This window comes from Natator depressus, chromosome 9, assembly GCF_965152275.1.
Source record: "Natator depressus isolate rNatDep1 chromosome 9, rNatDep2.hap1, whole genome shotgun sequence".
Classification (NCBI taxonomy): domain Eukaryota; kingdom Metazoa; phylum Chordata; order Testudines; family Cheloniidae; genus Natator; species Natator depressus.
In genome coordinates, this window is record NC_134242.1 from 41,566,790 (window position 1) to 41,689,810 (window position 123,021).

The 123,021-nt window shown below is 42.3% G+C and overlaps 1 protein-coding gene and 1 pseudogene across 1 annotated transcript; both read left to right on the plus strand.

Annotated features, from left to right (window-relative positions):
- The first annotated feature begins 3,180 nt into the window (after positions 1 to 3,180).
- Positions 3,181 to 96,008, plus strand: LOC141994024 (vesicle-associated membrane protein 1-like). The gene is made up of 5 exons (XM_074963973.1): positions 3,181 to 3,404; positions 81,783 to 81,906; positions 86,132 to 86,290; positions 88,131 to 88,182; positions 90,756 to 96,008. Coding segments are annotated over exons 1-5 (354 nt in total). The 5' UTR covers positions 3,181 to 3,402; the 3' UTR covers positions 90,773 to 96,008.
- On the plus strand, positions 77,080 to 78,989 carry LOC141993635 (uncharacterized; annotated as a pseudogene).
- Positions 96,009 to 123,021: the final 27,013 nt, after the last annotated feature.

Below are 123,021 nucleotides of genomic sequence, written 5' to 3' on the forward strand. Positions count from 1 at the left end.
ATCCAGCTCTGAACAGATGTATAATATTGCCTAAGGCCAAGTGACATGGACCAAACTGACAACTCTCTTCCATCTCTAGCTATTCTGGAGCAAAATGCCCGAGTGAACGGCTCTCTACTAGCACTACAAGACATGAGTGTGTGTTAAAGACTCCTCTCTCAGGGTGTATTTTATTAGACTGGTACCTTTGTTTCTACTTGTGTAGCCTGTGTGCTGCTAGTATGTCCATTAGTAAGTGGCCTTGACACGGCCATGTTTGTGCACGTGGCCTCAGCCCAGGAAAGAAATATTTATTTATCAGTTTAAAAACATTCCCAGACCAGTTTTACCGCTGCTGTTACCTAAGTATGATTTTACCCCAGCTTGGGAAGACTATCAGGATAGGAAGACAGAATACTACCCTACAGACACAGCCCATTTGCTTTTCCTCATGTATTCTCAGTAGGACTCAGAGGCCCCCAACAAGGTAGGAGCCCCACTGTGTTAGAAATTGCATGTATCCGTAGTGAGAGAGCATCACTGGTCCCAAAAAGCAATTCAAAGGGTAAGAAACAGGAAAGTATCCTCATCCCACTGAGGGACAGAGTGATGAAATTACTTGCCCAGCATCACAGGAACTCCCCCTTAACTGCACGATCATCCTTCCTCTCTAATCTAATACAAGACTTTATTTGAAACATATTGCAAAAAATCATCAAATAAGCTATTTGACCCACTCTTCTCATATACTTTCAGCCACCACAGGGTGTCTCTGCATCTCTTCCTAGAAAGACAAAAGCCTCTGATAGCCTGGCCCAGAGTAGCCAGGAATACCCCACCTTTGGACAGATGGCATGGGGGAAGGTAATATCTTTTATTGGACCAACTTCTATCTATTAGTGAGAGAGAGAAGCTTTCGAGCTACACCAAGCTCTTCCACCTTGGAACACAGAGTTCCAACCCTTCCAGTGTATTTGACACAATTTATGTTTTAAAAGCTAACAAAAAACCATCACCCACTTCTCTGTGGATTTTCGTCAGCAACAGAGAACTATGTCTGGTTTGAGAATGCTGTTACAATAGGCTCTGCTTCTCAGTGGGCAGCGAGAATTTATTTCCTTTAGTGGCTGAAGATGCTTGAAACCTGAAGATGTTTTGACAGGGTAGCTGCTTGTGGTTCATGAAACAAGGATGATCAGGTAACTGAAATCTAATCATGCCTCTCCCTTCATGTGAACTGCGCCATGCATCTCAGAGCAGAACTGACTTCTCAATGTCCATATTTACCAATGTCTATATACCAATGTCTTTGACGAAGCAATCAGTGTAGTAGCTTTGCCAGGATAATGGAGCTAAGTATTGCGCCACACGCCTTAGCAGATCTGTTCGAATGTCCTTAATATAGGTTTAAAGTAGTCTTTATTTGCAATGAAATGAAGCCAAAGGGCAAGAAAGTGATTTAGCAATTACCTGATACAGTCACCTCTGGACTTAATACCCACCTGCTGCTCCTGTGATCATTTTAGCTAGGGACTCCTCTGGGTGGTTGTTTTCTCTTTTTAAGGAACATGCTTTGTAATATATAATATTAAGAAAATGGGTTAATTGCTTTGGATTAAAACATGAACCATTCTGGACCTACGTCCAAATTCCAATGCAAACCTGAGCCTGCTTGAAGCTTTTAGATTTGGAAAAGGTTGACTAGCTTTTTTTCTGAATTGCTTTTCATTTTCTCTACATCCTGGTCTTCAAGACAGTGCCCAGCAGGGGTTTAAATACTGGGGCGTGGGGAAAACGAGGCTGTGACTGTTGGGTCCATTGCTATATGGATCCCCTGGCTGCAATACATGTGTAACATTTGGGCTAGGAGGATTTCATCCCCTCAGCTTCCTGGTAGGTCCCATGTACAAAGCACTGCTATGAGAGCAGGATTTGGCACTTAGGATCTAAGCAAATATCAGATGACCCCAAAGCTGGGCTTTTTCATAGCACTCTATTTCCCTTCGATTGGGTTCTGGTGTGTTTTATGCTCCCCAATCTATTTCTTTAGCTAACTATTATGGGGCATATATTGTTCCACTCACCAGGAAACAGTGCGGGGTTACAAACTGGCAGGGTTTAGCAGAATATGTGGGTAGATGGATGGGTGAAGACCTCTACCTCTGCTCACTAACTTGACATGAAAATGAGCCTTCGTGAGGTCCTGCATCTGAAACGCTTTCTTTGGAACTCACCACTGCCACCAGACTAACAAGATGCTTCTCCATACTACCAGCCCATCCATCTCTGAGGTCTAGATTCTCAAATACTCCGTTGTTTGTGCTGTTTAAAACTTTCCCTTACCCAGGCATAGATCTGTTCTGAGCCAGCTCCCACAAGAGTGAGTGGAAAGACTGGCTACATGGAGTGTTGGATAACACACCAACTAAAACAAAAATTCATGTCATGGGGAGACAGTGCTGGATTTACATTGGTTAAATGATCTCTCTGCACCATTTCATCCCTTTATCTGATTGCAGAGTGACCTGGATTTAAATGTTTTGTTGTGCTTTCTCTTCCAGAATGGGTTTCACTTGCATGGTCAGGAGGACAACCAAAGAGAGAAGCACTGACAAAGAGGAAAACACATTGGATTCAAGAAGGATTTTGGACTCCTCACAGTAGGGGGAGCAAAAAGAAGAAGGCATAAGAAATTGCACATGTGTGGAGGTAAGCAGACATTCTTCCCTGTATTTTGGCAAGCGCTGCGAGTCCTCTGCAGTCTGGCTTCATTGCTGCACCTGATCAGAAAAAAAATTGGTCCATCTAGTCTGGCATCCTGTCTCCAGTCAGGGCCAATCTTGGATGGTTCAGAGACAAATGCAATATTGTATTGGGGGAATTATCTTCCTGGCCTAGGTGATATTTATGCATACTCTCCCTCTCTTAATCCAACAGTGTTCACTTGCCAATTGGATTTTACACTCATAATTTAACTACAGACATAGAACAGTAGTGCTTCCATTGTTTAAGGAAAAAGATATAAAGGATTCTTTAAAAAAATTCAAAGATGGAAATACTTTTAATTTCCATGCACTACACAGCTGAGAATAAATGCCCTATTATTAGATCTAGAGGAGTCAGGATGCAGACAGCTGGGGGAGGGAGGGTGAGTTCCATTTATATTAGTCACTCTAGGACTTTATTCTGCCCTGAATTACAGAGGGTGTGCATCTGTGGATTTCCTCTACTTCCTACTGTGTGATGTGAGGTGCAGGCATGCTCAGTAGCTTATGCCTACCACTCCTATCTCAGTAACAGTGCCTACAATACTAAGAGACTGGTTGCATCAGAAGCAGAGCTGGAAAGCCATCTTTGCTAGCTGCTGAGAGTGAGAGAAACAGCTGAACCTTAGGACATCCACAGACTGTCTGACCGAAAACAATGTGAGTATCCCTTGTCATAGGAGTTTAATGAAAATGAGCTGCAGTCTGAGAATGAAGGTTTAGTATGTCTGGAGGGAAGGAGTTTGGCTAAAGCAGCATCAAAGCACTGTCCATCAGGTGTGGTGCTGAAACTCTGAATACTCAGCTGTGAATGGGCGTGTTTCTTACTTCACAAAGAAATGATAGCAGCATGGCTTTAAGCTGACTGAGATCCCTTTTGAAGCAAGGCTGGGCTCTGGGATTGTGTATTGTGATTTGTCACAGATTCAGTTTCATATCTGTGAATATCTGTTTACAATTATATTCCCCTAAATGCTCGCTATACGGAAGCGCAATACTGTGGCTGGAAAGTTCACTGCTGTTTCTGATATATGAAAAGTTGCTTTTTTGGGTTCTGGAGAAATGGCCAAGTAGTATGCTGTTGTTTTCAAAACCAAGTACAAATTAACTCTTACTATGAATGTATCTTTTTATGTTTAATTTTATGTGGTGTGTGGGTGCGGTGAAAGGCTGGCTATGTGAATAAGGCATCTGAAGCTACTTTAACATTGGTGTGGCTGGCTGTCACATGAAAACTACATGGCATCTGTATGAATCAGTGTCAGACTCTGAGGAGCATTTGCTGGGTGTGAGACCTCTTTTGTGTATTTTAGAGATCCAAAGTTTGTGTAAGACACTGTCAAAGTCTAATCAGTCTGCTGTGGCTCTTAAACGATGGGAACTCTGCTATGGCTGGCTGTGCAGTTTTTCCAGTTGTTGGACAGCAGTGAAGAGAATTACTAACATGCTTCCAATTCAAAATAGTGCTGACACCAACCAGTCAAAATGCTGGGCCAAATCCTCAGTTAGTATAAATCAGCACAGTTCTGTACATCACAATGGAACAATGCTGATTTATACCAGCTGAGGATCTGGACCTTTGTCCTCACTATCTGGTGCAATATGATAATATATTAGATATAAAATAATTTCAACTCAATTGTATTCAGCATCCATCTGTTTCTGTGCAGCAGTAGATGACACTAACCCATCAGTTCAGAATTATTTTATTACACCTTTAAATAGCTGTCCATGTCTTTAGCTGTGGTTTAAATGACAGCATTAATTTGCTCTTTTAGACAACAGTAAAACCTATGTAGTTAATAGTTACTCTGGAAAAACATTGGTGTAAATGAGAATCTGACCCGTGTAGTTTAGATAACTAGATTCTGAAATGCATCCTTTGATAACAGCCTATAACAATCTACAAGGGGAAAAGAAATGTGATGATAGAGGGCATTTCAAACAAGAAGACAAAGGTATAACAAGATCCAGTGGCTGGACGTTGAAGCTGAACAGGTTTAGCCTCGAAATAAGGTGCGAATTTTTAACAATGATGGTAATTTACTGTTGGAACAGCTTACCTAGGGTTGTGGTGGATTCTCCATCACCAGCAATTTTTTAATCAAGATTGGATGTTTTTCTAAAGGATCTGCTCTAATTCAAACAGGGATTAATTCAGGGGAGTTCTATGACTTGTATTCTACAGAGGGTCAGACCAAATTATCACAATTGTCCTATCTTGCCTTATAATCTATGAATCTATTAACATGATTGCATAAATGTTCATTTATGACCAGTCGGTGCAAACCAGCTGCAAACATCTCAGAAGTCTAAAAAAGTCAAATAATTCTAATCCTATATAACATAAGCAGGGGGGGAAACATAGGGCCAGATCCTCAGATGGATCCTACTGGTATAGAAGTGAATGGAGCTATGCTGATTATTGTAAATAAAAAGTTGTGTCCTATTGTAAACTATTTCAATACCAAATTTTTAAAAATCCATTCTGAGATCTAGAATTTTTTTTCATTTGCTTATTCACCTATTAAAATATCAGAAAACAAGCTTTTGTCTACAACATCCAGAATGTCTCCAAGCCAAGGAATTGCTTTCTGAAAAATGCCTTGGCTTAATGTGCACCCCTAAACTTCTCCAAACGGTTCGGAGTTTGCCAGCTCATGGTGTGCTGTTGGTGCTGTTGCCTACTTGTGTCTATATCAGGAGTCAGAGGATGCTGTCAAATACTTTGATCGGTATGTGAGCTGTTCTTCGATGATTAATGCAACAGTTCCCTGCTGCAGAATGATCATCTAAACTATTCAAACAAGAAACAGTTTTTCATACTATCTTTGGCTTACTAGTGTGGATTCATAACACATTTTTTAATTAAAAACAGAAAGGTTGATTCAATATTGGTATGCCTGGGTCTTTTATAGAAAAGCTTGCATAAGTTTCTTTGTTGATCTAGGGAAAAACAGAAACCATTTTTTTTTTTTGGTGGGATAATCTTTCAACACACTAATCGTACAAAGCCAGGATAAATAAGCAACATACTATTATGCAGATATTGATGTATTCAGTTGATTTCTGTTTCTCTATTAAATGGACGTACAGAAAAGGAATTTAAAACTCCTTGATGAATGTCACCACTATCCAACTTTGAGTTGTTGATGAATGCCACAAGGTAAAAGTGTGCTAACTAACAACCTATAGCAACAACTAATGGTGTTCATCAACTTGCGACAGTTTATTGCTAGTGAACACCAAATACCAGGAAATGATTTCTTTTCATCTTGTTGTAGAGCACCATAAACATCCATAACACTTCAGACACTTGTAAGAAGACAAAGAGATGGCTCCTGAGGGCTTGTCTTCACATACAGCTTTAGTGAAGATGCTACTATGCTGATGGGAGAGCTACTCCCGTTGGTGTCGTTAATCCACCTCCCCAAGGGGGTAGCTCTGTCGATGGGAGAAGTTCTCCTAGCAACATAGCGATGGCTACACAGGGGGTTAGGTCAGTTATAACTACTGTGGATTTTTCACACCCTTGAGCAATGTAGTTAGACTGATATATGTCTAGTGTACAACTGGGTTCAGTGACTTCAGTAGAGCTATGCTGACTTACACCAGCTGGGAATCTGGCCTCATGTGAGATTACCATCTGAGTGGTACAATACAAATGATAAAGAAGCAGGCTCAAAAGTGGGAGCAAACCTTATTGAGGAGAGGGTCAGTACTGAGAAGTTAAATGAAAGAAGCAGGTTTAAAAGGAGGGATTTGAAGGAAGAGCAGGACTCGCTTCTTGCTTGAGAAGAGGGGGATACTGTTCCAAGCATAAGGGTAAGAAGTGAACTGAGATTGGGCAGGGGAGGGGTTTGAGTGTTACCTCTTGGGGGTTGTTTCAAGTAGAAGGAGAAAATGATGATGGCATCAGGTATGTCTTTGATGCAACTCTGTTTATATACAAAGAATGAACAAACAGGAGGCAGTTTGTTTGCTCACAGTTCCAAGCCTCTCTCCAATGAGCACCCTGGCCAAAAAGCTCTCTCACAGTGTGACACTGCTGATGGGCTCATGGGTGAGGAGCTTGAAAAATTGCTGTACATTTCTCTGTTTTACTGTGGCAATTGGGAGAACAGCTTTGTTATGAGGGTTCTATGGGCTATTCTATATGTACATGAATAAATTATACCCAGAGGTGGTATTTTGAAGTGGACACTGAGAGGGAGACTGTTCTTTTTATGGTTGGACTGAGGAGAAACTGAGTCAGATGCATGTGTGGTGCCATGGCCTGCTGCAGGGGGACATCCCAGTCTGGCTGCCTTCTTATGCTCTCTCTCTCTTAGCTTTCTCTCAGGTTCATGTTATAAGGGCTTCTCCTGCTGTTTCCTGGGCTTTTCACTCATCTGGCTGTTTCTGACTCAAACATGCACATACAGCAGCAATAACAATCAGTCCCAAGACCCTGTGTTTGTGTTCAGTCAAGTCCTTTGGTGGTGGCTTCCAGCTATCACTAACCAAAAGGGCATTTAATTGCACACTCATTTAGCCTGAATGGAAGGCAGACAGCGTGCCCAACAATTTCACTGAGCTTTGTGATCACCCATAGATCAAAGCCAAGCTTGCTAGATGTCTGTCACGCAGCCTCCAGGAGAGAGCACTGGGTAAGAGAAAATGCAGGTGGACAGGGCCGGCCCACAACATTTTGGCACCTGAGGCGGGGAGCTCAAATGACCCTTCGCTTGGGCCAAAACTTTGAAAGGTCTCAATTCTGCCTTCTTCCTGTTCTACTCCTCTCATGGTACTGCTCTGCTACCTACCCCAATAAAGGAGAGCTAACAACTTAAAATGCATTGTTCAAAAATTTTAAGTAACACTTAACTTTCAAACGCCTGAACAGCAAATGTAACTTTTCTTGTCTGCATTGTAAACACTGGCATTTTTATCTTTTTGAATAATCAACCTTCTTGGCTGCAAAGATTTGAACTGTTTCCTGCTGAAGGTCCACAGTCTGGGCAAGCTTATGCTCTATTGAGATGATTGCAAGGCCAACCAGCCTGTCCTGTGTCACTGGGGAGCAAAGATGTGTTTTTATTAACTTCAGCTTGGAGAAGCTGCGTTCTCCGCTGGCAACCGTTACAGGAAGCGTTAGAAGTATGCGCAGAGAAACAAAAGCATTGGGAAAGAGGGTGGTCATCTTATTTGTGCACATATGTTCCAGAACAGCCTTTGGAGTTGATCCAGCTGAAACATATCTTGAAAGGGCTTTCAGTTCATCACCTAAATCACTCGCATCAATATTGCACATGTCATCATGTGTCACCATGTGGTGACTGCAAGCTCTGGGGCCATTTGAAGAGCTGTATTATTTGAATGGGCTTAACTCCATCTGGCTTAGGAGCAGCTCCCTTTTCTATCTGCTCTTTTATCCAGGCAGTGGAGCCACTGAATGAACAGATTTGAAGAAGTGGATGTTGTAAAGCAGGTGGGTTCTGTAAAATATCATGTAACTTAATGGAACCGTGAAGAAGGGCTACCCCAGTGCTTGTGGAACTAGTAGTGAGATGGAGAGACAGCACATCCAGAAAGAGGAACAAGGTGGTGACCGCCCCCTCCTCCGCCAATGATTTTTGAATTACTGTAGAAGCAAATGTATGTTATCCCTGTAGCTGTCCTGTGGATCCAACTCAACCCTGACTAGGAGACAGCAATTCTAGGAGTGAGAGAATATTGTCTTCAGGCCCAGTTGGTACTTGACTGTAGCATTCATGCAGGGTTCATGCACTTGGCAACATTCAGGGCACACCCGGAGTGTTGTGTCGGAGCAGTGCACACACGGCTCCTCTCAAGGGCATGAACCTTGGAATCTCGCCCAGATGACATAAACCGTGGGAAGCCTCCCAGGACTGGGCTCAAGGCCTGAGAGCAAGGAATGCGGTAGATAGAAATTGGTAAATAAGAATATTATACAAAGCCAGTGTATTCCTTTTATCTGTTGGAGTATGTAATGCGCGGGGGGAGAGAGAGAAATAAAGGAGAGGGTGGAAAAGCTGACAGGCAGACCAGCCCGTCGGCAGACCAGCCTGCTTCCTTGCTTAAAGCCTTGTCCTGTCTTGTATTTGAACCGCAACACTTGACCTTCCTGAGACTCATCACAGTTGTCAATTAGCCCCAATTAACAGAGATTTTCTCCTTAATGTTGTGGTTGCTTTTCCCCTGGTGCCTGTATGGAGCCCGCCAAGCTCTTTTCACATAACCCATTGAACAAGCACAAGATGATGGCCACCTTAGAAAAGCTAACTACTCAGTTCTGGCAACCATATGTTTTCTGCACACAGTAGTAATTTACTGAGAGATCTGACTGTACATTTAAAACTGTTTTGTTATTTGCAATTACATCATCACTTCTGTACTGGATGAAATAATTAGAATGGACTTCATCACTCTAATATTCCTGTCCAAATAATTGGAAATATTTGAACAAGTTTCTCACTTTTTCCAGATGCAATATTTAAAGGAAAATATGTGGGAAAGAGGTGTCTTTTTTTTAGTCTCAACCAAACAAGGCGGAAATCTGGTTTACAGATTGTATGCTAATGAAAGCAACAGACTTACTCTGCCAGAATCAAACAGAAGCATCACTGAGGCATCACTGAGTGAATTCTTCTGGAAAGCATTGAGATTCTCTATGACTATGTTTTGGGAGGTCAGAAGGGCATTATTTCAAGAAACATCTCTGAACTTTTAAATATAAATGGCACCTTTGAATGCATTCTAATGTGTTGCAGTATCTTATAACATAGGCCAGTTAGCCCAGTGGATTTATGCACTAACCCTGCATAGCTGTATAGCTGGGTTCAAATCTCTATATTGTCTTGAGCTAGGCCATGTCTACACTATGGTGCCGTGCTGTGGTCAGCACACAGGGAGAACACACACATGCAGCCAAACATCTAACAAACTCTAGATAATCTCCTTCTAACTGGCTAAAAGCCCCCATCTCACTGAATTACTGGGGTTTGCTTGTTTCGAAGCCTCTGTTTGCAGTGGGAATACAGCACTGTCTCACTAATGGGGAGTGCAGGCGTTTCATACAGCAGTAACCATGCATGTGCAAGGGGGAAAGTGACAAAGGAGAAGAAAATCTTAGTGATGCCAAATGCTGCAAACTGAAATAGGCAGGAATTGCTTCAAGAGGTGGGTGCATTTCAGCAGGCAGAGAGAAGGGTGGTAGCCACTTGGACAATGGTTCAAAGTAAGCACTGCAGCAGTGTGGAGCCTCAGCAGGGGAGCGTTTTGGCACAAATCACTGGGCAAGCAAGTGCCACAACTCCAAAGGGAGCAAAGAAAGAGGGATCCCTAAGAGACCGAACCCCATATGAGCTCCGTAGTGCACAGAGGAGTCCATCCACTGTTACACCCCTCCACATGGTGCAGCTTACTCCACTTGATGTGGGCTGTTGCAGAGAAGAGAGGATGAGGCCATAACCCCGCTTCTTACCTACCCCTTCAGGGCCTCAGAAAATCAAGTGAGGGGGCAGAGTGACTGCAACTATGTCTGGCAGGCCAGATTTTTAAGTGCTCAGCACCCCACAGTTCCCACTGTGATACTTGTGGCTTAATTTTCAAAAGAACTCAACATCCAGTGTACACCTAACATGCCGAACTCTTTGGAAAATCTCACCATTGATTTAGCTGTCTAAATGAGAGAGGAGCTATAGATGTGTAGGGAGCAGGGGGCATGACGATATAGCTCCTTAGGTCTCCCCACAACTCCTGTGCATCCACAAAAGGGCTAGGCAGGATCTGGTCCTGCAGAAGGACTCAGGGGGAAGCCAACAAAATCCAGAAAGACCAAATTGCCCTAGTATACATTGAAATATTGAGTTGCACAGTGTGCATAAATTCCAGCTTTTTATAAATACATAGACTCAGTAATGATTTCCTAGAAATAACTAATTAATTGTGCCTAGAACCACTTATTCTCTACTTCCAAAGGTTAATGGATAGAAATTCCATTTATTCACTTACATTCAAATACTAAAATAACTGTTCTTTCTGACTCTGGCCTTAGACAGGGAAGGGCCTTAATTATTGCATGCTACAGCTGGGCAAAGGCAATGCTGTGTACAAGTATTTGCCCTATCTGCTACCACAACCCATCTCTGTGTGCCATTTAATGCATGAAAAGGCTGCAAACATGGACAAAAATCTTTTGCCCATAACATTTGAAGTTTCACAAATGTAGTTCTAGGGTTGGGTTTTTATTGCTGACTTCTGTCACAGACTCAGTTCAGAGTCTGGCTTAGCACAGAGGTCGGCACTGAACATTTCTGTTACCTCTCTGTGGGAAAAAGAGGTCAAAAAAGTAGTAGTTAAAAATGTGGGGGGGGGTTTTTTTTTTTTTTTAAGTGCTGTTTGGAGGCTGGTCTGTGGGAAAGCTGCCTGCATTTGCTGCTAGATTGGCTGTGGTGTTATACCAATAAAATAAAAACCAGCAGGATCTTATCAAAGGGGATACGGCAAAATGCCACATTTATTGTGAATACAGAAAGAATCATAGTAAGCAGTTAGTTATAGCTATAACATTCCATTCAATTTCATATTTATTCACACATTCATTCATACACACACATACACACACACACACACACACACGTTCTGCAAGGTTGTTATCATAGTTACCAGCCTTAGAGTTGCTCATGCCAAGCCACTGGCCAGGTGGCCTGGACATGAGGAGGGAGCAGGGCCTCGTCAGATGCACATCTGATGCTCCTGGAAGTTGGTTTGCAGAATCAGACCCCAAAGTTCTCACTTTCTAGAATCCATTTTTATAGGAATTTCTTCCTATGCCAGTCTATGGGAATTGCTTCATCATGCTGTTGCTGAATCAATCAGCAGATGGCACATTCCTGACGGCTCCGTGCTGCCAGATGTTATCTTGTTCTTCGGTTCTCCCATCCGAGGCTGTTGGGTGGATTCCAGTCTGCCCTCTGGAGGTCCTCTGGTTATTTCCACTTGACGCCTTCTTCGGCCGATCGACACTGGATTCTTAGGCTGGCACCTCCCTGATCATTCATTTATTATCCACACTAAGCGTCCGTCCACATACATCCTCTATCTCTATTTTAATCACAATTGTTAACAAAGCGAGATAAATACAAAAAAAGGGCAGGGAGTCTTTGTGTGCTGTTTCTGTTGTTAAAAAGTATCACTTTGAGTCTCTCTCTGTGTGAGTAGTTGTTGTTACAAAGTATTGCTTTGAGAACAGACTCTGTTCTAGGATGTACTAACACAATTAGCAGCTTGCAAGTTTCACACAGAGCGGGAGAGAAACAGTAAAAACAAGAGACCAAAAACCAAGAGACCTCTTAATTAGTAATGCCCTGGAATTTAAACTATGGGGAATCAAACTCGTTTATGATTTTAATACAGAACTTCTTTAATATGATCCAACATAATAATCTGTGGGATTTTCTTTCTCTCCTTTGAATACTTTGGCAGCATCCAGCCCCGGCACTTTACAAAGTCACAAACAAGTCTGGGGGTGGGGGACCAAAGGGGAAATCCCACTCGAGGCCAGGATTTAGACAGACACACACAGAAAGCAAACTAATCACCTAAACCTGTAAGGTGCTGAAAACCTACTGGCACTGACTTCAGTTAGCATTGACAGTGCTGAGCACCTCAATGGAGGTAGCTCAACATCTTTCAAGATGAGGTCTAATGTAGTATAAGTCTCCTACAGACACAAAGTACATGGACCTACCCATTGTTAAAAGGTGGAAAGAATAATACACGAGTACGTATCAAGAACTAGAAATACTAGTGAATAAACACAACTATGACGTAGCTGGCATCACAGAGACTTGGTGGGATAATACAAATTACTGGAATAGTCATATAGAACTATTCCAGTCAGTTGTATTATCCCACCAAGTCTGTGTGATGCCAACTCTGTCATAGTGCAGCTTGCTCAGAAAGGACAGGCAGGGAAAAAAGGGCGGGCGTTGCCTTGTATATCAAAGATGTATACACTTGCACTGAGGTTGGAAATAGGAGACAGAATTGTTGAAAGTCTCTGATAATAGGGGTAAAAAACAAGGGTGATGTCATGGTATGGGCCTACTACAGACCACCTAACCAGGAAGAAGGGATGAATGAGGTTTTTTTAAACAACTAACAAAATCATCCAAAGCACAGGACTTGGTGGTGATGAGGGACTGCAGCTACCCAGACATCAGTTGGGAAAATAATACAGCATGGCACAGACTATTCAACAAGTTTTTGGAATGCACTGGAGACAATATTTTTATTTTAGAAGGTGGAGAAAGCAACTAGGTGAGAGACTGTTCTAGATTTGACTTTAACAAAATGGGAGGAACTGACTGAGAATTTGAAAGTGGAAGGCAGCTTGGGTGAAAGTGGTCATGAAATGATATTGTTCATGATTCTGAAGAATGGTAGGAGAGAAAACAGCAGAATAAACATAATGGATTTCAAGAGAGTAGACTTTACAAAACTCAAAGTTAGAAAGTAAGATCCAATGGGAAGCAAGTCTAAGGGGAAAAACAGTTTTGAGAGAATTGGCAATTTTTCAAAGAGACATTATTAAGGACATAAAAGCAAACTATCCCACTGTGTAGGAAAGATAGGAAGTATGGCAAGAGACCATTGTGGCTTATTCAGGAGATCTTCAATCATCTGAAACTCAAAAAAGAGTGGACACTAGGTCAAAAAAGTGGACACTAGGTCAAATTACAAAGGATGAATATTAAAAGAACAACACCAGCATGTGGGGACAAAATTTGAAAGGCCAAGGTGCAAAATGAGATTAAACTAGCTAGAGTCATAAAGGGTAACAAGAAATATATACAAACAACTATATTAGAAGCAAGAGGAAGACAAAAGACAGTGTAGGCCCATTATTCAATCTGGAGGGGCAATAATGGAAAATGTGGAAATGGCAGACATGCACAATGACTCTTTTGTTTCAGCTTTCACCAAGAATACTCAAAAGGGCTAACTGAGGAGATATCTGAGCCATTAGCCATTTTCAAAAAACTCATGGAAGATGGGAGAGGTTCCAGAGAACTGGAAGAGAGCAAATGTAGTGCCAATCTATAAAAAAGGGAATAAGGACAACTTGGAGAATTACAAACCAGTCAGCTTTCAGTACCCAGAAAGATAATGGAGCAAACAATCAACTTGCAAACAACTAGAAGATAATAAGGTGGTAAGTAACAGTCAGCATGGATTTGTCAAGAACAAATCATGTCAAACCAACCTAACAGCTTCATTTGACAGAATAACAACTCTTGTGGCTAGGGACAAAGCAGTAATGTGGTATATCTTGACTTTTGTAAGGCTTTGAATACTGTCTCTCATAACCGTCTCATCCACAAACTGGGGAAATATAGCCTACTTGGCACTACTATACATGGGTTCACAACTGGTTGGAAAACCATTCCCAGAGAGTAGTTATCAATGGTTTGCAGTCAAGCTGGAAGGACATATTGAATACAGTCCCTCAGGAATCAGTCCTGGGTCCAGTTCTGTTCAATATCTTCTTAAATGATTTAGATTGGGGTACCCAACCTACGACCTGTGGGCTGTACACAGCCCACCAGAGCATTTCATAAGGCCCACAGTCTACTTCAACACAATATACAAATGGCCAGTTCATTAGCACTTTATCATTGTGTTTACATCATTTTAGTTTACACAAGTGTGTAAATAGACAATAGTGTACATAGATTGTTTCTGTCTAAATAATACAAAACAAGCTGAACTTAAAGTCACCTATATTGATTTATATTTTAAATCTTATTAAAATAGGTAGAATCTGTTTGGTCTACAGAAGTTTGTGCTTCGGTTTATTTGGCCCTCCTGTATAGTAAGGTTGGGCACCACTGATTTAGATAACAGTATAGAGAGTACATTTATAAAGTTTGCAGACGATACCAAGCTGGGAGAGGTTGCAAGGGCTTTGGAGGATAGGATTAAAATTCAAAATGATCTGGACAAACTGGAGAAATGGTCTGAACTAAATAGGATGAAGTTCAATAAGGACAAATGCAAAGTACTCCACTTAGGAAGGAACAATCAGTTTCACACACAAAAATGGGAAATGACTGCCTAGGAAGGAGCACTGTAAAAGGGGATCTGGGGTCCATAGTGAATCACAAGCTAAACATGAGTCCACAGTGTAACCCTGTTTAAAAAAAAAGCGAATATCATTCTGGGACATATTAGCAGAAGTATTGAAAGCAAGACATGAAGAAGTCATTCTTCCTCTCTACTCTGTTTTGATAAAGCCTCAGTTGGAATATTGTGTCCAGTTCTGGGCACCACATTTCAGGAAAGATGTGGACAAACTCAATTATCCAGAGGAGAGCAACAAAAATGATAAAAGATTTAGAAAACATGACCTATGAGGAAAGATTGAAAAAATGGGTCTGTTTAGTCTGGAGAAGATAAGACTGAGAGGGGAACATAAGTCTAACAGTTTCTACCATTCTGGTAGCTTTTTTGACTACTGTTGCACATTGGGCAGATGTTCTCAGAGAACTATCCACAACGACTCCAAGGTCTCTTTCGTGAGTGATAATAGAAAGTTTGGACCTCATCATTTTGTGTGTATTGTTAGGATTATGCCTTCCAGTGTGCACTGCTTTGCATTTAACGACACTGAATTTCATCTGCCATTTTGTTGCCCAGTCACCCAGTTTTAGAACATCCCTTTGCAAGTCTCCACAGTCAGTTTTGGACTTAACTATCTTGAGTAATTTTGTATCATTTACAACATTTGCCACCTCACTGTTTACTCCTATTTCCAGATAATTTATGAATATGTTGAACAGCACAGGTCCCAGGACAGACCCTTGGGGGACCCCACCATTTACCTCTTTCCATTGTGAAAACCAACCATTTATTCATACCCTTTGTTTCCTATTTTTAACCAGTTACTGATCCATAAGAGGACATTTCCTCTTATCCCATGACTATGACTGCTTACTTTGCTTAAGAGCCTTTGGTATGGGACCTCGTCAAAGACCTTCTGAAAGTGCAAGTGATATTCTGGATCACTCTTGCCCACATGCTTGTTTACCCTCGCATATAATTCGAACAGATGGTGAGGCATGATTTCCCTTTAGAAAAGCCACGTTAATTCTTCCCCTACATATCGCATGCATCTATGTGTCTGATAATTCTGTTCTTTCTATTGTTTCAATCAGTTTGCCTGGTACTTAAGGTAAGTTTACCGATCTGTAATTTCCAGGATTGCCTCTGGAGCCTTTTTTGAAAATTGGCATTACATTAGCTGCCTTCCAGTCATCTGGTACAGAGGCTGATTTAAGCAATAGGTTAGCAGTTATGCAATTTCATATGTGAGTTCCTTCAGAACCCTTGGTGAATAACAGCTGGTCCTGGTGACTCGTTACTGTTTAATTTATCAATTTGTTATAAAACCTCCTCTATTGACATCTCCTCTAAAAAGAATGACTCAGGTATTGGAATCTCTCACATCCTCTGCAGTAAAGATTGATGCTAAGAATTCATTTGGCTTCTCCGCAACAGCCTCTTCCTCCTTGAGTGCTCCTTTAGCACCTTGATCGTCCAGTGGCCCCACTGGTTGTTTGACAGGCTTCCTGCTTCTAATGTACGTACTTGTTTGCTGTTAGTTTTAGTCTTTTTGCTAGTTGCTCTTCAAATTTGTTGGCCTGCCTAATTATAATTTTACACTATTAAATAGGGATGATTGTAGTGTTGAAAGAAAAATTTAAATATTCTCAGTGGGAGAATACACTACGCTGAGGAGCAAATCTACTCCAGATTCATCCAAGATCAGCATCCTGCTTATAATAGCATTCAAACCCATTTAGAGGCAAGACTAACACAATAAGATGTTTAATGATTAGAAAGTGAAGTTTTACTCCATATTTAAGGACTTACCTACTGTATCTTAATGTTCACGTTAGCAGAGACAGAAAACATAAACTTTTAGCTGTACATAACTGGTTTATCCAGGCTGGTTTTAAAGGTGAAAAGCAGCCATCAGCCATGAATTCTCTTGGAAGACTATTGTACAGCTATCAGGTTTCACTCCCAGTACATTTTAAGGGGTTTTGCCATAGCTATGGTTTCTTCAGTATTCCACCCACTTATATATTGAAAAGACTCCTGCAAGAAGTCTTATTGTTTCCAAATGTTAGGAACTAATAGAAAAGGGATAGGTAAGACAAAAATATCATTATGCCCCCGTATAAATCCATGGTGCACCCATATCTTGAAAACTGCATGCAGTTCTGATCATTCTTTCTCAGAAAAGATATTAGAATTGGAAAAAATATGGAAAACGGCAGGAAAAATGATTAGTGGTATGGAACAGCTTCCATATAAAGAGAGACTAAAAAGACTGGGACTGTTCAGTTAAGAAAAGGCATGATTATGAGGGGATATGACAGAGGTCTACAAAATCCTGAATGGAGTGGAGAAAGTGACTAGGAAGTGTTATTTACCCCTTCACATAACACATGAACCACGTGTCACCTAATGAAATTAATAGGCAGCAGTTTTAAAACAAATATAAGTAAGTACTTCACACAATGCACAGACAACCTGTGGAACCTGTTGCCAGGGGATGTTGTGAAGACCAAAACTATAATTGGGTTAAAAAAAGAATTAGACAAGTTCATAGAGGATAGATCCATCAATGGCTGTTAGCCAGGATGGCAGGGATGCACCCCCATGCTCTGGGTGTCCCAAAGCCTCTGAATGACAGAAGCTGGGAGTGGATGACAGAATGGATCACCCAAATATTTCCCTTTCCTGTTCATTCCCTCTGAAGCATCTGGCCCAAGCCACTGTTAAAAGACAGGATATTGGGCTACACTGACCACTGGTGGACCCAGTATGGCCATTCTTATGTACTATAAGTTAGTTTTGATCATTTGAAAACAGCAAGCAATAGTAAAGCAGACTCTGTGCTGCTTTAATGACTAGCATTCGGTGGAAGAAAGCAGAGTTCAAATTAGCATAATTTTGACCTGGTGAAGAGTTTATGAGGAATCTAGCAATGAAGATTAAAGATCCCATGACACTTTTATTAAAAAGTTAGCAGTTTTCCCTGGAGACTTTGGCCAAAACTACCTTCCTTCACTGTGCAGTGGTCCGTTCACAGGTTAAAGAAACTATTTCCTAACTCTCTCTTTTATTTAGCACTTTTCATCCCAATATTTCAAAGTGATGTACAAAGGAGGTAAGTATCATTAGCTGGCTACAACGCCAAACCCAAAGGGATATGGATGTGTTTCAGTAAATTTGTACACTATGATATGTACACAAATATACACGAGTCCTTAAAGGGTCTTTGAGAAAAAGATTTACATAAAGGGAAATAGTTATTTCTATTATTCTCCTTTCGTACCTCTTGGAAGCTGATTTTGCATGTTGCTTATAGAACATTATACATAAGTGGCAAAGATCTTGGTGTAATGATTTCATGATCTCTAACAATGTTTCTAAGATTCATGTCAGGAAAAAAGATCAGATAAATTAGGGACTCTTACACTCCAGACACTGGTAGAGAAATATTGTAAGCAGAGGCTGATATTAACAATTTCTTGTGTGAGTGGGAGCAAAGGTGGGAGTGTAGACACATAACTCACTGCAACATGCCAGCACCAAGTTTCTTTTGATAGCTACATAGGCCGATCATCTAACAGAATCTGTGCCAGAAGTGTTTCCCAGACAGTGAGTCACTGATTGAATGTGACATTCATTATTTTCATAGCAGCGTCTTGTTATCCTGCAGATGGTGTACCTTAGAAATTGCCTTTCACTGTAACTTGCAGATGGTAACTTGTCCTTATTCAGAGCTTTGGTAAACCTGGGTTCTAAGAGTCCCAACTTCTTCTGAGATTGCTTGATTACAGTTCTTAAATGCTCTCCAGCCATCACGCTTTAGCTACAGCCTCTGAGTGACGGAACATTATCAGAATAATTCCTCATGAAAGTTGCATCCTCTGCTTTGATATTTTTGTGGTTGCACTGAACAACGAATCTGTGTAGAGGCTGTAATCCTCCATTCTGAGCCTCTAGAACTTCTGTTAATATGTTACAGCTGGCAGTGGTGACAGTATAAACAGAAGTGCTGTGGTTCTCTGTCAGACAGAGCCCGGGAAAATCCTTCACTCTTAGCTGCTATTTCACTCATTTGGTCAAAACTGAATAGCAATTCTTCTTGGGTGTCTCCCAAGAGAAAATGCAATAGTTAATTCCACTCCTTAGTATGGTATGAGGCTGGTTGTGGGGTACAGAGTTAGAAGTATATTCAGTTGTGGTCCAGGCAATGGTGAGATTGGGGTGAGAGCCTAGTCTATTCCACAAGCCAGGGATACTTCTGAAATTTCAGACAAGTACTTGCTCTCTGCTGTCCTTCCCAGTCCTCCAAACCTGGAATCAGTTTTTAGTGATTGTCAGGTTGGATCAGAAACTGGGGCCCATTTTGTCCAATATCCTGTTTCTGGTAGTGGCCAGCAGAAGAGTCTTCAAAGTAAGATGCAAGAACCCCACAGTAGGCAGATGTGGGATCATCTGTCCTCCAGTAAGTTCTCGTCTTAACCCCTAATTGTTAGAAATTGGCTTAAGCCTTGAAGCATGAGGTTTCTATCCCTTCCAAAATATTTTTCATTAAATATTTAAACCCTGGATATTCATGTTATGCATATAAATATCCAGTCCTTCTTGGAATCGAAGTTCTTGGCCTCAGCAACATCCTATATCAGAGAGTTCCACCGTTAAGTGTTGAGTGAAAAAATATTTATTTTTATCCTTTTTTGAATTTGCCACCTTTCAGTCTCATTGAATGTTCCCTTGGTGACCTGTCCCAATGCTAACCCAGGGGCCTGAGTAGGTTTCTGATAAGGTGAGAGAATATGGCTTGAAGCCTTCATCGAGGGTAAAAACTGGGAGCTTCAAGAAGTGTGGCTGCAGGAATTTAAAAGCTGAACCCAATAGCATAAGTGCTGAATGCTTGTTTAATGTCATCAGCATCATTGTTATAATAATGAAATGAAATGTAGGTTCCCTTCTCCTGTGGCGAGGACCTCTGGCAGTCTGGGTTGGTCATCTAGTTACCTTGACTTCCATGGGGCTCCATCTGGGTGCAAAGTCTCTCCATGGAAATTGGTGCAGAATTGAAGCCTAGAGAAACCAGAACCCAGCTGAGTTTCTCAGGGTGATTTCTTGTGGATTGGGATTTGGGATAAAAGCTTTGAATATATGGTCTGCTTCACTGAGGCACATGTTTTGTATAGGCTGATATCCTGTGCAAACAGTGAACAAAGCATGATGCTTCAGAGGAAACCTTAAATGTTGTCCATAGCCCATTGTGTCCCCATATCTTTTCTCTTCTCCGGCTCACTAGTAACTTCAGTTTTCTTTATTAAGGACAATACTTCCGTGTGTGTGTGTGTTTGCATCAGGCAGAGCTCACTGATTGATCTAATGAATCTCAGAATATATTTGTAGCTTCTTGCCTGGACACTCCCAGCCAACATACAAACATGCACTGAGTGTCTGTGTGTTGAGTAGCCCTGGGTCAGCAACTCTGACCCTAGCAACCTGCTTGTTACACCACTGCCATAATTATTACTGGCCCAGTGACCCCAGAGCTGTCTGCCTGAAATATCCAGCCCTCTTCTGGACCACACAGAGAAATAATAAGTTTCCTTTGCACCTTTAAAGAATCAAAAGCACATTACAGCTTATTACTCTAACTGGGGTAAATACAGCCTTCCCTTCAAGCACAGCACTGAGTTGGCTTATTATAAAAATAAACCAAGTTTATTAACAAAAGGACGTAGCCTAAGTGATACCAAATAGAACAAATACAGTTAGAAAGGGTTACAAACAAAAATAAAAATACGCTTTCTAATGGCAAAGACTTACCTTCAGCAACTTGCAATCTTTGTTCAAGGCAGTTTTCTCACCAGTCTTCTATTCCCAAAGGCCTCAACCCTCCTGGTTGAAGGAACCATCTTTCTCAGCCTGCAAGAGCTCTGGGCCTTTGTATCCGTCAAGTGATGGAGGCCAACATGATTTCTTCTCTTTCCTTATATCTCCCAAACTTACTATTTTGTCTCTAGAGTCAAGGTAACTTCATGCTGTTCTTTTCTTCCTGTGGACTTACCGTCCCCCTGCAGTTTGTGTGTAAATGGAGCTTCTATTGTTTTTGGTCACACCTTACTTAATTTTACTGGAGATGCGTAGATAGCTGCCCTCCCTCCTGTATGAGAGGGAACCTGTTTCTCTTCCTTTGTCTGGTAACAGACTCTAAAGCACAATACCAGTGAGTATTCAAAATTCCTCATATAGTGTTAATCCCTACATTTGATAGTGATATGAAATGCCAATGTGTTATTAGCTTTCATAAAAGACTTGAATTGACACACTTTTTATAATACAGTAACATTGTCTGCAAGCAGTTGATTCAATTGCTGATCATTGAGGTTCAGACCCCAGAAGAGGCTATTTTCCACACTCGCTAGGTTGATGGCTTTGTTTACCTTTTATGTAAATGTACCTTCATTGTCTCTGCCTGAGGATCAGGCTGGTCAGACAAACAAATACACGTTCCTTTGTCTAGGGCAGACTGGGTTTAGGCACTGCTTGCCAAACACATTTTAAGACCATAGTTCTAATATAGAGCCATAACTCTCTGTGCACTCCTTGTACTTTCATTACCCAAGAATATTAATGACCAGTCAATTAGTAGTTTTCCAATGATATATGACATGCCACCTTTTGGATCTCTATCATGACAACAGTGTTGGTGTAGTGAGTGTGTCAGGCTTGACAAGTTGCTGACAGAGACAAGTGAACCATCAATGGTTCCTTTCTGTCACAGACACACATTAACCCACAGCTGCATTGCACAGCATGCAGTCTCACTGATACCAAATGAATTGCATGGGGATGCAAGTTGGTGCCAAATTTGGCCCCATATCTTCAAATCAGACCAGTGGGAAAAGTTATAGACCACTCCAAAGGGTGGGATTGGAGGGGGAAAACTCCCCAAGGACTGTGGATTCTCAGTGGATCAGTAGCTACTGGACCTCTATTGATTTAGAGGGCCCTTTTGGGCATCAGGAATCCCTGTTTAGCTCCGACAGGCATTGGTGTGTGCAGCTCTTCAGGAATAAAAAAGATTTATCTCAATGAGTTTGTCCCTTACTTAGCACAGAAAAAGAAGAGAGTTTTTTTCTCTCTCACACACACATGCAAATGTATAAACCTGCAGGGTGTTATATTTATAAATACAAATGGACTCAGTAAAGAGCTGCTCTTAGCTATCTTAAAACTCTGAAGTTTCCTATAATTTAAAAGATTAAAAAGAGCAATACATTTAATCTCCTGGAGGTTACATGTTAAGATGTAAATGTACCATTTAAAATGTGTGAGATCCCACGGTGAGAATATATTCAGTGCTTAAACCAACACCTATGCCTAACAGCATGCAGATATCTTCAGATTGCCACAGTTTTTAATGATGGGTGCTTTGTGCAAATGTGTACAGACAAGTAGCAATTAAGACACTTCTGGGCTGCTCTGCAAGCGCTGTTCAACATATGGACACTGTGACTCAAAGCAGGTTCCACTTGATTACTGAGTGTTTTGCTGTATCCTTGGAAATAAAATCTTGAGTGTTTTTTTTTCTTCTAGAATATCTTTAGCAAAAGGAGTGTTCATCTGACCATCTCTGAATGGTTAATCAGAAAAATGACTAAATTTGTGAAAACAAATGTGCATGTTTAGGGCCTGATCTAAACTCCACTAAAGTCAATGGCCATTGTTTCATTAACTTCAGTGGGGTTTGGATCAGGTTCTTATAGCAGTGATCCCTAATCAACACCTCTTTAAGATGGTTAATTTCATTTCCAGTATGGATCAAATTGAGTCATCTGCTTCATATTAGACGCCCAATGCGGCCATAGCCCCAAAACACTTATGTTTGGAGAGAACCACATTATCAACTTTAATGGCAGGAAACTTTAACAAATATTTTAGATTACTGAAGCATCTCTCTGACATTATGGGCCAGGTCCTCAAATGGGTGTAAATCTGAGTTGCTTTATTGACTGCACTGGAGCTACATCAGTTTACACCAGCAGGGCATCTGGGCTGCTGTAATAAGAACTCTGAAGAACTATTATTATTTAAACTCTAATGTTAAAGAAGGGAGAAGGGGGTTCAAGGATTACATATTGTATATATCCAGCACCCTCCTCCTCCACCAGGCTTCCATGAGCTAAAAGTAAGGTCAGAATTTGATTTGTAAGTGGCTGGGATTCTGAGAAGGAAGCCACTTAGAAAGAACCAGTGGAGTGAATGTTGGGAGAGGGTGTCTAGGATGCAAGACAGGTGCGAAGATCCTGTATGACTGGCAAAATCAGTGTAATAATTCTATGTAGCTTTGAGGAGAAGACCACAACAGAGAGAGAGAGAGGTCTGGCAAAGCAGGAGCAGATAGTTGAGAGGGAGGCTTATCTGATGATTTTATCAAGTTACTTGCTTTCCCATTGTAGTTCATTCCAAATTACATTATACTGTCTTGGCAGGTGTCACCAGGTAGCACTGTTACACGTAATCTTCCAAGTTCTTTTCTGCAGAGTGTGAGCAAATGTTTAGTCTTGGGAAGATATGCTGAGTTGTTAGTTTTGTCATGCAAAGTTCTGTGTTGAGGCAGTGACCCTTGGGGAGGGAGCTGTGTGACAGCTGGAGAATTTGTTCTCTGCCTAGGTCTCTGATCAGTGTCAGGTCTTGAGCTGGAGTTGCTCTCTGGGAAGTGGGGACTGGTATTAGGCTGAGATTCTGAGAAGAAAGGATTGCTCATATGCTATCTGACCAGCTGTGTTCCTGGACTGAGGTATGTGTGTAAATAAAACAAATTACACACAAAATATACTCAGACTCCATATCATGAATTTCTCCTCCCATGGGAAGTTGACTTGGCCCTGGTCTACACTACGAGTTTAGGTCAAATTTAGCAGTGTTAGGTCGATTTAACCCTGCACCTGTCCACATGACCAAGCCTGTTTTGTCTATTTAAAGGGCTCTTAAAATCGATTTCTGTACTCCTCCCCAGCGAGGGGAGTAACGCTAAAATCGACCTCGCTAGGTCGAATTTGGGGTTGTGTGGATGCAATTCGATGGTATTGGCCTCCAGGAGCTATCCCAGAGTGCTCCATTGTGACCGCTCTGGACAGCACTCTCAACTCAGATGCACTGGCCAGGTAGACAGGAAAAGTCCCAGGAACTTTTAAATTTCATTTCCTGTTTGGCCAGCATGGCAAGCTGATTAGCACAGGTGACCATGCAGAGCTCATCAGCACAGGTGACCATGAACTCCCAGGATCGCAAAAGAGCTCCAGCATGGATTGAACAGGAGGTACTGGATCTGATCGCTGTATGGGGAGAAGCATCTGTGCAGGCAGAACTCCGTTCCGAAAGAAGAAATGCCAATATATTTTCCAAATCTCCAAGGGCATGATGGACAGAGGCTACAACAGGGACACATAACAGTGCCGCGTGAAAGTTAAGGAGCTGAGGCAAGCCTACCAAAAAACAAAGATGCAAACGGTCGCTCCAGTCAGAGCCCCATACATGCCACTTCTATGATGAGCTGCATGCAATTCTAGGGGGAGCCCCTACCACTTCCCCACCACAGTCCATGGACACCTGCAAAGGGGGAGTCTCATGCAACAGGGATGAGGATTTTGGGGACGAGGAGGAGGGTAGTGCACAACAGGCAAGCAGAGAAACCTTTCTTCCCGATAGCCAGGAACTGTTTATCACCCTGGAGCCTATACCCTCCCAAGGTGGGCTTCCGGACCATGAAGCCGGAGAAGGCACCTCTGGTGAGTGTACCTTTTGTAACTATAATATAGGGTTTAAAAGCAAACGTTTTAATGATTAATTTGCCCTGAAGACTTGGGATGCATTCGCGGCCAGTATAGCTTCTGGAAAAGTCTGCTAACATGTCTGGGGTGGAGCAGAAATCCTCCAGGGACATCTCCATGAAGCTCTCCTGGAGGTACTCTCTCTGTTAGCCTCAGGAGAGTGATATCATTCACGGTCACTTGGTTGAAATATGGGAAATTTGTTTACAGGGACATTCAGAGGTGCTCGATCCTGCTGGGCTGTTTGCCTTTGGCTGAAAAAAAATCTTTTCCACTGTTAGCCAGGCAGTGTGGGGAGGCCCGTTCATGCTGAGCTGTTCGCGTTTGGTGGACAGGGATCTTCCCTGATACTAGCCATCAGTGGGGCGGGGGGGGAGGGGGGTGAAGCGATCATCCCAGAGAATTGGGTGGGGGGGAGGGTTGCACTGTGCTGCCGATTCACCCTAAAACCACAGCCCCCCTTTTAAATGGCCAACCCAACTGGCTTTGCTTGGTATGGGAAAGGAGGGCACTGCTGTTTGAAACCGGTCCCACATGTTATGAAGGTTGAAGAAACCGAAACCCTTTGACTTACCATGGCTGCCTGCAAGCCGAATTCTGTTGCCCAGCCGAGCATGTGTGATGTCTCACACCAAACTGGCAGGCACTCAATATAAGAGGCAAAATGCGACCTTGTACCAAAAGCACATGTGCTATGTAATATGAATCGCTTGATTCAGTGTGAAATAGTCTTTCCTTTGTTCTCTAAAATGTATCTTTTTAAATACTACTCTCCCTTTGTTTCCTCCCACAGCTGAAAATGTTTCCACGCTCCCCTTATCATCTCCATCCCAGAGGCTAGCGCAGATTAGAAGGCAAAAAAAACACACTTGTGATGAAAGGTTCTCAGAGCTCATGCAGTCCTCCCGCACTGAAAAAGCTCAGCAGAATGCGTGGAGGCAAACAATGGCAGAGTCCAGGAAAGCGTTAAATGAACGCAATGAGAGGAGGCAGGAGCGCGATGAAAGGAGGCAGGAGACGATGCTGAGTCTAATGGGGGAGCAAACTGACATGCTCAGGCATCTGGTGGAGCTGCAGGAAAGGCAGCAGGAGCAGAGACCGCCACTGCAGCCCCTGTATAACCACCTGCCCTCCTCCCCAATTTCCATATCCTCCTCACCCAGATGCCCAAGAATGTGGGGGGGAGGGAGGCTATGGGCACCCAGCCACTCCACCCCAGAGGATTGCCCAAGTAACAGAAGGCTCGCAATCAATAAGTTTTGAACTGTAGTGTGGCCTTGTCCTTCCCGCCTCCCCTCATCCACCACCCCACCCGGTACTTCCCTTCTCACCCACCCCTCCTGGACTACCTTGTGAGTTTTCCCCCTATTTGTGTGATGAATTAATAAAGAATGCATGATTTTAAAACAATAATGACTTTTTTGCCTCTGAAAGCGGTGATCAAAGGGGGGAGGTTGCTTGGCTTACAGGGAAGTAGAGTCAATCAAGGGGGCGGGTTTTCATCAAGGAGAAACAAACAGAACTGTCACACCATAGCCTGGCCAGTCATGAAACTGGTTTTCAAAGCTTCTCTGATGCGCAGAGCGCTCAGCTGTGCTCTTCTAATCACCCTGGTGCACTTAATTGGCCACCAGACGATTTGCCTCAACCTCCCACCCCACCATAAACGTCTCCCCTTTACTCTCACAGATATTGTAGAGCACACAGTAAATAGCAATAACAATGGGAATATTGGTTTCGCTGAGGTCTAACCGAGTCAGTAAACTGTGCCAGCGAGCTTTTAAACGTCCAAATGCACATTCTACCACCATTCTGCACTTGCTCATCCTATAGTTGAACTGCTCCTTACTACTGTCCAGGGTGCCTGTGTATGGCTTCATAAGTCATGGCATTAAGGGGTAGGCTGGGTCCCCAAGAATAACTGTAGGCATTTCAACATCCCCAGTGGTAATTTTCTGGTCTGGGAAGTAAGTTCCTTCTTGCTGCTGTTCAAACAGACCAGAGCTCCTGAAGATGCGAGCGTCATGCACTTTTTCCGGTTATCCCATGTTGATGTCGGTTAAAAGTCCCAAGTGATTCACCAGTGCTTGCAGCACCATTGAAAAATACCTCTTGCAGTTTACATACTGGCTGCCAAGGTCGTCCAGTCCCAAGATAGGGATATGCGTTCGTCTATCGCCCCACCACAGTTAGGGAACCTCATTGCAGCAAAGCCATCCACTATGACCTGCACATTTCCCAGAGTCACTACCCTTGATGGCAGCAGCTCAGTGATTGCATTGGCTACTTGGATCACAGCAGCCCCTACAATAGATTTGCCCACTCCAAATTGATTCCCCACTGATCAGTAGCTGTCTGGCGTTGCAAGCTTCCAGAGGGCTATCACCACTTGCTTCTCAACTGGGAGGGCTGCTCTCATCTTGGTATTCTTGCGCTTCAGGGCAGGGGAAAGCAAGTCACAAAGTTCCATGAAAGTGCCCTTACTCATGCGAAAGTTTCGCAGCCACTGGGAATCATACTGCAACACTATGCCATCCCACCAGTCTGTGCTTGTTTCCCGGGCCCAGAATCGGCGTTCCATGGCATGAACCTGCCCCATTACCACCATGATGTTCAAATTGCCAGGGCCCGTGCTTTGAGAGAAGTCTGTGTCCATGTCCTCATCACTATCGTGATCGCGCTGTCCTCGCCTGCTTTTTCAGGTTCTGCACACGCTGCAGGATAATGTGCAAGGTGTTTACAATGCTCACAACAGCAGTGGTGAGCTGAGTCGGCTCCATGCTTGCTGTGGTATGGCGTCTGCAGGAGAGCAAGGTTGCAGCAGAAGTGGTGGATGACGACGGATGCCATGAGAATAGCTATTTATACAGAACAATGAGAGGACCTGCGAGGTGGATTCATGGCACCAGGAGAGCAGAGTTGCAGCGGAAGCGGTGGATGATGATGATGGTGAGCAGTCCTACTGCACCGTCTACTGACAGCAGTATGGCATCTCCACAGAAAAAAGGCGCGAAACAATTGTCTGCTGTTGCTTTCATGGAAGGAGGGGCGACTGACGACATGTACCCAAAACCACCCGCGACAATGTTTTTGCCCCATTGGGAGCTCAACCCAGAATTCCAATGGGCAGCGGAGACTGCGGGAACTGTGGGATAGCTACCCACAGTGCAATGCTCCAAAAGTTGACGGTAACCACGGTAGTGAGGATGCACTCCGCCGACTTAATGTGCTTACTGTGGACATATGCAATCGACTGTATAAAATCGATTTCTAAAAATCGACTTCTATAAGATCAACCTAATTTCGTAGTGTAGACGTACCCTTGGAAAGCCCCAGACATCAGCCTCTCCCCTCTGCAGAGCAGTAGCATGTGTCAGAATGGGACACTGGTACCAGAAGAAGGGACAATGATACATTTATTTTTATTTGAAAGTTCCAATGAACGCCCAAGGTTTAAAACTTCTAGAAATGAGTGTGAAAGCTTGCCTTCTGTAAATGCCTGTGGCTGAGATTTAAAAGAATTTATAGGGAGAAATAAAGGATGATTTTTAACTGAAAAGAGTTTTAATAGCCAGACTAAACCAAATTAAAATACCTCTGCCAGTTCCATGGCCACTAAAATGTGCAATCTCAGCATGATACAAAGGGAAACCCACATATCTTTGCACTGTTTAAATGGTGACTAGTGGATCAAGGGAGACTTAAAACCTTGTAGGGGAATTTTTGCAACCCCAGGGATTGTGAATATTTTTCTGATTTTGATGGTTTAAAATTAAAAAAGACCTTCTGATCAGGAAATAATGACTGATGGATATGTTCTCAGAAGATGGCACTTCCTGGTTTAAATTTAATAAATAGGCATAAATGGGTAAAAATCCACATAATCCTCTTCTGTTCCAGTGATCATCCCAGAGCATAATGAATGTCTTTCCTTCCCTGGTGTTTTCCAATTTGGTTCACAAAACGGAGTTACTCTGGGGTTATTTCTTCTAAATGCTTTAAAGATTGACCTTTTAAAAGAAGTTTAAGAATTCCTCCCACTTCCTGAAAATGTCTTCTCTCAAGGATGCCAAAGTACTTTGAAATAAAACAGTATGTGGAAAGCCCTTAAATGCTGTTATGCTGAGAAGGGGGAGGGTTGCCTCAAGGTGGTGTGGTGGTTCATCACTCTTCTTGCACCTGGAACCATGGTAGGCTCTTTGCAGAACTTATGGTTAATATAGGGCAAATGAAAAACAAAGGGGTTGGAGAAGAGAGGCCAAGGGTTATAATAACAAAAGCTGAAATAACCATCAGAATATCCTTCCCATCTAGTTAAGGTACTGGATTCGGACTCAAGACATCCAAGTTCATTTCCAACCTTTGTCAAAGACTTCCTGTGTGACGTTGGCCAAGTCCTTTAAACTATCTGTAACTTGGTTCCCTATCATTTAAGTGGGAACAATACTATTTCCTTTGTACATCTTATCTATTTAGATTGTAAACTTTTCCAGGCAGGGACCATCTCTTATTGTGTGTCTGTACAGTGCCTAGCGTAGTTGGGAGCTCAAGGCACTACTGTAGTACAAACTAACCTATGATAATTGTGGTTGCTGAGACAGTTAAGCACCCATCTTGGTTCGACTTAATCTGACATTTTTACTCTCTCATCTCTCTCATACATGGGTACAACACAGTATAACCTCTCCAAGTTGGCCCATGGGCCCTACCAAATTCACTGTCCATTTTGGTCAATTTCACAGTCAGAGGATTTAAAAAATTGTAAACTTCATGATTTCAGCTATTTAAATCTGAAATTTCAGAGTGTTGTAATTGTAGGGGTTCTAACCCAAAAAGGAGTTTTGGAGGGGGTCACAAGGTTATTGTAGGGGGTGTTGGGGTTCTGCTACCCTTACTTCTGCACTGCTGCAGATGGCAGCGCTGCCTTCAGAGCTGGACAGTGGAGAGTGGTGGCTGCTGGCCGGGAGCCCAGCTTTGAAGGCAGAGCTGCCGCCAGCAGAAGTAAGAATGGCATGTTATAGTATTGCCACTCTTCCTTCTGTGCTGCTGGCTGCAGAGCTGGGCCCCCACTAGCCGCCATTCTCTTCCTGCCCAGCTCTGAAGGCAGCACAGAAGTAAGGGTGGCAATACCACAATCCACCTAAAATAACCTTGCAACCCCGTTGCAGGTCCCTCTTGGGTCAGGACCCCCAGTTTGAGAAATGCTGGTCTCCCCTGTGAAATCTGTGTAGTATAGGGAAAAGTACACAAAAGACCAGATTTCAGGGGGGTAGACAAGATTTCACAGTCCATGATGCATTTTTCATGGCTGTGAATTTGGTAGGGTCCTTCCCACGGGGATAGTTTCCATTGCAGATGGTCACAGACCCTTTACCAAGGACAAAGAGAAGAGATTGTATAGTGAGTTTAGGGATTTGATGACTACTCAAACCACATTTGATTTGCATGTGAATCCAGCTGCTCTGGAACTGTTCAGATTCTGACCTTCCCCAAAGATATTTGTCTCAGTCACCTGTGAGCACTAATTGGTTGGTTTAAAACATCAATGTTGTAAACATCTCAACCAGTTTCCTGTGAAGCCTACACTTTGGTTACTGGGGCAGAAAGTCTGAGGGGAGGAAAAAAAATCTCTCACTGAGTGAGAGTTTCCCTGTGACTGAAAGTAACCTTGTTATAGCTAATTCTCAACTGTGTAAAGCCAATCTGTCTCAAGGAATGCTATGTCTGGCTCTTCTGTGGCTGCTCCCACAGTACAGTGCCTAGAAACTGAACATCTGGAAGCTTAGAAAAGCGCCATGGGAAGCGTTAATAGGAAACACTGTATAGTCCGATTTGAACCAGTTGCAAACCAAACCAGCAGGGGAAAAGAAGAGGGTGTGTGTGTGCCCAGTCCAGAAAAGGCCATGGAGTGGGCTGAGCTGGAGTTGGTGTAATTTATATTGCTTGAGAAAATGACAATTGATAAGCAGATAACTTGTATGAAATCAGACTTCTTTGGAGGAAAAACAAATCCTCTCCTACCTCCTATTTCTTAGTGACTGTTTCCACAGCAACCCATTATGAGGTGATAACAGGCTTATGATTTGCTGGTGAATGGGTGTTACCTCCCCCACCCCCGCCAAGGTGTGTGGTTCTCTGCATGCCTCAGAACTCTGCTCTGTCTGGACTCCCTCTTCTCCATTTGTAGGAGACTAAGCGATTTCGGCCAGGAGATCCATGATATAAAGGACAAATGGCCATTTTTCCAATCTGGAGGGGAAACATGTTGGTCATTAGGACTACTGTGACCTTAAGGGAGAATGATTGACTGAAATGGAAGACTCTAGCATAAGGGAGACCTCCATCTCATATGCCAGGTTAGGGAAATATCGGCATGAATCGCCAGTTTTCTTCTCAGTACAGACTGGGCTTCAAATAAGTATCTTCTTAGTTTTGGGAATGGGGAGTGCTGGACTCATGCCTGTGTAATTGTGTCTAATTGAGGAACACAGGTATTGCCAGACTGGATCAGACCCAACGTCCGACTAGTCCAATATTCTGTCTCCAACAGTGACCAACACCAGATGCTACAAAGGAAGGTGTAAGAACCCCATGGTAGGCAGATGGAGAATAATGTGCCCCCCCCCATATTAGGTCTCCTTCCCATTCTACTAGAGATTGGTCTACACCCTAAAGCGTAAGATTTAATATCCTTTTCACAAAATTTGTGATCATTAGTTATGATGTTCTGGATACCCATATAAATGTCCAGTCCCTTTCTGAATTTTGGTAACTTCTTGGTCTCTATTTGCTATAACAGTGAGTTCCACAGTTTAATTACACTTTGTGTGGAAAAAGTATTTCCTTGTATTGGTTTTCAATTTCCCACCATTTAATTTCATTGACTGTCCCCTTGAGTTTTTTGGGTTATGATATGGGGCTAACAGAAGTTCCTGATCTATCTTCTCTCTTGTTCATTATTTTATATACTTTTATCATGTCTCCTTTTACCCTTCCATTTATATTGATTGTTAGGAATTTTGAAAAAAAAAGATCATTTCAGAGAACAGCTGTAGGATAGAAGTGCGTGCATACAAGGCACATGTCATTTTTGATTGCTTGAGAGAGAGAGCTGCATAAGACTGGGTTTATTTGGAGGTAACATAGTTGTTATTTCTATTAGGTTGAGTAGTCTTTTATTACATGCTTGTGCTTTTATTTTATAATATATTGTAAATGTACTATCTTTAATAGCAGTGTTGTTCCTTCATCAGTGATCGGAGGCGTTAATTTGTAATGTCAAAGTAATATTGCTGTCTTTTTGGAGATTATTAAATAAAAGCATTTTAAGAATGAACTGTGTTCCCGGTGCCATTACGGACAGAGCCAAATCTTGCGCACTGTGATTGCGCAATTAGTTCCATTAAAACCAACAGGAGTGGTTGTGTGAATAAGATGATCTTTGGCTCATGCTGTTCACTTCAGCTGGACTTGAAGCTATGTACCTAAAGCTTATGCTGCTCTGATAGAGAAATGGGAAGATTGTGGATGTTTATTTAAAAACATTTGGTGATTTTCTCCTTTCACAGTAATTATAAGATCTAAAGGTCATGTTTAATGTTTCCATATGACAAGATCGAATTACAATAAAAAGAATAAAGCCAAGGCATGAGTAATTTGGCTGCAGTAATCAACTATAAAAGTGAAATAGTCTTCACACATCTCCACCTGTTGGGAATAAAGCATGTTCTTCTGAAGGCAATTATTTTGTTATCCTTCCGTCCTCATTAAAATTAATTTTTAAAATAAATTGTTCATTCATTGATGTGCAAATGCTTTCTTAAAGTGAAGTAGAGTCCAGTCTATGTGGTGGAATTAATGTGTTGTTGATTATGACTTAAAGTAAACATTCAGATTTTCCTGTAGAAGAGACTAACAATTTTGAGTAGGAATGCTGTGTACCGAGCCACTAGTATGTCTAACATACATCGTAAAGCAATTGTGTGGTCTAGTAGCCAGGACACTGGTGAGGGTGTCAGGAGACCTGGGTTCTGTTCCTATCTCTGCTGCCACTGGCCAGCTGTGTGATCCTGCATGATAGACTGCTCTCTCTTTTCCCTCCCAGTCTCTCTCTCTCTGTCTTGTCTGTTTAGATTGAAAGCTTTTTGGAGCAAGGACTGTCTTGTATTTGTACAGCTCCTAACACAATGGCATCCTAAACTCAGTCGGGCCAATAGGCACTACTGTAATGCAAATGACAATAATGGACGCATCACTATGGTAGACAGCAGGACTTGCTTACTTGTTCACTATATTCAATAGTTGAAGGTCAACACTGCCCTTGGTGTTGTACAAGACTCAAACTAGTAAGTTACTAAAGAGGTTGTCTTTGTCCTACATGTAGAACTCAATCCTGTAGCCCTTACTTGTATGAGCAACTACATTTGAAGTGGCCTTCAAGACCATATAAAATCACACATGATATCCAAGATGTCCGTTGTTTAGCAGGAGTTCAGAGACTCTCTGTGTCTGTGAAAGAGTTGCAGAGATATTTTCTAATTGCAAAGGGGTATCCTATAAATCTGCAGGTAAGAGGAGGAAGGCTGGTCTTGTGGCTAAAGCACCAGCCAGGTGTAACAGGATGGTCTGTCCCCTTCAAGGGCAGCAGAGGGACTGAGGCCAGCCAGCCCTGTTTCAAGGCATGGTGGCCCCTTTAAGAACAGGCAGTTCTGGGAAGGATCACTATGCCAGAACAGGAATTTGGGGGGAGAGTGCTGCCTCAGCCATGTGACTACCTGCTGAGGATTATAAAGCAGCCCTCTTGGCTCAGTCACATGGAGCCTGGCATCTGGAGAGACCTGCAGGAGTCTCTCCTATGGCTGAACCAGGACAGTGGTGGCCTGGGGAAGTCTGCCAGGGTCCAAGCATAGCCCCAGGATGGAGGGCTCAGAGACCCTGCAGTCTATTCTTTCTGACTACTCTTGTGATTTCTCCCTCTGTCCCCCATGAGTGACAGGATTTTGGCTGGTGCCAGACCTGCAATGATTCAAAAAGATCCAGCCTGCTAGCAAATTTAAGTTCTGCTGGATTGGGGGGAACCTGTCTTTCCTCACTTATCCACCTCCATGGTAACCAATCAAGGCTGCTGCAGGAAGCAGGCATTACCCCTATCCCCTCCCCTCAGTAGCCTGGCAGCATTCCCATCAAAAGGGAGAAGGGAGCAGAAAGAGTCCAGCAGCTCTGTTCCCTCCTCTCTGCCTGTGAGCAACAGGAGGTGGATGGTTCCTCTGAGGGTGAACAAAACCCTGCCTCCCGCAGTCAAGCAGGGAGTGAGGGGATGTGTCTGCAGCCCCCCAGGCCTGGAAGAGGGGAGGGAAGAACCCCAGGAGAAAAAAGGAAATGGAAGCAGAGCTGAGGAGACAGGAGTGATTTGGAGGTTAGGAAACAGAATTAATTGATGGACAGGGACAGGCAGAAGTGGGGGTCAGAGCTCCTGCAGCAGGGGCCAGAATTACTATACCCAACCCATTTGGGACAGTGGGCAACACCAATTCTCATGCACTGGAGATGGGCATGGGGAGTGCAAAAATCATAGACAAACCAAACCCACTCCACAACATAGCTTTAAAAAAAAGAAAAAAAAAAGCTCATGATTTTTCAGACTGACTCATGATTTGTGAACCTTTGACGTTGTCATGAGAGGAGGAGTCTGAGCCCAGGGACTGAGGCTAGTAACAGGCTTAGGGGAAGGTCTCCCCAGAGAGGCCAGGGGTTGGGGTGGAAATAGCAGAATTCCCTTGCTCAGAGGGAGAGCCAAGAGAGACAGGACCTGAAGCAGAAAGGATGTGAGCCTGAAAGGGCCAAAGGAACTGTGTTTACAGGGTGAGCACCTGAAAAATTAGACCCCAAGAAGGGAAATGTTATGTTTATGTTTAAAATTCCTGAATTGATGTGAGTGGATTGGAGTGGAGAGCCAACCAAGAGGGAAACTGATGCAGGTGGTCTCCTGGGCCATGCCAGAGGGTGGCAAGCTCTGTGACTGCACCCTGCATTACCCAGCTTTGCTACAGGCTTCTTATATGACCCTGGGCAAATCATTTAATCCCTCTGTGGCTCATTTCCCCCTCTGCAAAACTGGAATAATGATACATCCCTTCCTCACAGCTTGTTGTGTGGATACATCCATAAATGCCTAGGAGGAGCTAAAATTATAGTGGTGGGCCGTTTAAGTTCTCGGGGAAGAATCTACAATGGCTGTCCTTTACTCTTGCCTGGCATTTCACCATTAAATATTGTCTGCTGGCAATGGAGCTGTCACTAACAAATAATATTGTGCTTGGTATTGGCAATGCACTTTGCAAATTACAAGAATTGTTTAATTTCATGAAAGGTCTGGATTTTGTGTGGAATTTGAATGACAACAGAAGCATTCTGAGGCATAAAATGTCTCAAGTTTTGAAGTTTGAAAACATAAAAGGACAGATTATGGGAGTGAAATATGCAAACTTCCTCATGTTTCAGTGGGAATCCAGCCATTTTATGAAGAGTTGAATTTTATGGCTACAAAATGGACTAGAATAAAAAACTGGGGTTTTTTTTCTGCCAAACTTATGGGGGGAAATATTCATCATATTCACATATCACTCCAATTTTGCTTATATAGACAGAAAAACACAGAGGCAGCCACTGCTTTTTCCCTAGAAAAGGATAAGAAACTGCTTTTAAAGATCTTACTTTGCTGGGGTACAAATAAAAAGAGGGAAGGAAAGTAAATAACAAAGAGTGGTGAAAATTAAATGGAGCAAGGATGGCATTGGTGGAACAACTGTGGTAGATCTGCATCTTGTTACTGTGTGCCTACACATGCAAAAAGTATTTTGAGCTAAACACTTGATATTGGATCTTTGTCCTAAGAAAGATCTATCAACAATTTTCCAAGCTCGCAGCCATCTCTATGCTTCAGCAATCTGAGTGACCAGGGTGCTACAATGAGCACTCTGTCACAGGGACCATGACTTCAAAACCAAGTTAATCCCAACCAGTTTCTCAACTGTTTTTGCTGGCTATTTCTCCTCCACACACATGTAGTTAGTTATCTTTAGCAGAGTGGCCACTGGAATGACTCACTATATATATTACAGTTCTTGGTATTTTGTTACCAAGTAGATTTTACTGTAGAAAAAATAAACTGAGGGACAACTGGCAATTCCATGCAGTATTTCAAAAACTGTTTGTTATGGTATTGTGGCCACTACCCATAAGCATTTGAGTCTGATTCTCCTCTCTCAGCAGTTTTATACCTGTGTAATTCAATTGACTTCAGCATAACTACTCCTGATTTACCCCTGTGTAGGTAAGAGGAGAATCAGACCCTCTGTGTTATGTCTGGCACCTGCTTTCCCCCTTTGGTTTTCTGAAATAGAAAATTTGAATATTTGCACCACACCAAGTACTGCAGCTGTCACTAGCCGTAAAACCTGTTAGAATATGCACAGGAGTACATAGCCTAATTCCTGGATTTTACTGGACCAATAAAACTTGTTGTACGATGCAAATGGCTTCCTCTGGTATTTCTTTACATCAGCTCTGAATACCACCCACAAATTCTGATCATGGTTTTGTTAACCCAATGTTAGCAATTCTCAACTCATTTATTTCTCACGCTTCCTTTCCATGCAGTAGAAAACATATTGTGCTCAGTTCTGCCCCCTGTTGTCTGCACGCAGCTTCTATCGACCATGTAGGTATTTGCACAAATGTATCTCAGGGTAGACGCCCACTCACTGAGCTCAGTTTGTAGTTACAAAAGGGAGAGTATCCCCATTCTCTTCCAATTTTCTCCATTTCCCAGAGTCTTTATACGGAGTAACTGGTTATTTTCTATAGCATCAATTTTTCCCATAAAACATGGCAGCTGTCCTATTTCCAGAGATCTGCTGATATGGTAGATGATGCTAGTCCACAAATATACTTTAGTAGAGTAAGGCGCTACTATGAGTTGATGATGATGTTGGCAGACCAAAATACTCATGTTAATTTCATCTCTATTTAATAGTCAGGGAGAAAAAAAAATCAAAGTCTGGCAAAAGAAAACATCCAAAAGCATCAGACAAAATACCCCATCTTTATTTTGAAAAATAGAAAAATTTAAAGCAGGAACAAATGATTAAATTCTAATCCCATACATTCAAACCAGGAAAGGCTTAGATGATTAGCAACTTTTCTGAACATGACAGGTGTTGACAGCTTAGTCTTTTTTTATTGCCTCAGTTTTCTTTGTGTGCAGAGAGAGAACTTACACTACAGAAAGCGTTAATGTCTTCACACTTTCTTACATTTTTAACCACATAATATATGTAAAACCATTACTAGATGAGTCATTGCTTTCACAAGGTTAGTGTGTCTGTTTATAGATCTCTGTGTGTGTGTAATTTCAATATTTGCATGAAAGGAAAAACAGATCTGCCTTGAGCTGGTATTGGTGTTTATTCAGTATTACAGTCACTCTTAGGGGCACAGAAGTGCTAGGTCCTGTACAAACACAGAGTAGGAGAGACATCCTGGCCCACTGAACTAACAATCTAAATAGACAAGACAGACAAAAGGTTAGAGAGAGAGAAAATAGTATCTCCATGTTATAGATGGGGAAACGATTTTGCCTAGCAATGAATTGTGGAGTCGTATTATTCAGTATTTGGACACGTACCAAGTATTCACAAAGTATTGTGAATTTTGGCTTGAATAATTATAAGAATATATTGCTCACTATCCTGATTCTTAACATTTTCCCACCAATAGCAAACAACCCATAAGATTAAATGTATTTGGCCAGCCTGTTTGGCAAACACTTCAGAATAATGAATATGTTAAAATAAATTTGCTTTGTGAGAGATTAAAGTACCAAATAAGGTGCTAATTTCCTAACAAACATTATTCACAATGAATAATTCAAACAGCTCTGATGTTTCCTCATTATATTGATCAATTTTATGTGTGGTGTGGAATGAAAAATTTAGAGGAAATGCAGATATGTCATGAGTCTTCCTTTGTATCCTTTAACTAATTCAGTAATTTAAAAATAATTTAATTTAATTCAACAGCATGATCTTCCTATATAAATCTTCCACCAAATTAGTGGCATCTGAAATCTACATAATCCTCCCTACTTCAGATCATTCAGCATTTTATCTACAAATGCTGTCTGCTTTAGATAACATGCAGTTTTCTAAAATAAGGGTACCTTTCCCCAGGTTTCCAACATCTCACTGCACAGTACACACTGGGCAATAAAAATTATCCATCTATAGCTTGTTTAAGTTTTCCTCACTAAGAACTATGCCATGTAAATTAATTAGAGTAGGGCTGCTGCCTGGTTAACTGAGCACCTGATATACTGAAATTGTAATTTATGGGTTCTGCCTGTAGATAGTGGTGCACTGAACCATCATCAGTTTGCACAATTTTTTCCAATGGATGGGCTATAGGGAGAATGCCATTATTTGGAAACCAATTTGCAAGCAGCTACGTGTATTTTTGCTGGCTTCTTTCTCCTTCCTCTATTTCTTGTTTCTGCATCTTGCAGTAATTGCATAGACTTCAGTAAGGTACAAAACTTTCTAACAATGTTCCCAAGGTTTTTTTTAAATTCTGGGTCACGTCCTTAGCTGGTGTCTGTTGGTATAGCTCTAAAGTTGAAGGAGCTGTCAATTTATACCAGCTGAGGATTTGGACCTCAGTGTTTGAACTTTGCAATTTTTCTAGAATACTTTTTTTTTTTAAAGCAAACCTCCAGGGTATTTTAACACGGGCAAGTTGGCAGGTCAGGAGATCATTTAGTAGGATCTGAAAATTATTTTAAATGATGTATAATATATCTAAGTTGCAGATGCTGAGATAAGTAATGCAGATCAATGAATAAAGTGGTAAGAAATAACAACACTTTTCAGAATGTCTGTGTGTGGGAAAGTAAATCCCAAATGACCTTTAAAAGCTATCAGCAAAAGCGGGTGGGAAGGGGAAGACGAATAATGCAAGCACACAGCTTATTAAACTTTCCTCATCCATTTTCTTTCACACTGAAGCAAAATGTTCACCAACGAATTTGATTCCATACAGGACTACTGAGTAGACGGTACACTGTTGGAATTACTATTTATTTGCAGGAAGACTCAAAACACTAAGTATGTGGAACTTGAACTGCTTACTGAAGTCTTTTCAATAGGACAAGGTATTAGGAGGTTTTCATGTGGTATGTGCCTGTTCTAAATGTTACTTGTCCGCCTTATATGTACAGTTTCTCCCTCAGACAAAATATTCAGTTTCATCCCAGGGTAGAACAAACAAATATTTGGTGCCAGTTTGTTCCTACTGTTCTCTTATAACCGTTCAGAGCATGCTGAATGACTGAACACATAACAATAAAACCAAGCACAACCCAGGATGCCTTATGAATGTTGAATGGTCCTCTGCTAATTCAGAGCTGGCTTGTGCTACCTGGCCTCAAGCTGAATGGTGCCTTCCTCTATAGAAGACCCATTGATATCATTGAGGCATGAGTTACTGTACAATATAATAGTGCCAGATTCTGCCACTAAGCTGCTTTTTTCAGAGATTTTTCTCATCTGCTAGACGCAAGTATTAAAACAGTACTTCTTTTGTAACATGCTGTGTTTGAGTTTGACTTTGATTTCACAGTGATATAAGTTAGGAGTAACGCCTCTTAAGTCATTAGAGTGATACTGGTGTAAAATCAGTGTAAAAGGGAATAAGATGAAGATCCCACGTCCACAACAAACTCTTCAGGGAAAACTCACCATGCAGAAGGCACAAAGAGGCCAAGTTAAACAGTAATCATCTTATAAGATTTGTAGACCTAACATCTGTGGTGGTAGTCTGAGGCCTTAGATTTTGTTCTTCTTTGACATAATTAATTTACAAGCAAATTAACATATGGAAGATACAATAAAGGAAAGAATCACAGATATATATTTGTCATTCATATTCTGGTATGTGCACTTCATTCCACTGTTTAACATAAAACATGTTATGCAAACTGGTTAAACCAACAAACTCCTGGAAAATCAACAAAAAAGAGAATTGGTAGAATTGATCCTGCTACTTTATTTTTAGTTCAATCCAGGGCATCTAAGTATAGCTGAATTCTCTGGACTTTGTATATGCTGAAAGAGTACAGTCAGAAAGTGTTATTTTTCACCTATACATTTTATTAATCTAATTATGATAAAGATGAATAATTAAACAAAAAGACTCTTTCATCTGAAACAGAGTTATGCATATAGGCAAACCCTAAAGTAATGCATGATGGAGGAAATCATTTGAATTACTCATGCCCCTTCTAAATGAACTGTATCAACTCAAGGAAAAAGTCCTTCAGGCCAAACTGAAGTGTTGCTCATCAGAAAGCAGAAACATGCCAAAGAACAGGTCAGGACATTTGATGAGAATACAAGTTTGGTTGATAAAGGTGGTGTTGTTGATGTAATATACTTAGACTTCTGTAAGGCATTTGACTTCGTGCCATACAACATTTTGTTCAAAAAACTGGAAAGATATAAAATTAACATGGCATACATTAAATGGTTTAAAAGCTGGCTAACTGATAGGTCTCAAAATGCAGTTGTAAATGTTGACTCATCATTGAGTTGGCAGCGTTTCTAGTGGGGTCCCACAGGGATTGGTTCTTGGCTCAATGCTATTTAACACTTTTATCAATGACCTGGAAGACAACATAAAATAATCACTGATGAAGTTTGCAGATGAGCCAAAAATTGGGGAATGGTAAATAATGAGAAAGACAGGTCACCGATAGTGTGACCAGGATTGCTTGGTTAGCTGGGGGCAAGCAAAAAAAATGTGTTGTAATATGGCTAAATGTATACATTTGGGAACGAAGAACGTGGGCCACATAGGCCACACTTACAGGATGGGAATACTATCCCGGGAAGCAGTAACTGCAAAAGATTTGGGGGTCATGGTGGAATGTGAGTTCCCAGTGTGACGCTGTGGCCAAGATGGCTAATGTGATCTTTGGTGTCACTCTGCTGTGACAGAATGATGAGAGTCAGCTACTGACCCAGCACTCAGGTCATTTAGGCACTAACTAGTTCCCCCAGAGAAGCCCTGATTGAGGGGCAGATGATTTAATTACCTAATCAGACTCTGGGCTGATGGGCCAAAGGGAAGCTAAATCTCTGGCTGGTGAGATCTCTGGAGAAAGGGCTGGGGATCAAAGGACACTGTGGTTAGAAGTGCTGTAACAGGGATTGTGACCGTGGCTTGGCTGTGAAAACATCAATAAAACTCAGAGGTGTTGACAAGCAAGAGGTGTCCAAGGCTGTTTGCGAAGGACCCCAGGGCAGGAGAGGACCTGCCTTGTTACAGATACATAAACAATGGGATCTTGAGTAGAAAGGTTATTTTACCTCTGTATTTGGCACAGGTACAACTGCTGCTGGAATACTGTGTCCAGTTCTGGTGTCCACAATTAGAGAAGGATGTTGATAAATTGGAGAGAGTTCAGAGAAGAGTCATGAGAATGATTAAAGGATTAGAAAACTTGCCTTTACAGTGATAAAACCAAGAGCTCAATCTGTTTAGCTTAACAAAGAGAAATGTAAGGGGTGACTTGATTACAATCTATAAATACCTACCTAGGGAACAAATATTTCATAATGAGACCCTCAATCTAGCAGAGAAAGGTATAGCATGATCCAATGGCTAGAACTGACAATTCAGACGGGAAATAAGATGTAAATTTTTGACAGTGAGGGTAATTAACCATTGGAACAATTTACCAAGGGCTGTGTTGGGTTTTCCATCACTGACAATTTTTAAGTCAAATTTGGATGTGTTTTGTTTTTTCTAAAAGATCTGCTCTAGGCATTATTCTGGGGAAGTTCTGTGTGTTACACAGGAAGTCAGATCTGATGATCCCAATGGTCCCTTCTGGCCTTAGAATCTATGAATTGTCTCCACTTTCCATCAAAGGCATACTGCCCACTTTGTGAAAGTGATGTGATGTCTTGGGATCTAATTTGACTCCTCACTAAGTCTAGATGTCCAGGTAGCATCAGTTTCTAAAAATGCCTTCTCACCTCCAGCTTGCTAAGAAACTTTGTCCCTTCTTCCCGGATGAGGACTTGGCCACATTGATCCCCTCATTTATCACCTGCAGGCTAGATTACTGTAACTGATTGTATCTGAAGCTGAATTTGAAGATGCACAGGCTACAGCTGGTAGACAATGTGGCCGCCTGCCTTTCCAGGGCTTAGGCCATTAGTGAGCACATCACCGCTATGCTCAAATCCATCTACTGACTCGCAGTCAGATTCTGATGACAGTTTAAGGTCTTCATCCTAACTTTCAAAGCAACTAATGGATCAAGCCCGAGCCACATCAAAGGCTGAATTTCCATCTGTGAACCACTGTGACAGCTGAGCTCCTCTGAAATAATGCCGATGTCAAAGCCCAGGATGAAGCATGGGAGAGCTGGGGACAAAGCATTCTTGGTCAAGCGGTTCTGGCTATGGAACAGTCTTCCAGAGGAGGTCAGGCAAATCCAGACTCTTGTCATTCTGAGGAAACGTAGCAAAACCTTCCCTTTGAAAGAATAGAATCGTAGGACTGGAAGGGACCTTGAGATGTCATCTGATTCTAGTCCAGTCCCCTGCACTCATGGCAGGACTAAACATTATCAAGACCATCTCTGACAGGTGGTTGTCCAACCTGCTCTTAAAAATCTCCAATGATGCAGATTCCACAACTTCCCTAGACAATTTATTCCAGTGCTTAACCACCCTGACAGGACGTTTTCCCTAATGTCCAACCTAAACCGCAATTTGCTTGCTGCAATATTAACCCATTGATTCTTGTCCTATTCTCAGCGGTTAAGGAGAACAATTTTTCTCCCTCTTCCTTGTAACAACTTTTTATGTACTTGAAAATTGGTATCATGTCCCCTTCTTCAGTCTTTGCTTCTCCAGACTAAACAAACCCAATTTTTTCAATCTTCCCTCATAGGTCATGATTTCTAGATGTTTAATCATTTTTGTTGCTCTTCTCTGGATTTTCTCCAATTTGTCCACATCTGTCCCAAAAATGTGGCGCCCAGAACTGCACACAGTATTCCAGTTGAGGCCTAATCAGCGCAGAATAGAGAGGAAGAATTACTTCTCATGTCTTGCTTGCAACACTCCTGCTAATACATCACAGAATGAGGTTTGCTTCTTCTTTTTTTTTTGCAATAGTGTTACACTGTTCATTCATGTTTATAATCTTATTTCAACTGTGTGAGACTCACACTAAGAACACTCTTTTTATTCCCAAACTCATGCTACTCCACCCCAAAAAGCTACCCTAAAACCAACCAAACAAAAAACTCTTCCCAAAGTGTGTTTTTACCCTGAATAGGGACACGTGCCAGAAAGTCCATTAAGACCATTAAGGACTTGGCTATTATTACTGATTTTTATGTGGAAGATGCTCAGATACTCCAGTGATGGATGGCAGTATAAAACCTATATATATATATATATATATATATATATATATATATATATATATATATATATATATATGGAATAGAATGGAAAATATTAGAATATTAGAATACTATTATGTAAATGAAAGCTATGCCTCACCTGGAATACTATATTCATTCTGGTCATTCCATCTCCTAAAGGATATAGCAGATATAAAAGGAATTCAAAAACAGGTGACAAGAATTATACAGGACATGAAAACCCTTCAGATGGGAAGACCTAGAACAGCTTCTCCAAGAGAAAGGTATATAACAATGAGTGGTATTGAGAAAATAGATTGGCACCTTTTAGTCACTTTCTCCTAATACAAGAACAAAGGGACATTCAGTGAAATTGATATTTGGCAAATTCAAAACTGACAAAAGGAAACAATTTTTCAAATAACTCAGTGCTAGTGTGAGGGGTTTCTTGACACAAGGTATCCTTGAATTGAAGAGTTCAGCAGGATTCAAAAAGATTAGACATTTATATAGATAACAAGAATATCAGAGGTAAAATAGTAAATATTTTTCAAAGACTGTTGCCAAGGGGATTTAGGCTCCTAAGTGGCTTAGGCACTTTTCAAAATTTTGCCTTATGTTTATAATAATGCTTACTGGGTGTAAAAGCCTTGTCTTGCAGTAGCACATTTCTGGAGACCATATTTGGCCTAATCTTCTGAACTACTCTATCAGAAAAAAACACTGAGTTAAATAGGGAGGCGCATTGGGCAACATTAATGCACCTTTGTATTTCTGTTTTTTATAATCTTAATAGTCATGTAAATTGCTACCGCCCTTCTTATTCTTTAATGAATCAAATAATGTCGCTGGCTGGTTAGTCAAAACATAGCCTGCAAAGCACAGAGAGAGCAGCACTGGGATTCTGATCACAGGACCTACAAGAAGCTGAGAGAAGGATTTATTTTTTACTTTGCTCATTTCCTCCACCCCCCACCCACCCCTTCACCCCAGCATGTTCTGTGGCGGTGATGATTCACCTGCAAAACTACTGAAGCATATAGGTTTTGCAATATATTATTTCTATCCATTCTTTGTTCTTGTCTACTCTTGCTGTGATTTGGCATCTACTTAATGATACCTGTTCATTTTTACCTGGTTCTGTAAATTATATTGTACTTACCAGCCTAACCAATGATTATTCTGTGAGTGAGTGAACCTGCTATTTTAATTTTTTTTCTACTCAGTAAGTGTCGTTACAGGTCTGGTCTATTGTAGTGGCTTCAGTTGACATTTTCATATTTCTCTCCCCTTCTATTCCCCACCATTGGACTGTAAGAAAGAAACAAGGAAATTAACTGTTGTGATTTAAAAAGATGCCGTTTGAGCTCACTCCTACAAGGTGTTGCACATTCTGTTCCTGATCCAGCAAAGCAACTTTAAGCATGTGAGCAATCCCATGGACTCCGGTGGGCCTATGCATGTGCTTAAAGTTAAGCATGTGCTTAAATGCTTTGCGGGATCATGTAAGAGTGGTCAGCACCTTGTAGGATCAAGTCCTTTTCCAGTAGGAACTTCTTGGATTCTAATGGAATGTGGCACAGGAAATCAACACCTTACAGTGCTATAATTGTTTTCTTAAAATGGGGCTGTTGCACAGTAATATTTTGTTTTTCTGTACCCATGAAAATAAATTCACATGAGAGAACTCTGAATTTCAGTGATATCACTCTTTAAGTACAGTTCCTCAAGGTATTTTTCATAAGCAAAGTTCCAGCACCGAATTACCCTGTCTTTTATTTCCAGAAAAGTGAAAAAATCTTATGGAAAAATCCTGTAGATTTTAATAGAAAATGCTAACCGTTCTACATGTGCAATCGTGTAGTTAGATAAATGACACCATTAACTATTTCCAGATGCAAAGTTGCCTCTGTAAAATTGAAGGACACACACACATGAAAAGACATTTCCGCTAAATACATTCTCCTTTACACCTGGAAACCTCAGTAACCTGCTCTTTTATTTCAGCCGTAGTCTCCCAAACAAGATTCAAAAGGCTGAACATTTTCTTGTTTTAAATTGTACTGTAAATGACCAAAGTCATCTTCAAACATCCCTTTCACATATATATAATTTAAAGTAAAGTATTGAAAAGAAGAAAGGGAAAAGAATGATCAATTATTAAAATGCACAAAATGAACCTCTGTTCATATGCCTTAAACATATCTTGGGCCTTCAGAGACACAATGTTTTTGTGTAAATATTTCTCTGGGTTTTTTTCAATACAGCTAAATTAGTCTTTTGAGCAAGGGGTTGTTAATATCACGCAATCTTACACTCATAAAATGATATTTACTCTGAAAGATCCCAAAATACCTTACATATTATATTATGGCAGTATCTGGTAGTGATTCCATAGTTAGTGTTGCATTCTAAAATGGAGTATAAATTCCTATTTTCTCTAAAAGTAGTTGGACATTTGTGGTGAAATTTTGGACAGGATTGTTTTAATGCCTTTTGAATTTCCTATGAAGTTTTTGTTAATTTCTTCCTTCACAATTCTTTGAAATATGGCTTTGGTTGAAGTTTTCCTCTGGCAGACCTATTTTCATTGTTGACAAATAAGTCTTTAAAAAAAAATCTACACAAAACTTGGTAGAGAGTTGGATCCACAATATATCTGACCCACACCAATAAAAGTAAGTATGAGAAGTTAAGCCACTTATACGCATCCTCTTCTCCTTCACTCACAAGTACACACCTCCCCATTACAACAACTACTGTACACCACAGACCATCTGTTGCGACCTTAACTCTGCTTCTCTTTGGTCCTTTTTGCATACATCCCTTTACCAGGGGTTGTTTTTTAATCCTAACACAAGTAATTGTGGCTGTTTGGTGGAATAATTGGTTGTGTTAGGAGGGGGTGATTTGGAAAAGGCTTGTGTACAGATGGATGGTTAAATGGGGTAATGAAAAGTTAGCATCCATACAGGGGCAGCATTAAGGTTGCTGTATGTGATCTGTAGTGGAATGTAGTTGGGGAAGGGGTAAAGTGTGTGCCTGTGGGTGAAGGAGAAAACGATGCATGGCTTTCTTCTATTTCCTTGATTTTGTGCGTGTGTAGCAACCCTACCTGCTTCACAGCAAAAGTTTTTTTGTCATGTATAATTGTTTCAATCACCACTGAAAAGTACCTACCTCTAGGGTCAAATGTAACAGCTGTTTTTTAAAGCAACACCACATGACTATTTAGGAAACTAAGCAACAGATCCTGGTCAGCTGACTTTATTAGGAGCAGAGTCATGCCTAAAGTAGAGAATTTTGTATACGGCTGAAATTGCAGGAGGAATTTAGAAAGGGATACTGTAATTTCTGAGATTGTAGTTTGGCCAGGATGTTCAAGTTAACATGCTTTCTTAATATTTTCAAAATGTACTATTGATTCTTCAATGATCAGTAGAAGTTAAGAGGAGTTTAGTTTTACAACTCAACCAAATGAAGTCACTTCCAACATTATATTGCCTCTTAACCCTCTGCCAGAGCAACAACAGGGAAAAACACCTCCTCCTGAATCACCACTACTCCTTGCAGTATTGGGGTTTTCCTTGCTGCTCTCCCATTCACATACTGCCCAGACTCAACATGGCTTAACTTGTGAGACCTGAGAAGATCACTGCAGTCGAAAGAGGTAAGTCTTCGCCCTAGTACCTACACCTGTAAAAGACCTGATATAACATCTAGTAATATCTGATAATGACACATTATGTAACTTTTTCTAGTATAGGGGCTCTTCCCACCTCTAAACTAATTAGCAGCATTTCCAGGAAGTGACCTGCTTTGTGACTTCGCTTTGTGTGTGACATCTTTTTCTTAAGAAGTATCATGCTTGGTCTGTCTTCGGGGAGAACTGACTAAACATTAAAATATCAAAATGAGCACAGATGACGCAATCTTGATAGGCTGGAGTGAATTAAGTCCTATATTAGTTAGCAAAGATCAAGGCAGCACAGTCAGACCTGTTGCAGTTACAAAAGAAGAAAGCTGGTGTTAAATTGTGGGCTCATTAAGGCTGAAAGGCACCGTCGGGTGATCTTCCTGCATCAGATATTTTGTAACTTATTTATTTTGATCTATAAAAAAAGTTTAAAAAGCACAGCTCCAAGATCTACATCTGTTACGTACATTAAAAATGCAGGGCCAAATTTGTTGAAGGTGTAAATGGACTACACTCTGATTTCAAGGGGTAGGTGTAATTTTGGCCAGTTCTTCTGGTTGCATCCGTGCATTTACCACTTCACTATAGAGCAGCAGTTTTACAGTATTCCAGTTTCAGTCAGGGATCCAGACATATGATTCTACCAATATTTCATTTAAAAATAAACTTGATGGTAGGGACCCTGAGCCCAACGTTGCAGCTGCAGGATTCAATGGCAAGGCTTCCATTGACTATAGCTGCAGTAAGTTTTTGCTCCATGTTCTGTGAAGTTCTGGGTGCATTTGTCACTGTGTGAGGTTATCAATGACAAGAGGATTGAAGATTTTGTTAAGTGTGTCTGAATTAAATTAAATTCAAGTGAATCCTGAATAAGATGGTCCTGTGATTAGGGCACTAGGCTGGGACTTGAGAGATCTCAGTTCATTGCTCTATTCTGCCAGAAATTTCCAGTGTAACTAGAACTGGCTGGAAAACTGAATTTTAGTTCTTAGAACATTTTTCATTTTCAGAAATCTTTCATCCCAAATTGGGACAAAAAGCCAAAAACTCAAAAATGTTCACAGAACTGAAATCCTGCAGTATTTTGTTGCAGAAACCCTGAAATATGGTGTTTCTGAAATGAGATATGCTCCCTGGGATCATCATCAGCTGCCAGCCTGGCAGGCTGCAGCAGACCAGGGACCCTGGAAGTCCAGGCGGACTGAAATTGACATGATTCTTGCCCCTTTCACTGCTGCCCACCACTGAATAGAAGTGATGAAACTAACCAAACCTTTGTTAATTTGAATGCCACCTCCCAAGTCCTGAAGCTCCTGGCTCAGTGGGCTGTCAGGCATCCAAGCGGGGGAGCTGGCAGGAACCCAGGCAGGCAGCTTTTAAAATCTGAGTGACAGGCAGGGTTCCATCAAACTCCTGCCTGGCTGCCATGGGAAAATCATATACATTGAATCAATTCCATTGTTCAATTTCAACAAATCAGTGAATTTCAACAACAAAAAAGATTTTGGAATTTTTCCAAGCAGCTCTGTGTGTGACCTTGGGCAAGTCACTTAGGCCAAGGTTTTTAAAGGTATTTAGGCACTCAAACTGATTTGGCAGCTGATGGGATTTTGGCTCCTAAGTGCCTAAATCTCTTTTGAAAATGAAATTTATGCTGCTAAATCAGTTAGGCATTGCAATTCTGAGTGCAGCAATGCCTAAATACCTTTAAAAATCTGGACCTCAACTTCCATCTGTAAAATGGGGACAATAATCCTTCCCTACATCACAGGGTGTTCTGGTGATAAACACATTTAGAATGGCAAGGCCTTCAAATACTGTGGAAATGGGGGCCATATAAATAGCTTAGATAGTAGATACAATTATTCAGTGAAGGTCAGGTAGTCATATTGTTATACAAAATCAGTGTGTAACATCAGGTTTTAGTGCCTTGCTGTAAGAGTTCTATGAAGAATATTACTTTGTGCATTGCAGTATGTCTGATACATACCCTCTCACTAGATCAGGGGTGGGCATACTTTTTAGCCTGAGGGCCACATCTGGGTATGGAAATTGTATGGCGGGCCATGAATGCTCTCAAAATTGAGGTTTTGGTGCAGGAGGGGGTGAGGGTGCTGGCTGGGGGTGGGGCTCTGGGGTGGGGCCAGAAATCAGGAGTTCAGGATGCAGGAGGGGTCTCTGGGCTGGGGTTGGAGTGTGGGAGGGGGGTGAAGGCTCTGTCTGGAGGTGCAGGCTCTGGGGTGGGCCTGGGATGAGGGGTTTGGGGTGTAGTAGGGTGCTCCAGGCTGGGACTGAGGGGTTCAGAGGGCAGGAGGGGGATCTGGGCTGGGGCAGGGGGTTGGAGTGCAGGATGGGGTGAGGGTTCTGGCTGGGAGTGCGGGCTTTGGGGTGGACCAGGGGTTTGGGGTGCAGGAGGGTGCTCTGGACTGGGATCAAGGGGTTCAGAGGGCAGGAGGGTGATCAGGGTTGGTACTGGAGGTTGGGGCCCGGCTGGGGGTCAGAGGTGCAGGCTCCAGGTGGCGCTTACCTCAAGCAGCTCCTGAAAGCAGCGGCATGTCCTTCCTCCAGCCCCTACGCAGAGGCACGGCCAGGTGGCTCTGTGTGCTGCCCCGTCCTCGGGCGCCATGCCTGCAGCTCCCATTGGCCACAGTTCCCAGCCAATGGGAGCTGCGGGGGCGGCGCTTGGGGTGGGGGCAGCAAGCAGAGTCCTCTGGCTGCCCCTACACGTAGGAGCCAGAGGGGGGAGATGCTGCTGCTTCTCAGAGCCGCGTGGAGTGCCCCCTGACCCCGCTCCCCAGCTGGAGTGCAGGAGCGGGCAAGCCTCAGATCCTGCTCCCCAGCAGGAGCTCGAAGGCCAGATAAAATCGGCTGGCGGGCTGGATGTGGCCTGCGGGCCATAGTTTGCTCACCCCTGCACTAGATATAGCTTTTAATACACAGTTGAAAAAACAGAAATTAATACAAGTGAACAGTCATTGTTTTTAAGCAGCACTGCATTTGTGTGCATTAAAATGTCTGATGTTAGTTTTATCAACAATAATTATAATAAATAAGGTATTTTTATAAGTTTTTTTTAAAAGTACCTCTTTCTGATCCCTATAGCATAGGAAGCTAAATAGGGTGATTTCCCACTATCAGGCTGGGAAGTGCACCGGGGTATGAACTGAGGAAATGTGGATCACATGTGGTTAGTTGTTTTCTATAAAGAAAACCCAGTTGATGTAAAATATATTATCTTTTCTGCTTATGAATCATTTTGAGGTTTCACTTATATGTGTGAATCATATGTCACTTATTTCACTTCGCAAGTCAGCTCTGATTCCACATATGACTTATATTTGTTCACCTCTTTTTTTAATCATGCCACAGGTGGTTACAGAGGGTTTTCTCCCACATGGGTTTCATGGAAAATGAAGACAGATAAGATGGAGTATTCTTTTTTTAATTTGGGTAACATGTTGTTGAGGCCGAACTTAGAGCTAAATCCTGATTGCCTTACTCGCGTGAGTAGAATCATTGGCTGAGACACGCAATTCCCATTGAAACTAATAGAAACTGTGTGCCTAAATGCCTTTCGTGGTTTGAAAATCTCAGCCATTAGCTTCAAAAGGTCTACTCAGACTAATAAAATGAGTGGGATTTGGCACTTACTAAAGCCATGATCCAAAGTTGATGGGAGTCTTTCCATTGACTTTAATGGTCTTTCTGTCATCCAGCGCCTGATCCAGAAATAATAACTTCAGTCAAACTTGTTTTAGTAGTGAAAACAGAGCAAACAGAATGAATAACTTTCTATCCTGTTAATAACATGGAGAATATAAAATGGAGAATACAAATACTTAGATGTGTTTTAGAACATTCTGGATAAGTATTGGTTTGAAGTGTTCTTGCTCTAAGAATATTTATTAATTTGCAAATCAATAACTAGAGCAACTGAGCCTGATCTCAATTGGAGTAGTCTGTGCTCAGCACTGCTGGAAATCAGCCCCCTTGTTCCCACCTGTCAGTCCTCCCCATTACAAGATGGATCTGTTGTCTTGTTAGTTTTCCTGTCAGAAACTCTTCTAACTTTCATGTGGAACAAATATCATAGGAATGAATAGGGTCTTATCTAGAGCCCACTAAAGTTAATGTGAATCCTGAATGGGCATTGGACCAGACTCTAAAAGATAGGAAATGCTGTTGGTGTTTTATTAATAATAATTATTATTATTCCCTTCAAAACTGATTATACCACCATACCAGTAAGGTGTCTGGATGTAGCAGGCTGAATCCTGAGACCGACCTCTCATTGCCCAGCATTAGGCAAAAAGCCCTGTATCTGCCAGATTCGATCACTTCCTTGGTCTGATGGATTGGAATGTTTTGTCTCATTAGAATCTACTGTTTGTATTGTGGTAGCACTTGGGTTGGCTCCCATCAGGATCAGGGCCACACTGCTTTGGATGGTGTACAAATATAGGAAGTCCTTATCCCTGCCCCCAGGGATTTATGGTCTATGAGTCTGACCCAGGTCCTGCAAATACTTGTACACATGTCTAACTTTACACATTTGAATAAAATTCAGTGGGAATTCTTACATGCCCAAAGTTACTTACAGGAAATATTTGCAGGATTGAGGCCTAAGAAAGGCATTTATAGTCTAAGAGTCCTCCAGGTAGAAGGAAATACAAACTCCTTGACTTAAATAAAGCCAGAACAGTGGCTGTCTGCCACAGCCTATACTCTTCTATGTAACAAGTAATTCTCTTTTTGCAGCTATCTACCCTCTTCCATTATCTAGCCACAGGAAAAAATAACCCACATCATTATTCTTTTAGGATAATTGAAGGCTACAGCTTTATTGTAGCTCAACATAATCCAAGCAATACCCTTTTTAAGAGTTTTTCACAACTCACAAAGAAATGATGACAAAAAAGCCCACCTGCTCTAAACAGTAGTTGTGCAGAGTTACCACTGCCCCCTTGAGTCCCTAAACCAGTTTCTCAAAGGTAGAAGGAATCTACTTTATCTTGAGTGTCCCTATAGAGTCAAATGTATGTCCATCCCCTACAATCCCGATATTATAACACTTTTATTGTGAATTCTTTAAATCAGGAATGCCAGCTCGTACCACTGGGGGTGTAGACAATGTTATTAATGCCTGAGAAACAAATCCCACATTCTTCTAGTTAGAAATGAGCCTTTAGGGAAGCAGAGAGCTGAATCTAGATTGTCATAGTGGGCTAAGCAAGACCCAGATCAAAAACTTCACCATCAATTACTGGCATTTAGAATAGACCTCTGCACTTAGGGCTCATCTCTGATTTAAATACAGTACTCCTGGGCTTATAACTTCTTGTAAATTCTTCAGTTTGGATTTTACTCCCACATTTGGCCCTTTGTACAGTTGGTCATGAGATATAAAAAAGGGACAAAACCAGGGGTGAAAGTAACATAGAGGACTTACCGGTACAGGGGCCGACTCCAGCCCCCAGAAGGGGTGGGGCCTCGGGCGGAAGCGGCGGTGTTGGGGGGGGTCAGCTGCGTGGCCCGCACAGCCCGGGGCTCCAGTGGCAATTTAAAGGGCCTGGGGTTCCAACCACTGCTGCATTAGCGGCAGCAGCGGCCGGAGCCCTGGGCCCTTTTAAATCTCCGGTCCCAGGGCAGCTGCTCCTTTTGCCTCCCATCCCACCGTCGGCGGCCGGGAGGGGCAAAAGGGGCAATGACGTTAAAGCACTGTGGTGACGCTTTAATGTCACTGCCCCTTTTGTGCCCTCCCCCCTCAGCGGCGGCCCTGCCGGTAGGGACCTGGCAGGGCCACCAATGCGGGGGGGAGGGGCGCAAAAGGGGCAGAACTTTAAAGTCAGCTGCGTACAGGTCAGGACTGGTGGCCACTTTTTATTGGTACACCATTCCGGCCCATACCCAGCTTACTTTCACCCCTAGTCACCCCTTTACCAACCCTCATGGAAGAAACCCCAAGACCAATGTTGCAAAAACATCTCCCCATTGAGTAATGGCTCTGTTCAGTAATCTGAGATTTTTGCCAGTCAGGAGTTTTATAAAGAGGTCTTAGAGCCCTCAAAGGTCCAGCATCTGATTCTAATGAGCAGAACACAATGAGCAGAACACCCCTGCTTAGCTTGATTGACTTCAGTGGGACTCCCCACGGGCATCAGGGTTTGTTTATACAGGACAGATTGCAGAATCAAGCCTAAAAGCTGAAACAAAGTAGTCCACTTTGGGGGACAGAGAAATCTCAATTACTTGAAATCAAACTAGCACTGGCTCCTACGGAGGCATCTCCTGCTAGATATTGCTGATGCCTTCCCAAGGCAGCATTCAACAGCTTCTCACATTAGTCACTTCTGCCAAAGGGAAAATGTACATTTCATCTCCTAGATCCTTCATTTAAAATGATTTAGTAGAGAATTGTATCCTTTCTATAGAACTCTATGGAGTAATTCAGAAACCTGCAGAAAAGTGACCCCTGTGCATTCAGTTCCTCTGATGGAAGGAATTGTAGAAGTTCAAATATTATGGCAGCTGGTCTTGGAATGGCATTGTGGGGCTCTACTGGGCCTGCTCAAGGTATCCACTGATAGCCTAATCCAATGGCAGACCCTGCCCACTGAAATTCAGTCAGCTGGAGAATAAATTTTAAAAACAGCTATGGCCCAAAGATATTGGGAATTTTTCTCCCTATCTGACAGTTCTATTCTGGAGATTAGCTAGCAACAGCAACAAAGGTGCTTTGGGCCTAAAAGAGAGACAAGACAGCTGAGATTTTCAAAGGAATCCAGAGGTTTTAACCACACATAACTGTACTGAAACATGTGTGGCTAAACCCTCTGCACTCCTTAGAAAGCTCAACCTACATTCTTTAAAAAAATTTAGAACAGCAGCTGGGGGGAGGTTTCCTGCCTTGACCAATGGAAAGGCCCTTAGTACTCAATAATAAGCTGACAAGCTCCAGTTGCCCTGCCCCCTGTCTTCCTGACACCCCAATCCTTTAAATTTAAAACCCAATCCAGAGGGTGAGCCCATCTTTTCATCTCAATGTGTAGATGGTATAGAATTTAAAAACTTGCTAGCTAACTTTAGAGGAACACCTGATTTTATAGACTACTTAATATATGTTACCCATCAGAGAGTACAGTATACAAAATCTTCCCTCTAGCTAGGCCAGGATAACATGTCCATCAGCAAGTATCACTCATCACCTCTGTATTTGTATAATTTTAGGGATTTTATATTTATTAAGTTTTACTGCATTCAGTGAACACATTAGTTGTGTGCAAACACAATAATGCCAGAGTTGTGGATTGTCAGGTCATTAATCTCCATTCTGCGCTCAGACCATCAGCCACATGAGAGTGAGTCATTCTCCGCAAACCTCCTGTTGCTTGTAATGTTCAAGCAAGTTAGAAAAGCCGTGAGGTAAGGGAGTCAGGCCAGAGGAGGCAGAGTGTTCTTGGCTGCTTAAAAAGTACTTGTGAAAGGAGAAAATGAGTGGTACTGTTGGGACTTTTGAGTTTGGGGGAAGTGTTCTATGGTTAGAATTTGATGTGCATGAATTAATATCCCTAGAGTCTAGTTCCATGACATGTTAAATCCTAGTAAACTGGCCAAGTTGGGGATTTTTTTAATCCACTGCAGTGTCGCTTTCCCTTTTATAATAAATTCTCTCTGTTGCCTAGGCAACTGTGTACTGCAACATATATTTCCTCCACTATCTCATTTATCTGAATGCTACAGTATGTCATGTGTCAGAGTTCACAATGGTGTAAAAACGGACTGCAGATTCACAAAGACTTGTTCCCTTTGGCACAGCTGCTATTGATTGGAGTGGAAGAAGGATCAGGCCTTTATTTTGTGAACTTGGGGAAATGAATGAGAACTGTGTCAATAAATTAAACTTAGGATCAAAACTGAAACATGACATTGTAAATCTCACAAATTTCTGATGAAACATTTCTGATAATAATGTAATTGTAAACACAGAATTCCTGCATGGTTTTTAGCAAAGTGCCTAAACATCTTAACCCATCGTGTTTCTCTGTTATGGAATTCCCTTCAACTTCACAAACCTAACATACAGTGTCAAGACGAATCTGGCTTTTTAAAATTAGCTACAATCCCTGGAGTTCTTTCGGAAACAAGACAGAGGGCATGTCTGCACTACACTGTTTTAACTATGTCATATCCCAGGAGTATAGCTTCAGCCTAACCCGACAGAAGGTTTCTTTCTGTGGTGTAAGAACACTACCTCCCCAAATGACGGTAACAACATCAGTGGAAGTGTTTGTCTCTTTATATAGCTGCATCTACATTAGTGATTAAGGTTGGCATAGCTACATCAGTCAGGGTACAGTTTTTTCACTCCCCTAATGCAGGGTTGGATTAAAACCTTTAGAGGCCCTAAGCACTGAAAAGATTATGGTCGCCCCCCATATGTAATTCAAAATAAAAACAATACTATACCGTAAAATAAAATTTTATTTTTTGAAATGACACAAAACTTACATGTATGTTGAAATTAAAATAGCTTCTTTCTAGATTTTCTGATTGCAAAATTCTGGATAAGTTCATTGACTCGACAAAGCATGTCTGCTTCCATACACAGTAGGGAAAGTGAATCAAGTCTGTCCTGACACATTGTTGTTCTCTGAGGGTTTTTTATTCTTTTTAGCTGAGAAAAAGAGCGTTCTGCGGAGCAGTTAGTAATCATCAATGTTAGAAAAATCCGTAGTGCAATCTCTACATTTGGAAATACAGATTGTATTCCGTCTTTCAGTATTGTGTCATGAAGATCAATGTGACTGAATTTCATTTTTCCTGTTTCAATAAACTTTGCGCGCATATAACAGTGGAACTGCCGTACTTCTCCCCAGAGATTCATGTTCAAGTCAACAGGGTATGAGTCAACCAGCTTTTGGGAACTTTGTGAATATTGTTCGTCAGATAGGTCCATATCATTTAGAAAAGAAAATCTACTTGATACTTCTTTGTACACTTCACCTCTCCTCTTCATATGAGCTTCAAGTGTATCAATTATAGCATAATAAGTAGATACGCAAAATTTGTCTCGAGGATTCAATGCTGATTCTGTTGCACTGCTATCATTTGCTTGTTTTTTCCTGATTCGCTTGTGGGACTGGGCTTCTTTGTAGTTATTATCAGGCAAGATATCTTTTGATATGTCTTCAAATCTTTCAAAATCATTCCTCAAAGTGTGTAAGTGGTCTGCTAATGATTGACAGAGGTCTGCACATATTTTCAGATCCAATTCTTTTTCTTGGATAGCTTGACTTGTGTGGTGACAGAGTTGTAAAATTTCATTCCACCTGGTCAACATGAATACAAACTCTAGTTCTTGCATCTTGTTTGCACTGTTTTCTGCCTCTTGTATAGTTTCTCCCTTTTGTGATTGGTCTTCAGCTATACTCAGAAGAATACATCAATAATAAAACTTAAATTTATTGCAATACATGACAGGATCTGATTTCCTCGCATTATTTCGATCTACGTTAGTAGGACGCCCCCAGGGTTTAGGTGGGGTAAGTAACAAAAAGAGAACAGAAAAACGGGGGAAGAGTATGTAGTTGAGTGTAAGAAAGTTGAGTGTAATGTTCAAGCAAGTAAGAAAAGCCATGAGGTAAGGGAGTCAGGCCAGAGGAGGCAGAGTGTTCTTGGCTGCTTAAAAAGTACTTGTGAAAGGAGAAAATGAGTGGTACTGTTTGGACTTTTGAGTTTGGGGGAAGTCTTCTAACAAAGTTCTGATTTTTCCCATGATGACTATTTCCATGCTTTTTTTGAAATATCAAATAGCAAATTTTTTCCAAAAACAATCTCATTTTCTTTTGGTGCCCCCTGCTTTGCTGGTGCTCTAAGCATGTGCTTAGTCTGTCTGTTGGGTAATCCAGCCCTGCCCTAATGGATGTAGCCATGTTGATCTAACTTTTGAGCATAAATTTAGCCAGAGTGAGGGCTCAGATTTCTAGGCAGTTGTAATCACACCTTTGGGTGTATGCAACGTATTTTGTATGGTTTCAACTAAGGACATATTTATACCTGAAGGATGGAATTTTTAAAAGGTATCTAAACTCCTAGGCTCCTTTTGAAAATCAGAGCAGCTGAAATCCCATTGCGTTCAATGGAAGTGCATGATTTATATGTAAAACAGTTAAGATGTACTACTGGCAAGTAACGGCAAAGTCTTGGACGTGACAAAGATCCAACAGTTGTGAGGTCAAGAGGAGAAACTAAGATATAATGGGGAATGCTGGTGGCCGTTCCTGAGATGGTTTGAGAGAAACTTTGAGTAGCTCCATCAGAAAATGTTGCAAAGCAAATATCTGAGTTGGAGTATTGATTTCTATGCCACATTGTTTTGAGATGACCTGAATCCCTGCTTTTGCAAATGATTGTAGTAAAGAGGAACAAAAGAGCCAAAAGTCAGTATGGTGAATATGTCTGTAAAAGAATACTGCCTCACTTTACTTTTTCTAACAGAAATGGTGTAAGTCAGTCTAGATTATTTTAGACAGACATTAACTATTTGATTATTTTTTTACAAACAAAAGAATTGTTTTTATGTTAATTTAATTTGGAAGGGTTATTAATATTGCTAATTAAGAACTGCCATGATCTTTTCTGAAATAACTAAATTGGTTAAATAAAATCCAGTGACAGGAAGAAAACTTACTAACTATAACATGTTTATGTTTTGAGATGAGGTTAAGAGAATCCTTGTGTACAAAATATATTAACTCTAGGGGGAAAAGGAGCAAATACTTGACACGTAATAAAGGGCACTTGCAAATGGTGGTTTTGTTGTATTCAGTTCTCTGAACATGCAATTGGTATATATAAGATATTGTGTGATAACAATATTCTATACTTCCATATTTTTGCTGGGGACGAAAGGGGAAAGGTGGTTGTTTCCTAAAGAAATTATTTACTCATAACTGTTTAAAAGCTGTGTAACTACCACCTAAATAAGTAAATACTGAGCTGTTTAGGATAAAATGTCCAGTTTGGGTATCTCTGGTCAAGTGACTAGTGAGAATTTAAACTTCACAAGTCTCTGGTAATCAGCATCTAATTTTGATAAGATTGGTAATTACGCAGTAAAATTAGCTGGTGCTAGAGTAGGCTACCAGTTTTAGCACCTGTTACAAAATATGGAGCCAAGATATAAGAGTGTTCTTGTTCTTGCTGATTTTTGACTGGAGATGGAAGAGAACACAATGAACTCCTTCTCTTTGATTCCCACAGCTTCTTTTTGATATTTAAAAAGATTTTTTTTCAAAGTCTGTGTCTTTTTACCCACACAAGAAGGCATGCTCTGTGGTTCAGTAGTGTCAGGCCCAAAAGCCAAATACAGACATGTTTTCTAAATCTGGATCCTAAACTGGACCCTCCAAAAATGTGCAGAAGGATAATTGGAGCCCACAAAATATCACAAAACAGGTTCACACCACACAGTCACAATCCCTTCCAGCTTCTTCTTTGCTCCAGGGAATGGTGCTATAGTTATTTATTGATCCTAGCAGCAAATGATGACACCAGTTTAGCTAGGCTAGGCACAAGTTAGAGGAATTTAGAGCCCAGGCTCCATCTGTCCCCGACTCTCCCTACCCACTTGCTGCCAGCTTACTACTCTGTGCCCAGATCCGAGGTCTGGTGGGAGTAATGGGAGTTGCTACTCCTTTTCACAGGTATGTAGTCTGAGTCTATGGGCTGGTCTACACTACGTCATTAGATCGACATTCCCCGCATTTGGTCGAATTTATAATGTGCTTGTCTACACTACAGAGCCCTTCCCACCGACCTAAAGGGCTTTTAAAATCAACACCTGTACTCCACCTCAGCGAGAGAAGTAGCGCTAGATTCGACCTTCCTGGGTCGAATTAGGGGTAGTGTAGACACAGCACAGTGTATTTCAACTTGTTTGGCCTCCGGGAGGTGTCCCACAGTGCTTCAATGTGTCCGCTCTGGACAGCACTTTCAAGTCCACTGCACTTCAGCCAGGTAAGCAGGACAAGCCCTGGTAACTTCTGAATTTCATTTCCTGTTTGATCAGCATGGAGAGCTCACCACCACAGCTGACCATGGCTGCCCAGGTACACAAACGTGCTCCAGTGTGGAGCATGCAGGAGACACTGGATCTGATTGCTATGTGGGGAGAAGAGTCTGTGCAGGCAGCGCTCTGAACCAGCTGAAGAAATGCTGACATCTATGCCAAAATCGCACAGGGCGTGGAGGAAAAACACTACACCAGGCACACACAGCAGTGCCGTGTGAAAATAAAGGAGCTCAGGCAAGCGTACCAGAAGACAAAGGAGGTGAATAGTCACTCTGGTGCTGAACCACAGACAGGCTACTTCTATGAGTAGCTGCATCTGATTCTAGGCAGGGACCCCAACACTCTCCGTGGATACCTCCCAGGGGACCCAGGCAGCTACGGGCAATAACAAGGAGGACCCTGTTGATGATGTGGAGGAGGAGGAGGAGGAGAATGCGCAGCAGGCAAGTGGAGGATCCATTCTCCCTGACAACCAGGACCTCTTCCTAACTCTGGAGCCAAACCCCTCCCAGGACCCACTGGTGCGGGACTGTGATAGCAGGGAAGGCACCTCTGGTGAATGCACACTTGTAATAACACTACAGGAGTTAAATGCAATTGTGGTTAATGTTTAATTTGAGGTAAATAATTGGGCTACGGTGGCGGCCAGTGCAGCCACGCAAAGCCTGCTCCCCGAAAAACCCTGTTTCTGTGCCAAGAGTTTCCACACTAAAAAATTTCCCCAGGTGTGCTCTCACACCACCTACCCTTTCGTCTGTTCTTACCATGCCTACCTGCAAACCGAAATCTGCTGCCCAGAGCTCTGCCATGTATTGTACCTAACTCGCAGGATCTTCTTTTAAAACACAAAATTTGGCCAAGTACCTCAAGGAATGTATTTACTGCTGTGAATTGTTTCATTCATTGCAACAGTTAACTTTTTGTTTTCAACATTGTATGCTTTTCCTTGCAGCTGCAACATTTTCTCTGGGAGCTTCCTCCACTCCAGCACAAAGGCTGTCCCAGATTAGAAGGTGAAAAAAGCAGACAAGGGAAGACATGCTCTGTGATTTGATGCATTCCTCCAAGGTTGACAGGGCCCAGCTGCATACATGGAGGCTCACACTCTCAGAGAGCATGCTCATTGACCAAGAGGGCAGGAAAGCAAGCAGGGAACAAGAGCATAACACGCAAGAGGAGATGTTGTGGCTTATGGGGGAGCAAACAGACATGTTGAGGCATCTGGTTGAGGTGCAGGAAAGGCAGCTAGACCTTAGAGTCCCACTGCACCCAATGATGAACCAGCTGCCCTCCTCCTCAACTTCCATATCCTCCTCTCCCAGACGTCCTAGAATGCAAGGGGGACGGGAGGGGAGCTCCGTTATCCCTTGAACTCAACTCTAGGAGATGGTTCATGGAGCAGAAAGCTCTCATTCCCACAGATTTGATTGCTAGACAGTGCAATTGTAATAAGCTGTGTCCTTGTACCTTCCCCACTGTGTTATCAGGCCCTTAGACCCTGGTTATTTTTGCTATTCATTGCTGTCCCTGTTCAGTGTTTGTTAGCATAATAAAAATGCATGAATTGAGTACAAGAGGCTCTTTATTCACTGTGCACACTGTGGTTGATGGGAGTTTAGTTTACAGGGCAGTACATGCGAAAAGGGGGCAGGTTCGTAAGGAATAACACAGAGAACTGTCACATCAGTGTTGGCTCATTCATGAAACTGGTTTTCAAAGTTTCTCGGAGACGCAGTGCACTTCAGTGTGCTCTTCTTATTGCCCTGGTGTCTGGCTGCTTATAATTGGCAGCCAGGTGATCTGCCTCAACTCCTCCACCCCACCAGAAACTTTTCCCCCTTACTTTCACAGATATTATGTAGAACACAGCAAGCAGCAACAACAATAGGAATATTGCTTTTGCTGAGGTCTAACCTAGTGAGTAAACTGCACCAGCACCCCTTTAGACATCCAAAGGCACATTTTACCACCATTCTGCACTTGCTTAGCCTATGATTGAACTGCTTCTTACTGCTGTCCAGGCTGCCTGTGTACAGCTTCATGAGCCATGGGAGCAAGGGGTAGGCTGAGTTTCCAAGGATAACTATTGGCATTTCAACATCACCAATGGTAATTTTCTGGTTTGGGAAGAAAGTTCCTTCTTCCAGCTTTCAGAAGAGACTGGAGTTCCTAAAGATGCACACATCATGTACCTTTCCAGACCCTCGCACGTTGAAGTCGGTGAAATGGCCCCTGTGATCCACTAGTGCTTGCAACACCATTGAGAAGTAGCCCTTCTGGTTTATGTACTCTTTGGCAAGGTGGTCTGGTCCAAGATAGGGATGTGCGTTCCACCTATCGCCCCACCACAGTTAGGGAACCCCATCGCGGCAAAGCCATCCACTATGTCCTGCACATTTCCCAGAGTCACTACCCTTCTTAGCAGAAGTGAATTGATTGCCCTGGCTACTTGGATCACAGCTGCCCCCACAGTTGATTTACCCACTCCAAACTGATTCCCATCTGACCGGTAGCAATCTGGCATTTCAAGCTTCCACAGGGCTATCGCCACTCACTTCTCAATGGTCAGAGCAGGTCTCATTTTGGTATTTCCGCACTTCAGGGCTGGGGAAAGCAATTCACAAAGTTCCATGAAAGTGGCCTTGTGCATTTGAAAGTTCTGCAGCCACTGCTCCTCATCCCATACCTGCATCACGATGTGGTCCCACCAGTCTATGCTTGTTTCCCTGGCTCAGAAGCAGCGTTCCACTGTGTCAGCTCGGCTGCTGCTGCTGCCAGTATGTGTGAATTGCTCCGTTCCATGGCTTCCAGCACAGCTATCTGAGTGGCATCACATTCTTCCATGCGGCTGCTCCTGGCTAGGCTCTGCAAATACCGCAGGACGATGCATGAGGTGTTTGTGACGCTTCCAACAACAGCATACAGCTGAGCGGGGTCCATGCTTGCTCTGCTATGGCCTGTGCATGAGTAACCCAGGCTGAGGCGTGAAAATGATTGTTTGCCGTTTCTTTCAGGGAGGGATGGAGGTAGGAGCCAAGTGCATCATGGGAGGCTGACGATATGTACCCAAAACACCTCACAAAAAATGTTTTTGTCCCATCAGGCATTGGGAGCCTAACCCAGAATTCCAATTGGCAGCAGAAACCTTGGGCTATCTGCCCACAGTGCATCACTCCGTGAGTCGATGCTACCCATGGTAGTGGGGATGCACTCCGCCGAAGGAATGTGTACAGTGGGGACATACACCATTGATTTTATAAAATTGGAGGCTACCGGTTGACTTTAATAAATTCAACCTAATTTCATAGTGTAGACAAGCCGTATCCCTTAGACACCAATTCAACATAGCCTTAAGCATGTGCTTAAGTCAACTACTTTTCATCTGAACAAACTAGACCCCAAGCAGGGCTGTTGTGATTGGATGAGCAAAAAGGTATGGAGCCTGCATAAAAGGGCCTGGAAGAGGGAGAATATAGAGCAGAGCACTACAGAGGTGCCTCTGCCACAAGAAAGCACCTGGGTGATGAACAACCATCTTCCACATAGACCTGAGCTGGCTTTAATCTAGCTAGCTCTGGAACTGGAGCAGTGAGCCATGGCAACACGGGCTAGCCACCTGAATAATTGCCCACAGTTCCATGCGAGCTTGTACAGTGCAGACTACTGTGGCTTTTCTGCTCTGGTACCTCAGTTAGCTAAATTAACACTAGCTCAGGTATGTCTACATGAGCTGTAGTCACACCACATGGATTGTAGTATAGACATATCTTGAAGCACATGCCTAAGTCTAAGCATTGATGTAAGTGCTTGGCTCAGTCGTGATGGACTGCTGAATTGGGGCTTCAGTGATCATTCCAGAGTAAAAAAATTAGAGGTTTAGTTTTAAAAAAATGAATACATTTGTGTGTCTGATAAATGTGTGGAAATCACAGCCTGTCAGTGCTGTGCTCATGAAATATCTGATCGCTTTTGCAAAGTCTTCATTCATCTTTGATACAATTACCTTGTGTCTCCCAAGAAGAGCTAGTCTTTTTGCTCTGGTATTTACGAGAAATGTGGGGACAGTGTCTGCTGCAGTTATCTTGACTGTGTTTTCAATGTGTTATCACTTTGTTCTCAGCTATTTACTGCAATGGCATTCACTCTATTAGGTTATATGTTTCCTTACAAAATCTAGTCTGCTCTTGGGGATTTTGTGCTATACTCCACCTTTGTCTCAGTTCTCAAACAGTTTTATCTCCTTCCCCATTTCCAGGTCTGTAATTCCAGTAGCTGGTAGAAAATGAAGGCTTTGCATTATCCAAACTTGATTTGGTTTGCTGGGAGTTTTTTTTAAAGTTGGATAAAGGATACCATCTACTTATAAATTGAAATTCTCTTTATTCCATTTTTTGGAGAAAAGCCAGTTCTGACTGGAAAGTTCCCTGTTCCAATTTTATTTTCCCTCGTGTGTGAAGTTGCCTTAATTGATGGTGTGGTGGGTGGAATTGTACTCACTGTGACTGTGTGTGACGACTGCACCTTTAAGGTCTGGAACTTTTTATGTGATAGAGTTCAAAAACCATGTCAGTTGACAGTGGGGCTGGATTATGGCATGGACATATGGGTCCTCAGATCCCAGAGTGTGACTATATCAGAATTTCAGCTTACAAAAAATACTAGCCCTGATGGCTGTGAAGAAAATCTTAGAAGTGGAAGCAATGCAGTGATGCCTGCCTGAGTCTGCAGACAGCCTGACACAATTGCTCTGAGAAGAGTGAGCTGCTCCATTCTTCTGAATAGGGTGTTTTATTCCAAGGCCAGAGATGAAAGTAAGCCGGTACGGCATAAGCCGACCATACTGGCAAGGGCAGCTTCTCCAGGCCAGCAATTTAAAAGAGCCCTGGGCTCCCAGCAGCGGCCAGAGCCCCTGGCCCTTTAAATCGCAGCCAGAGCCCTGGGGCTCCCGGCCGCTGCCACAGCTACTGCTACCAGGACACTCCGATGCTGATTTAAAGGTCCCGGGGCTCCCAGCTGCCACTACTGCAGCCGGAGCCCTGGGCCCTTTAAATCGCTGCTGGAGCCCTGGTGTACTGGCTGCCATTTAAAGGCCCCAGGGATTTAAACACCCCACCCCTTCTGTCTGAGGCCCTGCCCCTTCCTGGTGAGTGCTCCCCTCCCCCACCCTTGCTCAGGACCCTGGCCCTGCGTACTGGTATTATTTCTCCCAATATGGTAATACTGTGGAAGTTCATTAGTGTTCGTTGCAACATGTAGCAAATCGGGAGTATTATGAAATCATGTAAGCTAATAGCCATCAGATTGCAGTCTTCTACATGGGTGACAGTCACCTCTTTGAGTGCTGAAAGCATCTAATGGAACACTGAAAAAAGGTGGGTTTTTTTTATATGTCTCCATTAAAATAGTCAAAATTCCTTAACACCCACAGGAAGCTCTATTTTTGCCCCCTTACTGGGAGGGACCTTCACCATTCCTATGATATCTTGGGGTGTTGAGAAGACACCATCAAAACCACAGATTTCTTCCCTGATATGTAAGTCCACTGTTCTCAATGATCTAAATTCTCTTTTCACTCATATCAGTTTTAAAATGGTGTAACCCTTTTGACTTCAGTAGTTACTCCTGATTTACACTGGCATATATGATATCAGAAGCAAGTCCAGTGAAGTTAAACCACAGATGAATTTGGACCATTCAAAGTGGATTAGATAACTAGTACAGGAAGATCATCAAACACACATACTCTACTGAGGACTGCTGCAACAGCCACAGTGACCGTGGTTGATGGCACGATACCAGGCATTGTAGAATGAAGTTCCCAGATCTGGATCAATCAGAAAATCCAAAATCTCTGGGGTCAGCCCTACGGGTAAAGCCTGATAGGGTCGAGGCATGAATACTTTCACCTTTTGATGGAGAGTGTGAGAATAACATATGTAGGCCTGTTTTTTGTCTATCCTGGTGACGTGGCTGGAGAGCATGAAAACGCCTCTTTCGAATGTAGTGAGCAATTGGAGGAAGGCCAGATCTCTCTGAGATTATGGCATTTTGCACAACATGGAACCCTTTATGTTCAGGATTTGTCACTGGCAACACATTTGGAATGCTTCTAACGACTCCAAGTCTGCCTGTGGGAGGGGCCAGGTTTCTGACATGTTTAGCAGTACAGACAGTACACAGGTTTGATAGGTCCTGAACTTTGTCTCAGTGCAAAGATGTTTTTGCATTCATAGCTGACACATGAAGTTCATTCAGGAGGATGTCCAGTTTACTGTGACCACTTGAAGTCTGCTTGCAGCCTAGGTAGATGAACTTGTCAATGTTCTTCTTAATGCTTGACCCCACCTGCACTGAGGTTTCTGGTGGCCCAGCTCTGAGGTTCTGGACTATGGTCTTCTGTCGTGAGATGTACAATCCCATAGTGTGGCTGGTGTTTTGGAAAACTTGAAGGACAGGATTGAAGTTCTCTGGTTTCTCCACAAGCAAGGCAGTGTCATCACCATAGTCTTGGTCAGAGAACACTTCTTGACCAACCTTGGTTCTGATGTGTGGAGCAGCAAGTCCTAATATCCAGTCAATAGCTTGACAGAATAGTGCCTGAGTGAGAATCACCCCTGTCATACACTTGAGGTTGTGTAGAAATGCGATGAAAGCCATGGACTAGCATGCACTCTCGCACTGGTACTGCTTCATATGGCATATGTTGACAACAAAGCAACTTTTGATTTGGTTGACAAGTCAGCCCTTTGGCTCATGCTGCAAGATGTTGGCGTCCCTGTGATCTTCACACTGGTACCAGCGCAAGTGTGTGCTTTGGTACAGGAAGATGGGCAACTAGAATTCATGGTTAGGTGCAATTAGTTAGTAATTGTGGTGTGCTACAAAGCCCAAAATTGAATGTTGCTACCTCAAACTAAGGAGAGTTCATATTATCTAATGAACAATACCATGGCTGAATCTGTATCTACAAGACAAATTGCCATTGACATCCATTTCTTCTAACCTTTATCAGAAAAGAGCACAATAAAATCCTTGTATTAAAGTGAGAACACAAAGCCAATCTTTCTGGCCATTGAATCTGGTCAACTGGAAGTTGATGACTGGCTTCTTTCCAAAAAGATCGGGCTGAGTCAGTCTCTGCTTGGAAGGGATTTCATAGCTTGTCGTCTTAAGTCATTACACCTAGTTATGAAGAAGCAGTTTCTTGGTGTTTTCAGACACTTTTGTGCCAAGATACAGATAGCTAAAATAAGGTGTCCCTTTGTCTGCTGTATATCCATAACTATATATATGTACTCTATTTAACATACAGAATATCAATTCTATACTAATGTTAAATTTGTACGGTTAAGAACACAAAAGACAGGAAATGAGCAACTCAAAGTTGGGCACAATCTTAATTCTGACCCCTTTGTTTATCTGTGTCAAAACATTGTCCTGTAAAGAACAGATACTAACTAAACTACCTACTTAGATGGCATATAGGTTTATGCCAACAAATTTTCAGTATTTCTTTTTCGTGTTAAATTTCTTTTTATCCAAGTGCAAGCCAAGTTTGAAGAAAATAACTCTAGTTATTTTAAAGGGCTGAATAGAGCTGCTCGAAAAAGCTTTTGTCCAAATGTGGCCTTTGTGAAAAGTTTTTCTTTGTTTTTTTTAAATAAACAATTGTTTATCATAGAAATTTTCCTTTTTTCACAAAATGTTCTACAATACTTGTTTCCAGGTAATAATTTTAGTAAACTGTTTTTCTTACTAGAAACCAGGATTTTGGTAAAAAATATAATGGAAAATATTATACAAAATGGATAATGGGCCCATTCTAAATCCTGTGAAAGGGAAACAACCTCAAAATGACTTGTAAAAATTAACTGATTTTTTTCCTACTAACTCCACTTGTGAATGAGTTAAATCCGCAAGCTGAAACTTTGTCCTTCTGTTTTCAGATTTATTCAAAGCTAGTGTGAATGTATGGCTATGTAAGATCATTTCAATCTTTTAGCCCATCTCAAAAGAGGGTGTGTCTAATGTTGGAGATGAAACAAAGTTTGAAAATGCTTCCATCTCAGGACAGTCTCAAACTTGGCTAAGACCATTCAATTTTAAACAGTAATCATTTTATACTGAACTGATTTTCTATAAACTTCACTTGGTTTGTAAATCCAAATTTACAATAATTTGGAGAATTAAAATCAAGCCAAGTCTGAAGCCTATATGTGCTTGATTCCAACTTGCTGAATGCATTAAGTGACAAATATAACAGTAAGAAGAGAGACCATATTTTAAGACCTAAGCAGAGGGAGCCAGAGTTAAAATGTGTTTCTTCTCTGACAAGAAACCCTGTTAAACTGGCACATTCTCACTGATTTCCATATTAAATTGTTCAGTTTGCAATTTAAAAGAAAATTCTACCTCCTAGTTCCACAAATTAATGTGGTGCTCCAACTGTCAAATTCTTTCCAACTCATCCATCACGTCAATACTAAAGATTCTGGTAGGCTCTTCCAATCCACCTGTGAAACCCTGTTATCTTCAGATTATCTGTGGCATCTGTACAACCTAATTTGAGGCTAGTAAGGATACCCAGGTGTTGCTTAGGGCACTATTTGGCTTGCAGAGTTTTTATTATAGGTGAAGCTGGTAAATCCACCTATTTTGGGGTTGCCTAAGACTTTCCACTAGTTGTACTTAATATAACTTGATTTTACCTTCTTCAGAAAATACAAAACAACAAAAAACCAGCACTGCCCCCACAACATAGGAAATAGAAAAGGAGTACTTGTGGCACCTTAGAGACTAACCAATTTATTTGAGCATGAGCTTTCGTGAGCTACAGCTCACTTCATCGGATGCATACTGTGGAAACTGCAGAAGACATTATATACACAGAGACCATAAAACAATACCTCCTCCCACCCCACTCTCCTGCTGGTAATAGCTTATCTAAAGTGATCATCAAGTTGGGCCATTTCCAGCACAAATCCAGGTTTTCTCACCCTCCGCCCCGCCCCCCCCCCCACTCCCACACACACACAAACTCACTCTCCTGCTGGTAATAGCCCATCCAAAGTGACCACTCTCTTCACAATGTGTATGATAATCAAGGTGGGCCATTTCCTGCACAAATCCAGGTTCTCTCACCCCCTCACCCCCCTCCAAAAAACACACACACAAACTCACTCTCCTGCTGGTAATAGCTTATCCAAAGTGACCACTCTCCCTACAATGTGCATGATATTCAGGGTGGGCCATTTCCAGCACAAATCCAGGTTTTCTCACACCCCCCACCCCCATACACACACAAACTCACTCTCCTGCTGGTAATAGCTCATCCAAACTGACCACTCTCCCCACATTGTGCATGACAATCAAGGTGGGCCATTTCCAGCATAAATCCAAGTTTAACCAGAATGTCTGGGGGGCGGGGGGGGGTAGGAAAAAACAAGGGGAAATAGGCTACCTTGCATAATGACTTAGCCACTCCCAGTCTCTATTTAAGCCTAAATTAATAGTATCCAATTTGCAAATGAATTCCAATTCAGCAGTGTCTCGCTGGAGTCTGGATTTGAAGTTTTTTTGTTGTAAGATAGTGACCTTCATGTCTGTGATTGCGTGACCAGAGAGATTGAAGTGTTCTCCGACTGGTTTATGAATGTTATAATTCTTGACATCTGATTTGTGTCCATTTATTGTTTTACGTAGAGACTGTCCAGTTTGACCAATGTACATGGCAGAGGGGCATTGCTGGCACATGATGGCATATATCACATTGGTGGATGTGCAGGTGAACGAGCCTCTGATAGTGTGGCTGATGTTATTAGGCCCTGTGATGGTGTCCCCTGAATAGATATGTGGGCACAGTTGGCAACGGGCTTTGATGCAAGGATAGGTTCCTGGGTTAGTGGTTCTGTTGTGTGGTATGTGGTTGTTGGTGAGTATTTGCTTCAGGTTGGGGGGCTGTCTGTAGGCAAGGACTGGCCTGTCTCCCAAGATTTTTGAGAGTGTTGGGTCATCCTTCAGGATAGGTTGTAGATCCTTAATAATGCGTTGGAGGGTTTTTAGTTGGGGGCTGAAGGTGACGGCTAGTGGCGTTCTGTTATTTTCTTTGTTGGGCCTGTCTTGTAGTAGGTGACTTCTGGGAACTCTTCTGGCTCTATCAATCTGTTTCTTCACTTCCGCAGGTGGGTATTGTAGTTGTAAGAATGCTTGATAGAGATCTTGTAGGTGTTTGTCTCTGTCTGAGGGGTTGGAGCAAATGCGGTTGTATCGCAGAGCTTGGCTGTAGACGATGGATCGTGTGGTGTGGTCAGGGTGAAAGCTGGAGGCATGTAGGTAGGAATAGCAGTCAGTAGGTGACTAACACGGCTGTTACTCTGAAACATAGGAAATGACATACAAATAACCATCTTAAAAGAAAGTTATAAAGTCAAGAAGTCCAAAATTGGGAAATGCCAATTTACGGTTGCCTGTGAAACCCTAATTGTGACCCTTATGTTTATGTATTATGATATATTTTTTAATTACATGATAACATGCTATTTTCCCACAGGGTCCCTGCCTCATTCAGTGTACAGGATGGAGGCACAAGAGGGCAGAACTAAGATTGTACAGACAACTGTAAATCTGGCATTTCCTAACTTTAGAGTGCTTGACTTTGTAACCTGAATAACTTTCTTTTAGCATATTTTTATACGTAATTACTGTGTATTAGCAACAAGATGGAAAGAATCCAGCCTTGTTTTGGGCCCACCTCTAATCTTCTCACAAGGGGGAGGGGGGAAAGCCTAGTTCTTTTTTCTAGCTGTCTAGGTTTATATGGTCCCTCCTCACATAGTACATAATACATCGAAGGTTACCTGAATCTCATTACCACAGAATGGATTATTTTTAACTTTCTAACTTAGTGAAGTTTTATTTGGAAAAGGAAATGAACCAGGAAGTCTCTCCAGAGGATTGTAAGGACATAATGCTAGCCATTAGGAGCAGTACAAATTGCCCATCATGAAGAGAATGCTGGTGAAAAATTATGATTAGATATTTTCACACACCAGTCCTGCAAAACAAAATGGACACCAAATTAAAAGCAAAAGCTAGAGTGAATGCCATGGGATAGGAGAGTAACCTTCATCTTTTTTGGAAATTATCCCAAATTAAAGCCTTCCGGTGTTTAAACTCTGGGACTGAGTCTCTGGGACTGACTTTGTGTTGTTTGTGCAGTGCCTATTACAATGAGGTCCTTATTCTTCTTTGGATCCATAAGCAGTACTCTAATATAAATAATAATGACATCGGAAAATTAATGCCATCATTGTTTAAGTGAGATAGCCCCCGAATTCCATGTGCGTGGTGTTAAGGAATTCTGCTGATTTTGCTGCATTTGAACAAAGGTTGTTTCACCTTTTGGGGACTGCAATTAATGTGGCTCTGATCCTGCCATGAACTCCACATGGATAGACCCCTATTAAAGTCAAAGGGGGTCTGTACAGACATAAGCTGGGGCCTAACTATTAAATCTCTATGGTTGCAAAAATAAATACTGCCTATAGAAATGTGGTTGATGATAATAAAGAGAAAATGAATAATTTACTGCTTTTATCAGAACAGCAACTGAAGGGTCTGAGGCAAGACGAGCCAAATAGGATGAAATTATTTAAAAAAATAATTGGTCTAACTTTTGTAAAAACAATAGGCCAGATCCGCTGCTGGTGTAAATTGGCATAGTTCTGTAGATTTCACTGGAGCTCTGCTGATTTATGCCAGCTGAGGATCTGGCCCAGTTCGGTATAGCGACTGTAACCCAGGGCTAGTCTACACTGGCAACACTAAAGCACTGCCGCGGCAGCCCTTTAACATGGCTTGTGCAGTCATGGCAAAGCGCTGGGAGAGAGCTCTCCCAGCGCTCGAAACAAACCATCTCCACAAGAGGCGTAGCTCCCAGTGCACTGTTTACACTGGTGCTTTACAGCGCTGAAACTTGCTGCTCTCGGGGGGGGGGGGGTCACACGCCTGAGCAAGAAAGTCATAGTGCTGTAAATTGCCAGTGTAGACAAGCCCTCAGACACTTTACTGCCTCAGCTCTGCTGTATTTGTTAACTTTTGTGTTCCTTATCCTCTCTTTTAATATATATGAAAGAAAATAATGTATACCATCAGCAAGTCTGGTTATCTTTTATCTAAAGTTACTACCATAGGGAGAATGAAAGGAAGGACGGCCCAGTGGTTAGGGAACTAGCCTGGACTTGGGTTCAATTCCCTTCTCCACCACATGCTTCCTGTGTGACCTTGGGCAAGTCACTTAGATTTTATGAGCCTCGGTTTCCCCATATGTAAAATGGGGAATCTCACACTGCCCCACCTCACAGGGGAACTGTGAGGATAAATACATTCAAGAGCATAAGGTGCTCAGATACTATGCTCATAGGTCTACAGAGAAAGCAAAATTCCTGAACACTGCCACTCAGTTCCTAGTGTAAACTTAATCAAAGTATCTGTCTTATTATTTACAATGATATTTAGGACAAATATATGTACAGACAAATTTATTGTTATGGAGTCAGTATATTTACCTTTTTTACTCTCCCTCTTTGGACCAGATAATGAAAATGAAACAGAACTTCTCCCTTTGTATCTCATGAGCAAAAGTGTGTGTGTCAGAGAGCTTTCTAAGCGTCTGATGGATGACCTCCCTTAATGCTTGAACTGTTCCTTCAACCAAAGCTGAATTGGAAATCTCAATGAAATGTGGATGTTGCCAATTGTTCTTTTTTAATTGGAGTCACAGCTCGGTAAACCCCCTTGGGGTTTAAAGAGGATGGCCAGAGAGCATGGTCCCTTTAAAACCTTCTCCTGAGGTGGAGGAAGTGCTGGTTGTGGCAGGGGCATTGAGAGAGGGAGAGCAACGGGGACTCCAGATAAGAAGGTCTCACGTAGTAAAGCAGCAAGAACCAGCCATAACCCTGGAAGGAACAGAACAGCCGACCAGAGATGCCCCAGAACAGGAGCCAGCATGAGCACCGTGCCAGGGAGGAATCACCCAAGAAAGACAAACCAGAGCCAGACACAGTATCACTGTCACCCAGAGCTGTCTGGGGCCTTGAGTACTGGGGCTTGTGACTTTGCATTGGGAATAAGGAAGGAGACTATAGTAGCTAAGTGGGAAGGTTGTCATTCTGTGTGGGTTTGCAGAGAGAGGCAGAAGAGGGCACTAGGAGGGTTTGTTAAAGAAAGTTCACTGGCACCAAAGACAAGCAGGAGTACACAAGACTCACTTATGGACTGGAGCTCTGCCCAGCATTCCTGAACTCTGAGTATAGATGTATTGCTCAGTGTCTGCCCTTTCATATTGTGGGACCACTGGCCTGTGGGTCCTTTCTCTGTTTTACTGCTCCCCCTGTCTTCCTCTGTTGTTTTTCTCCATTCATCCTTCTGTAAATAAATATTTCCCTTTCCTATAATGATTGTAGTGTGTGTGTGTGTGTGTGTTTAGTCTAGGGGCGTTGGAACAGGTGCACTTGGGGTGGAAGGGAGTTTCCCAACTGCGTTCCTGCGGGCACTTAAGAGCAGACTCCATCTTGGCCACAAGGGCTCTGTAGTTGCATCCATTTAACTTCTAAAAATAAATGGTAAATTGCTTTAGAAACAAAGCAGAATGGTTTCATATTAAGCTATGTAGAATGAGAAATTATAGTCACAACTTTACCTTGGTGTCTACATTTACAGCATGTAACAGAAGACTAGTACATCTCTGTTTCCACTAAAATTATTCTACCAAATTGGTAGAATGTTCTTTAAATTCTTTAAATTAGACACAGAGCCAAAGTGTTCTCTTTGTCAATGGGGTTGCATGTGTGTTATTGAGAGCAAAATTCTGCATTCTGTAGCATGTACATCATTTATATTATGGAAAGAATTACCTACTAATTTGGTAGAATGCCTGAAGTCTATCAAAGCCTATACCGTGTATTGAGATATCAAGTGATAAATCTATTTATCATACACCTGTGACTACCTCATCTGTCCTTAATCCATCCCATCCTGGATTTTTACTTTAACATTCCAATCACTGGGCAGCTTTGATCAGATACCATTTTTTTAAATTCAACCTGCCAAAGATTTGTTTCTTCCTTGTCCCTCAGCATTTTAAATTTCCCTCCCCAAAAAAATCAATCTAGCTCAAGATCTGGGATGGGCAATATTCAGCATTGTATTAATAACAGCTTTTCAGCTGATTGCTTCTCTTTACCTAAAAATGTAATGAATTTAGGATCTGAAATGAGAGCTTCATCCCACATACCCAGCATCTTGATAGGACTCAACATTTTTTTCTAGCCATAAAGAGGAATGAGACATTTGACTTCAAAAATTGTGACATTTTATGTATTAAAAAAAACCTCTTGTAAACATAAATCCTCAGCTGTTATATAACTCAGGGTGCTGACATGTATCACAACAAATTGCTTTGGCTGACTAATACCTCACAGAAATGATTTCCTTGCTAAATGAAGCAGCCCCGGCTGGTCAGTATAATTTCTGCCCAACACTGAATAGCAGCAGTGGAGCTGACCAATCTGAGCTGTTTCATTTAGCAAGGAAGCCTTGAGGGTCACAACTCTAAGGTAGCCCTTCACATGGGTGGTTGGGGAGCTGGCAGGAAAGCAGGCAAGTTTTGAAACCTGCCTATATTCCATTGGAAGATTGGTTGAAATTGACACATTTCCACAAAACATTTTGCATTTGATAAATCAGGATTTTACAGTGTAAAAATGTTCCGCTGGAAATTTCCCGACCAACTCTAATAAAGAGAACACCTCCTTCTTGCCGGTCTTTGGAGTGTAGGAGCTCTGGAATGATGTGAGGAACATGCTGTGAGTGCTTCCAGTCCTTTTGGCTGAATTAACCTGTACAAGGGACAATGTGGTCCTTGAACATACAACTGAACCCTAATTCCAACCAAATAAGAAGGCATCAATGAGACTGGTGAGAAGACTATGATATAGCAAATTAGGGAGTGCTTCTGATTTATGGAAATTCATTTTAAGCACAGATAGGGAGGCAAAAGTGCCTTGTAAATATTGGTCAGAAAATGTGTATAGAACTGAGCACCCAGCTTTTTAGCCAAACTTGGGTGCTTTCATTTTGGGGTCCTACAAAGATTGGAATGCAGAAGCATGGTCAGAAATTGAGACTGGGTGCAGTGTGGGGTGCGAGTAGCAACGCTACCCAGCTTGTCCTGGAAGATTATGTCTCCTTTATAGGTTACCCTTATTAGCCAAAGCAGGTGGCTGGTTTAAATACTACCTCTTTCCATGTATAAGCATTCTGTAGCCTCAGAGATTTTAACAAAATATAGCAAGGGGATGACTGCGTTGTTGTGTTTTTAAACTAGCAAATGGGTATCACACAATTTTTCCACATAAATTGCCTAGTTGGGTTGATGGGAAAAGGGTCATTTCCTCCAGAGCCATGATGATATTTTACAATTTCAACTGCAGGATCCCAGAACATCCTCCCAAAATGCTATCCATACAGTGTGTGTTGTTTGAATCAGTCGAACATTATGGTCCAGATTCTGATCTTTGTTATACCAGTGTAAATTCAGAGTACCCCCACTGATTTTATTGGAGTTGCTATGATTTGAGGCTGGTGAAATGAGTTCACAATCTGGTCTTTTGTGTTCATGGCAACTGATGGGAATTTCACAAGGATGTGCTATTTATCATATGACTCAAGCCCTTTCCTTTCAATCAAAGCTTGATAAATGATTTATCGGAATAAAAGAAGTGTAATATGCAGCATTAATCTCAGTAAGTGAACAATGATCTTTCTGAGGGGCTCTTGGACTCGACAAAATGACAAATCAATACTGAGAGTGCATTTGAGGAATCAACACATCTCTATTAAATACAAGGTGTTGTGGCAGTTTTCTGATAGGGAAGTAATTCCAGTAACATTAATCAAGCCCTGGTAGAAAGGAGTGATTCAGAGAGACACTGTGCTCCCTCAGGCTGTCGTTGTGGGGGAGGCATTAAGAGTCTAGGAGTGGAATTTATGTGGGGGGGGGTGGTTCCAATTCAAATCTTCAGGGATTTCCTTGGCAGTTATAGGAAGGTTTTATTTCCCTTGCAGGAGGAATTGATGGGGAACCTTCAGAAAAGGTAGAGAGTCATAGGTTTGATGTGTGGGCTTGAGGAATGGCTGCTTGAAATCATTAGGAGCTGTCAGGCGAGTGGGATGATTTGCCTGCTGAAGTTCAATCACCAGGACAGATTGGATCTGTCAGATCATCTTAAGGAAATGTTTTTTAAAAGCAATTTTGAGGATGACCACGCTGGTCTTGTATGTAAGGTGGGATATATGGGTTCTATTTCTAGCTCTGCCACATTTTGTAATCTGTGCTCTTGGGCAAACGATTTAAGCCAGGTCTGTTGCTCTGGGGCGGCAGTTGGTGTTTGATACTAGGGTGACCAGAAAGAAAGTGTGAAAAACTGGGACATGGGGTGGGAGGTAATAGGCACCTATATAAGAAAAAGTCCTGAATATCGGGACTGTCCCTATAAAGTAGGACATCTGGTCTCCCTATTTGATACTGTCCAGGATGGGCGGGCTAAGTACTACAGTGTCCCTCAGAGATCCTCCCCCTTGCCATAAACTATCCTCAGCCTAAATTTCCTCCCATCCCTTTCTCCCTCTGCTGTTATTTGTCCTCTTTTTTGATGCCTCTCCTTGCTTAGCTCACTCTCAACCTCGCTCTGATTCACGAGGGTGGTTATACATTCACAGCACTGAGTAGAGGGGCCAGGTTCTCAACCTCATCTCCCCTCAGCAGCTCAAAGATATGGGGAGGAGCCATGCTGAGTGAGCACATCAGCTCTCTTCCTGCTCACTCCATCAACTAATTTAGATCACTGGCTGGAGGAGGGAATGAGCTCTGAAACTGCTCCCTGCCCCCAAAGCTCTGTCTGCTGGTGATTGGCCACACTGCTGAGCTGGGCTGTAACCTAAGTAAGTAGGCCTAGCTGCAGGGCAAAATCCTCCCAACCTGAAAGAAAAGGAGAAATGAAGGTCTACGGCTTGACATTGCCCAGCTACCTTAAGGCCCCGGAAGGGGCTGATAGTGAAGCAAAGTATAACAGTGGAAGAGAACTGGATGGTGGGGGTAGTCAGAATGAGAATGATGAGCAGAGAGTGAAGAATGAGGGTAAGGGTTGCTGGTGGGGAGCATCTGAAGTGGGTGATGCAGGATGGGGAGTGACTAATGACAGATGAGGATGTGCCCGGAGAGTGGGATCGTGGGTGGTTGGTAGTAAAGAGGCAGGAAGGAGACAGGGATGGGGAAGCTCAGAAATTAAGAGAAGGTAACACAGGGCAAGAGAAGGGAGGGACTATTCTAAATCACTGTTAGAAAACGGGGCTTAGGGCACACAGCCCATGAAAACATTGAAGGAAAAGAAGTGGAGAGGATGGGAGGAAAGAGAGCCAAAACAGCCAAGGGAGACCTAGCATGTCATGTATTTTCTCTCACTTTATACACAGCTAATACTCATAAGAGTCTGAATCACTGCCCTCCCCAGTGCACTGATTGCAATCAGATTGCCTGGATTGAGGATTTATGCGCCCTGGGGCCAGATTTACAGAACTAGGCGTGCCCACGTTTTGCTCTTTATATGGCAAATCCATCCATTTTATAAAGAGTTGAATCTACTGTTTCAGTTCATCTGGTTGTGCCACCACTGCAAGGTGGTTTAGGTCTGGTCTACACTACAAGGATAGGTCGAATTTAGCCACTTTAGGTTGATTTTATAAGCAATGCGGCTACACAACCAACCCCGTTCCACCAACCTAAAGGGCTCTTAATATTGACTGCTGTACTCCTCCCCGACGAGGGAAGTAGAGCTAAAACCGACTTTCCTGGGTCGAATTTGGGGTAATGCAGATGCAGCTCTGTGCAGATCGATGGTATTGGCCTCTGGGAGCTATCCCAGAGTACTCCAATGTGACCGCTCTGGAAAGCACTTTCAACTCCGATGCACTAGCCAGGTACACAGGAAAAGCCCCGGGAACTTTTGAATTTCATTTCCTGTTTGGTCAGCGTGGCGAGCTCAGCAGAAGAGGTGACCATGCAGTCCCAGAATCGCAAGCGAGCTCCAGCATGGAGCGAACTGGAGACACTGGATTTGATTGCTGTATAGGGAGAAGAATCTCTGCAGGCAGAACTCCAATCCAGCAGAAGAAATACTGATATATATGCCAAAATCGCACAGGGCACGGTGGACCGAGACTACACTAGGGACACACAGCAGTGCCACATGAAAATTAAGGAGCTCAGGCAAGCCTACAAAAAGACAAAGGTCACTCTGGGTCAGAGGCCCATACATGCCGCTTCTATGATCAGCTGCATGGCATTCTAGGGGGGGACCCTACCACTACCCCACCACTGTCCGTGAACACCTGCAAGGAGGAAGCCTCACGCAACACAGATGAGGATTCTGTGGATGAGGAAGAGGAGGAGGAGGAGGAGAATGCGCAGCAGGCAAGTGGAGAATCCGTTCTCCCCGGCAGCCAGGACCTTTTCATCACCCTGGAGCCAATACCTTCCCAAGGCGTATTGTTCCCAGATCCTGAAGGCGGAGAAGTCATCTCTGGTGAGTGCACATTTGTAACTACATTACAGGGGTTAAAAGCAATTGTGTTTAATGTTTGATTTGCCCTGAACAATTGAGATGCATTCGCAGCCAGTACAGCTACTGGAAAAGTCTGTTAACGTGTCTAGGGATGGAGTGGGAATCCGCCAGGGACATCCCCATGAAGCTCTCCTGGAGGTACTCTGAAAGCCTTTGCAGAAGGTTTCTGGGAAGGGCTGCCTTATTTCGTCCTCCATGGTAGGACACTTTACCACGCCAAGCCAGCAGCAAGTAGTCTGGATTCACTGCAGCACAAAGCATGGCAGTGAATGGTCCTGGGTTTTGGTCGCATTCAAGCAACATTCAGTCTATATCTCTCTGTGTTAGCCTCAGGAGAGTGATATCATTCATGGTCACCTGGTTGAAATAGGGGAATTTTTGTAAGGGGACAGTAATCCCCTCTGTTTGGTGATCCCCGGCACATTAGACCCCGGTCATGATCGGCTGTTTGTGCTTGGCTAAAAAGGATCATCCCAGAGAATAGCCACGCAGGGGCGAGGAGGGGTGTGCTGCACATCCACCCCAAAACCTGCAGCCCCTCCTTTTAAATGGCAACCGCAGGCCCTCCTTTTAAATGGCAAAACCAACCAGCATTGGTTGCTATGGGAAAGGCGGGTGCTGCAGTTTGAAACCATTCCCACATGTTATGAACGCGGAAGAGCCAATCCCGCAAACCCTTTGGCTTACTATGGCTGCCTGGAAACCGAATTCTGTTGCCCAGCCGTGTGTGATGTGTCACCATACCGGTAGGTGCTCAATATAAAAGGCAAAATGTGACCTTGTACCTAAAACACATGTGCTGTCTGCTGTGAATTGCTTAATTCACTGTGAAACGGTCTCCCTTTTGTTCACAGAAATGTATCTTCTTAAATTCTACTCTCCCTTTTTTCCCCCTTGCAGCTGCAAATGTTTCTGTGCTCCCTGTATCAACTCCTTCCCTGAGGTTATCGCAGATTAGAAGGCAAAAAAAACGCACTTGCGATGACATGTTTTCAGAGTTCATGCAGTCCTCCCACACTGATAGGGCACAGCTGAATGCATGGAGGCATTCAGTGGCAGAGGCCAGGAAAGCATACAGTGAGTGTGATCAGAACATGCAGGAGGAGATGCTGAGGCTAATGGGGGAGCAAACAGACATGATGAGGTGTCTGGTAGAGCTCCAGGAAAGGCAACTAGAGTACAGAGCCCCACTGCATCCATTGTGTAACGGCCTGCCCTCCTCGCCAAGTTCCATACCCGCCTCACCCAGAAGCCCAAGAACGTGGGGCAGGAGGCTCCAGGCACCCAGCCACTCAACTTCAGTGGATGGCCCAAGCAACAGAAGGCTGTCATTCCAACAGCTTTGATTTGTAGCGTGGCTACAATAAGCAATGTGGCCTTGTCCTTCCCTCCTCCCCCACCCCACCCGGGCTACCTTTTACTAATCAGCATTGTCAGTGATCTCAATTTTTTTTAAATAAATAAAGAATGAATGAATGGATGGATTCAAAACAATTGGGACTTTATTTCTTTTGCCAGCTGTGGTCGAAGGGCGGGGCGGGGGGGGAGGGGGATTAGCTTACAAGGAAGTACATTCACCAAAGGGAATGCATCAAGGACAAACACACAGAACTGTCACACCGTAGCCTGGTCGGTCATGAAACTGTTTTTCAAAGCCTCTCTGATGTGCAGCATGCCTAGCTGTGCTTTTCTAATTGCCCTGGTGTCTGGCTGTTCATAATTGGCTGCCAGGCGATTTGCCTCAACCTCCCACTTACTCTCTCAGATATTATGGAGCACATAGCAAGGAGCAATAACAATGGGAATATAAGTTGTGCTGAGGTCTAACCTACTCAGCAAACCACGCCAGCACCCTTTTAAATGTCCAAAGGCACGTTCTACCACCATTCTGCACTTGCTCAGCCTATAGTTGAACTGCTCCTTACTGTTGTCCAGGCTGCCTGTGTACGGCTTCATGAGCCATGGGAGCAAGAGGTAGGCTGGGTCCCCAAGGATAATTATTGGCATTTCAACATCCCCAATGGTAATTTTCTGGTCTGGGAAGAAAGTCCCTTCTTGCAGCTTTTCGAACAGCCCGGAGTTCCGAAAGATGCGAGTGTCATGCACCTTTCCCAACCATCCCACTTTGATGTCAGTGAAACTTCCCTTGTGATCCACCAGTGCTTGCAGCACCATTGAGAAGTACCCCTTGCGGTTTATGTACTGTCTGGCAAGGTGGTCCAGTGCCAAGATAGGAATATGCGTTCCATCTATTGCCCCACCACAATTAGGGAACCCCATTGCAGCAAAGCTATCCACTATAACCTACACATTTCCCAGAGTCACTACCCTTGTTTGTAGAAAGGTATTGATTGCCTTGGCTACTTAGATCATAGCAGCCCCCACGGTAGATTTGCCCACTCCGAATTGATTCCCCACTGACCGATAGCAGTCAGGCGTTGCAAGCTTTCACAGGGCTATTGCCACTCATTTCTCAACTCTTAGGGCAGGTCTCATCTTGGTATTCCTGTGCTTCAGGGTGGGGGAAAGCAACTCACAAAGTTCCAGGAAAGTGGCCTTATGCATGCAAAAGTTTTGCAGCCACTAGGAATCATCCCATACCTGCAACACTATGCCGTTCCACCAGTCTGTGCTTGTTTGCCGGGCCCAGAATTGGCGTTCCACTGTATCAACCTGCCCCAATGCCGACATGATGTCCCAATTGCCACATCCCGTGCTTTCAGGAACGTCTGTGTCCATGTCCTCCTCACAATCATCCTTGTGCTGGCGGCTCCTAGCCAGGCTCTGCACATACTGCAGGATAATGGGTGAGGTGTTTACAATGCTCACAAAAGCAGTGCGCAGCTGATCAGGCTCCATGCTTGCCATACTATGGCATCTGCATGGGTAACCCAGGAAAAAAGGTGTGAAACGACTGTTTGCCATTGATTTCAGGGAGGGAGGGAGGGAAGACTGATGACGTACTCAAAACCACCCGCGACAGTGTTTTTGCCCCATCAGGCATTGGGAGCTTAACCCAAAATTCCAATGGGCAGCGGGGACTGTGGGATAGCTACACACAGTACACCATTCTGTGACTCATTGCTAGCCATGGTATTGAGGACGCACTCCGCCGACTTAATGCACTTAGTGGGTACATGCACAATTGACTGTATAAAATCGCAAAAAGAAAAGGAGTACTTGTGGCACCTTAGAGACTAACAAATTTATTTGAGCATAAGCTTTCGTGAGCTACAGCTCACTTCATCGGCTCGAAAGCTCATGCTCAAATAAATTTGTTAGTCTCTAAGGTGCCACAAGTACTCCTTTTCTTTTTGCGAATACAGACTAACACGGCCTGTATAAAATCGGTTACTAAAGATCAGCTTCTATAAAATCGACCTAATTTTGTAGTGTAGACATGCCCTTAGAGACCAGCTTCAAGTCTTTTTTTTAAGCCATTGTAAGGAAGTTAGGCCCTACCTACACATGCTTGCTGGAGCACATGTTCAGAACTGTTGCTGTGGTTTGTTTGATGCCTAGTTCTGCAGTTGACAAACAAATGGACTTAGCCTCGTTGCCAGGGGAGAGTTTTCTAAAATTTTAGTGTTTCTGCCTAACCCCTCAGAGGATCTTTGCTAGACTGTATCTTGCATTGCAAGCAGGGCACACTATAGCTAATGAAAACATGGAAATAAATTGCACAGAAGCTAACTGGAGTGCTTGGTAAGATGCCCATTATGCATTGTTCCATGGATACTCTGAGCAGTATTTCCTCCTCCCTGACTTCCACTGCTCAGCCAGGGAAGAAAGATGATTGATAGCTAATCGAAGGGCCTATCCAAGGCACACAGGATTCCTGTTGACTCCAGTAGATATGCCTGAATCAGAACTGTTTAATGGGGAAAATGAAGGGAATATCAGAACTAACCCGGAAGGGCACAATTTTCAAACTTGGTCCCCCAAAGTCAGGCACCTGGTGCCTAAGTACAGAGTTAAGTGCCTAACTTTGGACACCTGCACTAACTGACAATCAATGGAAGGCTAGAAAACTCTGCTTTTTATCTGTGCGTATACACATCTTGGACTGGTAGCAAAGTGAGGGTGCGAATGAATGAAATTCAATGCATGTTCAATTATTTTCTTTGCTTCTGGTTTAGGTCAGCCCCAGTTCCCACCCAAGGTGCCGGAGGTTCCACAATTTCCGGGGCAGGAGGGCCTCCACCCCCCACCAATGTGACCAGTAATAGAAGACTGCAACAGACACAAGCTCAGGTCGATGAGGTGAGCTGCACACAACAGGGGCACTGATGAGATTTTATTTTTTAAGATGATTAAATCACTGTTTGCCCAGTTAAAGATCCTGTCGCCTTTATTCAATTGAAGTCAGGGGGTCTATGGAATGAGATTTATGTGAGATAAGGTTTTTAATAGGCAGATTGCAGAAGAGCTCATTCATAATCTTTATACCCCTAACAACTCTGCTCACAAAACAAGTATGACTTAGATGTTACCTCTGTCATTGTTTGCAAATAGCCAATATAAATATAAATCCTTTCTGGGATTATAAAGACATAGGCCCTGCCCCTGCAAGCTATTCCTTATGGGAAGGACCCTGTGTCTGAAAGCCTGGATTAGTTTCCAGGGTCAGGCTGTAGTTAGCAATAAGGGCTTTATTTAATTTATTTGGTTACTATTAAAAATGAAATTCAGGCAAAGACAAACAGTTGAGCAAGTCCACAGAGCAACAGCTCCAAGAAGTCGCCAGCTACTTTTTGAATGATAGTTCCGTATGAGACCTAGTTCCAGCATGGATTCCCTCTTCATTGGGATAATTCCCCTTAACAATCTTACTCCTCGTCATGGATCCACAGGATAGTACTATGACCCCTCACTTTGGAACAGCCTCTGGGAGGACTCCTTCAGTGAGCCAGACCTCCTACGGGCCTCACTGTTCCTTAAGAGTAAGTCACATGGCTTCACTGCCTCCGTAGCCTCGACCTCTGGGCCTTCAGCAGTCCTGCTTCCCACCATGAACCCCTTTCAGCAAGTCCCACTGAGGCGGACTCCTGAGAGACACTTGTAAATCTTAAGGAGCAGTGCATCTCCGACAGCATCTTCAGTGACCTTCACGCAGTGTTGTCAAAACAGAAAGGTTTATTAGTCAACAGGAACCCAGCGTAGAAAGCCCTTGGTTAGCATAGAGAAAAGAAAGTGGCTCTGGGCTAATCAGAGTGGACCGTTCTCCTTAAAGTGGTATGTCCCCATTGGCTTCTGCTCTGAGTCTGTACCCTCTTGTTCAAGTTAACCAGGCCAATCCTACCTGGCCCTTCTTCAGTCCTTTGTTCTCCAATTGGTTAAACACAGCTGGCTTCCTACAGAGGAGGGAGGGGGGAAGGGGGAATGGACCATCCAGGGTCATTAGTTGCTAGGTAGCAAATGTCCCAAAGTTTGGCTTTGCCATTGTCTTCATGGATTCCCCAATGATATGGGCCAAACTCAAGACACCTAGGTGCCATTGACACCTTTGTCATAGCTGCCCAAGAGTAAATAACCTTTTCCCATGATTCATACAAAATATTACAGAAAATTCTCACTCAGTCACACTCATCATGCCAGCATTCATTTACCACCATATTCACTGAACTAGTAAAGCTAATCCTGGGTGCAACCCATCGAGCTAATCTTGGGGTTTGATCATGGATAAGCTGCTGGCTTGCACTACGGCCAGTTATGTAGTGCAGACTTTAGATGTGTGTATTAAGTACAGTATGTAGAAGACTTCCTAGGCCATGCTCCATTACCTAACCGAACACCACATAGTTAGGAACAACTAGTTGTAGAGAACTCTATCTTGCTCTCTGTGGATCCTTAATGCCAATTCAGATGTACAAACACCAAAAAATATCCATTCAACTGGTGTTGGGATTGTCCCCAAATGCACCTCACAAGTATAGGAAAGACGTTTACAGAAATCATCCAACCTGAGCTTCTCATTATACATACAATTAATATTATATTTTAGACAGAGTTTTCCTCCTTTAGAACCTTCTTCGGCTTCATGTCCTGGATGCTCCTTTGCTAATATTTGGGGCAGATCAGAATAGCGTCCAGCTACAGAAAAGCCTAGGCCCAATTCTTCTCTCCCACTGGTTTTACAACAGTGTAATTATATTTACCTTAATGGAGTGACTTTTCATTCTCACTGTGGAAAGTGAGAAGAGAATCAGGACCACTGTGTCCCAGCCTTTGGTAGGACCCTGCCTCAGTTAGAATCATAAAATAAACTTCTCTACCTAAATAGACTGCATCATAAGGGTGCTGTGAGCATTTACATTGCTCAGAATCAAAGCAAATGACCCTACTTGGGAAGTGAAATATGATTAGTTTATTGCTTAAAAGGAGCTACTTCAAACGCATGAAGGGGGTGCTTCAAGCAGGAGAATGGAAATGGCTTCCAATAATAGACTGGCCAAACCAAAAGCCTAGAACTCTCCAAAATTCCAAAGACCTGGTTCTGAACTTTGTGGCCTGAGACACACTTTAGTTCTGATATGTTTAACTCAGGCCTACTGGAGTCAGCTTCGTAGTGAAGAGGAGTTTGAATGGAGAGAGAGAATCAGGCTAATTGTCAGGGAAGTCACTACCTGGTGAGTCTGGTAAGTGGACAGCAGGTGACCATCAATCCCAGGGTGCACTTGAAATGTCCAGATTCACTTCCATGGCTAGTTCAGACTTGGGATAGAAGTTGCTGTACGTTGGTAGTCCAGAGAAGACATTTAAGGGAGCAGGCAGAACTCACGTTTTATGTGGTGGGGGAGCTCAGCCAACTGATAAATCGCAGGCTGACTAGAATCAAGGAGGCAAAACTCTACTGGGATTTTCAAGATAGGACATATGTCTCAAGCCAGATCCCTTGAATTTAATGGAACTGTGTTGATTTCCACAGCTGAGGATCTGACTCATCATGCTTTACTTTTATCTTGCCCTCTTACTTCAGTCTTTTCCTAGGAAATGTTTTTGTTTCAATGTGTCTTGTGGTAAAGCATCCGATGAAGTGAGCTGTAGCTCACAAAAGCTTATGCTCAAATAAATTTGTTAGTCTCTAAGGTGCCACAAGTCCTCCTTTTCTTTTTGCGGATACAGGCTAACGCGGCTGCTACTCTGAGACCATCCTTTAGGTGGCACCAAATACTTGCACTATGGAAATCCAGCAGAGAAGCTATGGTTTTACTACAGTGCCATTTCATTTCACAAGGACAGGAACAAAACTTTACTTGCGAGTAGACGTGAAATCTCACACTGACTTCAATGAGGCCAGGATTTCATACTGAGAACCTAATTCTGCTCCCACTGGAAGATAATGGGAGTTTTGCGTTTGACTTCAATCAGAGCAGGATGGGACCCACTATCTTTTGTTTTCTCTTGTACATAAATACAAGATGCATCTTATAACTAAGCCAGCATGTAGGGTTTCACTGTTTTTACTGTGTCCAAAGTGTGTGTTTGACTCTTGATTTTTACTGCTAATTATTATTATTCTGAACAGATTGAATTAGATTAAGTACAATTGACATAGTCTGCAGTATTAATAATTTATAAGGAATTGCAGGCCAGTCTCACATTGACTGCTGCCATACGTGGGCACAACTTTATTGACTTAAACAGAAACTGTGCCTATGTAAGACGTTGATGAAGTTGGATCAGGATTTCTATTTTTAAGCATTAATTGGCTAAAAATGCCCAATCAATGTAAATATATTTCAATATGTATAAAATAACTGAATTACTATGCCTTTCCCAGTACCTACTGTGTGTATCTTCCAATCTATGCTCTTTTGGGCATCAGGCCCATACTGGTCTCCATGGTGAAATTAACAAAGACTAGAGTTTTTCTATCCAAAATGTTCTCCCCACCTGCAATACCAAACAGGATTTCAGACTACAATCTGAAGAAGGAAGATCACCTTGTCTGCGAAGGAGGTTGTGGTAGCTCCTATTAGAAACTCTTATCAAGCCTACTTCTATAGTTATGATAGGGCAACTATGTTGTTAAGTCATCAGCAGTGAAAATAATACCTTTGGGCTTGTGTTCCTAACCAGCACTATGAGCTAGCATGTAATGCAAATGTGTTGGTGCCTGCCCTGTGATAGGTATGTCAGCCAGTTTCCTGTAACAATAGCTGCTTTGCTAACTGGGTTAAAGCACCAGTGCATGCATGTTCCTCAAAAAACTTCATGGAAATAACTAGAGTACATTTTAATGTCTTAGTATTTTATAGTCTGTAAGGACACTTGAGCTCAGCATGATTATGTGCATCTTACTATCTACCTAGGGCTCCTAGGATAAGCTTGAGTAGCCCTGTTATAGAGGAATTGTCTATATAATAGCAAGCCATAATTTTTACCTTGATAGCAAAGGGACCCTTCCCATTTGCCATGAGATTTCAGTCCTATGAATACAGCTTTTCCATGTATGGAGTCTGCTAACTGAGGGTTATCTTTTCAGGTGGTGGACATCATGCGAGTGAATGTAGACAAGGTTCTAGAAAGAGACCAAAAGCTTTCAGAGCTTGACAACCGGGCAGATGCATTACAAGCTGGTGCCTCACAGTTTGAAACTAGTGCAGCTAAATTGAAGAGAAAATACTGGTGGAAAAACTGCAAGGTAAAGAGGATAGGTATTTCTTGTTAAATCTGTTAAATGTTAATTGTTTACTTTCACTTTGCTTTAATGAGTCCTTGTAACAGTAGGTTGGCTTTAAATGACCCTTTTTCTTAATGCTGAAAAGTAAGATATGTTACTCTTTAAACCAGTAGGATAGTCTTTGTAAGCTATAGTGACTTTGAATAGAGATAGACTTAACCTACACTATCTTTGTGCTATCTGAAATTTGAATCATAATTATGAGGCTTCAGCCAATTTCTGGAGACAAGAATGAGAGAACATAGGAATTACAATACAGAATCAATCCAGTGATCCATCTAGCCCAGTATCCTGCCTCTGAAACTGGCGAGCACTGGCAGCTTTGGAAGAAGGCACAAGAAACCCTGCAATAGGCAGCTATGGAATTAGCTTTCCCAAGGGGAAGTTTCTTTCTAACTTCCCCCAAATAATTAGAAGTTCGCTTCTATACTGAAGCTTGAGCAATTATATCCCTTTCAAAGCTCTTGTTAAGTTCAATAGTTACTATGTAAACTCCAGCCAACTTTTGGATTTCACAGACTCTCTAGAATGTTTTGTAAAAGCTGGGGGTATCATAAAAGTTTTTAATTTTTTTTTTTGCAAGAAGTTCCCACCCCACCCTCATCTCAGATAATTCAAACCCAACTGTTTCTTTGGGGAAAAATTTTTAATTTAAAAATCTAAGTGTGAGAATATGTGACATGAAAACTGAAGAAATTGATACACATGCAAAAACCTCAGCCCCAACATAATAAAAATACACTTGAAAACATGCACAAAGCCAGTATCAGCATAGCATATATGAAGAGTGGGGTGGAAAAGCCTTTCTCTCCTTGTGGGGGTTGATGAACCTCTTTCTCCTTCATGGAGGTAAGCTTCTGGAGGTAGAAGACGATGACGACCTAGGGCCTCCTCAGGCCACCATGGGAAATGAAGGAAGAAGAGAATCTCTTCAGCAGGGCCAGATTAAGGCTAAGCAAAGATTGAATTCACCAAAATCTTGCCCCTACCGCTCAACAGACTCATCCTCTCCCTGGAACAAGGAAGACCCCTCTTCCTTCCCATCCTGAAACCACCTACTCCTCCACTCCAGTATCATCATTTCCAGCCCCCTGCCTCAACCCTCCTTCTCCCTGTCCCCATGCCAAACACCCATCCATATGCCTCCCCAGTGCAAACCCCAACCCAGTTGCCTGGCTTCATTTCTGTCTCCCCTAGAAACCTGTGGTGCTACTGGCAATTCACCTCCTTCTCAAGTAAGACCAGCTGTCTCCAGGGCTGGATCCTGACCCCCTATCCTGACCCCCCAGGTCCTCCCTGCTTCCCCTGAAAAGAAAGTAAAGTGAAGAAAGCTTCCAGACTTCAGGAGCCAGAGGAGGAGTAGAGGGAGAGGAGAAGTGGCCATTACCAATTGTTGGCTCTTCCTTCCTGTCACACATTAGGGCCCATCTTGACTCTCACAAAGTGTGTGCTTTTCAATCACGTTAGCTAATCAGGTTATCTTACCATGATTAAAAGCCCTGTTGAGATCCTGGTGAATACATCTGAAGCCATATTAGCTGGCCACCTTATAACTTAGGCTACAACACAGCCAGCGAACACAGCTTCAAACGTGTTAGACGGTATCTTAACAGATGCTCTCTCTCAGATTGTCTCGGTTCTAGGAAATGCTACATTAGGGACCTATAAAAATTGATTACAGGGTGTCTGTGCAATGATTAAGAACACTGGGACAGAGTGAACAGCCCACCTAAAGATAAAACCAGGAGCGACCTTTTACAATGCAAAGACCTCATTTTTCTTTCTTTAACTCTCTTTATAGATGATGATTATCCTTGGTGTAGTATGCGCAGTCATTCTTATTGTAATTATAAGTAAGTAATTCATTTTTTATGTACAATATAAATAGCTCTGTGATTTCCAATGTCCTCATGTGAAGGAAATAAAACATTTAGGAAGATAGTCTGACTCTGAATATTCCCTTCAAGTGTCCTGCTGTTATAAGGAAATATACTATGAATTTCACTGAACATTAATTGACTGTGGGTTGGAAACATCCAAGTTTTAATGGCACCCACTCTGTTATACTACATAGTTTCTCCCAGTTTAAATATCACCATTTCAAGATTAGATAACTTTTATGCAATCTCAAAGAGCTTCAGTCCTACTCTCATTAAAATCCATGACACAAATCCTATTTACTTTAGTGGGAGAAGACTCAGTCGTGTAAATTAGCTCACTGTTATAGAATCTGGACAGCAGGCCAAATTTTAAGTTACATAGGGGTGCTTAATGTGATTTTTCAAAAGTGCCAGTCAATGGCAGTTAAGCATGTAGGTGCTTTTGAAAATCTCATGAGGTGACTATCTGCATCTTTAGATATCTAAAACCTGGCCCAAAGCTGCCTTGAGTTCTCAGTGACACAAGGAGTGTCTTGTATTCTGCATATCTATATAATACCTGGAAATAGAATATGAACAATGGGTCACAATCGTATAGGCGGCAAAGCAGGGATATCATAATAACAGGACTCTGTGTTCAGATTTCATACATAGATAGAGACATTAGTATCAGAAAGGAAGGATTGCAAAGTCTTTTCTTTTTTAATATATATATTTAATATAATATATTAATTTATATTAACCCTAATGTCTCTATCTGTGTATGAAATCTGAACACAGAGTCCTGTTATTATATATATTATATATATATATAACTCTATGTGTTAGCAACAGCTGTTATGAATGAAGTTGTTTCTTTTATGTAACTTTAATATGGCATTAGATATTAAAACTGGGGGTTTGTTCAGTCAGACAATACTGCCAGTAATCTAAAAGAGATTTAACAGCAAATTGTGTTATAAGCATGTACTAATACCTTCTTCTCAGATTACCTACTTCACCTTCAGTCTGTGTATGTTTGCTTCTGTTATACTTACAAATGATCAGTAAACATGAGTTAGGTGCATGATGTAACGTGTGAGTTATATAAAAGCTGGCACCAAAGTGACCCAGAATGATTTTGGGTTTCATAATTCTGAAGCTACAAGAATGGAAATGGTAGCACAGGTAGTGGAGGCTTAGCCATGCCATGTACGTGCCCACTGGTTTCAGTGGGTTTGTGCTCGACACACTTAAGCCCTGCCTCTGCAACCTCAACTACATTGCTATTTATACTCACGCTAGCTCAGCGAGAGCTAATACAAGTATATGTACCCGAGCATGGGAATCACACCCCTAGCTTGTAGTGTAGACATAGGCTATGATTTGAGGTTGTTTATATAATTGTTAGGCCTAGTGGAATACTTGAGAGAATCAGTGCTTTAAGGCTCAGGGTCATACATTTTTTCATAAATACTTCTTTGCACTCCAGGTTGTTGTTGTTTCCATTCTGGTACAGCTTAGAAGTCCCAACTTACTTTAGGACCCCACTGTGCTAGGCACTGTACATACACATAGTGAGAGACAGTCCAAGCCCCAAAGAGATAACAATCTAAATCAGTGGTTCTCAACTCTGGTCCACCGTTTGTTCAGGGAAAGCCCCTGGCAGGCCGGGCCAGTTTGTTTACCTGCCGCGTCCGCAGGTTCAGCCGATTGCGGCTCCCACTGGCCGCAGTTCACTGCTCCAGACCAATGGGGGCTGCAAGAAGGGCTGCCAGCACATCCCTCGGCCTGTGCTGCTTTCTGCAGCCCCCATTGGCCTGGAGCAGTGAACCGCGGCCAGTGGGAGCCGTGATCGGCCAAACCTGTGGACGCAGCAGGTAAACAAACCGGCCCAGCACACCAGGGGCTTTCCCTGAACAAGCGGTGGACCAGAGTTGAGAACCACTGATCTAAATAGACAAATCAGATGAGGGGTGGGAGAAAGGAAAATATTATCCCCATTTCACAGATTGAGTACTGAGAGGCAGAGAAATTAGGCCCTGATTCAAGACAGCATCCCTTTCAGCACAGCACTTAAGCATCTACTTAAATCCCATTGAAGTCCATGGGATTTAAGCACTGACTTAAAGTTAAGTGTGTTCTTAAGTGCTGTCCTGAATAGGGACCTAAGTGACTTCTCTGGTGCTTAAAACACAGTGTCTGGTGCAGTCACATCCATTTCACTGGGCTAAATGTCACTGTGTAGTGAGAGCTTTATCAGGCTATGATTGAAATCAATTGGAGTTCTGCCCTTGATTTGTATGAGGACAGGATCATACCTTCAATGATTAACCCAGCACATTTATCCTGCAGCTCAGACCACCACCGTTTCCAGAGCTGCCCATTCCCAGACACTGCGATACCAAAATACAAGTTGTTATTGTAATAACACCACAGTGTGCTCCTTAGGCAGGGTTGTGCTAATGTGCTTGCCTGTTTTCTGACTGGATATGCTCTCTGACTGAAGTCCAATATTAACTATATGATAACATCTGTTGTTTTCTTTTTCCTTCTTTCCTTCCTAGTTTATTTCTGCACTTGAAAAGGCAACGAGGGGAAGGCTTGGCATGGCTTGGTTCATCTTTTCTGATGTTCTCTTATTGAACTCTGCTTTTTAATTCCTGGTGTCTTGGGGAATTTTGCCTGTTATAATCCGTAAGCATTCAGTGTAGTGTGTTTGGTATTATACTGTTTCCACATGAAACTGTACCAGCTAAATACTGCCAAGTAATTCCATGTGTTGTCTTATCATTGTGTCTTAAAATGCATCCACAATGACCTTCAGAAACTGTAATATATGAAAAGCATCCTACACTTTTCAGAATCATAAGAGAACAGTTATAGGGAAAGTCCTTACTTTAAAAGGACACTGACATGTAGTTTAGGCCCAAAATTAAGATTTTTATTAAATAGTAGGGCCAAAATCGTCAAACTTGACGGCCTAAATTAGGCTTCAAAATCCATATCTAAACACACAAATAAATGTGGCCTGATTCATCTAGAGCACCTGCTAATTCTGTTTTAGTCAATGGGAGCTGCAGATGTTTAATGAATCTGAATGTCAAATTATTTGTATTTAGGTGTCTAAATATGGACTCTGGAGCCTAATTTTAGGCACCCAGGTTTGAAACTATTTGGTCTAGGTTTTGTACAACTACAGGAATGCTTTCCTGGATTTAAACTTTCCATTTGGTTGTTTCCTATACAAACCCTGTGGCAGCATGGTAGTGTATGAGAACCAGAAGGAGAACTGGATGAGAAGCAAGAATGACACTGACAAGAAAACAATCATAAATAACCAAAAAAAACCTTAGATTGTTAATAAGCCAAGATGGCAGCCCTCAGATTTATGGTTAATGTATGGCACTTGAACCCCAGTTCTGCAAACACTTATGCCCATGTTTAACTTTAAGCACATGAGTAATCTTACTGAAGTCAGGGGGCTCTGCACAGTTACAGGGATATGCCCATATGCATCAATTTGCAGGATTGGGGTGCCTTTTTTCATGGAATCTCACCAAATGAACCATTTGAAAATCAATCAGTGGGAGATTGTGGGTGCGAATTGTGGCAGGGAGGAGCCATGAAAGAACAGTTCTTTTATAAAGTGGTCCATGGAATGAAAATGTCACAGAACTGCTGATCTGAGGCATTGTTATTAGTAACACAAGTAAGGCAATCTATACAGTCTTAAACTGACAGCATCCCCTTTTTAAAAGGGCTCTGTTGAGATATTTTTTATACTTTTTTAAAACTCACTGTTTGTATTCTCAAAAAAAAAAAAAAGGAGGACTTGTGGTACCTTAGAGACTAACAAATTTATTTGAGCATAAGCTTTCATGAGCTACAGCTCACTTCATCGGATGCATGAGCTGTAGCTCACGAAAGCTTATGCTCAAAAAAAATGTGTTAGTCTCTAAGGTTCCACAAGTCCTCCTTTTCTTTTTGCGAATACAGACTAACACGGCTGCTACTCTGAAACCTGTTTATATTCTGTTTACAATGGCCCTTGTTGCTTATGGAAGTTTGAAACTGAAATAGATTTTCATTTCAAATTTTTTCCCATTGTCCACACACACACACACACTGGTCTGTTGTTATAGGGTTGCTCACAAGCAGTGAGCTTCTGGCTTTGTATTAGGATTTTTTAAGCACTGAATAATTTGTCTAGAAGAGGGAGGGATTACTATCCAGAGAGAATGATATTGGTTTTTGTTTTCAAACAAATGTAACAAATACAAATAAAGATGTGTCAAATTTGGAGCCTAATGATCCTGACAGGATCCACGTAGAGTGATAATTGATAACTTTTCCGCAGGATTTTGAAAGGGTAATTGTTGGCATAAATACCAGAAGAAGTATTTGGTTTTTGGTTTTTATCTTTGGCTGCCATAGACAAAATTTGTAAATGTATCGATACACCTGCAAATATTCTCATTGTAAACCATCATTAAATATGGTGTTAGAGAAAACCCAAAACAGCCAATCAGTATATATACACTAACGTGACATTGTAATGGACGTACATACAAATTGTGCTTAAGCAGAATTCTGAAGAGAAAATAAGCAATGGCTAGTTGAAAGGCTCTAGTTACTTTATTTTTTGCTGTCTATTTATTGCTTTATTTTTACATGTTCCATATGACAGCGAAATAGCAGATCCCCACAGCCTTAATGAAATGGAAATGTCATTTTGAAAGCTACTAATGTATTACTGGGCATAATGATATGTCCTGCTTACTTCAATCTTGTGAGGGAATAAATGCACAAACTCCAAAAGCTCATTGTCTAGGGATAGAACGTTTGTTTACTCTAAAGTAATTAAGGGCCTGATCTTGTGAGGTGCTGAGTGCCATTCCCATTGACTTGGCAGCCTGCAGGATAGGGGACTTGCAGAAAAAGGCTAAGCAGTCCAACTTGAAAACGTTTTTTAACCAGCAAAACAATTGTCTGGCTCTTGTAAAAAAATAACTGCCACTCAAACATTTAGTAGTACATTACTCCCTATGTAAACTGATTTATTTCCATGAGACTGCTAAAAGCTTGTATAGAGGAGGGAAATTTGCACTAGTGTAATTATGTCTATGTAGCTATACGAGCGAAAACCGCTAATGTGGCCACACTGCCTTGGTGCAACACATGGCTTGCACTGGTGCAGAACATCGACACTGAAGGTAACTAAATAGGGGCAACCCCCCATTCTGAATACACAGGCCTAACTTACTGCTCACTGTGAGTAAGGATAGCAGAATTAGCCTCTCTAGGTTCTCAATTAGGGGTACTCATACCCTGGAGAACGCAGAGGTCTTCCCTGGGGTACATCAGTTCATCTAGATATTTGCCTAGTTTTACAGCAGGCTATATTAAAAGCACTTGTGATGTCAGTACAATCTAAAATTTCATATGCACAATGACTTGTTTATACTGCTCTCTATATAAGGCTATGATTTTGGTATGAGTATTTTTATTAAAAGTCATGGATGGGATGCAGGCAATAAATAAAATCACAGAAACGTACACAGAGCTGGCGTTTGGGGATAGCAAGCAGGTCAACTGCCCAGAGCCCCTTGCCACAGGGGGCCTTGCAAAGCTAAATTATGGGCAGCAGGCCTCGAGCTTTGGCTTCACAAGTGAAAAACAGGCTCATGTGTCACTCTGAAATGTAAGTACAATATTTATATCCCAATCGATATATTTTATAATTATATGGTAAAAATGAGAAGGTAACAATTTTTCAGTAATAGTGTGGCAGTGACACTTCTGAATTTTTATGTCTGAATCTGTAAGCAAGTAGTTTTTAAGTGAGGTGAAACTTGGGATATGCAAGACAAATCAGCCTCCTGAAAGGGGTATTGTAGCCTGGAAAGGTTGAGAACCACTACTCTAGGGAAAGCTGTAGATCTAAAGGTTAACAAATCCCAGCTAGGGACAGAACCAAAGTAGGAACTTTAGGGGAGGTGGAGAAGGGGAGCTGGGTAGCTCAGGCACATTGTAAGATCCAACTAGAAAATCCTGAATGACTTGTATTTCCAGGATTGCAGAATGTGCACTTGCTCTCCCTTTGGGCCTTGTGTGGAGGTGCCCTGTATCTCCTAAGTAGTGTACTGTAATGTATACTACTTAGGAGATACATTACAGTATCCATTACTTAGGCTACATCTCTTAGGAAATACATTACTTGCTAGAGCTCAGAGCTTATCTACAAGGGGGGAAATTAACCAATTTAGCTATTTTGGAATGACATCTATAGCTATTCACGTATAAATGAGCTATTCTGGAATAACGCCCCCCAGGTAGACCGTCTGTTCCAGAAGAAAAGTGATTTATTCCAAAATAATTACTTAGCTTTGAAAGTGGAGTAATTATTCTGGAATAAAGTCATTTTTTATTTTGGATTAAAGTGAACCCCTGGGCAGATACTCTGGAATAACTATGCCGATCAGTTTCCTCACATGGAGAAGCCCTCAGCAAATAATTCACAGTGAACAGTTTATCCACAAAATGTCTCTTCTTGTGTCCTGCAAAATGCCTGCAAACAGTTAAAAATGTCCTCACCTTTGGTAATTAAATATATTAAATGAATGTTTTTAACTCTATGGATTCATCATGAATAAGTCACTTGTGACTATTTGACCCTTGCTATTTGTGCTGTACTGGCTAGTTGTGATTGGTAAGATAAGTCACACAGTAATGTTTCTATTCCATGACCTGGATGAGTGAGCAAGCACCTCCTTCCCTGCCCAGCTCATCTTCACAGCTTACAGAAAGGAACTGCTGAATGGCTTCCAAATGGGGGGGGGGCGGTGAATTTGCTCAGTCAGTGGTAACATAGAATTGTGCAATGCCATATTCTTCTGCACTGTGGAACCCTGTAGCTGTAGCATGGTGCAGGTTACAACCTATGGAGCTATAAAACAGAAAACCCACCGCACCCACCAAATCACAGTTGCACATCTCATTAGTGTTGGAGCCATGATTTATTTATTTTTTCTACTCACCATGTCTTTAAAAAAAAGGAAATTTAAATTTAACATATAAGTCAACCCAGAACTACAGCTGCCTATGTGAACGTCCAATAAGTGTTATGTATGAGCAAGGATGAATTATTGCTGGTTAGAGTGTAAAGGGCCCAGTTATGATTGCTCTAGCACAGTGGTTCTCAAAGTTTTGTACTGGTGACCCCTTTCACATAGTAAGCCTCTGAGTGTGACCCCCCCTCCCTTATAAATTAAAAACACTTTTAAAATATATTTAACACCATTATAAATGCTGGAGGCAAAGCGGGGTTTGGGATGGAGGCTGACAGCTCTCGACCCCCCGTGTAATAACCTCACAACCTCCAGTTTGAGAACCCCTGCTCTAGCACATATGTGCATGGGTGGGGCTGGTAAAAGGATTCATGGGGAGCTTCTCCCCCAACCACACCCCAGCAATTCCACATAGGAGGCAGCCATAATTTGGCTGTTTGTGAGGGCCACCACCTTGGGGATTGAACTGGTGACCTCCAGTTCTGAATGCATCCGATGAAGTGAGCTGTAGCTCACGAAAGCTTATGCTCAAATAAATTTGTTAGTCTCTAAGGTGCCACAAGTCCTCCTTTTCTTTTTACGGATACAGACCAACACGGCTGCTACTCTGAGTTCTGAAAGTATGAGTCTGTACAGTTTGAGCTAAAGAGTCAGGCTCTGTATCCGACCATTGTACCAAACCCTCATCTTCTGGGGGTCAGGCAGAGGGGGACTTGTAACACATGCTGACCCTGACCATTGGATTACACATACACAACACGGAAGAGCAACTGGCACTGTTAGCACACACCAAAGGGAGGATGGCTGGAGAGGGGTGTATCCAGGGACCCTTCCCTTACTACCATGCACCTGTTACAGCAGCTCTGTCCCTATTCCATAGCTGTTACAGGGGGTGCCATTGAGGCTGTTCCAGTTATTACCCCAGTGGTAATATTTGCTCCTGTTCTGCACAGACATAATATTTCCAAGGATCCCTGCTTGGACATTTCACTTTCTCCCCTTCTAACACAGCTCACCTTGCATTATTTTGGCACTAAAATATAATATATGGTATGTAAAATGTGAGTGACTTAACATTGCACTGAGACCCAAATCTTTGCACTTCCTCACTTGTCTATCTAAATATGTTGCTGTAACATCGGTGTCTTCACTTAATAATATTAGGCAAGGGTACTTTCAACACATTGTAAGTGGCATAATTAAAAAAAATCTTGTAAAGATCCTAACTATAGCCCTGGCCCCATAGGACTAAGACCTATTTAAAGACACTGTTTAATCATTTTTAAAGCCAGCATTTTTAATTCCTTGGGATCTTGTATAACGTTAATCCTATAGCAGTTCAAGGCTGATGAGGTCTTTTCTAAGCATGCAGAGCTCTTGGCACTTTTTTTCTTTTTTTCAACCGAGGTCTGGAATGAGTGATTAAAATACCTACAATGAGTGAACAACACTGTAATAATTACAGTAGGAAAGAAATATAAAAATTAAAGTCCAGTACATGTCTAGCTTGACAGCCAGGGGAATTCCCACAAACCTATCAGCAGTCCAGCTCTGTCCTCAAGATGTGCCGTCACTTGCATGATAGAATTTGTATTGAGCTCAAATTGCAATTTCTTTTTTCAGTGCCATCATTTTAGGGCAAGATTGTGGTGTTAAGCCGCTGTCCTTATTTGGGTGACAGGTAAGTAGGGGCTATGAAATGGTGATCTTTCCCAGAAGTATATCTGCTATGGCAGGCAGAAAGCCTCCAGGAACTCTTCGGAAATATTGGCTTCAGTGGCCCCTTCTTCACCCTTTTACAGAGTGAATTGGCCTCTGTTCCACCCACGTCCTAACCTAGTGCTTCTAATCAATGAGAGAGGTGTGTGCGTAAAGCCCCACCCTCTCCCTTACTCCCCACTTTGAGAATCTAGGTCCACCCTCTGCATTAGGAGCTCTATCTTACCAGTTGCTAGGCACACTGGCTCTATCCAATATTAAGCCTGTGATTCCACATGTCCTTGTGCACAGCCATTTCTCCTATCACCTGTACAGGGGTATAGGGCTTTAATCCAATGCCCATTGAAGTCAGTGGAAAAATTCCCACTGAGTTTAGTAGCCATTGGATCAGGCCATACAGAGGAAGTGGAAGCTCTTTGTACTTTCCCTCCCTTTGTCACCACACAGAACTGGGCACAGTGCAACCCTAACTGTATTCAATTTAAAAGCCAATAGTTTAACTAGCTCTGTACAGAAAAATAATTGTCAGTATTCTTCAAAGACTGTTCCCTACATAGGCACTGCACTAGAATTTGTAGAGGAACAAACCAACAACACTCAGAAATCATTCTTTCCTCCAAATTGCCTTTACCAGAAACACTTCCCGTTCCATTTCAAGAAAGGTTCTTTCTACAACTAATTTCCTGTCTATAATTCATGAAAGCAGTTCTTTGCTGGGGCACTTAGTGGCTTTCTTTCTCAGCTGTGAACCTGTGGACTCCCTACCTTAAACACACACAGATCTAAGCCTCCCAAGGAGCTTATTTTTTTTTCTGTTGTGTTAACGTTGAAAAGCTACATCTTACAATAAAATGGAAAACCTAAAAAAAACGGTGGCAGTCTAGTTACATGCAGTTTTGCTGAAGTAGACACTTGGTTATTCAACAATGAGTCACTTCTGCAGTAACCTCATTCTGTCATGACTTTATCACATGCACTTGCTCACAAAAGCAACAAAGCCAAATGCTGCACTCTTTTAAAACATGAAAACATTCTCATGGCTAATTCATGATTCTCAAGTAAAATAATGAAGCCTTTGTAGGTTCAATAAGTGTAACCGAGTAATGAGGCCTTCAAAGGAAAAACACTTCAGAGGATATTAAAAATAATTATGAAAAAGTCTGCTCACCCTTTAGCTTTTACCCCATTTTCCTGCTTCCCTGCTACCCACACTCTCCATTAGGATAACAACATGTCCTGTTTTTAGGGGCTTTGTCTTATCGAGGACCCTATTATCCCCACATAGAACCCTATTACCCCCCACCTTGTCCCAATTTTTCACACTTGCTATCTGGCCACCCTCACCCAAATACTCTTCGTTCCCCATCTTCTTCAAAAGGCAACAAAGGTTGTTCAAATTTCTGCTTTTGGAGCATATTGTGTAGGGGCAGATTTGCAAGAGTGCGTTGGCCTAGCTTCACTCCCATTGCATAGGAGTTCCCTGAATGGGTTTTTCACCATTCACTTCAGTGAATGCAGGGTTGGGCCCACGCAGAACCCTTTAGAAAACTCCACCCATAATGCCTTCAAGTCTTCAAACTGGTTTCTTATTGGTCCTAGGAGTCGGATAAAGGGCAGAATATGGTCCTGCACCTTTATTTGACAGGGAACAATGGAACAGGCATGATGCTCCTTGTGGACTGATGGTTATCCAGCCACTTTTTTTAAACCATTCAACACATCTTGAATTGTTACATGGTCATTTTAATTGGCCTTTTAGTGCCTCAAATAGCAGACCAATCATCAACATTGACAGAAGAGGGAGTAAACCGCACAATGATGGCACAGTAATGATAGCACAATAAGGGCAAGGTACTAAACTAGGACGAGCTGTGAACGTCAATGACATGAGTAAAATAAAGCAAGTGGAATTAAAAAATACTGAAGGTTATTGAATGATTTTGTAGCTGACTATACAGCAGTGCACCTCACCTACATAAATACACGGTTCTTGCTACATGATTTAAGTCTGAGTCACATAAAATGGTTTGGTGTATAATATAGTGTGCACCATTTAAAACAGCCATTAGTGCAAATAGGAGATGAATTTACCTCCTCAGCATTTGCCATTTAAAGCATAGGGAATATGACATATTGCAGTAAAGTGAAATATTGCAGTGTGATAATTCTTTTTTTTTTTAAAAGCTACCCATTTTGTGTCTAGAAAGCGAAGCCATGCATGTGCTGTTTGAATTCCAGCAATGCCCTAAGGCCCCAATGAAGATCAGGGCTCCATTGTGGTTGGTGCTATACAAACACATATGAAAAGTCTCTGCCTCAAAAAGTTTACAAAACCTTAGTCTGCCAGGAACAGGAATCTGTTTTAGTTATAGAAGAATTATTTTTTTAACCAGTAGGTTAAACAATGGTTTCTGCTCCACCTTCTACACTTTTTTCCATTGCTAGTTTATACCAATTTACCTCGATCAATCCATAGACCAAAGTTGGGGGAGGGGATGCTGATGGAGGAGAGTGGAAAAAAAGTGCCTAGAATTAATTAATACCCCCAACATGCATATATGATCCCTTGTTTTCTAACATGTGTGGTGAAAAGAACTTGAAAGAGTTAAGAGCCTGTAATATTTTAATCCATCTTCTGAAGTTAGTTTTGTCAGCCAATAAATTGCATGTTTTTCTAAAAGAGAAACCAGTAACAACACCTGATGTAATCTTCTGTCTATGATCAATAGGATATCTTGGATTTAATGGACCCAGGAATTTACAGATTTACAGCATATCATTGCTTCCGGTGCTTTGGCTATTAATTATAGTATTGATCTGAAAGGATACAGCAGTTTTTTTCATTTGTCACTGTATTGTTGGCTTGGTCTGAGGGTTTAGCTGTAGGCTGTTATTAAGATGGTCCTGCCAAGTGTACAGGGAGACACTATGATATTTCAAATAATTAAGTACAGACTTGTATGGTATTCTAGGGAAATTCAGGGTTCAAGGTAGAGAGATAAGCATAGTGAGTTTACATTTAGCTGTTGCTTTTTTTAAACCAAAGGTCTGTTATGAAAGAGCTTGGTAGGCATAAAAAAAATCCAAATATTTAGTTTCAAAACCCTATGTGTTTATGAAAAACATATTGCTGTAGTAAGACAGATATGATAAGCCTGACATGTTCTTGTATGAGTTCTCTTCCTCCCCCCAACCTTCCCCAATAAATAAGAGGATTAAAAATAACAAAGAAAATATGGAAGTGCCTGAGAAATCAGCACAAATTTGCATAATAAAAATCTGACTCATATTTTGGGGTGACAATTCCTGTGATGCCACCAATTGATTTTCAAAATGAACCACACCCACACAGGAATATTTTGTCTAGAAAATTATCTTAAGAATTTTGCCTTACTGAAAGGATAGACCCTAACACCTGTCATTTAACCTGTGACTTGAACAATCCTCTTATCTGTGGCAAAAAGATTTCCCAAGAGAAAGCAATAAATTCCGTAGAATCTAAGTTTTTGTTTAACAATACACTAAGTCTTTAGCCTTTACGGTCATCAAAATCACTTTCCAAATAAGAAAGAGCAGATGTAGAGGGGCTGTGCTGCAAGCTCTCCCCAACCCTTGCTTAGGTTGATAACAATGAATTTATAATAAACTCCTTTTTTTTTTCCCTTTAGAATTAGTGTCTGTTGTATTTGGTATAGTGTATACAAAACTACCCAGGTTTAATGCAGTGTTCATCAAGAAAGCAAACTTTATGGCCAGCTAAATAGTATTATTTGATGCTTTTCATTTATGATCAAATGTATATAGAAGACCCAATCCTGCAAGGTGGGGAACATCACCTGACCACCCTTCTGCACCCATTGAGTTCAGGGTGAGTAGAGGACTCATTAGTTCATAGACAGGTCCAGAATGAGCCACACAGAAGACCTGATTGAGAAAAGTACCCCTGTTGAGGAAAGCACTTAAATATGTGCTGAAAATTAAGCACATGTTTAAGTGCCTGCCTGGATCAAGGTGAGAAGGACATATGTGTACAATGGAGTTTAAACAAAATAATTAATTATGAATTGCATTGTGCTATTGTACACCTACTTCAATAGCACCCAATCCTATATTAGCTGAATGCTAATAATCACAAAGAATTTGTTTCCATATTAATAAATGTTGTTCCCCACCTAATCCATCAACCTCATGTGAGATAGAATCCCATAGTCCCTGTAATCTTGGCAGGACAGAAAGAATATTGCCTATTACATTGCAATTGAACAGATTGCTTATGTAACTTTCTTAACCACTTAAAACTGATTTATTCTACAGCCTCTGTGATATGCTTTTCCTGTTATAGTTATTTTTCCTTGTTCCCACTGACTTACTGGCGAGTAATTTACATGACCACCTACCAATGTAATGTTTGATTTGGCCCATAGTATTTTTCATCTGTGAAATATATCATCTCACACCAATATTGTGTGTGTTATGTATTGAAAATGTGCAGCTTTTTCTGTTAGACTACCATTCTAAAAGTGCAAAAGAAAAGAAGGCAGCAGTGCTGTTTGGAAAATTTTTCTGTTCAATGCCAACATAGGGCCAACTTCTGTAGTGCACTGTGGCCCCTTTGCACCACTCCAGCATACAAAGGGACGTATAAAAAGCGTGAACCTATTACCCAGGGAATACCTTCAACAGCTCTAGTGTAAGGGGAATGCCAGGAATATGCCAGCAGTGTAATGGATATGGTCGGAGCGTGCTATACTTTGGCTAGTCTCATTTGCTATACAGCCTCCATTTCAAGCCATTACAATTTAGAGCAGCCTCAAATTGTGTCAGTGGTCTCCAGTACCTGGCCTATTGTTGCAATCATTTTCCTTTTTTGTATTTTTTAAGCTTGTCAGCACATCTGAATAGTTTAGAGTAGTTTTGCCCTGCTGAATCATAAAGGCTCAGTATAGACATTGGTGTCCCTGCAATATATATCCTGCATTTCAAGTTGAACGCTATTAGCACCAAAGTCCAGTCATCTTTGCACAGGAAATATTTATCATCTCCTTCCCCACATCCTCCCCAAGACATACTAAGGGAAATTTCAGAATAGAAATATTATGTGATAAATTAAGCTCAAGTCTCTCTTTCTGGATGATCAGAAGAGAAAGAAATAGGCTTTGTATTTTAGACAGGTAATGAAAAAGTTAATGTGTCTCTTACCATCCAGCTTCTCTATAAATGTTCTAGTTTTTCTAAAAGGTTTTGTTGTATTGAATGTTGGGTTTGATAAATAAAGAAGCAATTTCCACTAGACACAGATTCATACAGTAAGCCACCCCCCAGTGCTGCCTGTGGGACACTGACTTACCATAAAGATCAGGGCTGTCTGTGGCTGAAAATATTCACTGGAAAAGTGTATATTCACTTGGCCAAATTCTACCCTTGGATGTGCTCAAAAAAGCCCTGTGAATGGCAATAAAAGCTCCGCAAGCACATCCAGTGGCCCATTGTCTTTTCTGTCCCAATATTATAATCAGATTAGAGTCAAATTTGGGGCTGGTGCAAGCAGCTGTATCCCCACCTACTTCAAAGAATTTGTACTGACGTCAACAATTGCTTTGTGTACTAAGTTATACCTGCTTAGGCCAGGTCTGTCTTTGAACCAAGATCTCTCTGCACATGTAGAGTGATCCTTTGCCTTCTAACGTAATTGGAGAAGCTCCCATTTACTTTAGTGGTGAAGGAACAGGACTACAATACCCATTAAAGTCAATAGAGGTTTCATATGCATTACAAGCCTGATCTTGAACTGTTGAGGCTGGTTACAAGACTCCTGTTGATGCCAGCGATACTGTATCAGGAGTGGGATAGAGCGAAGAGGACTCTTCTTGTATAGTTTAGTGGTCTGTTTAAGTCACCAGTTGACAGGCCAGCACTCCTTAAACACAGCTGAAAAGTAATAGGAGATTAAAAACACCTTTCTATCTCTCCCCACTTAATCCATAGAGTGCTGTTTTCCCTAACTAGTAGAATAACAGAAATAAGCATTCAGTTGCCATGTCTAGGAGAAACTGGTGCCTAAACTCCAGACCTAACCTTTAACTTTATTTCTTAAAGGCCCCCACAGTAATGTTAATTCTTTTGTACTGCAGGTCAGAAAGCATCTCTGTGCTCTGAGTGGCATCACTTACTTTGTATACTCTACTGTACTGAGCAAACAATTGTTTGTGCCGCTAAGAAACATTCGTCATGTCTTATCATAGCTATTTTGAAAAACTGTTGTAGAGACCAATAATTTTTCTTCGATTGCTTTACCTGTAGGTCAGTGAAACTCCATTTCTGACTGAGAAATTATGCATGCAGACACTTTTGTTTATTTTGTTTTGGATGCTAAATTAGTGATATCGTTTACAAAGTTTGATATGACTACTTTTTGTGTATAGTGATTTTTGAAGTGGTAAATATATTTTCCAAGAGTACTGTATACATTTGTAACATGTAGGTTTGTGCCAATAAATTTTTGTTTAAGATGTTTGTGTATGTTTTATATGCACTATACAGTTGACATTGCAGTCCCTGCCTTTTCCTTTGATTTAAAGGATTCCTGGAATGCTGAAAGTAAGGATCTGAACATTCACATTGGATTTTGATTTATAGAATCTAATAGGGAAAGCTCTACTGCATAAATACCAAGGTAGCAAACTGTGTGTGCAACCGTATTTGGGGTGAAGAGAGATTGGAGGTAGTGACACAACCACCAGACATTGTGGGTCAGGGAGAGCTGGGGGGAGAATACACTAATCTTGCAGCCACATGTATATATTATTTATTGCCCTTTCAATTGCAAAAACTTCTTTTAACACAGTGCATAGTTAGCCAGTGGATCTTATGACCACAAAATATTACTGAGGCCAAGAGTTGAGCAGGATTCAGAAAGGACTGGACATTTATATAAAAGAAACATTCCCTGGGCATAGGTTAAACCATACTGTCTATTTCAGAATTTCTTGTACCTTCCACTGAAGCAGCTGATACTGGCCATTGTATAGGATACGAGACTGGATGGACCACTGATCTGGTCCAGGCTAGCAATTCCTATATTCCTCATTACTTGTTTAGTATCTGAACTCTTTGAAGGAGAAAGCAACAACAGGATAGTAAACAAAGGAAAAAATGGGTGGGCATATGTCCCCCCCTTTCCTCCTCCTCCCAGGGATTGCACCCATATTTTAAGTCATGGCACAGTATATAAGCATCACAATACCTCCTGCATAGTTCTGTTCCATCATTCATAGTGATGGGCACAACGCGCCATTACAGCTGGTTGAAATGTTTTGACCAAACCTTTTTTCAGAGGAAAAAAAAGCAGATTACGTGAAACCAAACTTTTAGTGAATTTGTGTCAAAATCACTTAATTTTTTTTCAGTGATAACAAAAAAACCTGAAAAAAAGCCAAAACATTCTTTTGACATTTTCAAAATGAAATATTTTGATTTTTTTTGTTTGAAATGACTTTTAATAATTTAATAATTTCCTTTCATTTTATTAAAAACAATCAAAAACATTTTTAAAATGCTGAAATCAAACACATCATTTTACCCACAATGACTTTTTTAATTGCCCACTATGTGAAAAAAATCCATTATTCACCCAGCAAGTCTCCTTATATTTTCACCAACAAATCAGTTTAAAGTTTGCATTTGTAACAGGGGGAAAAAAGCAGACAATGCCAAGATGTATCCTGGAAAGAATATACTTTATTTTAAAACTTGATTTTCACAGGAAAAGGTAGAATATCTAGCAATGAATATGGAGCAATACGGAGGGGAAAGCCCAAAGGGAAGCATTAAAAAAGGCAACTCAGGAAATGAATAAATGTATGTGCGCTGGAGTATGAGTGACTGTATGGGACAAACTATGTCAAATGGTGGCTTTTGTTTTGAGGAGCACGCTGGACTAACGGTTAAAAGAGAATGACTACGGGTCAGATTGCTGGTGTGACTAGGTGCAGCCCCACTGAAATCAGCTGCTATGCCTAATTAAACCACAGGTAATTTGTCCCTATGGCTCATTTTCCCCTCACAAAGAACCCTGTCAAACTATAAAATAAAACGTTTAAAGCACAGATGGGTTATATAGGGAGGAAATTCAAGTTAAGTTTATGGGCTTAGTAAAAGCCTCTCCTATACAGGTCATATGTAAGTTGTATGCTGTTCAGCTAGCAGCTTTGGTATTACATGTGGAAGTCTAGAGAAAGGAAAGAAATGGTGGAAACCACCCACCTGGAGAAGGATGCATATACTAGTTCCAACTGGATTCTTCAGGCACCAACAGACAAAGCAAGGGTTTTTGGATACATAACCCAGGTTTAAACTGGCTTATGGCCCTCTTCCTGATCCAGCAAATGGACAGGACCCCTGGTCCACAGCATGCCCCAATCCTTAGGGTAGGGTTGGAAGGACTGGGCCTGCCAGAATCCATGTTAGGGTTGGGGTTAACTCTGGTAAGCTTATTAGCATGCGTGCTGGTTCTTTTATTGTTTTTAATATGCGTTCTCTGTAATGCTCTTTACCTTAAGAATAAAATAGGCTTGCATAGGAAGTACTGCATGGTAACTTAGAACTGTTGACAATCACTCTGTTATCAGTTTCGGAAGAGAAAGCAAGCAGGTGGGCTGGGGCAACCTGTCTGTGCCAGGAAATACAGAATGAAGACAGGGAACTGTGTGGCTTGGAATATGCCAGTCAGAAGGGAGAGAGATATAGGTCTTCCCCGAGAAAGGCAACAGCTGGGGAACTGGAAGCCAAGAGTGGGTGCCCTTGTTGAACAACTGAGGGGAAATTCAAGTTCAGTTGCCCTAAACTGTAATGAGATCCATCCATCTTGGGTGTCACTCACACATGTCAAAATGGAAAGAGACCCCATAAGTAGGTGGATTCCTGAGTTAATATGCGAAAGAAAGCGAGTGAACAAAATACTTCTGAATGGTGGTGACTAAGCCACGATTTTAAAAAGGTGCCGAACACCATACAAATGGGCAGAGGTAGCAATGTTATCGCCAACAGCTGCAGTCTGAAATGAGAAACCATGCAGCCTCAGGACCTTCGGTAAGGTGTGTGCAGAGACAACTCTGGATGGTGATGACTGTTGACACAAATACTTCTACTTTCCTAGAGCTCTCAAACAGCTACCAAGAACATTCACAGAGCCCAGCCTAACAGCACAGGAGCATTTCTCAATGCATGGCACAGATGGCTATCATCAAAAGTGTTTATCCGCCACAGCAATTATGAATAGACGGTATGCATGATAAGAACACTTTAGTATGGGGCTTACGTGTGCTTTGTAGAGCAGCTCTCAGGCAAATACTGCCCTACTGCAGAAATCATCCCAGAACCCATTCTATTTCTATCTCAGCATCTGAACCGGCTAACCCTCACTTAGCAGCTAATAACTGCCAGTGTTGCTGAATCACCCTGACAAATGCAGATATACTTGACTTCATCATCTTCCTTTTGGAGACTGCCATATTACAGAACCAGGTAGATGTTCTCTGCTGAATGGAGTCACCAGATAACAAAATTTCTAGAAAAAAGAACAGGAGTACTTGTGGCACCTTAGAGACTAACAAATTTATTAGAGCATAAGCTTTCGTGGGCTACAGCCCACTTCATCGGATGCATAGAATGGAACATACAGGAAGACGCTATATGTATATATACATACAGAGAAGGTGGAAGTTGCCATACAAACTGTAAGAGGCTAATTAATTAAGATGAGCTATTATCAGCAGGAGAAAAAAACTTTTGTAGTGATAATTAAGATGGCCCATTTAGACAGTTGACGAGAAGGTGTGAGGATACTTAACATAGGGAAATAGATTCAATATGTGTAATGACTCAGCCACTCCCAGTCTCTATTCAAACCCAAGTTAATGGTATCTAGTTTGCATATTAATTCAAGCTCAGTAGTTTCTCGTTGGAGTCTGTTTTTGAAGCTTTTCTGTTGCAAAATTGCCACTCTTAAATCTTTTACTGAGTGGCCGGAGAGGTTGAAGTGTTCTCCTACCAGTTTTTGAATGTTATGATTCCTGATGTCAGATTTGTGTCCATTCTTTTGCGTAGAGACTGTTTGGTTTGGCCAATGTACATGGAAGAGGGGCATTGCTGGCACATGATGGCATATATCACATTGGTAGATGTGCAGGTGAATGAGCCCCTGATGGCGTGGCTAATGTGATTAGGTCCTATGATGGTGTCACTTGAATAAATATGTGGACAGAGTTGGCATCGGGCTTTGTTGCAAGGATAGGTTCCTGGGTTAGTGTTTTTGTTGTGTGGTGTGTGATTGCTGGAAAGTATTTGCTTCAGGTTGGAGGGCTGTCTGTAAGCGAGGACTGGTCTGTCTCCCAAGATCTGTGAGAGTGAGGGATCATTTTTCAGGATAGGTTGTAAATCTTTGATGATGCACTGGAGAGGTTTTATTTGGGGGCTGAAGGTGACAGCTAATGGCGTTCTGTAATTTTCTTTGTTGGGCCTGTCCTGTAGTAGGTGACTTCTGGGTACTCTTCTGGCTTTGTCAGTCTGTTTTTTCACTTCAGCAGATGGGTATTGTAGTTTTAAGAATGCTTGATAGAGATCCTGTAGGTGTTTGTCTCTGTCTGAGGGATTGGAGCAGATGCAGTTGTATCTTAAAGCTTGGCTGTAGACAATGGATTGTGTGGCGTGTCCTGGATGGAAGCTGGAGGCATGTAGGTAAGTATAGTGATCAGTAGGTTTCCGGTATAGGGTGGTGGTGATGTGACCATCGCTTATTAGCACAGTAGTGTCCAGGAAATGGACTGCTTGTGAGGATTGGTCTAGGCTGAGGTTGATGGTGGGATGGAAATTATTGAATTCCACCATGATTTCAACCCTAACCCTAAGTTTTTTTCTCCTGCTGATAATAGCTCATCTTAATTAATTAGCCTCTTGCAGTTTGTATGACAACTTCCACCTTCTCTGTAAGATATATATATCTTCTTACTATATGTTCCATTCTATGCATCCAATGAAGTGGGCTGTAGCCCACGAAAGCTTATGCTCTAATAAATTTGTTAGTCTCTAAGGTGCCAAAAGTACTCCTGTTCTTTTTGCGGATACAGACTAACAGGGCTGCTACTCTGAAACCTGTCAAAAATTTCTAGAGATTATCTTATAATTGAAAGGATGCTATTGTTACTAGATAACATATTGTACAACTCCATATTATTTACCGTATTACCTCTTGTGTGTGTTACTTAGCATTGCAGGCTCCACAGTTACGCTCAGGTAGTTTGAAGTCACATATAGTAACAATTTATAGTATTTTCTCTATTTTATTTGGTCTGATTTAATATTCCATTCTCACACAGTTGTAGGTTTATCGGCCAAAATAGTCATTGGTGCAATCACAATTAGACTCATGGGTTACATCAAGGATGTATTTGCCCGATTTCCCTTGTTGTCTTTTCTACTGAAACAAGTCATATTGATTTCTCATACATCTTTCCTGTTGACAACTGGGCTGCCTAAGCTTTTATCTAGGGCAGACAATCAGCTAGCAGTCTCTTTTCAGATTACTGTAGTTCGTTTTCTTCAAAAATCTCCAGGTCTGGATATTTTTCAAAGGATTTTGATGTATAGGAGGCAAAAACAAAAACATGGTCAATCTTGAGCATTTCTTCTGGATGATTGTTCAGTCCTTTCCCTTCACTTTAACTGCAAAAGCTAATAAGAAACGTGAACCAGCTGTGCTCTTATTTTTAATGGCTAGTGTCATTGCCTAGGTGATGCATAATGTAGCAGCAAAAACAATGAGGAGTCCTTGTGGCACCTTAGAGACTAACAAATTTATTTGGGCATAAGCTTTTGTGGGCTAGAACCCACTTCATCAGATGCATGGAGTGGATAATACAGAAGCAGGTATAAATACATGAAAAGATGTGAGTTGCCTTACCAAGTGTGAGGTCAGTCAATTAACAGCATGATACCAAAGGAGGAAAAATAACTTTTGAAGTGGTAATGAGAGTGGCCTATTTCAGACAGTTGACAAGAAGGTGTGAGTAACAGTAGGGGAAAATTAGTATTGGGGAAATTAGGTTTAGATTTTCTAATGATCCAACCACTCCCAGTCTTTATTCAGGCCTAATCTGATGGTGTCTAGTTTGCAAATTAATTCCAGTTCTGCAGTTTCACGTTGGAGTCTGTTTTTGAAGTTTTTTTGTTGAAGAATTGCCACTTTTAGGTCTGTTATTCAGTGGCCAAGGAGATTGAAGTGTTCTCCTACTGGTTTTTGAATGTTATGATTCCTGATGTCAGATTTGTATCCATTTATTCTTTTGCGTAGAGACTGTCCAGTTTGGCCAATGTACATGGCAGAGGGACATTGCTGGCACATGATGGCATATATCACACTGGTAGATGTGCAGATGAACGAGCCCCTGATGGTGTGGCTGATGTGGTTAGGTCCTATGATGGTGTCCCTTGAATAGATATGTGGACAGAGTTGGCACCAGTGTTTGTTGCAGGGTTTGGTTCCTGGGTTGATGTTTTTGTTGTGTGGTGTGTTGTTGCTGGTGAGTATTTGCTTCAGGTTGGGGGGCTGTCTGTAAGCGAGGACTGGCCTGTCGCCCAGGGTCTGTGAGAGTGAGGGATTGTCCTTCAGGATAGATTGTAGATCCTTGATAATGCGCTGGAGAGGTTTCAGTTGGGGGCTGTAGGTGACGGCTACTGGCGTTCTGTTACTTTCAAATTAACCATTTCAAATTAACCTGCTTCACAAACGAGGGCTTTATCTTGTCTTTAAAACCAAACAGGAGTCTAGGAAGGAGGGAGGGAGAGGGTAGATGACTGCAGAAATTTCCAAACTCCTTTCAAACAGCCACTTCCCAGCTAAATAACAGAGGATCAATCTGAAAGCTATATGGGCCGATGGAAAAGGAACAGCAATTTAGTTTTAGAGGGAGATGTATAGTTGCAAGTGATCTAATTTTGAGTAAACAACGTATGTGTACCCTCTTGTGGACAAGTGAATAATTTCAAAAACAAAGCTGGCCGGTAAATAATTCTCTTCTGTGCTATTGTAAAGTTAGAGCCAAATTCTACCCCATTTGCATAGGAGATACTGTTTTAAATTGTACACCAATTCTTTTTGTAAGAGCTTATTTCACGAAGGACACAAGTGCTGTGATAGAGTGATAGTTTTAAATTACAGCCCACCTGAACCAGATTCAAAATAGCACCCGACAGATTAAGGGCTCGTAATTTGGTTACTGATTCCATAAGCCAGTCCATTGCAGGCAGTGAGTTGTGTAACTGAGACTTTCTGATCCTTCCTTTGTGTTCCTCAGTCACTTCAGTACAGTCTTCAAATCCCTCAGGTTGTTGTAGGTTGCCAGTTCTCTCTGGACTCCTCCAATACTTTCTCAGCCTTCTCTAATCCCTTGTTTGCTTTGTCCCACCCCCTATGTTCCCTCATGCTGAATCAAAATTTCTGTTTTATGTCATTCTGCTGGTTAGTGCTATTATCTCCCGAGCATTTGCTTTCCCTCCATCTCCCACATTTTCTCCAGACCACAGTCATGACCTCCTCACTCTCCCAGGGCTCGCTCTCCTATGTGATAGCATTTCTACTCCTATATTCTCTGTTTCTATGCCCAAAATTTCTCAGATTAGATCTACGTGCCTGTATTCATTAGATCACTTTGTTAAAGGAGCATTGCAGGTGAATAGGCTACAAGTATAACCACCCCTTCCCTATAAAAAATAAAGTTATGACTTTAAATTTCTTGTATCTGATGTGGCACCCTTTATTCTTTTATGGTCATCAGAACCCTGCAAGAATGAACTGCAGAGATACATGTTTGTCCTGCCAGAATAAGAGTGATACATGAATGCATCCATTTTATGAATGGACAGTGACTCATAACATCATGAGTCATATGTAAGATGTTGCCTGTGGCTTCCTGGGACATAAATGCCCCAGTATCACCTGCCTTAATGATAATGACCTTACCATTCAGAGAGAATTACCCAACCCAGTTGTGGATGAAACTTGTGTCCAACTCAAAGACACACCATGCCTCCCCTTCAACATATGATTTAACAACCCACTATAAATAAGCAGAAATTGAAGGGTGGAACAGAAAGTTAGTGTCCTTCAAACAAATCAGAAGGGTGTTCTCAGACTTCATTTAACCTGTTTTAAGACTATTGTTTAACAAATAAATATGAACAATTTACCCTCTGCACCCACATCAGCTTTCATCTTTTTTTCCCCTCACAGTTTAATCCTAATCTTAATCCTCTGTAAGAGCAACAAGTAGCAAAGTAGAACATTGCTGATCAGCTGCCCTGTTGTATTAACACACGAACTGGCAACTCTATCATGTCTTTTAAAAGTAAAAATTTAAAATCTACAAAAAGCACGGGTGCTGATAAGTGCCCATGATGGCATTATGTAGAAATGTGACCTACTGGCAAGAGCAGGGGCCTGTAGCTCAGGAGATATGGGTTTTATTCTCCACTTACTCCTTGCCATACCTTGGATAAATTACTAATGACCTGATTTTCGAAGTTGCTCAGCATCCACAAAAAAGCCATCTTTACCCCACACCATTCCACTTCTGCACTCAGCACAGGACTGGTCCAACTGAGAACTGGAATCATGAAGTCCTACAACAGGAAGAGAGAAAGGGTTTAGACAGTAATGAGCACAGAGCTGTTTGCTGGCATTCTGAAAGCCTTGTGCTGCCATAACTGTGTAGGTTATAAGATGGTGGAAACAGAGTACAGCTTAATATCCCTGTTCAAGAACGTACTTATTTATAAACAAATTACCTTAGAATACAGTATCCTGTGTATGTAGCGTATCTCTCTCAACTAGGGAGACCAGATAGCCTGATTTTATAGGGACAGTCCCAATATTCAGGGCTTTGTCTTATAGGGGGACCTATTACTCCCATCCTCTGTCCCCATTTTTCACATTTGCTTTCTGATCACCCTACTCTCAACAAGGAATTGACCTGCTACCGGCATTCAAATTACCTGGCTGTGAGGAAGCCTTTACAGAAAGCAAATGCTGAGACATGGATGCAAGCATATTGTTTGTTTGTATTGGACTGCTGGCATGTGCTTTTCATGGGCCTACACCTTAACCCAACTTGAAAATTGAATCTTAATCAGGCTATGGGAGTGCACTCTTCATGTGGTGTATGTCACCAGGATGTCTGATCCTAGTGCTCCATGAGCTGCTCTTGCTGTTCAGGTGGAATTTAAGATATCAGTATAATTATCTAAGTAGCTTAAGGAAACTGTCTATTTGAGAGCCCACCTCCCTCTCTATTTATATTGCCACAGCTGTGATCAGTAGGTGCCCAAGCTGACCCCTGCTTCGTATAAAAGAGATAGGTACTCAGCTTGAAGGGTCCTGAGCTATGGAATGTGCCACCTTCCTTTGGTCCAAAACAGCCCAAACTTTGCTGACACTCAGGGCATGCTATAAGGCCCATCTCTTTGTATAGGGAGGAAGGAATAAGCTCAAGGACTGATCTTTAAGGGAGTAGAGGTATTGTTGGGAATTTATTTGGTTGTGATCCAACATATTCTTTAGGTTGGAGGTGGGAAGCAATTGCTGGCTTTGTTTTTGAATTGATTTTATTTTTAATTTGCGGCAGAAACACCTGGAGCCCAGAATTGGTGCACCCACTGAAAGGAAGAAATACAAACATTTAAAACTAGATACATGTGTTGAAATTTACACCTCCCTTTCATATGCTATCCCACCTTGACTAGTAACCACTTCTCTGTGTCACACTCAAACAGCAGGCTGTAGCCACTTTCTCCTCACAGCTCCTTCTGCTAAAAGAAAGGTGCCAATCCAGGTTCCAGAACATTCTCTGACCCTCGCCACAACTTCCCTCAAACTCCCTTACTTATAACTCTTAAGTGTTTCTTGTGAAAGTCTGTATATTATTGTTTGGTCTCTCAGCAATGAGTATTGTATGGGGACATTAAACTTCTACACTGCCCATTCATTAACCAGAGACTAGGGATATTGACATGTTTTTTCTCAAAGTAAGGATTGAAAATCAGTCGATGAGATTAATATTGAAGAACATCCTACCTTTAAATTAGCCCTATTGAACTACATAATTAACAATGCACACTAAAAGCCACAATTTGTGTAATTATTTGATGCCAATTAGTAATAGTGAATGAAAGACTGTCGCTGCCACAGAGAGAGTGAGAGAGACAACAAAGTTAATATACCTGGTGCTAAATTAAGAGGCCACTGGTTGCTTCTCAGATGACTGAGGCTTTGGAAGTGAAGACTGCCTCTGCTCCACTGGTTACTATATTTTCCCCACAGTATTAAATAAAAGGACTAAGAAATTTGCTGGTACCCAAAAGCCATCAACATCTTACAGCGAGTACATAACTGAAATCTTTCTGCAGTGCTGAATGAAGCCAGCAACAGCTACCAGATTATAAACAACAATATCCAGCTAATAATGACAGCGCAAGGCCGGAAAAACAAAATAAAGCATGGTAAATTACCAGCCAAGGGAAGAGTACAAAGAGGCTTGACTTTCAAAAAAAGGCTATTAAAATGTTCTTCAGGGATACAGGAAAAATATTCCAAAACCTATCAGCTTCCACTCTCTACCCACAAATGAATAATGAGGAGTGCAAAGCTTGTTTAATTGGCTCTAGAAGCAATATCTTATTGCTCCAATTTTCTGCAAGGTAAGATTATTGTTCCCTGTGTCTGAGCTCTTTAATGAGCCTCAGATAGCTAATATTATTCATATTAAGCTGCCTCTTTTTTCCTTACACTTCCTTTCTTAAAGAAAGTAGGCTTTGTCTGGTTGGTTGTAGTGGTAACATTTAACTCTGACACTCCAATATTATGAACAGAGGGTATCATTGTGCCGTTAATCCATGTAGAGTGTCTTGCAAAGTCAATAATATTTTCTAAAAAATTATTACAAAACCTATTGATTTAAAAAAATAGTGGGTGAATTTGTTTCTCATTGAGGTGAGCATCCAGTAGCTCTGCCCCTGTGAACAATGAACAATTCCCCTGTAGGTTTTCCCATACAACTCCAGGAGTAAACCTCTGAGCCTACTTTGGGGCCTGATCCAAATCCTTTGAAATCAGTGGGTGTTTTCCCCTTGTTTCCATCAAAATGTGGCTCTGGTCTTTAATGCAGTGGATACACAGAGTCAATTGTGAGCAAATCAGAGAGTTTTAAAATGTGCTTGGCTCATCAGAAATTCTGTTTGGCTGGGTGCAACTGTATTTATTAATTTAAGACATTTTAAATTGGCTTAGATTATGTGTGACTTCTGTGATGCCTGAAAAGCTTATTAAAATCCATGTTTTGTTTTATATCAGTGCCTATCAAGCATATCACTCTCCTGTAATAGCTGGATTCTCTGTGGAAACCTGAAGGATGAATGATTTTGTCACAAATACAACAAAACTCAGCCAGTCAAAATATTCATTCACTCCTACTGAAAACAATATCAAAACTCCACTTAATTTTAGAAGGAACTGAATTCAGATTGCTGCCTGCTTGAACTACCAATGAAAAACTAATTCAGAGAGCAGAACAATACTAAATCAGAAACTGAATTTAAGATGGATTACTCTGCGGCAGAGTCCCCCTTCATAACTGTAGAAGCAGCTCTTCATGATTTTAAAACCAGGTGTTTTCCCCCCGAAAGTATAAACTGATCTATATTTAGCATTCATAGTAGATTGCTACTGATTGTCTGATTTCAGTTATTACATATCCTATAATGAGAGGTGTGGGTGTGTCAAAAAAGACTAACCAGCCTACAACTCACCAACAGTTTATTAGTAGTAGAGATTCTGTTATCAGTTTAAAATTGAAAACAAATGTTGAAGATTTTTGATTGGTGCTTTTGGGGCGGGGGAAGGGGGGAGGAAACACCGAGGGGAAAAAAATCAGAAATTGGCAAAGTTCCTTTTAAGGGCCTTTCAGTAGAATTCAATTTTTTTCATGCTCACTGTTTTAGACTGCTATGTTGGGGGGATCAAAGCTGGTGGGCATAACAGCCACTCTTCATTTAGGACAAATGTATGAAGCTATTAATGTCTCTTATGGAATAAGATTGCTGAAACAATAGGAGCCAGCACTCAAAACACAGGCCACATGAAAAGCTGGTGAGGAACCTGAGGTGTGGGGATAGAGGGGTTTTACTGGGGGCTGGATGGAAACACATGGAACTGTGTGTGTGTTTGAGAGAGAGAAAAAAGCAGCCAAAAGCACCAGAGAAGTAAGGACACATCAGAGACAGCTAGAGAAGCATTTGTAGTATAACCCTGAGGAAAAAGCTGAGAGAGATACCTTTGGGACAGATCGCTGCCTGGAAAAGGGCTTTGAACTGTGACAAAAGAAGCTGTCCTCTGGTGGTTGATTCCTGTGATGTTCAGGGAAACAGGCCTTTTTGTACATTTTTTATGAATAAACAGGATTGAATCACAGAAATACCTGAGTCCATCATCAGTTTCTCCCTCTAAGGAAAATAATACACAATGTCCCTAATATCAGCTAACCACTCAGGTAAAAAGAGGTAACAAGCCTTTATTACTCCCTGCTCACACTCTCCACACTTGACTTTGTGGTCATGGGTTTTTTGATGCAGTTACACACAATATAGGAATGTAGAATGCAAAGAAGAAATGTAACAATATAACATGTGAGTTTTGTTACTTAATCCTGCCTACTGATCTCCATCCTTCTCCCTTGGGTTTATTACCTTCATTTACTGTATCACATCTGAATTTAAGCCCCAAGTCTGCAAACACTGAAGTATGTATATATCTTTACTCATGTGCAGTCTTATTTACTTCACTGGAACTAAACAAGAGAGTAAATTGCTCATGTGCTTATATGTTTGCAGGTATGGTGGGAATCCAAATTATTCTTGCAAGGATTTCTGCTTCTGCATATTAGCTTACAAGGAAAAGGATAATGATTTTTTTAAAACTGCCAGTCTGATAAGCTCAATCTTTATTCTTTCTGCCCTTACATCATCACCAGTAATGAAGTCTGTAGCTATTGGCTATTTAGGTGATAAGTCATGAGTCAAAATGGACTCCAATTTACCCTTTCATAGGTGTATTAGCTCTTTGGTGCTGGCAGCAAACACCTGTTTTAGTCTGTAAATAAACATCGCTTGAAGACACACAGGCATGTTATATTGAGTAAAAAGGGTACATTTCAAGTTTTTTCTGACCATAATTATTTTACCCGTCTGCCAGTCAGGGTTGGCAGCAACCAGGGCCAGGTTCAGTATCTAGGGATTCCTTTTCAACAATACAACACAAACCAGCTTGAGCCCCCACCCAGTGACCTGGGACAATTACATACCACCCCCTGGGCACCTCTAAGAGGCAATACTTCCCCTCTCGCAAGCACAGCATCTGAGTGTAGCAAAAAAACCTTTAATAAAAGGAGAGAAATAATGCAGCATTAATTTGGGGAAACACTGCAAACACGGTATATAAACATAAACCATGAGCAAAAGACCTACCACCAAGTAAGTTGGACAGTGTCCTTTTCCCCTCAGATTCTTAAGTCCAGTAACCCAAAAGTCCCTTTAACGTGTCCGTCCCTCCTCTGCACCCCACTCGCAATTGCTGTCCTTAGACGTTGCAGGCCCAGAGTTCAGAGGTGCATCTCCAGAGTTCAGCTCCCACCCTGGGTGAAGGGGGAGGGAGTAAGGAGGCACCTTACTCTCTCCACTGCTCCGGTATTCATTCACCCCCACTCTCTGCAGGGCTCTGCTCCGACACTCTTGGCCAGCTGCGCCGCTGGCCGCACCTCTCCACCAGTTGCCCTGCTGGCCGTTTGCCAAGCCTCTCCACCAGCTGCCCTGCTGGCCACCAAGATGTGTTCAGGGCCCCCCACTTAACATAGCTCTTAGTGATTTCAGCTGTTAGCGGGGAGCTTCACTGCTGGTGCACACTAGGCAGTTTCTTGAATCAGAGACACTATACCAAAGCAGATCTAATATTTAGATGTAGGTATCAGTGAGTTCACCTCTGCCGTGTGTAACAAGACTCTCAGTTGAGTCTAAATTAGCTGTTATTACACAGTGAAAAGAGGCAGGGCTAAATAGTGTCTGGGGCCTTTAGGCAAAGCCCACACCACCAGCTACAAATACCTATCTTGGGCAAGGGATGGTGAGGGTTCCTTTGAGGATCCCTCGGCTACTGACATAGACCCCTGCATATCTGATTCTAGTAGGGCAGCTGGGATACCTTCCACCTGTATGTCTCCACTGTCCAATAACCTAGATGTATCATCACAGAGCGGTCTCACTGATGGCACGGTGTGTGAGCAACGGGCCTAAATACTTCTGACATGGGGTTTAGGGCTGAAGAAATGGCGCTCTCCCTTGGTTCAGCTGATTGAGACCAAAATCTCATCTCCATTCTAGGATACATCATGGTAGTATCTTCCTCCTCAGACTCACTCTCAGATGTGCTGAGTAGGGGTAGGTTAGCTGCAGGGGGCCCACCGTCTATGTTGGATGGTGGCTTTGGTCTAGCAAGTTTGCTCTGCCCAGTTGCCATGTTGTGGTCCACTTCGTAAGGGGTGCCTACCAACTCCCCCACAAGGAGTAAAAGGTTTCTATGTACTGTCTTTATTTGCCCTGGCCCCACTTCGGGTTTAATCTTATAGACCGGCAGATCTCCCATTTTCCCACCACCAAGTAAGGTATTGCTTTCCATCTGTCGGCTATCTTGTGTTTGCCAGCAATACCCAAATTTTGCAGCAGAACTCTATCCCCCAGCTGGAGCTCCTCCGAACGACCTTAGCATCATTCCGATGCATGTTACTGTCTGAGTTTTTCTGAGCTGCAGACATAGCTAAGTGATAAGCATCCCGCAGCTTTTCTTTTAGTCAGGATACATACAACTGATGAGTCTCATGGCTATCTCCATCCTCTGATACACCAAAGCACAAGTCTATGGGTAATCTTGGTTCTCGCCCAAACATAAAGAGATATGGGGTGACTCCCGTAGCATCGTTCTTTGTAGCGTTGTAGGCATGCACCAAAAACGCAACATGCTGGCTCCAGGTTGCCTTCTGCTCTGGCCATACTGTCCCCAACATATCTAACAGAGCTCGATTAAACCTCTCTGGCTGAAGATCACATTGAGGGTGGTAAGGTGTTGTCCTAGACTTTTTAATTCCTGCTATCCTCAGCACCTCCTTCAGAAGGTGACTCTCAAAATCTTGCCCCTGGTCGGAGTGTATCTGAGCTGGGAACCCATACACTGAAAAATATTTTTCCCACAATTCTCGAGCGACGGTGGTGGCCCTCTGGTCATGTGTGGGATATGCCTGCACATACCATGTAAAATGGTCAGTCACTACTAAAATGTTCCCGATGTTCCTCTTGTTCACTTCTAAAGACAAGAAGCCAATGCATACCAGCTCCAAAAGTTTGCTGGTGGTGATGTCCTTCAGACATGCAGCTCTAGGGGGCAGAGTCTTCCTTTGAACATATTGAGCGCATGTCTCACATTTCCTGTGAACGTCTTCAGCCATCCGGGGCCAATAGAACCTACTATGAATAAGTTCCAGGGTCTTCTCCATTCCTAAATGTCCAAAGTAATCATTCAGGGCCCTCATGGCCAGGGCTCTGTACTCTTTTGGAAGCACTAGTTGCATTTGTTGCTTTTCTAAAGGGTCAGTGGTAATTCGGTGCAGCACTCCCTAAATCAGTCTTAGTTTGTTCCATTCTTTCAACAGTAGTTTACCCTCAGCGTTAGGTGGGATAATAGCAGCTGGGCTTCGCCTCTCCTTTTTAGCAAGTAGTGTATCATGAATTTCAATATTTTGCAGCTGGGCTTCCTGCCAGTCAGCCGCATTGAGCATCGCCAATGGAGATTGGTCCAACACGATATAGTTAATTGAGGCAGAAGGCACACTTTCAGGGGGCAGGCCCAGAGCTTCTGCAGCAACCCATAAAGCCTCTCATGGGCCTCTGGCTCTCGACGACTCACACGGCAAATAGCTCTCACTCCATCCATAGGTATCATAGCAACTTCCGATGCCTGCAGATGCCGAGATAATGCATCTGCATCTACATTGTTTCTCCCTCATCGGTACTGAATGCTGAACTCGTAACTAGCCAGGGTGGCCACCCATCACTGCCCTGTAGCATCCAACTTAGCACATGTTAACTCATAAGTCAGTCGATTGTTGTCTGTCCACACTTGAAACTGAGCACCATACAAGTAGTCTCAAAATTTCTCAGTAATGGACCATTTCAAGGCCAAGAACTCCCACAATGCCTGTTCTTGCCTCTCTGGTCATAGGTTTGAAGTCTACTGCTCTGCCCTCAAGTGACCAACTGTCAACACCATCCTTTAAATTCCTTGGGAATTTTGAAAGTCCCCTTCCTGTTTGCTCGGCAATGAGTGCAGTGGTCTCAGCGCATCTTTCCAGGTGACCATGGCTGCGCCACGCACCAGACAACCCCCGGCTTGGAGCAATGCCGAGCTGCAAGACCTCATCAGCATTTGGGGAGGGGAGGCTGTCCAGTCCCAGCTGTGCTCCAGCTGTAGAAATTATGAAACCTACGGACAGATATCACGATGAATGATAGAAATGGGCCATGACAGGGACACAATGCAGTGCAGGGTCAAAGTGAAGGAGCTGCAGAATGCCTACCACAAGGCGTGGGAGGCAAACCGCCACTCTGGTGCTGTGCCCATGAGCTGCCGGTTCTGCAAAGAGCTGGGCACGATACTCGGTAGCGACCCACCTCCACTGCGAAGAGCCCTGTGGATACTTAGGAGGCTCGTGTACCAGTCGAGATTGGACCAAGCGAGGAGGAAGAAATCTTGGACAAGGATGTGGAGGAGGACGGGGACCCAGAGGCAGAGGCAGAGGACGACTCAGTGTTCAGACATGTATGCAGCCAGTAGCTCTTCTCTACCCCAGAGGTGGCTAGCCAGTCACAGTGGTTGGCGCTTGGCAAAGCGGGAACAGAAGAGGAGGCCTCTGGCAAGTGGCTTTGATGTTGGGAATCGCTGAAGCAAGTTGTTGGGGGAAGAAGGGTTGCAGAAGGATGGCTAGTTTTCTGTGCACTGAGCTTGCAGGGAGGGATTTGCAGAAGGCAGGCTTGTGTCTGTGTGATGCCTGTACCACCACATGCCTAGTCAGAGTGGCAGAACATGGTGTTGATAGACGCCCACACTTCACGTGAATCTGCCTCAGAGATCTCCACGAAACTCATATGGAGATACTGGGCAATCCACTGTCGCAGGTTCTTTGGCAGAGCTGCTTTGTTTCTTGCCCCATTAAGGGTAACTTTCCCGCATCACTCTGCCATCACTGGGGGTGACCATAGCTGCACACAGGCGAGCTGTGTAAGGGCCAGGGCGTAAGCTGCAGTCTTGGAGAAGACCCTCCCTTGATGCCCTGATCACCCTCCGCAGCGAGATATCTTCCATAATGAACACAGCTTGTGGAAAATGTGGGGATGGTAATGATTTTAATGCCCCCCCTACAGTGCTGTCTCTCCCCAAGAGCCACGTGCCCAGTGTACAGTACTATCCTGGAACACTGAATTCCCATGCCCCAGTGGCTGCTCATCATTTTGGGGGTCTTGTGGCTCATGTGTGCTTGTCTTGGGTCGGCCAGTTAGTGATAAGTATGTGAATAGTGGTTGTGTTTTAAACCACTGATACAGTGGTCTGTGTGTTGCAAACAATAGTGCTTCTGTAAAACGTTGCATTTTGGCTTCACAGATATGGCCTTGGGAGCCCAGCCTCTCACTCTGTTATCGCCATCTGAACGGCTGCACAGGAGTAGGAAGTGGACACAAAAAAGTAGAGGACCTTCTGCGTGATGTCATCCTGCACGCTGTGGCAGAAAAACAAGAATTGAAGGAGTGGCAGGACAGCGAGAAGAGGGAATGAAAGGAGAACGCGGTGCACCAGAATGAAGCCACGGAGCGGCTCTTAAATGTAATGGAGCACCAAGTGGACATGTTCCAGGTGCTCCTAGTACTGCAAACCGAGCAGCTCTGCGTCCGCCTTCCCCTGCAGCCGCTATTGCAAAACTCTTTCCCATGGGCCCCCAAGATACCAACACAATCTTGTCAAAATCCTTGCTCCAGTCAATACCTGCTGCATTCTACACCTGCCCCGTCACAGTCCAGCTTTGCGGACTCCCAGTACCCCCTGCACTCAACACCTGTTCCTCTGCAGTTTAGCCCTGGTGAAGTACAATACCCACTGCACTATACTTCAAAGGACAAGGTTGCATATGATACCTGGACATACTCAAATTTTTAACCATTCCGGGACCCCACCTCCTCCTGGGGCCCTCCCTTCCACCATCCCACACAGTGCTGATGTGTTTTTTTGTTTGCGTCTCTCCTCCAGTTGTTGTTTTTTAATAAAAATTGTTTTGGTTTTAAAGCAATCTTCATTCCATTAACTGAAAGCAAATATAGCCCTGCAACGCAACAGGCAATTTTCTTAAACCTTCACAGTGCATCATCCACACCGATCACAATCACCTCCTAGCATTACAAGCCCTGCACTCTCGAGCATAGCAACAAATATTAGTGGCTTTCAGCTTCAGATTGCTGCCTCAAGGCATTCCTGATCCTTATGGCCCCATGCTGCACCCCTCTAATAGCCCTGGTCTCTGGCTGTTCAAATTCAGCCTCCAGGCGCTGAGACTCAATGGTCCAGCCCTAAGTGAAGCTTTCACCCTTCCCTTCACAAATATTATGGCGAGTACAGCACGTAGCTATAACCATAGGAATACTGCCATCGGCCAGGTCCAGCCTCCCATATAGGCAGCACCAGCAGGCCTTTAAATGGCCAAAAGCACACTCAACAGTTATTCTGCACTTGCTCAGCCTGTTGTTGAACCACTCCTTGCTGTTATCAAAGTGCCCCATGTATGGATTCATAAGCCACGGCATTAAGGGGTAGGTAGGGTCTCCCAGGATCACAATGGGCATTTCAACTTCCCCTACGGTGATCTACTGGTCCAGGAAGAAAGTCCCTGCTTGCAGCTTCCTGAACAGGCCAGTGTTTTGAAAGATGCGTGTGTCATGCACCCGTCTGGACCAGCCTGCATTAATGTCCGTGAAACGCCCATGGTGATCCACAAGTCCCTAGAGAACCATTGAGAAACACCCCTTCTGATTAATGTACTCTGTGGCTAGGTGGTCTGGCGCCAGAATTGGAATATGCGTGCCATCTATTGCCCCTCTGCAGTTAGGGAAGCCCATTTGTGCAAAACCATCCACATAGTCACACAAGTTGCCCAGAGTCACAGTCTTTGACAACAGCATGCAATTAATGGCCCTGCACACTTCCGTCAACATGAGTCCAGTGGTCGACTTTCTCACTCTGAACCAGTTAGCAACCGATCGGTCACAGTCTGGAGTAGCCAGTTTCCACAGTGCAATCTTCACATGCTTCTCCAACAGCATGGCAGCTCTCATTCTTGTGTCCTTGCGCTGCAGGGCTGGGCGAGCTCATCACACAGTCCCTTGAAAGTGGCTTTCCTCACCTGAAAGTTCTGCAGCCATTGCTCGTCATCCCAGACATGCATGATGATGTGATCCCACCACTCACTGCTTGTTTCCTGAGCCCAAAAGCAGTGAGATCAATGTCAGACACCTCTTGTCTTTGTAGTTTAAGGAATAACTCCACTGCCACGCATGATGTGTTAGTGAGAACGAGCAGCATATTTGTCAACAGTGCAGGATCCATTCCTACAGACTGAAGAGCCAGAGCCATTCCTACACAAACCCTTGAAAGATGGTGCCAAATGCAGACAGAAGCACAGGGATTTCTGGGATGCAAAGCAATGCATCACGGGGCATTGGGACAGGACTCAGGATGCCCTGAGACCCGCTCCACCTTCCCAAAACACTTAGAAGCAAAAGAGGAAGATATGCTCTGTGGAATAGCTGCCCAGAGTGCACTGCTCTGAAAGCCGATGCAAGTGCTGCAAGTCTGAAC

Bases quoted from the DNA above. Each gene is read 5' to 3' on its own strand.
- LOC141994024 (XM_074963973.1), top strand. The intron at 81,907-86,131 runs GTGAGCTGCACA...TTATCTTTTCAG, and splicing joins CACAAGCTCAGGTCGATGAG to GTGGTGGACATCATGCGAGT. The intron at 86,291-88,130 runs GTAAAGAGGATA...CTCTCTTTATAG, and splicing joins ACTGGTGGAAAAACTGCAAG to ATGATGATTATCCTTGGTGT.